Genomic DNA, 121,896 nt, shown 5'->3' on the forward strand with positions numbered 1-121,896 from the left:
TTAGAGTTAGGAGAGAACTTGGATCTCATCTGGGCCAACCCCTTCATTTTATTTTAAATTTATATTAATTTACATTACATTTCAGATTAAAACAAACCAGCATGGAGACCAAGAAAAGCAAAATTATTTCCTCTAGATCACACAGTCACAAAACCAAGATTGGAACTCAGATTTCCCAATTCCTAAACCATAGATCCTTTCCTTACACCATTTTACTTCTCATGATCTAACAAAATCGAATGATCTAACTGGAAAGCTATCAGGAAATTTACTTGCAATAGAGAGAAGTTGTATATTTCTGGAGACAGATATCTTTCATTTTCTTATTCAAGATTTCATTTTCATGAATGATTCTATGCAGGGATGAGTGGATGAACTGATGAAAGATTCTATACAGAGCTATAAATCTACCTTTTTAAAAAAAATCTCTAAATCAAGTAATTATGCAATATGAATATTTCTTTGGTTCAATTATAGAGAACCTCTAGGCTTCAGGATCCAGCCCTTTGCTTAATTACATTCAGAAGAGACAAATACCAAGAAGTAATATTGCTTCACGTGCCTGTCATTGCAAAAACACAACCACTGTAAAAATCTCTAGAAAAAAATAACCTAAATGGCAAAGACAGAAAATGTTACTGTAAGTAAAGCTGTATGAGTGTGTCTACTTTCAGTTTGTGTCTCTCTCTCTCATTCATGATATAATCAGGGGTAGGGAAACTACCACAGGTTCTCCATCCCTGGTATAAATGTTTATTTCTCATTAATTCAGATCTTTCCCTAATCTTCAATTTTTCTTCCTTTCTTTTTTTTCCTTAACTGGGCATAATACAGAATAGAAATTTATTTGTTTAATTTATTTACTATTGTATTTATTGAGTAGTGTTTTGCATACTGAATTCTTTTTCAAAACTAATCAAAATGATATATCTTTATTTTGAAAATGTAAGCTGGTTTTTTTTTTTTACTTGTCTAGTCCTTATTTGATTTCTCTTTCACAACCCCCACCCCTCAGGTTCAATAAGTAGTCCTTAACAGAAGAAAAAGTTCCTAGTCCGTTCTTTAGCTGGTCCCTTGGCTGTGCCATAGGAATCAAGAAGTTAATGACAAGTATGTTTTCGGAACAAAGCAAAATCAATAATGACTTCATATTAGCTTAGAAGGAGATGTAGTAGAATGCCTCTGGGCTCTACCTTGGCCCTATGTTGTTAACATTTTATCAGTCATCTGGATAAAGGTGTAGACGATATGTTTATTAAGTTTGCAGATTCTCCAAACTGGATAGAATTGCAAACACACTAATTGGCAGTGGATTCAAAATATTCTAGATAAACAAAAGTACTGGACCAAATCTAAAATAAATAAACTTAATAGGGCTAAATGTGCTTGGTATCCAAAAATTAACTTCATATCTTCAAGATAGGGAAACCATGACTAGATGGCAGTTTGCCCTTAAAAAAAAAAAAGATGAGTGTTTTAGTGGACTGCAAACTCAATATGAGTCAATAGGATGACATAATAATAAAGCTAATGCAAAATGAGACTGTATTAAGAAAGGTAGTGTTTGGGATTTAGAAAATTCTAGTCTACTTATTCTGACTTCAGCAGATCAGATTTGGTGTATTGTATTCATTTTGGGGCATTGCATTTAAGGAAGGAAATTCATTACCTAGAGAGTGTCTAGAGAAGGGCAAATTGAAGGCCTTGAGTCTATGTTATATGAGTTTCATTTGAAGGAACTAGAGCTATTTAGCCTAAAGAAGAGAAGACAATGAACACAATAACTGTCTTCAACTACTTAGAGAGAAATGAACCAAAATTGAGATTATGCATATGTTGGCTGTTCCCAGAGGGTAGAACTAGGACCAAATTATGATAATAGCAAAGAGATAAATTAAAACATGGCATAAGGAAATATTTAACAATTAGAGCTCTTCAAAAGTAGAGTGGGCTGCCTCAGGAGGTAATAGATTCTTCTTTACTACAGGTTTTAAAAGTCTGAATGACTATAGTTATCCCTTCCACATCACTGGGGTTAAGGATGCAGTACCCCTGTGATCTGGAAAATCCACATAAAAATGTCTGGCTCTCCCTTCATACCAGAGAAGAATACTGAATTATTATAGTATTAAAAGATAAAATAAGCTGCATTATACACATATTTTGTTCATTTCTGAGTTTCTAAACTTTTTCTGTGTCTTCTGATGGCCTTTGTGTGTCATCTCTGGCTTCCACAAAACTCCCAAAATATTCCCATTTAATTTCTTTTGTTCACCCACAATATACAGAAACCACAATAGGGAAAGTCACAATGTGGAAGGGATAACTACATTTGCTAAGTATGTTGTAGGGAAGATTCTGGATCAGACTCAAGTTAGCCTAAGTGACCTCTGAGGTCTTATCCAACTCTAAACCACTGCTTCTTATTCTATAAAATAGGGATTTTAAAACTTGATCTATCTTTTCCACAAGGTTGTTATGAGAACAAAAAAAGATATGTATTTTAACTGCTTTGTAACTTAAAAAGCACTGTACATAGAAAACGTAGGATTATCACCATTTTTAAACGTATAAATATATGAGGTAAGAATATTTTCTATTCAAGTATCACCAATCTGTAATTCTATCAATTCAAGAATTCCCTCAAGTAATGCAGATCACCTGCTTTTGCCTACCCATATTGGGTAATTCTTGTCCATATCCCCAACTAAGTTATTTTACCATAGGGCATCCACCCATCATGGTGGGGGCCTTAGTTTATTTCTGCTGATACCAGTATTGGTTGACCTTCTTTAGCACCTAAGAAAAACTACTCTTTTACAAAGGAGGAGGTAAGACAGGAAAATTAAAGATTATTAAAAGAACTATCCAAACAGGCTGAAAAACCAAAAGCTAAGAGTACCATTCCTAGGAAACCTGTTGTTCCACTGCCAAAGTTGTACCATAATGCTCTCAATGGACAGAAGGAACAGCAAAGCACACAGAGAAAGAACTTGGCTTTATTGAAAGACTTAAAGCCATGAAGCCAACAGTTGGTATGAAGCACAGAGAAAAACTGATGGACTATCATTGCCATATGGGCTACCTAAAAGCATCCCCTGTCTCCAGATGAATGAAGTCTGCTCTTAGTCAAATTACAACACTAGGAAGAGCTTCCAAGTCGTCTACTGCTATGAGCGTGTTCAGCGAAAAGAATGAGAGATCACTTTCTGATGCACCCAGTGGCTTTCTGCTGAAACATATTGCTTGGTTTAAAAAAAAAATTTATTTTATTTTGGACATTGTTATTCAGATTTCTATTGAAGTGGTCTTATAAATTACTGTAATTCTCTGTGCAACAGTTTATAATTCTATTTTCAGTGATTATAGTAGATAGCATTGTGTTTTAATTTATTATAAAAAAATACCGTATATTATTTCTTGTTGCTTTATGACATGATAGTACTCATAATGGTCCAACGTCTTTTTTTACAAGACTTTACAAATAAAATTATATTCTGGGGTTGTTTTTGACAGCCATCTCTCACTCTTCAATGTGTGAGCTGCTTGTTGTCTAAGCATGTTCTGGGTTTCTTTGTTGTGTCAATTAATTAAGCAGATTCCGTTGTTTCCCACACCCTCATGTTGCAAATGAAAGACATCAGGCAACTTAAAGACAAGATCAGTCATAGGTGTTTATAAAATTAATGTTGAAAGTCCAGCAAATTTAAGATTTTAACTTGAAAAACACACAGGTAAGTAGAAGGCAGGGATCCAGTGGGGACAGCCATTTCTTCCTATCAGATTTTCCTTTACATACCAACTACTAGAATAAATATTCATCCAAAGTGCCCCCTTTTCCCAAGCATGAATCTCTCTGCTTCTTCATGAAGAGGTTACCTTTCAAGGTTCTAGGGGGAAGGAGGGAGTAAAGGAACCAGGTGTTCTAGTTCCCAGCTTCTAAGGTTCCAGTGCTATCATCATCTACTCTTCTCTTCCCCTCTCTCCTCAGGACCCCACAATCTGTTATTGCCTTGAACAAAAAAACTGCCTACTTTTCTCCAAGGCTGATTTCACATTAGTTTTCTTTCTTTCCAAACTAAGAAGAAACCAAGGACTTAAGTGCTTGGGGAGTAATTCTAGAGCAGAGGTGAGGAACCTGCAGCCTTGAGGCCACATGTGACCCTCTTAGTCATCAAGTGCACCCCTTGGACTGAATCCAAACTTCACAGAACAAATCTCTTTAATAAGGAGATTTGTTCTATAAAACTTGATCTCAAGTCAAAAGACCACATCCAAGTACCTAGAAGGTCACATGTGACCTCAAGGATGCAAGTTCCCCACTCCTATACTAGAATGTTGACCTCTGAGCACAAAGAGCGGTTGACTCAGTGGACTTTAAAAAGGGAGATACTAGATCCTCCACCTCTCTTCTTTTACCATATTTCAAATGGAGCGGGAGTTTTAGAGACTCTCTTTGGAGCAGAAACGGTGAAATGCCAGCACATGGAAGCTAAAGGACATAGGCAGGCTTAGGTAAACACTAGGTTCCTGGCTGCTACTTCTATCTTACTTCTTTCCTGAGTAAAGGTATTAAAACATAAACCTCAAGACAAACATTTGCAGCTTGGGAGCAAACTTGTTAAATATGAGAGGTTTTGAGATCATAGGTCTTGGCAGGAACTAACTGTTAGCAGAGGGGATTTCTGTATTAGAAAGGGTGACCAGACACTAGAGGAAGAGCCCAACCCAGGCTAGACTTGCCAGAAGACACAGACTAGGGGAGAAATATTTGGAGAATATATAGCAGGGGTAAACTGTGAAATGTGTGTCAGCAGTATCAAAAACCGCATCACTATTGGATGTTTTAAGTATTGACCTCCCAGAGGAATAGGACAGTGCTTGGCAATTGCTGTATCTTGCTTTCAGTCTCTTTTCAGTGAGTGTTTGTTAGTCTTTGCATGTAATATCTTTTCTATGAGGAAGTTGTTATCCTTTAAACATCGTTTATATTAAACATGTTGCTTATATTTTCCAGTTAGCCTGTTACCCCCCCAAAACATTGAAGGGAGACCCTAGGCATTGAGGCTTACATCATTTTTTCCCATGACTCCAGGGTTGCAATTTTTCTTTTACGTTTATTTTATTTTATTTTTACTTTATGGAATAAAACAAGCATTTGCATAAGACAGTACGATAGAAAAGACGATTGTTCATGAGACTGCAAATCTACTATATACAACTTGCTAGTCAATTTAAATATAGAACAAAATTATTGTGTGAATTTCTTTCTTTCCTTCCCTCACCCCTCCTCCGGAGACAGCTACCATTTGATACAAATAGGTACACACACACACACACACACACACACACACACACACAAACACACACACACACACACAATAAAATTATTCTATACATACCTCTATTTATCAATTCTCTGGATGTAGATAATATTTTTCTTCATACGTCTTTTATAGGTATTTTTTCCATAACCGTACAACAAAAAGATGATTGCACATGAAAGTACAAATCTACTATACACAACAAGCTGTTCCTTTCCAATATACAACAAACATATAGGGTTAGAATTTAAACAGTCAATAAGTATAAGAAAAGGAGCCAAACTCATTTCATCATAGGCCAAGTTCCTCCAGGACTGACCCCAGACCATACACATTGGTGTCCAGAGCCTAAGGAGAGAAAGGGTACCCCTGGCATCCTGGGACCAGAAGCTGCAGAAGTTCTGTTGTTGCATTAAAGATCACTGATGGTCTAAAGACTGACTTTAAGTATCTTATGACGCACTACTACTTCAAATATGGAAGAGGTCCACACAAAGATTGAAGAATATTTTTAACATTTTTCCATTATTTCATGCATTACAGTGGCAAAATATTAATTATAATCATCATCAGATGACCTAGCCACTGGAGATTTGTCTTTCTATTATTAGCTAGGTTGGTCTTTGGAAAAAGTGCAATTTCTGGCAATTATATATAATGATAAAAGATCCTTTTATAAACCTTTTGCCCAGAAGTTCATGAAAAGCTTCTGACAGTTATTTCACTTCACCTAGCCCTCATATGTTGCCTATGTAACTTTAGCCAGGTCAGTCTCCCCTCTCTGGCACTCAGCTTTCAAGTGAGAGGGCCTATAATTTTCCCTTCCAGATTCAAGTACTTCCTTATATATACTTCAGATGCTTTAAAAGAAAAAAGAAAAACTTGATCCAGAAAACACACAAACTCCTGAAGAAACTACCAAAATATAACACAGCACATAAAAATATCCAGCAACTTGTAAGAAGAAAAGGACAGGGGTAAAGATGTATGCGTGACACTTCCCTTCTCCTCCTGTGTTCAAAGCATTGCCTTTCTTTTCTTTTTAAAGCACTTCTTTTCACTTTCTGATTCTCTGCAGAAAGGCTAGGCACCTACACTGTTTCATCTCTGGCTCCTGTAGACTAAGAATGTGATTTCTAGAAATAGATTTATTATAACAAAATTCCACAGTAACAAGGCAATTTGGAGAGCCTGTGGATTTTACCTCTCCTGTGCCCCAGTTATTATTTTTCCTTTCTTTCAAGCTCTCTGCTTTCTTATTTGGTATTCCAGACTTTCCAAGATGAAAAGCATTTCAAATGACTATTGAAGGGTAAGGTCCCTTCACCTTATTTAAGTGAGCAACGGAGAACAAAGAGAGATTACCCAAGGTAGATTTTGCCAGCAATGGCAAAAACAAGCACCATTTAGTTCTGATGTGTGATAAGAAACATAGCAGAAAGAAGGAAACATGAAAGAAGAAAGTTGATGGAGAAAAAAATGTGTTAGCACCCCAAAGACATAAAGGTTGCTTATTCTTTGAAAGAGATATGGTAATATCTCGTATTTTTTTACGAATTGCTATCCATTTTTTTACGAATTGCTATCCACTTTCAAATCCCAGACTTAAAGAGGGTCAATGAATCTCTTGAGCTGATGTCCAAAGGAACTTAGAGCTAAGACTGAAATTAAGTGGTTTTATGACTCACTCCTTGGATCGATAAGTGTTGGCTGGATGTGTTATGTTGTAGAGAAGAAAAGATGACTCACGCAGCTCCTTCCCTCCAGGAGTTTATAGTTTAGATAGAAGGATGAAACACGTTACAAAAGAAACAAGAAAAATCACAGGGCAATGAAAACATACACTTCAAACTGTAATGTCATGAGGGGCAGTGTGGTACAAATGGATAAAGTACTATAAGACAGGAGAGAGGATCTGGGTTCTAATTTCAGCTTGAGTATTTACTTACCTGTGTGGCTTTAAGAAGATCACCTCACTTGTCTGGGTTCCAGTTTCCTCATCTATAAAATAAGAGAGGAGACTAAATGATGCTCCTAGGAAAGAGTAGTCTAAATATTCTCAGGTGGAATGAGACCTATTTGACTATCTTTCACAGGTCTAAAGAAGAAACAAGTAAAATGAGAAAGTTTGTGCTGTATATTTTTTTCACAAGTATACACATACATATACACACATGTATGTAAATACGTACATATACATGCATATATACATACACACATATGTACATCTATGTGCATATACACAGAGAGAGAGAGAGATACAGATATGCCGTCCTCAAAACATAACCCAGTGCTTTCCTATCTCTGGGTCTTTGCTTTTGTTTATCTGTATGCCTCTTATTCCTTCAGTCTTCTCTCTACCCATTGAAGCCCTACTCATTCTTCAAGGTCCATCTTAAAAGCTACCTTATGCATGAAACTCCCCCTCCATCATGCCCTCCTCTGAAAACTTTGTATCTCTTTTATATACTTAATTTGTCTTTGTGTCTCAGCTGTCATACTAACTTGCAAACTCCTTGACAGCAGGAACCCTATTTTATTTACCCTATACCTCCATGCAGATGGGGTGCTGGTACACGTTTAACAATTAGATCTCAAAAATAAAATGTGCCCACATCAGACTTTTAGATTTAATTTGTATCATTAACATCATTTCCAACACTGTCTTTGGTCTAGACCAGTGGTATCAAACTCAAAAAGAAATGGATCCCTGCCTGCCACATATTGACTTGGTTAAAATTATCTATATTGTATAGTATTTTTATTTATTTTGTAAAATATTTCCAAATTACTTTTGAATCTGATCAGGCAGATATTGACTTGACTTGGTTATCATTAGCTATGCTGTATTTTTATTTATTTTGTAAAACAATTTCCAATTACATTTGAATCTGATTCTGGCTATGAGTCTGATATCTCTAAATTTGACAATCGCCAAAACAATAAATCACATCCTGATTTATTGTTGTTGTTCAGTTTTGTCTGCCTCTTTGTGACCATATTTGAGGCTTTCTTAGCAAAAATGCTGGAGTGTTTTGCCATCTCCTTCTGTAGCTCATTTTACAGAGTAAGAAACTGAGGCAAATAGGGTTAAGTGACTTGGCCACACAGGCTCACATCTAGTAAGTGTCTGAAGCCAGACTTGAACTCAGAAGGATGAATCTTTCTGACATCAGATGGGGCACTCTTTCTACTCTTTCTACCTTGTCTTCATCTACTTCTCACAGTATTACATACATCCTTCATATTACTAAAATTTAATTTAATCAGGACATACTATTTTTTTGTAATTTTTTTAACCATGCAACCTAAAAATGACTGTTCTTTTAACTTAACTGCCTCCCAGTGGTAGGCACATGTAAAATGAAGGACTTCTTCTGGCTGTATTCATGGAGGCCATAACCAGTTGAGGGGAGGGGAGACTGTGGCCCAGAGAACAGTCCAACCATGAATATAGTCATGAAGGGAGATGAAGTGCCCCATCCCCAAAAGGTCTGCTATCGCAAAGGAACAAGGATGTCCAGAAACAGATACCAATAGTGACTGAACCCAATAGTATGTTGGGCAAGGGTCATTTGAGGGAGTGATACATTATTGGTCATTGGAGGACCTCAAGGTTCAGGGACAGCAGTCTCTTCATGGCTGCAGAGGAAAATGTTCCTCTTCATTTGTCCCCCATCTTTGTTATGGCCCTGGAGCTCACCATTCTGTGTATGAGCGTGCTGCTTTTGGTTTATTTCAGAACTGTATTTTGCCTCCTGCTTGTAGAGAACCATCCCATCTGGGGCTTAATGTTCCATAGTAAGGCAGAATATTCCAGGCGCTGGAAGGATAGAAGGTTTTTGACCTCAGCATGGAAAGGACAGACAAGAACCATGCTCTCACTTTTTTCCTCTAATGCCAGTTACAGAACTGTGGAGCAAAGCTCAAAGCAAAGTGTGCCTCAAATAGTTTCCTCACAAGTATTCTCAAGGGCCTGGAAGGACTTATATGATCTGCTGCTGAGCGAAAGGAGCAGAACCAGGAGAACTTTGTGCACAGCAATGACCACAGTGTGCGAGAGCTTCTTCTGCTAGACTTGGAACTTCGTAGCAGTGCAAGGACTTAAAAAAAAATCCCTAAGGCAAAATGCCTTCCACATCTGGAGAAAGAACTATGGAATTCAATCACACAAAGTAGCAGATCATTTTGGTGTGTATATATTATGTTTTGGTTCGTTATAGGATTTCTCCCGTTCAATTTAATTCTTCTATGCAGCATGACTATAGTGAAAATGTATTTAATAAAAATGTTTGCATAGAACCTGTATAAAATTATGTGCTGTCTCAGGGAGGGAGGAGGGAAGTAGGGGGGAGGGAGGGAAAAACAATAATCTAAGTTATATGGTAGTGATTGTAGAACACTGAAAATAAATAAAATTAATTAATTTTTAAAAAGATACAATGGCAATATTCTCCTTAAAGAAATAAACAAGGTCTTGAAATAAAAAAAAAAAGTATTCTCAAGGCCAAAAGAGAAGAAAGAGATTATCAGTTGGTGATATATTGTGCTATTGGGTTCCTGAGCAATGGAGCGCCTTCCATCAACCTTCCCATTTTATATACGTATGAGAAAAGGGTGCTGCTTCCCCTCACTAAATTCTAAAAGCAGAACCTGGTATAGAAGCAAAGAGTTTCATTTATTTCCTACTTTAGAGAAAATATATAGAGCTCAAGGTGAGGAACAGTCAAGACAGGAGATCAGAACAAAAGTCACCAGGCCTAGAGGCTGCTATTCCCTCTCGATACTTGAGAAAGCTTCGGTGAAATAAACATAACTTTCAGTTGCTGGTTTTAGATATTTTATGCTTTGTTTGTCCTTGGTTTTCATTGGGGAAAATTGTGGCCAGAGTGATCCTTAGGACAGATTCATCTGACACATTCCTTTACAACCTTAGCCCTGCCTATCCCTGCAGAGGTAGAACCTATGCATTAAACCTCCCCAGGCCAAGCCAATTCAGAGGTTCACTATCTGTCTGTGACCTACTTGGGAAGGTTGGTTTTCCAAACTATTGGTAGAGATGTCTTGTACATACTATTGTATGTATTGTATCTTGTACATACTATTCTCAATATTTCTTATGAGCTAGGGATAAACTGAAAACTAAAAATAGTTATGAGATCATAGTTACAAAACTGGAAGGAAACTTGTGAACCATGTAGTCCAACATCCTTCTTTTATAGATGAGGAAATTGAGGCAGAGAGTTTTCAGTAACTTGCTCAAGGTCATAAATAGTAATAGCCAGCGTCACAATTTAAATCCTGGTTCTCTGATTTCAGAGACAGTCAGTACTCCTTCCATATTCGGCTTTTAAATTAAAAAAAAAAAGCCAAAACACCTCATACTTTTAGTTTACTTCTTGAAAAAAAAGGTTGCAACTCTAGAAATTCTAAATATTTCCTTTCTGCCACAATCTGTTATTTAAAAAAAAGAGAAAAAATGAAGAAGTATTTCTTCCTAATGCTGCTTGCTTCGTTCAGAGGAATCTTCTCTGGAACCCTGAATGAAATGAATTAAACTTGCACCGGCCAGTTGGATAATATTTGGTCCTGAAAACAGTCATTTTCCATTGCAAATCACAATAATACATTCAAGAATCCATCTGGGCTGCTGGCATTCCCTCAGGTAAATCCAAATGGTTAATATCAGATGTTTCTCTACGAATGCTAGCCATAGAGGAGGAAGAGATTTTTTCAAAGCCAGTCGATTTCATCCCTCCCTATATATAGTCTTTTCTGGTACAAGTAACATATGCTGTCTCTGTGTAAATGTTCCTAATGCTCCACCCTTATCTCAGGCTCAAAAACAAGTAAGACATGCACACAGGGCTAGATCATTACTTTTTTTTGAACGACCTTCTTTAGGAAAGCTCAAAGTCTTCTCACAAACTAAACCAACAATTTTGCTGCATAAATTTGGGCAAAGTTCAGACTACAAATCAGAGGTGTGTGTCAACTGAAGCCCTTCCAAAACACAGATGGAGATAGAAAACCTGGCTTCAGAAGGCACCCAAAACACAGGAAATGTCCAGGAGAGTAAGTTTTCATTTTGTCCTGCATCCCTTGGCCAGATCTGGGTGGATCCCATCTCCTGTGAGCCTTCCTTCTTCACAGAAGGACAACATGCAGTGAAACAAAGGTAGCTTCTGGGGGAATAAATAAATCTCTTTAGAGGATGGCTCCGTAAACATCTTGTCTCTATGTCTGTTCTCCTCAATGAAACAATAAACAAAGCTGTGTACTGTCAAACCCAAAATCCTCTCAAAGAGTAATTACTTCCACAAAGGCTCCAGGAATCAGTTTCCTGACATGTCATCATTTGTCACCAGACACCAGTCTTTTGGTTTCTTGAGCAATAACTCTGCAGAAGCCACAATGCCACGGACCACATGCTGATGGCTGGGAAAGAAGCTCATGGGGCATAGAAGGAAGAAGGGAAGAAAAATCAATGAAAAAATTTCTCTAGATGAATTGGGAGAACTCAGTTCCTTGGTCACGAACTTTAATGGCCCTAGCCAATAAGTCCTATATGAAGGGGGGAATATTGGGGTGGAGGCAGCGAGGTGACCAAGTGAATAGAGCACTGGCCCTGAAGTCTGGAAGACCTGAATTCAAATCTGGCCTCAGACACCCTCTAGCTATGAGGATCTGGGCAAGTCACTTAGCCCCAATCGCAAGAAGAAGAAGAAATAGAAAAAGAGGAGGGAAGGGGAGAAGGAAGAAGAAGAGGAGGAGGAGAAGGAGAAACTGACTTTTGTCTTTCCATCAGTGAACTTTTCCTTTTTTTCTGGTATTGTTATCATCTGGAAGACAGTAAGCAGTAAATAAACCAAGAAATGAAAGAACCCTGTGACACTTTTGTTGTTGAATTTCTTTAATCAGTACTTGATGCTATTCTCTTCAACCACCCCCACCTTCTCCTCCTCCTCCTCCTCCTTCTCCTCCTCCTCCTTCTTCTTCTTCTTCTTCTTCTTCTTCTTCTTCTTCTTCTTCTTCTTCTTCTCCTTCCCTGTATTCCCTCACCTCTTCCTAAAATAGTAAGAATTTGATATAGGTTTTATATGTATGCAACCACATAAAACATATTTCCATATTAGTCACAGTTGTGAAAGAAGAAATAGACCAAAAGGAAAAACAAAAAAATAAAGTATAAAAAAGTATGCTTTGATCCTCATTCATAGTCCATCAGTTCTTTCTCTGGATATGGATAGCATTTTCCATCATGAGTCTTTTGCAATAATCTTGGATCATTACATTCCTGAGAAGAGTTATCATCACACAATGTTGCTGTTACTGTATGCAATGTTCTCCTGGTTCTGCTTATTTTACTTTGCATCAATTCATACAAATCTTTCCAAGTTTTTCTGAAATCCTCCTGCTCATCCTTTTTTATGACATAATAATATTCCATTAATTCATATAACACAGCTTGTTCAGCCATTATGCTATCAATAGGCATTCTTTCAATTTCCAATTTTTTTGCCACCAGAAATTGATAAGCCTATTATTTCATCAACATAGGCAATCTCTAGAGTGGAAATATGTTCTATGGATGTGGATCAGGAATTTAACTATAATTTATATGATTAGAAAGTTGCCTGACACATTGAAAGATTAATTGACTTGAGACCCAGGGGTGAGGAACCTGTGGCTTCAAGGCCATATGTGGCCTTCTAGGTCCTCAAGTGCAGCCCTTTACCTCCACACTTCAGAGAACAAATCCCCTTAATAAAAGAATTTGTTTTATAAAACTGGGATTATGTGAAAAGGGTCCACCCAAAGACCTAGAAGGCCACATGTGGCCTTGAGGCCTCAGGTTCCTCACCTCTGGTTGCCCATGCTCACATATCTAGTACATGAGAGAGGCAGGAAATTAATACAGGTCCTCCTGACTACAAAACCAACTCTTTCAACTATATCTCATTGCCTTTTAATGAGTTCTTATGTTGCCTTTGTAGAAGTACAAAGATTAGAAAAAAGAATAGTACACTGTGCCCTGGTGAGACCAGAGGGCATCCAAGCCAACCATATCTTCACTCCTCTCCAGGCTGCATTCCTGACTCTCTGTCAGACTTTATCCTGCCAGAGAAACCTCTTTACTCTGAAAAGTTCACTCCAGTCCTGGGATTACCTGTCACATTAGAAGTACCCTAGACCCCTGCAGCATCTTCCTCTAATTGGTTATTTCCTCCTAGAACCTCTATTTTAAGGAGAGTACCCAAATTAACTATGTTTTCACTCATCTCCAGACTGCACTCTTGACTCTTTGGACTTTCTAGCCTGCCCCTATGCCCACCTCTCATTCCCATTTTAGCTTCCTTTTCTGAATTATCTTTCTCCACTATAATGTAAGTTCCTTATGGGCAGGACCTATCTTTCTGCTTGTATTTGTTTTTCCAGTGCTCAGCATAATACCTGGCACATAGTAAGTACTCGATAAACTTTTTGACTTGACTTGACTTGCTGACTTATATATGGCTATGGATCTTATATTTTAAGAGACTTTATAGCATCTCTTTTTGTGGTAGTCGAGAACTGGAAATCAAGGGAATGTCCAACAAATGGGGAATAGCTAAACAAGTTATGGAATATGAATGGAATGGAATACTATTGCACTATAAGAAATGATAAATAGGCAGACTTCAGAAAAACCTGGAAAGACTTATATGAACTGATACTGAGTGAAATGAGCAGAACCAGGAGAACATTATACACAGTAACAGCCACAGTGTGTAAGGACTATTTCTGATAGACTTAGAGTGCCTGCAAAGACCTTGGCCTAAAGGGCCCAAAGTCTCCCAGTGCATCCTGGGTCATCTCCAGTCATCCTGAGGAATATCAGATCTCTGGATTCAGGTGGCTCTGGAAGAAAAGTGAGGCTGGTGACTTGCACAGCCCTTCCTCACTCAAAACAAAGTCAAGTGCAAGTCAAGCCCTCATTTCTCCGATGGCGTGGTCTTCTTCGACAACAAAAGACAAACACAATCCTATGAGTAGATGTATCTGGCTGAATGCCAGCTGGGTAACTCACCTCCTCCTCTCCTGTCTGCTTCCCCCTCCCCTTCCTTCTCTTCTCTAAAGGGAGGTAAACTTGGATGACCAAAAGATGCCCAGTTGACTTAGGTTTTACCGGCTCCTCTCTTATTTCCCTCTCCTCTCCTATTTCTCTCTCTTCTCCTCTCCTCTCTTCTCTCTTCTTCCCTTCTCTCCTCTCCTCTCCACTTCTCTCCTCTCCTCTGCTCTCTCCTGTCCCCTGTCCTGTCCTCTCCCAAAACCTTAAACCTGCTGCACTCTGAAACTCAGACTCCATTGGGGCCCTGCCTGAGGGCTCCTCTGGACCCTCCTAGCTTCAGAGTGATTATCAATAATAACTGTTGCTGGTTCCCACCCAACCTGATGTATTTCTTTTTTCTTGACCTCATTAAAGGGGTCATGCCCTGGCTACTTCTTAAACAGGCCTATTCAATGAATGGGCATTGCCTCACCCTAAGTGAGTACTTGCAAAGACCTTGGCCTAAAGGGCCCAATGTCTCCCAGTGTATCCTGGGTCATCTCCAATCATCCTGAGAAATATCAGATCACTGGATCCAGATGGCTCTGGAGGAGAAGTGAGGCTGGTGTCCTGCACAGCCCTTCCTCACTCAAAACAAAGTCAAGTGCAAGTCATGTCATCATTTCATCATTTCTCCAATGGCATGGTCTTCTTCAACAACAAAGGACAAACACAACATACAAGTCCTTCACAGCAATACAAGGACCTAAAACATTCCCAAAGGACTTGATGCAAAATGTCAGCCACATACAGAGAAAGAACTATGGAGTCAGGATGCAGAATGAAGCCGACTATTATCTCTTGTGCTATGCTTTATTTTGGTTTGGTTTCTCTCATTCATTTTAATTCTTCTGTGCAACATGACTAATGCGAAAATGTGTTTAATAAGAATGTATATGTAGAACCCATATAAGATTGCATGCCGGTTCAAGAACAGAGGGAGGGGAAGAAAATTTAAAACTTATGGAAGTGATTGTTGAAAACTGAAAACAAATAAATTAATTTAAACATCTAAGAAAAAATAAAAAGACTATCAATAAAAGTTAAAATTTTAATTTAAAAAAGAGTGTATTGACAACCTGGAAGTCATCCAAGGAGAGGAAGCTAAAATGGTAAAGAGACTTAAACCATGTCTTTTGAGAAATTATTGAATGAACTGGGGATCTTTTGCTTGGAAAAGAGAAGTCTAAGGACAGATATGATCATTGTCTTAAAGTATTTGAATGTTCTTCATGTGGGAGGGAAATTAGAAATATTCTGTATGCAAAATATTTATGACAGCAAAAGTTCAGAGATGCTGCAGAAGGTATTTTTTGCAACAAGGATAAGCAAGCTGACTTCTAAAGTACCTCTAAGAGTCAGAAGCCAGAAAGGAAATTCAAGAAGAAACCCCATAAGGGTTTTTTGCCCTGACTTGACCTTCATCTTCCAATGCTGTGATGGAATTTATATCCAACTTTTTTCCAAAAGACCATATTGTGCACATAGCTAAATAGCCTTTCTGGTAGGCTTATAATTCATTTTTATGAAATACAGTTTAATGTAGCCCAACAAAGACCCTGAAACTGTCACAACACGTACTTTTTAAGCTTCTTTTATACATAGCCAGGAGAAAAATGGATATTGTTAGATATTGAGAGAACCCTTTCTGTCTCCAGAACAGTTGTGTTTATTCAACTGTCAAGTGACTCAACCCTATCTATTCACCTAACTCGTGACAATACCATTATGGTGGGATTTTTAAAATAGCTTTGTGAAGTATATAAAAATTAATATTCTACAGTACACCTCTCTTGAATCTATATCATATACTGAAAAGAACACTTAGCTTAAAATAACAAGATTCAGAGACTGACTTTGCCACTTCCTAGTGTAAACCATGACCCAACAATTCCTATCCCCTTTTCATGCCCTCTGGTTCACATGGCCAAGTTCAATTCTGTGGCACTCCCCTAAAAGAGATTACTTCTTTTCTTGTCTCACTGCTCCCATTTGGAATTACTCCAGGAAAATCTTCAAATATAGCTTCCTAAAGTGAGGGGTCAAAGTGGATAGTGTTGGACTAAAAGTCACAAAGACCTAGGTTTAATTGCCGCCTCTGAATATTAATAGCTTTGTGATCTTGGTCAAGTCTCTTAACCTGCCTCAGTTTCCCCACTTGGGGATATGGGGCTAATACTAGGAGATACCTCACATGATTGTTGTGAGGGTCAAATGATATAGCCTTTGTAAAGTACTTTTTAAACCTTAAAACATCATGTAAATGCTAGATTTTATATTTTATAAATTTCCCCAAATGTTACTAAAAGGGATCCTCTAGTTCCTGTATATGCATGCAAGTTACTAATATGTTTTTCAGATATAAGACAGTTTTAATTTAATTCCACAGAAAATGAAGATGCAAAGAAGTCCAACAACTGGTACAGGAGTCCATAAACAGATATGGAAAACACAAAAGGCCTCACAGAAGCAGATTTGTAAATAAACATGAAGTCCATTAGTTCCCATGAGGATAGGACTAAATTGGGGTTTTCATCAAGAGAGTCCTTTAACCTACTTGTGGAGTACTAACCCTTCCTCAAAGTCCCTAAATGGTCCCTCCCAGACTTGTAATGTCACTCTGTGGTTTGTTTCTCCACCAGAAGGCAAACATATATTAGGGCTACTGAAAAAGCAATCATCTTTTCCCTCAGATCTGTACTATATGAATAACTCATTGATTTTGATCTCCTCATAGGATGCTGATCAAGAACTAAATGAGAGAACATCTTCTGTTTCCAGGAAGTACCCTACAACAGAAAATTCACTTCTCTGTCTAGTACATCTCATCCCTGAATTTTCAAACTTGAGGTTCCCCAGAAGGTGATATTTAGTATTGGCACTGCCAAAGATGACTTCCTTTTCTAGTTAGAAGGTTATATTATGTGATCATGATAGCTAGATAGCTGAACCCTTCCCTTTCCCTTCCACAAAGGAGTTAGGGGCCCATGAACATTATCTACTATGCTCTCAAACTTACTAGGCATATGCAAGTCCTCATCTACCATGTGTTTCTTCAAGAAATCTATCAATGTTCTGGGTCCTGCTTCCCTTGAAATGGGAAAATCCCCTTTTAGGATATCCCTTTTTAGACAGTTTGCAAGGATAAGCAACAGACTTCTCTGATATCTACTCTAACTCTTTGGCCAGAGTGGTGTAGCAAAAGTATAGTCAATGCACGATTAGAGTTTACTCATGCTTTACTAAAGAACCAAATTCTTTGGTTAACAACCCATTAATTTATCTGTTTTATAAATTCAAAGATTATTGTATAGTATAAATAGAAAGGGACTTGAACTTAGAAGACCTAGGTTCAGATCCCAGATCTAGTGATTTTAATAGAAGAAAAAGGTGTCAAGCCACATATCTGATACCTAGGGAATGACTGAACAAACATTGGCAAAAGATGTAATGAATTACTATTGCCTCTAATACAACTAATAGTAGGATCTAGATCTCTCTGAAGACTTCTGGTGGAAGGGAAATTTCTACTTTTTTAGGAAGGTATGGAGAATAAAAGGAAAAAAAGAAAAAAGCAGAGAATCCGAACAATATAGACTACAACTAATGATTACCATGAAATATGTATATATACACCAAATGCACATATATGTGTACATTTATGTAAATATGATTATACATGTATATTGTAAGTGTGCACATGTAGCTGTACATGTGCATATTGTGTGCATGCACATATATATCACATATAAATATGTGTACATTTGGACAGACCTGTGATTTCTTTAGTGCAGACAATCTGTGTAAAAACTCCCTTTACTAATGCAGATCAGCAATTTGTTTGTAACATAGTCTTAGAATTGGTTGAGGGTAGTGAGAGATCAGGTGATTTGTCCATGATCACACAGCTAGTGTGTGTTAGAGGCAGGTCTTCCTGACTCCAAGGTTAGCTCTTTATCTACTATGCCACTCTTTAACAACATCAGTACACACACACACACACACACACACACACACACACACAAGAATACAAAAGGGGGAAAAGAAACAAACAGGATTTTTTGCTACAATCTTCATTTTTTGCTATGACCTTTTTGCTATGTACATATTTTAAACAATCTGTAAATAATGGAGTTTACAGTTTCGCATATAGTCATTTTGAATGTTTTTGTGTATTTGAATTTTAGGCTGATGTGTACTAAAAACACAGATTTTAAGATGAAAACAATAACACCCTCCCCAACCCAGCTTGGGTACCTTGCTGGTTACATGAATTGGTGCAGGTGGCTCAACTTTTCTAAGCCTCAGTTTTCTTGTTTTTAAAATCAGAGTAATTATTACCACCCTGTCCAGCTTCCCTCCCAGGACTGCTATGCAGATGAAATGAGATAACTGCAAAACACTATAGAAATTTCCACTCTTGAAATAGGCCAGATTTTCTTAAGGAGGAAGATACCTATAACTTACATAATTGTGTGAAACAATGGCAACTGTGAGCTTTGCTGAACAATGAAAGGGGGAGGTGGAGATTCTTAGATGGAGAAAAATAAGCAGAATAAATTGTTCCCAATTGCCCAGTTTCTGGAATTGAAAATCACACTCACTAAATTAAAACCTACTTCTAATTTTTACTTATAAACATCAAGGGTTTTTTTTTTTCTAGCATCGCATTCCAATTCAAGCAGGTAGAGATGATTTTAATAGCAAAGCAGCAGAAGCAGAGTAGGGAAATGTCAAGAGGAGTCCTCCTGTACTGGGAAAAGGTTAGAAGCCCAAAGGATTTCATTTCACAAAGTGACTTCAAAAGGGCACTTTACAGATTCTTTTAAGGCTACCTTGTCCCAGGAGAACAATATGAAACCTTCTTGCCCAGAATAAGAATGAAAGTATGTTGCTAATTAATAAAAAATTCAAAAAGGACTTTGAAAGTCTATTGGATAAAAGAGATTAAACATCACATTCTTTTGCTCCATTTCATTACAGTTGGAAGTCATGGAAACTTAGAATCATACAAGTGACATGTAACTGAAATATTTCAAGCAATATGTGTGTGTGTGTGTGTGTGTGTGTATCATTCATAGTTAGGTGGCATAGTGAATATGGGGGGGACTTAAAGTCATGAGGATCTGAGTTCCAATCCTACCTCAGACACCTAGCTAAAAGTGTGAGAGGTGACTTTGCCAACTTTTCTCAGTCTCAATTTCCTCATCTATAAAATGAGGAAAATAATAATGTTCACTCATTATATTATTAAAAGAAATCTTGATTTGAGTCTCACTCTGTTCAATAAGAGTAACAGGAAAAAAAGGTAAAAATAAATACAGCGGAGTGATCAGTAATTGTTATCTTCCTCCCCTTGTTGACCTTGATGAACCCAGACAATATCTCTCCCCAGGAAAATGCCTGGAACAGTGGGAGCCCCAGAAGGCATAAACAGTCTCTTGGCCTGTGAAGCTAGGAAGATTGTTAAGGAGTGTTCCTCTTGTACTGGCCGAAGGTGACAGCTCCACCTCAACAAACCAGGAGAAGATCCTGAGCCTCAGGGGGTGAAACCAGCAACTGCCGACACCAAGACCTCAGGCATGTCTCAGCACCTCAGGGAAATCGGGAAGACACTAGCACAGACAGCTGAGCTTGCCTATGCTATAGCCCAGCAGAGGAGACCTCTGGCATCCACATGCCCCATCCCTCACACTTAACAAGCTAGCTCCAGGTAACTATGGGGAAACCCAAAAAGACCTCACCTGGCCTCTGCTTTCAAACATCAGCCAGCTCAGCACCAGGTAAGCTGCAGCATTTTAACTTCTAGCTGAAAGAACCAGAGGCCACAACACACAAAGCCTCAAGTTTTAAGCACAAGAACTGTGGGACAGAGCTTGCTGTGCCACTGATGCAGCGATCTACTTTAAGTCAGGAAAAAGGTTATTATCATGAGTAAGAAGCAAAGCAGAAAAGAAAAGACCATAGAATCTGTCTATGGGGACAAGGACCAAAACACAAATACCAAAGAGGTTAGCATTGAAACTGTACTCCCATTTGAAACTTCAGAAGGGAATATGAACTGGTGAGAAGAACAAAGAGCCTTCTTGGAAGATTTCTGGAAGGATTTTAAAACCCAAATTACAGAAACAGAAGAAAAACTGAACAATGATTTTAAAAATATGAAAAAAGAATTCACTGAAGAGAACAGCTCCTTAAAAAGGAAAATTGGACAAATGGAAAAGGAAATACAAAACCTAACTGGTGAAAATAACTCCTTAAAAGAAACAACTGGACAGATGGAAAAGGAGATGCAAAAGTTAACTGAAGAAAAGAATCTGATAAAAAATGGAATAGGCCACATAGAAGCTAATGAATCTATGAGACATCAAGAATCAGTTAAACAGAATATAAAGAATGAAAAGATAGAAGAAAATGTAAAATATCTAATTGGAAAAACAACTGACCTGGAAAATAAATCCAGGAGAGAAAATCTAAGGATTATTGGTTTATCACTCAGTCATGTTGAAAAAAAAAGAACCGGGACAATATTATTCAAGAAGTCATCAAGGAAAATTGCCCAGAAGTCCTAGATCCAGAGGGCAAAATAGTCATCAAAAGAATCCACCTTTCACCTCCTGAAAGGGACCCCAAACTAAAAACACCAAGGAATAACATTGCCAAATTCCAGAACTATCAAGTGAAAGAGAAAATACTGCAGGCAGCCAGAAAGAAACAATTCAAATATCAAGAAGCTACAGTCAGGATCACACAGGACCTTGCAGCTTCTACATTAAAAGATCAAAGGATTTGGAATACAATATTCTGTAAGGCAAAGGATTAATTATCCACAAAATTGAGCATAATATTTCAGGCAAGGAGATGGAAATTCAGTGAAATAAGGAATTTCCAAACCTTCCTGATGAAAGGGCCAGAACTCAATAGAAAGTTTGATCTTCGATTACAGGCCTCAAGAGAAGCATAAAAAGGTAAACGGGGAAAAAAAACAACCTTCTTACACAATATGGGCAAACTGTTTACATCCCTATAAGGGAAGATGATATTTGCTAATCTTGAGAATTGTACATTTATTATGAAGTGTAAAAGGGGTGTATATAGATAGAGAGAGTGGATATAAATTAAATAATGTGATAACAAATGTGATTTATCAGTGCAAAGGGATTGTAAAGTGAGATGTGAAAAGGAGCGAGAAAAAAATAAATTCCATCACAGGAAGAGGCACAAAAATATATTACAGTAGAGGGAAAGAGGGGAGGGAGATGAGCATTGTTTGAGAGGTACTCTCATCTGATTGGATTCAAGGAGGGTACAACAAACTCAGTTAAGTATAGAAATACAATTAGCTTTATAGGCAGTAGGATGGAAAGGGGGAAAGAAAAGGGAGCAGAGGCTAAAACAGAAGGAATAAGTAGTAAGGGAAAATGTGGATTAAAAAGGAGAGAGGCTGAAAGAAGGGAGGGAAGACTGAGGGAGGTGGTGGTCAAAAATTAAAACTCTATTGTGGAGGGGAAGGGAGAACTAAAAGCACAAACAAGGGGAAAGAGGATAGAGAGAAATACACTGATAGTAATTATAACTGTGAATGTGAATGAGATGAATTCTCCCATAAAACAGAGACAGACAGCAGAATGGATTAAAAACCATAATTCAACAATATGTTGTTTACAAGAAACACATTTGAAATGGGGACATACATACAGGGTAAAGGTAAAAGGTTGGAACAGAATATTTTATGCTTCAGCTGATGCAAAAAAAAAAAAACACAGGTGTAACAATCCTAATCTCAGACAAAGCAAAAGCAGAAACAGATCTAATCAAAAGAGATAAGAAAGAAAACTACATCCTGCTAAAAGGCACTATAGACAACGAAGCAATTTCATTACTGAACATATATGCTCCAAGTGGTATAGCATCCAAATTCTTAGAGGAGAAGTTAAGGGAGTTACAGGAAGAAAAAAATGGGAAAACTATACTAGTGGGGGACCTCAACCTCCCACTCTCTGAACTTAATAAATCTAACCTCAAAAGAAACGAGAAAAAAGTTAAGGAGGTGAATAGAACTTTAGATAAGGTAGATATGATAGATCTCTGGAGAAAACTGAATGGGGATAGAAAGGAACATACCTTTTTCTCAGTGGCACATGTCACATATACAAAAATTGACCATAGTCCATAAAAACCTCACAATCCAGTGAAGAAAGGGAGATTTAGTCAATGCATCCTTCTCAGACAATAATGCAATAAAACTGATATGTAATCAAAGGCCATGAAAATATAAACCAAAAACTAATTGGAAACTAAACAATCTAATCCTAAAGAACGAGTGGGTTAAACAACAAATTACAGAAACAATCAACAACTACATTCCAGAGAATGTCAATAATGAGACAACCTACCAAATCTTATGGGATATTGCAAAAGCAGTTCTTAGGGGAAGTTTTATATCTTTGAATGCCTACATGAATAAAATAGAGAAAGAAGAGATCAATGAATTGGGCATACAGCTGGAAAAGCTTGAAAAAGAACAAATTCAAAATCCCCAAGTAAATACCAAATTAGAAATACTGAAAACCAAAGGAGAGATTAATAAAATTGAAATTAAGAAAACTATTGAACTAATAAATAAAACTAAGAGTTGGTTTTATGAAAAAAACAATAGAATTGATAAAACTTTGGCCAATTTGATTAAAAAAAGAAAGAAGAAAACCAAATTACCAATATCTAAAATGAAAAGGGTGAACTCACCTCCAGTGAGGAGGAAATTAAAACAATAATAAGAAATTACATTGCCCAACTGTATGCCCATAAATTCGACAATCTAAATGAGATGCATGATTACTTTAAATGATATAAATTGCCCAGATTGACAGAAGGGGAAGCTGAATATTTAAATAATGCCATCTCAGAAAAAGAATTTGAAGAAGTCATCAATGGACTCCCTTGGAAAAAACCTCCAAGGCCAGAAGGATTCACAAGTGAATTCTATCAAATATTAAAATTAAACAGTTAATTCCAATACTATATGGGCTATTTGGGAAAACTGGAGGAGTCCTCCCAAATTCTTTTTATGACACAAATATGGTTTTGATACCTAAACCAGGAAGAGCCAAAACAGAGAAAGAAAATTATAGACCAATTTCTCTAATGAATATAGATGCAAAATTTTTTAATAAGATTTTAGCAAAAAGAATATAGCAACTTATTATAAGAATAATACATTATGATCAGGTAGGATTTATACCAGGAATGCAGGACTGGTTTAATATTAGGAAAACTATTATCATTATTGGTCATATCAACAACAAAACTAACAGAAACCACATGATTATCTCAAAAGATGTAGAAAAAGCTTTTGACAAAATACAACACCCATTCCTATTGAAAACACTGGAGAACATAGGAATAAATGGAACTTTCCATAAAATAATAAGCAGTATCTACCTAAAATCTTCAGCAAGCATCATATGCAATGGGGATACGCTAGATGCACTAGTTTTTGGCCACCACAAATGTACAAGAATACAAATCATTTCTCAATTGATAAATGGTCAAAGGATATGAACAGGAAGTTTTCAGAGGAAGAAATTAAAGCTATCTATAGTCATATAAAAAAAATGCTCTAAATCACTATTGATTAAAGAGATGCAAATCAAAATAACTCTGAGATACCACATCATACCTATCAGATTGGAATGTATTGTTCATCACAGTGGGCAGCCTTGAAATAAGCAGGTAGCAATCAACAGTTGAGACAATGGCAAACAGTATTCCTGCAAGAAAAAAAATAGCAGTTAAGATAAAAAATAGTCCCAGTTAGAATACTTTTTTAAAAACAGAATTCCTCATTGGGCAGTAGGTCACTTCAATGGCAAGGGCAGGTACAATGTATGGAGTAAATATGCCATCTTGGTCTGAGTCTCTACCAACCCTTCTCAGTTCCAGATGCCCCAGACTACCTCCCTGCCTTTTCCCCAGTGGCCTCCTCTGTCTACTTCTCAGAAACATATCCATATTTATGGCTTCTCTTTTCCTCTAGTCAGTGAGTTTATACCTGGAACTTACATTTAATAACTATTTACCAAGTCATGCCCACTTCCAACCTGGCTAAAACTCTGACTCCCCCATTCCTTCCCCCTTTCCAACTCCCTTTTATACCTGATCTTTTCCCATTAGAAAGCAAAGTTGCTGAGGGCAAGGAATGTCTTTCTTTTTAATAATATTTGAATTCCTAGTGCTTAGAACAGTGCCTAACATATGATAGGTACTTAGTGAATACTTTTTCCCCTATATATCCATATACCAGCAACACTACCCATGTTCATATACTTCCTCTTCCTCCCAGGAAGCAATCCTTTAAAATATTTTTTAAAAGAGGAAAAATTCCAGCAAAACTAAATAAATTATACTGGCCATGGCCCTGGGAATAGATGAGTATATCATTAAAGGAACTCCACAACCCCTTAGTTTAGCAGACCTTGATTGAAAAAAAACCCCACAAACCTCTGAAAAACCACAGGGAAACTATAAAAATTGAATGGTAAAATTCAGTACTCAAACAGTTCATTCCAAGTCCTATACTTGCTTTAGATTGTATGTCCCTCTAAAAGTTCACTTTTGTAAATATTTCTCTTGACAGTTGGCTAATCAGGTCAGGATCAAGGACAAAAAGCAGGCATCCTGAATGGAAATGATATCTACAGTTCTATAGTCATGGTAGAATCATACCTGCTCATTCTTCCTGAAAAATCATATTAGAAATATGAGTCAATTCCTCAATCCTTCCAGTAAAATGTTTTGGGGACTCAATAGCCAAGCACTGTGCTTAAATTTTGGTAGATAAACAAAATGTAAATGTAGAACATAGTTGTAGATAAGACAAAACAAATGGCTTTGTTGAGTGAGAAAAGCATTAATTTGTACCTAGGGAAAGGATTTTTGAAGAAAGTGGAGAAAACAGGGAAGGGGAACATTTAGTGTCGTTAACCTAAGTGAATATATCTCTCACTATACCCCTAGAGCTACAGATTACTGGCTAACTACTCTTGCTGGAACCCAGTTACAAGAGTCCCTGATCTAGATACCTCCTTCTCTTCCAGGTGAGAGTTGGGTGGAACAGGTGGACAGTAGTAACACCCCAGGAAACTGTTTCAGCAGATGGGCTAAACCAGGTTGAGGGTAACCAGTTGGTCTCAAACCCATTGGTAAGTTATGGCAGTATCTACATCAAGTATGTGAAGATTTTCCCTAGTGGAATGGGTAGATGACAACAATTGGTTGCAATGGCCATGAAGGCAGCTGAAACAGGCACTGTGGAGCACTTAAAGCTTGGTTTAACATCAAAGACACCAGAGTCATCCACTGCATCATGAGTCATATCCTTCCACTGGACTGTGATGACTCTGGAGGAGAGAATGAGGCTGGCAACTTCATGCACTTCTGGCTCACTTAAATCCAATTTACACACGAATCAAAAGACATCACCAGAAGGCTCTCCTCCAGGCTATTATTCATCTTCTCACTGGTTCAAAGGATCTGAAAGTCCTCAAGACTTATCTTTCAGCAACTGTTGTTTAAGGTATCTCACAGGTGTATATCTCCATTTGCAAGAACTTCCTGCTTCTATCTTACTTGTGTGATTTCCTGATTCTCCTTCCTACTAATCTCCTTCCAAAAGGTCAAGATCACACTAACCTTGGAAGCTTGGGCAACCTCCCTTCTTTGAAGTCAGTTCCCTTCCCCCAAGTTTCTCTGTACTTTGAGTCTGTGATTCAGGTAAGGTTACACCTAAACAGGAAGGACATTTCTGGTCCCAGAACAGATACTTGCACTTTGAAATTAGACTACCTAGACTCTCTGTGTGGAGATCATTTTTGAATTTACAATGCTAAACTCATTCTGAAAATTAGGAAGCTTCCAAATTTTGCTGAAAATTGTTTGATGATCCATCCATAATCAACTGAAGAATTCAACTAAATTCAGTAAACACTTAATCATCTACTGTATAGAAGTTACTGTGTTGGGCATTTGGAATACAAAGGAAAAAAGGAAATGATCATAGCCTTTGAGGTACTTACAAGGTTGGTTGTTGTCCTTTGTCTTTGAAGAGGACCAAAATGATATCACCATTGTAAAGTGAAATTTCAGTATGTCCAACTGTGGCTGATCAGACCAATGCAGGTCCAAAATGCTCTACCACAGGTTGGACACAGATAGTCCCTTTGAATATTTGGGGTGGATATCCCAAATTTGCTTATCCTGCATTTACTTTGTGCTGTCTCAATTCTGCTTTGGTCAAAGAGCACAGCACCTTTTCTTATGTGGGCACACCATGGTGAGCGATCCTGTGCCAGTGCCTGTGCCACTGATCCAGTGCCCATGTTGCAGTCAAATCCAAAGTTCTTGAGGGAGACTTTGAGAGTGTCCTTGTATTATTTGTTCTGGCCACCATGTGATTGCCTGCCCCATGCAAGTTCTCCATAAAATAGTCTTTTTGGCAAGTGTACATTTTGCATTCAAACAACATGGCCAGCCCATCAGAGTTGCTGTCTCTGAAGCACAGTTTGAATACTTGGCAGTTCAGCTTGAGCAAGGACTTCAGTGTCTGGTACCTTATCCTGCCAGGTGATCCTCAGAATCTTCCTAAGATAGTTCAAATGGAAGTGATTCAGTTTTTTGGCATGGCATTGGTAGACTGTCCATGTTTTGCAAGCATATAACAAACAATGAGGTCAGCACAATGGCTCTGTAGACCTTCAGTTTGGTAGTCAGTCTAATACCTCTTCTCCCCCAAACCTTTCTTCAGAGCCTCCCAAACACCGAGCTAGCTCTGACAATGTGTGCATCAACCTCATTGTCAATGTGTATATCCCTGGAAAGTGTACACTAAAGTGAACTTATCCACAGCATTCAAAACTTCTCCATTTGTTGTAACTGATGGTTCCATGTAACATGAAAAACTTACAAGGTACCTAATAGAGGTACACAAAACATACTCTGATAATAAATGTAAATATATAAAAAATAATAAAAGAGTAAGAAGGAGAACATGTTAACATCTAGAGAAATTAGAAAACCAATCAATAAATATTTATTAAGTGCCTACTATAGGCCAGCTACTGTCATAAGTGCTGGAGATACACAAAGAAGCAAAAGATAATCCCTGCCCTCAAGGAGCTTATAATTTAATGGGGGAGGAAAGAAACAAACAAATAATTATGGTACCAGAGTGATGGCTTAGGGAAAGCTAGGGATTCCAAAAGGTAGAAGTAAAAAAGGAGTACATTCTGGATACAGAGGCTCACCTATGCAAAGATTCAGAAGTAGGAGAAGAAATTTAATACACAGAGAACAACTAGAAGGCCAGTTGGACTGGAATAGAGGACTGGACTGAATGAAAGTAGTAAGAAATAAGACTGGAAATGTAGATGGGAATCAGATTGTGAAAGCCCTTAGGTGACAAACTGAAGATTTTTGCATTTGATCCTTGGAGCAACAGAATTCATTGAAGATTTAGTGAGGGGTGACGTATCTAGTCATTAAATAACCACCTCTTTAACCTTCTAAAAGGGGGAAGGGGAAAAAACTCTCATAAAATATAACATTGCTGTGGTGCCTCTGGCATAGAATAATTCAACCTGTCACTTAGTCCATCCCTAAAGTTTACAAAAGACAATCCCTTTTATCCCTGCAGCACACTGGGCTCAGAAGCAGATGAATCATGTAACCTTTGAGCTAGAAAACAAAGGATCAGCAGAGCAGTTTCCATTGGGTTCAGATTGAAACTCCTGATGTTATCTGGCGAATATACTACCCTATACACTGACACTTATACAAACATTACTTTCAAATTTTATAAATTAAGACTAGATGTTAGATTGAGTTACCCTAAATGTACAACTACAGTATAGAAAGACAAGACCAAGCTCAATTTCACTCATGCATGATTTAGAACCCCAAAAAATCAATGAGATCTTAGACTAAAAACAAAGTCAAAATAGCAAAGTCAAAGCAAGCAAAATCAAAGTCAGATCTAGATAGAGAGCTCTGATCCACTGAGTCAAAAATAGTTTTAGGCAAATATATTTTAGTACCCTGGATAGTTCCAAACAATTGTAGATAATCTGACCAGCTCAGGGATGTTTGTTTTTGTTTTTTGCTTTGGTTTGTTTGTTGGAGCTCGTTAGTATTCTAGATCTATTAATTTAGTTCTACCTTCCCAACAGGACTCTGATTATTAAAGGGTGCTTACTTCTTTTGGGGTATTTTTTTCACAGGTCAAAGACAAGGACTCAGTACAGGTTGGAAGCCTTTTCTTCTGAATAGGGAGAGAATCAGTATTCAACAGATTACTCTAACAGGGAAAGCGATAATATAAACTTTATGGACCAATAACCTGAATGTTTTTGATTTTCTCAGTACATGTTATATAATTTCTACTCCATAATACACTCTTTTCACTTGGTTTTGTTTTCTAATTGCTTTTTGTCTCATTCCTACATAATAACTGCTTTACAAGTTTTTCATGGGCAAAGAAACGAACTTCAGCTTAATATAAGAATAGATAGTGCTATCCAAAAGTGGAATTATATGCCTCAGGAAGTAGGGAGTTCCCCATATGTGGGGTTCCTTAATTCCTCTTGTATCTCCCATAACATCTGCGTGATGCTATGCTTGACCGAAATCCATTAGTCATGTTAAAGTCTTGAAAAGTAGATCACTCCCAGAAACCTCTAGCAGAAGATCTGCAGACTTCTCTGACTGTTATTTCCCTTCAGGTCCTTTATACCCTCAAACAGATCCCTGTAGGCCACACGTTGACTTAGAAAATCATAAATCAATATCATTTATGTTGTATTGATTTTTATTTACTTTGCTAAACATGTCCCAATTACATTTTAACCTGGTTTCACACATTTTGTGAATATGGCACCTCTGCTTTACATGAATTTAGGAAATTGGTGTATAAATTATTCAATCTAGTGTACTGTACCTAAATATCCCTTTCCTAGCTCTGGATAGCAGCCAGGTGAAAGAGCCTGGCTTGGACTTTGGTGGATCCTGACTCTGCTCCCCCCACAACAGTTTTCACCACCCTGCTGTCTTTCTGGGCAATTTCTTGGCCACACAAAGACTCAGACTCAAGAGTATCTATCCAACCCTTAGTCAGCAGCAGTGACCAGACATAACAGTATGTAACAAATGCTTGCTAAATGTTGAGTGAATTCACTTAAAAAATAAATAAAACCCTACTAAGCTTTGCCTTTAAAGAGGCCTTGTCCTATAGGAAATGTTGATTAATGAAAATAACTTTTCCCTCAGTATATGTCTAATGAAATACATCCTGTCGCTGCCCCACCTTGCATTCCTGTGATGATAGCACTGCATTGAATGATATTTCTCTCAAGATTCACAGAGACCTAAAGATTAATCAAGCTTACACTTGACAGTGAATGACCATGTGCTTCTTACCAGGATTTCATTCTAAGGAGTTTTTATTCATTAATTTTGACTTTGTACCAGAGCTTCAAAATGTTATCTGTTTGCAGGAAAACAGAGAGAAGAGTTTCTTCACAGGTTCACATATGCTTCTAAGGATTTCTATTGGTCTGTACACATAACCTATGAACTTTACTGTCTCTCACATCCTTGATAACAAGTATTTCCAATCATTTTTGGTTCCCATACTACATCAGCTTTCACTAAACATTCCTATACCTTGATTTAACATGAAAGGAAATAAATTTTAGAATTTATCATGAATAAATAAATATGAAATAAAATAAATTTCAATGGAATTATATAGGTATTTTACAATTATTTATTATCTTCCCTTGACAAGTTTCTAATATTCCCATAAGGATAATTTAGCCCAGACGAGTAACCCCTGCTCTAGAGAAAAGGATTCCTTGCTGATTTGAGGAGTCTTAATAATAAGTTACATTTATCCACCTTAATGTTTACCTTTACATACATTATTTCTTTTGATTCTAACAATAACTCTGGGAAGAAAGTAGTTCAAGTGTATCTTTATTTTACAGATAAGGAAACCAAAGTTCAGAGAGATGGAAGTTACTCATGCAAAGTCTCATGGGTAAAGGAGCCAATATTTGAAACCAGGTCCTCTACTTCCAAGGTAAGTTCTCTTTCTATTCTACAGTACTTTACTCATTGGACAGATGCAGTAGAATCATACCGTGATTGGCTAAAGTGGAAGCCTTGTGCCAGACATGGTGGCACATGCCTGAAATCCCTGCTATTAGGGAGCCAGAGGCTGGCTCCTGGCTTGGGCTCAGGAGTTCTGAGCCACAGTGGGTCTTAAGAAAGATAAAACCCAGAGCCCTTGTATTTCTAAATCTATGATCCTGATCCCATGGAATTTCTGAAGGCACACATCCAAAAGAATTTTTAAAAATCACTTCTGCTTTAGAAGATGTTTCTCTGAATTATTCTGAGAAAATGTTAGTTTTTCATGCATATAGAACTCTCTCACTTCAGAATTATATGTAAAACTAGGAGCTTCCTCTCCTGAACTCTTCTGAACCTAAATTGCAGCCATGGAATTAAAAAAGACGTATGAAAATTTCCCTAGAGTGAAAACTTGTACCAAATTATATTCATCCTCTTTCAACATTACAGAAACCAGATGGCACAGTGGATACAGCGCCAGCTTTTGAGTCCAGAGGACCTGAGTTCAAATCCAGCATCACACACTGACTAGCTGTCTGACCCTGGACAAGTCATTTATTTGCCTCAGTTCCTTGTCAATAAAATGAGCTGGAGAAGGAAATAAAAAACATTCCAGCACCCTTGCCAAGAAGACCCCCTAATGGGGTCATGAAGGGTCAGACAACTGACAAAAAACTGCACAACAACAAATTTTCAGCATTGGTTGTCAGCAATGATCCAAGTACAATTCATATACTTTTTGTCAGTTAAAACATTTGCCTAACAAGATAGATCCAATACAATGTTGAAAATGTGCAGTATTCAAGTGCTAACAGGCAAAATGGAGATAATAGGACTCGATTACAATAATTTCTGTGGAACTATGAAACTAAAAATGATCTTTGTGAAACTGTTTTGGGTTTATCAGAAAATATGTTATATATGTATAACCTGCATCAAATTGCTTACTATCTCAGGGGAGGGCAGGAGGTGAAGGAGGGAGAAAGAAAATTTGGAACTCAAAAAATTTTTAAATGAATGTTAAAAACTGACTTTACATGTAACTAAGGGAAAATGAAATATTATTTTAAAAAAGAATATATGTTATAGAATGTTTATCTGTTTTATAATTATAGCATTTGGTTAAGTCATGAAGAATTACAACCCCTAGTGAATCTAGAACTATAAACTGGTGGTAGATTAAATTGGTATTATGGTAATGAGAAATCAAATTTTTAATTTGCTTCATTGATAGACATGGACAAGTGATTGTCTCCCCATCTTCCTTTGACTTGAAGAAGTGACTATTGTTTAATGCATTAGTGATAAGCAAGGAATTTTATTGATGGAATACCAAAGTTCAAACAGGTAGCATTGGTGATAACATATTGAACAAGGATTTTTAAAAAGGACTTTCTAATCCCTGCCAATAAGATAAACTTAAGAATGAGGCCAACCAATTACATAGGATTAGATACGGACATTCAACATTCTGGGAGAAAACAGGGAGAAGGGAAGTCATGGCTAGTAGCTTTCAAAAGTATAAGGAGATTATAGATTTAGAATTGGAAAGGCTTTTAAAGGTCCTCTAGAAACTCCATTTAAGAGATGCTGAAGGTTGAAAAAGCAACTTGCCCATGGTCACTCATGTGGCAAGTAGTAGGGTTGAGATTTATGTACAATGATAAAAGCTCATATTCCTCCCAACAACTCTATGAAGTAGGTAATGTATTCTTCCTATAATGAAACTAAGATCAGAGAGATGAACTGATTATCTCATTGTAATACAATAGGTATGAGAGCCAGGATATATATCAATATGTCTCAGGACTCTTTCCATTTTACTATGCTGTCTCTCTTGTTATTTACAAATTTATTAGCTTTTATACAGAAACCATTTTCTATACTGATGTATTTCAACTATGAGAAGGAACTAGTAGGATCTCTGACAATGAAAGGTAAAGACTTTCCTTGCAAAGTCTGATCATGCGATTACATTATTTAAATATTGCTAAGATACAAAAATGTGCATACCTTTTGACCCAGCAATCTCTCTTCTAGTACTGTATCCCAAAGAGATCATAAAAATGGGAAAGGGTCCCACATGTACAATAATACTTATAGCAGCTCTCTTTGTGGTGACCAAAAACTGGAAATTAAGGGGATATCCATCAATTGGGGAATGACTGAATAAATTGTGGTATATGAATGTGATGGAATACTATTGTACTATAAGAAATGATGAACAGGAAAACTTCAGAGAGGCCTGGAAAGACTTGTATGAACTGATGCTGGGTGAAAGGAGAAGAACCAGGAGAACTTGGTACACAGCAACAACCACAGTGTGAGAGGAATTTTTCTGGTAGACTTAGTCCTTTATAGCAGTGCAAGGACCTAAAAAATCCCCAATGGACTTTTGAGGCAAAACACCTTCCACATCCAGAGAAAGAACTATGGAACTGGATCACAGAATGAAGCAGACCATTTTCTTTTATGTTTTGTTTTGTTTTGTTTTATGGTTTCTCCCTTTCATTTTAATTCTTTTATTCAACATGACTATGGTGAAATTTTATTTAAAAAAAAAAAAAGATCCTCCCTAAGCCATGCCCTCCTCCAGACACCCCAGACTACTTGGCCTTCTTATATACAGAAAGACAGAGGGAGGGATCTAAGATCCATCTTGTTTCCATGAGAGTGCTCAGATTCAAACTGACCTGCTGGCATGAGCAATACAAATGCTCAGATGCCTTAAGAGTCTGACAATATAGCATGTCTTTAATAAACTTACTTTTTCTTTGGGTGAAAAAATAATTAATTAATTAATGTTGCTGAGAGTAGAAGTTTCAAGAACTGTATTCCTTCAAGTCCTGTCCCATTTTAAAATCTATTTATTCCCAATGACTCCAAAAAGACTTTAAAATAGGACATCCCTATGATATGTCTGTGAGAAGGAGAATAAAATATTCTCAATATTCAAGAAATAGATCTGATTTCATAAATTCAGAAGCTCCCTTCAAGAATACAGATCTCAACTCATCCATACCTTCCTATCACTGTATAACTCACATCCCACAAAATGTCCCAATCTACAGTTTAACACTGGACCCAACTCATTGTCCATTCTATTCTCCATCATAGATAAAAGTATTTGTGAAGAAGCTGTATTGGATATTCACCCAAATGCATGTTGAAATTGGGGCAATAGACATTTTTCATCCATTTGGAATCTATTGTGAAAATGGACGAGGGCAAACTCCTTTTGAGTAATTACAGATCTCTTCCAAGAGTCTTTGAAGTGTTCTGGAACCTAATTCAATCAGCATAACGTCATCCACAAACAGGAACGTCTGGAGGGTCTCACCGTCCACAAGAGCTCATGCTCCAACCTTTCTATGAGCTAGACTCCTCCATCACAGTGGTGAACACCATTGGTAAGATTTTGTCTCCTTGTTTTATGCCTCATCTAACTTTTATCTTAAGAGGATTGCTGAACAAGGTTATTTCTGTTGTCACCTCTTCCACGGAATTTTGAAATATTTTTAGGTAAGAATTGAAGACACCTTTTTTGTAAAACAGTCTGGAAGCTAGCATTTTCTTCTATCAAACCAAATAATTATTCATAATCAACAAACAAGACACATACTAAAAAAAAATCATTGTACAAAATTATCATATTAAAATAATTTACTGTGAAAATTTTCTGTTTTGGTAAAAACAAAGATTTTAAAATCATAGAGATCTGAAAAGAATCTCACTTTGTTTCACTTTATCACTTTCACTATCATTTGCTTCTGAGGGGCATAGAGTGTGGAGAATAGAAAGGAAACATGGAACTGTATGCCACCTTACACAGTATCCAGCTGAGTATCTGTTAACAGGTCATTTCATCTGTTGGAGACTCGGTTTCCTTATCTGAAAATGAGGATATTTGTATTATCTCCTTCACCGGATTGTTGTGAGGAAAGGACTTTCAAATGCTATGGAAATGTGGGTTATGCTGTTCTGACGATGCACATCATCACATGCCACCCTTTGGTTTTATTCAAACCAGTCTTGGAAAGTGAGGTACCCACGTAGATGGGAGAGAAAACAGATGGAACAACTGACTGGGGAAGAAGGAAGCTCCCATGACTTTTCATCTCAGCCCAATTTCTTGCTTATAAGCTTTTGGGCCAAGATTGTGTGTGTGCTCTTGCTTTTTGCATTCTCCAGTTGAAAGCTGAATGCCGTGAGCTGTGATGAGAGTGTCGCCCTAAAGATATTGGCTTCAGCTCCAGCATCCTTTCCTCCCAGTCTGATAGGACAAAAGTTCCAGAAGTCTTCTCTTCCACTTCTAAGCCTCATCTGTAAAATTCATCTAGTGAATCTAGTCAATCCTACATGAGGCCAAGAACAGGGACCTGGGCACAATAGGGGCAGAAGAGTCATGTGCCAAGAAAATTCAGTATCTCTATTTCTGCAAAGGATACTAAGAAGGGAAAGGAGAGTACCTGCCAGATTTGAGGGCTGGTTTTTGAGGGCAGTTCAGTGTCCCAAACTTGTGATGCTATTAATATCTGTGGTTAAGTGAAATGTTGGAATTGTTCATTGTAACAATTGCTCTATAAATATTTGTTCCCTTGGAAACCACTCTCTGTACTACCATTTGTAATTATGCAAGGAGTGGAAGGAATCCCCAGTTTAATGGAAAGCTACAACTGCTCTGAAATAATGAGAGACAACTTGGTAGAATGGCAAGAGCATTACACATGGAGTAAGACCTGGGTTCCAATCCTGTCTTGGGTACTTATTACCTTTGTGACTTTGGACAAATCATGCATCCTTTCTTGGATTCTAGTGTCCTCATCTGCAAAATGAGACAGTTAGGCTACTCTTTAAAGTTCCTTCCAACTCTATTTAATAGCTAGCATTTACATAGCACTTGAAGTTTTGCAAAGCCTTTTACAAATATTATATCATTTGATCCTCACAACAACCTTCGAAGTTAGGTGCCACTATTATCCCCATTTTATAGATGAGGATAATGAGGCACAAGGAAGACAGGAGTTAAGTGACTTGCCCAGGGTCACGTCATGTCTGAGGCCATACTGGTTCAGTGATCCATCTACCAGTCCTTAACATTCTATGATCTTATTAAAGTGAATTGGGTCTAATGTGGTAGAGTCCAGCAGATTGATAGGAATCTGCATTTTCTCTGATCTGCATTAACACTATTGGTTTTCTCTGTGATTAGAAAGGAATCAGTATAAATTAACAAAGCGACAGCTGAGTTCAGTTAGTTCTGCAAACTGTTTCTGAACAGCTTTTAAGAATAAGTATCTGACTGACGCCAAAAGGCAGTAGTAGCCTTATAAGGTTAAAAGAGCAGCCAGGTTTTAAGGGAGGCAGGCAATGCTGAATTATTACAGTAATGTTCAATGTGCTATTTGGAGCCTTTACAATGTGATAAAAGAGTCACTGTATTCTAGGGGATGAGCCACCAAAGATTCAGCGCATATTAGCTAATTATTCCCATTTGCTGGCTTAAAACTTCAGCTCTTTTCCGTGGAAATTGTATGTTGGTACAAGTTATTTGCTTTCCTCCTTATTTACAGTTTAGATTTTCTTCCTGCTCAGAACTGCATTTCACAACACATATCAAGAAAGTTGGTACATCTCCTGGTTGGCCCCCAGCTATGTGGCACAGAGGAGGGAGGGAAGGAAAAGAGGAAGAGTGGAAAGGAAAGTGCATTAATTAAGTACTAACCATGTTCCAGGCAGTGTTGGAGATACAAATACAAGCAGAAATACTCCCTACCCTCAAGGCACTTAACGTTCTAAAGGGGAAAGTCAAGACACAAAAGTGAGCTGAAAAGGTGGGCAAATGAAGTTACCTGGTCCAGGCATGGTTCAGGGGCAGTCAGGAAATGGACTGGGAAGACAATGACAGTAGGTCAGCCTCAGCCTCCATAAAATGAAGGGTCCAGGAGGAAATCACTGATGGAAGGATGGGGGTGGACCTTGTGCAGTGATATTCCATTGTGAATGTATAAGGAAGGGGAGTGGGAGATAGCTGGGCCAGTGTGAAGAAAAAATGCTCTACATCAGCCAGCAGTAGAGGGGGGCCTGGTTTGGAAGTCTAGAAAAAGATGGAAACAGAAAGGGGAGGACAATAGTACCCCAAAAGCCATACAGGGACTAGTGGTAGTAAAATATAAAACATCTAACACCCTAATTGATTTGAAGTGCAGACTAGAGAATAATAAAATTTTCATGATGACAGTCTGGGGTTCAAATATAATGGATGTCCCCTTTTGCAGCTAAGGCCCCCCAACTTCTCAAAGAGCAATTTCTGATCTCCCAGATGCCTCCGGTCAGTAATCAGTAGGTTCCTTCTAAAAAACAGTGTCCTCTCCTTTGAGGATGGTTCCGTAGAAACTAACTTCCCTCGACTCCTTACCTCTTCATTTCTCCTTTGCTCATCCTTCTTTCACCATTAACTCTCATCCTGCCACATCGCTCCATCAGTTTCTGCCATTTCTACAAGTGATGATATTCATTAAATCAAGGCTCTGCACAAAATGACTCCACCCAAACTTTCTAGTTTTACCTCCTTCAATTTCCCTTCAAACATTTTTTTCTTCTACAAAACTAGACTCTCCAAAATCCTTCTCTTTTTTCCCCATTCATCTCTTTTATGTTTCTATACTATTGACGTGCTCTTGCTTCTATCTCTGTCTGTCGACAATCTTCCCTTCCTTTAAGATCCTACTCAGGTGACATTTCTTCCATGAACACTACCCCAAAGCTCTCATCTTAAAATAATCTATCCCTTCTCAAATGTATCATAGCAGTCTATTTAGATCTCTCTTTTGAATTTTTCTATCCTGTGTTATATTATCAAGAGAGAGCAGGTCTTGAAACCAAAAACTGAATTTAATTTTCACTGCCTCCGATGTATATTGATTATGTGAGCCTGGGGAAGTCATTTCATCTCTCCGTGTTCTAAGCAAATCTCTAAGACTTGTTGCAGAGACAGTGCCAACTTATATTGGTGAAGGGAATTTCCTCTCCGAGAAGTTCCCTGTCCTATACTAATGAAGTTACAGTTCCCAATGCCACCACCACCACTAGATTTTAATAAGCTCCTTCAGAAAAGGAATCTTGTACATAACCAGCTGCCTTACATGGAGGAAGTACTTAATAAATGTTTATTAAATCAACCATTCAGTAAAGTTTAAAGAGCCTTTTTCAATTTATATCCAACTGCAAGCTTGAAGATACAACAGATGTGTTATGTCAAGTGCAGGCCTTTCCACACAATGCAGGATATTAATAAAAATTCAATGGAGAGTTGTTCCAAAGTCCTAATCAAAGCAGCATGCATTGTAAAGTGCATAGCAGAGGTGACAGTCCAGGCTGTCACCTAAATCGAAGATGTGCTCCATGAAACTGAGGCAGCAGTAAATTACTCTTTCTTTAGACTTCTAGGTAGTTCACAGCTGTTGAGGGAACGATATACTGGAAATTATTCACACTCGGCATTATAATCACTGGGATTTTCCCTCATAATACATAAACATTTTCGGGGTAGCCAAAAGAGGATTGGACAAAGGGAGGGAAAAAAGAGGAGGCAAGAAAAGAAGGAAAATGTAGGTTTTCAAATAACACACTCCAATTAATCATCCAAGAAAAAAACTCTTAAAAGTTTGAGTTGTAACAGGACTTGTTATTTAATTATTAACCATCAGTCATATTTTGGCCACAGGAATTACTATAAATAACAATCAGAGATTTGCTTATAAAAAATCCCCACCACTGGAAAGCTAAGCTTTAGTTAAGCACAAAGTATATTCAAAGCAGATGCTGCCCTCTAGAGTACCAGAGGAGTATTGCTACTTGCCAAGTACAGACTATAAGTCTCTGAAAACTACTAGGAAATTCTGACAATTTCAATCATTAATTAAGCCTTATACAAGTACTTATTTTCTAAAAGAACAAATTTAGGAGTAATTCTAAGCTATTACTGTAGGCATTTACTTAAATTAATGGGAACTAGAAAAAACATAAAAATAACATTGTGGGGAAAAATACAAGAAAAATGATGAAGAACTCTATAGAAATATTTTTAAACCAACTTTGTGATTTTTGTCGATGACTGACAACTTTATATTTTTAGATATCATTAAACTATTTACAATTAGAAACTCAGCATTAGAGAAGAGCAGGCAGCAAAATTAAACAAAGCAGACAAAGAAATATCAACCTTCATTATTTTGCCCCATTTTAAAATCTTGTGTTCACAGAAGCATAATTGCATTTTGAAATTTTTAATAGCAATAAAGTTATAATCACTCATCTATCTAGCCTAACATCTTAATTCCAAATATTTGATCTGCAGTGTATACTTCAGCAGTTCCCCATCACATAATTTTTTTTAGTTCCTATTCAGAAGGAGCAATTTTTTCTGGTTCTTTCTGTATATTTTCTTTTAAAGTAAGACTTCTTTCTCTCTCAGAAGTGGCTCATATTTTTATCTTTTATCAAAAGCGAAAGGGGCTAGGGAGAAGAAGGCATTGCACTTTTAAAAGTTTTTCATTTTCATAAGGAAGATAAAATTCCTTCTCACAGAAGTGCACAAGTTGTGTTGCTGGTGTAGAATTTCTTATACTAGGTAATTAAATTGGGAATCAGATGCAAATCCCCCTTCATCATAACAGGAATTAGTATTTTTCAGAAATAAGCAGGCTTTTGTATTTTTTAAATCCATTAATTATCTTTCAACCAAATGATTTTGATTTGGAAGTTAAAAATCATCACAAACTATACTGTGCAAAAACTCCAAAGGAGTTAATTTCTTTTCCATTCTATCCCATAGTACAAAGGAGAAAGAAAGTTTCATTCAAGAGAGCCATTAGAGAGAAGAACAGCAGTTGGTAAGACTTAGTATTCTAGAAAGCAGGTATCTTGCACATACAGCACAGAGAAAGAAGTTTTAGTGTAGGTCAACTTGGTGATAGTACAGGAGGTAGGCTGTGCACTCAGCAGAAGACTTCACCACTGGTACCAGTAGTATATCACTTAGACTGCCTGCTCATCAATACGTAACCAGCCCTTCAGACCAATTTGGAAGACATCGGTGGTATAATGACCATCAATTTCCCTGTTTCTGTGATGATAGACCACTACAAAAAGTGGATGGTTTCTGTGGCCTTTAACACCTGGAGAAAGTAGCTCTCAGCTAATTTCCAAGTCCACAGGATACTCAATATTCTTAATAAGATTTTGACATCTACCAGTGTTCTCATACACAAACTATTTGAGATGTACAAGAATAGGAGGGAGCTTTTCCAGAGTCACTCTCTGACTAATCAACCTTTGGCTTGGTTTTTGTGGCATATCCTTGGGCAGAAAGTCTCATCACCAGATTTTCCAATGCATCCTTATCCAAAGTATATTTCAATATATGTATCTTCTCAAACTGGATATCCAATTTCAAGGCAAAAAAAAAAATGGTTGCAAAGTGGCAGATTCATTTGAACTCTGATGATAAAGTACAAATCTTATGTGTCCCCCAAAGATGCCAATATTTGGAGTCTGAATACAGTCGGCTTTGTAGAGTGAACAAGGGGTCAACTTATTCTCATTCAGTTTTACTACCTTCTCCTTGTCCATTTATCTTCATGTACAGACTGTGTTTCAGATCCATTGAAAACTGAAAATTTTTCGTTATTTGGTACAAAAAACAAGTTCAACATTTCCTCATGTAGAATAAATCCTAGATATTCTTCAGCATCTTCCTGTTGACCCTTTTCAAAGTGGCTTGACTTGATAACTCTCAGCAGTCCATATATATGTGTTCAAAGGCAGCTCCAGGGTGGATATCCTTCACTATCTTGTCACCAAGAGTTTGTTTGGCTTTTGGAGGTATTGGCATATTGTTGAGCTCACTCATTAGCCTAAGAAAACTGTCTATCATGGATGTCAATGTGCCATTACACTTTGGAATACAGTGGAATGAACTTCATTAGATGATACATTTTGGGGGCACACAACCAGTGTGTGCACAACTTGCAGAGTAGCATTGATGAAGTTTCCTTTATTCGTCCATCCCCAGGGTTGCAAAGATACTGGTTTATATATTCGCATTATATTGCTAAATTTTGCAAACTTTATGGCTACAGGATCCTATGAAACTAGAACAAGTCCTTCTTTGACTTTAACCTGTTTTTCAGGGACCAGAGCAGATGTGGCAGGAGGGAAATATTTAGTTTCAATATATGCCACAGGTGTGAAGCAGAGGGCTTAAAATTGTTTAAAAAAAAAAAAAAGATAGTCCAAGATTTAGCTGGCTGATTAACAAAATTGATCCTGTAACAGGGGTTGTGACTTCAGCAGTAAGTGAGACATTGTCATGAGTCAGTGCTTTTCCATAGTGTATAATTCTACCCCATGGGCAACTGAGCCTTCGACAGAGGATTCAAGTGTTTGTCCATTAGCAGCTCCGAGATTTTCAGTAGTATTGGTACAAAGATGTGCAACATCTGTTCTTAATGGGCTTCCCCTCCCAGCCTCCAAAGGGATGAAAAGCTGTTCAAAACATGGCACACCTCAGGCTGTCCTGTAGTACTGCTATTGTCTGGTGTTCTAGGAAAAGAATCATCAGTCACAATGTCACTGATGAAGTTCCCAGAATTTTCAGGGCTATCACGAGTCCTTGGTATAGCTGATGGTGGTATATTTGTCACAAATTATGTTTACTCTGTGCTTATGTTGCTCAGCACTGATGAATTTGCATGTCCATTGACAAGGGCTTCTGTAGGGATAAGGTCATTGCCATCTCTCAAAATAACTATAGTATCCACATGGCCTTTTTTTCTTCTTTTTATTTTCCATTTGTCTAAGGCCTCCAAAAAGGCTTTCATTTTCTATATTTTCCACTTTGATATTAGCACCATTATAGAAAGCAAGCACAAAGTTTGTGAACTGGTAGTAGATTCAGTTCCTTGACTCAACAGCAGAGATAACTTTGTTCAACAGCTTTCTGATCATTACTATCAATCTAGGCATAAAAGAGGGACACGGAAGCTTGCCAAATGTGATTGTCACTATTGTGATAGAGATCTAGCAAAGATTCACACATAGGAGATAGTCCCCACAAATGGTTAGGTTCCTTAAATATTCCTGTTTGTGAATGATGTACTGAATACATTAAGCCCTAAAACACTGTAGAGCCTCCTAAGTAAGCTTCAAAATTACTCTAAAGATTTTGGCCCAACCATTCACATAGGAAAAACCAAGTGGATGAAGAATACCTATTGTCTAGATTATGATATACAGTTCCACTGCGCATGGATGATAGAAATTGAAAATGGCAATCTGATTGAGGCCAGAATTTAACAGAAGAGGAAATGGTAAGTTTCTCTTAATGACTTCAAGCTTCTCCTAGAAACAGATCCACCATTTTCATACTAACGTCCTTCTGTTTTTATTTTATAGTTATGAGTCATGAAAAGCTGTTGTTTCAGTTAACTGAAACTAAGATTCACCCAAAGAAATATGTAGAGATGTATGATAGGTATGAGAAAACCACAACATATCACCAAAAAAAAAAAAGGAATTGGGAAGAAACAATGGTATACAGAATGTCAAAGAGATTTATAAGCAAGGAATGGTCACATGAAAGAGTGAGGGATAAATTATGGACAGCCTCTGTACTCCATTGGTAATCTCATGATATTAGAAGAAAGTGAGACATACCCAAACACATTTGGTAGAAACTTGTGGCAAATATAGGAAAATATGGATAAAAGTCACATAGGAGATGGGTAGGCATGGACATTCTACATCATTAGAGAAAACATCCATATGGATCAGATCAAAGGTGCATTTGAATATTTGGCTTGATCTTGGTTACCATATTCTCTGATAGGAAAAGAGATCTAATATTTATAGGCTGCTCGCTTCTGAGATCCTTTGGCCTTCTTTTGCGGCCATGGCTTTTCGTTGCTTAGACATCTAAAAAAAATTATTATTTATTAAGAATCATCAACGCAAACATTCAAACATAAACAGAACATAAAAGAAGGCCGTATGCAAAACAGTAAGTATAGTTTGTTTTAAAGTGTATGTTAAATTTAACAAATTAGTTACAAAATGTTTCTGTCTCCTTTTGAATTTCTTTTTGTATCCTTTAACGTTTTTGTGATAATATGCCACTTATCTCCCAGAGTTAGTGTAAGGAAAGTGCTTTGTAAACCTTAATACAATGTACACAATATATCAGTGCATCTTTAAGATCTCTAAAATTGGGTTGTAGAAATATATTGGTATTTATGTCAACTTTTCAAGAAAACTTAGAAACCTGGCAAATTTCTAACTCAGATCCTAATTATCTGGATAATCTCAATTCTCCTGGATTCAGTTATAAATTGATGAAATGTTGTAAATTCCTAAAACTGGGGATTCAATAAAGCAGAATAAAAATGTGAGCACTGACAGAATCTATTGTTTTACATAAAACATTGTGTTTCTGAGTAAAAGTATATTTGCTTACACCCTTAGGGAGACAGTGCAGATTTTTCACTGAAATTGATGAAGAAACAATTGGAGAAGCCTAGCAGCAGCAAAACAGAGCTTTCTGGCAATTGTGTTCCTTCCTCATTGGAGGCAAACAATGCTCATCTCTGCACATTTGTCAAGTAGGCGGGTAAAAGAGTGTTTGCATCACTAAGGCTACACGCCATCTAAACAAAGAGTGAAGTTTATAATCTTGGGGCAAGATGGATTTTACACATGCTGGAAGCATGCCTGAGGTGGAAAACACTTTCTGGTGGTGGTTTTACAGAATCATTCTAAAATAAACAGTCCTGAGTCCCACATTATCTTCACTCAGCTAGTCAAAAGAAAGAAAAGTTTTTTATAAATACTCTCATCTGTTTATTATAGTGGAGAAGAGGTCAAACAAAGCAAACATATTTGGGCTGGTTTTTTGTTCTATTTTGTTTTGCTTTTGAAAAATACTATAGTATAACTCTTTTATAAAGATGGTATCCTAAAAAAAAAGAATTTATTTTGAATACTTCAATGGATCTATGATGCCCCTTGAGTAGTTGTGCTATCCAGATATGTGAGATGCATAAATTTAGAGACATCTCCACTCTCAATGTTTGCGTGGACTACTTGTGCCTGTCATGTGGTAGGGCCTTCCAAGCTCACACTGGTCTGAGCAGACACAGCTGGACACACTGTACCTTCATCCCAACATAGTAATGTCATTTTGGTCCTATTTGAGAAGAAAGACAACATTCATCCATCCATGTAGATTGCAACTCTTCTTTGTCTTCTCATCCTAGGAAATTATCTTAATATTTCATGGGTATCAGTTTCCACAGCTAGGTGTACATGTATACCCCAAGGATGACAATATCTATGTGAAGAAGAAGGGCCAAAACAATTATAACGGCTAATTAACAAGCATTTTTTAAACACTTCCTATGTTGTCAATAATTGTCCTAAGTCCTGAAGATACAAAGAAGGGTGAATCCTCAAGGAGCTCACATTTTAATAGAGCAGACAACATGTAAATATGTGTCTCTGTGTGTGTATATATATGTATATATACATATATATACACACACACATACATATATATGTATAAGATCAATATAGTGCAAATGTAAGGTAATCTCAGAGGAAAGGTCCGGCAGGGAGTATAGTGGCGGACAACTGAGAAAGGTGTATTTGGAAGTGCTTCTTGAGCGAAACCAGTGAAGCCAGGAATTGGAGGTGAACAGCAAAATTCATAAAATATGTAGAAGCTTAAGAAGACCAAAAAGGCAAAATGTTCCAGGTTGTAAAAGGCTTTAAGTACCAGAAGATATTTTACCCTGAAGATAGTAGGATCTCACTTTAAACAGAAGAGAAGACAACTCCAAAACATCTATAAGCAAAGACTCAAAGGAAAAACACAGTTTAAGCAAAAATTCAACTAGAATCTGTGTAAGAGATGAAATCAAGAGGTTTTTTTAAGTCAAATTGATTTTGCAAATAAAATCAGAGTATGAAAGGAAACAATCTGACTTTTGACTATTTTTTTATTTCTTGCTATCTTATGAAGCTATCAGCTTCTATTTGGTTCATTCTAATTTTCAAGGAGTCTGTTTCTTAGGCAAGATGTTAATTCTCTTTCCAATTCTTTTCATTTATTGTTGTTGAATCATTTCAGTCATGTCTAACTCTTCGTGACCCCATTTGGGTTTTGCCATTTCCTTTTCCAACTCATTTTACAGATAAAGAAACTGACTGAGGCAAAGGGAGTTACATGACTTGCCCAGGTTCACACGGTCAGTAAGCTTCTGAAGTTGGATTAGCATTCATGAAGATGAGTTCAATTGACTGATTTAAATCCAGTGCTCTATGCACTGTGCCGTCTGGCTGCCCTTCTTTCTTTAATAGTTCTTATTTATTTTCCAATTTTTCTCTCCTAACCTTACTTCCTGACTTTAGACTTTGTGTTATGGATCAGACTTCAACCTGGTTATAACTGCTTTGGGCAGGCTGAAACATTGCAGTTTCCTGGCCTGAGATTTCCCGAGAGCCTGGAATAATATATTCTACCAATATTGAAATTCCTTATTATATTCTTACTTATATTTGTATTTAGCTATTTTATTTGTTTAAATTTATTTATTATATTTATTTTTATATCTGTTATAAATTATTTGTTTATTTCACAAACAAATTTTATATTATATAAAATATAAATTTTGTAATAATATAATAAAGAATATATAACATATAATAAAATTATGTATAAAATAATATAAATTGTTTGTTATAAATTATTCTTTATTATATTTGTATTAAGATACCTTTACTTTACATTGCACTCAACAATGCCTGGCCTTAACATGAAGTCTGAAGTCAGGAAGTAAGGATGGAAGAATGAACAAAAATACAAAAATAAAAATATCACCTTAAAGAACTATCATGATAACAAGTTAATGACTTCATAAGATAACAAGAAATATTAAAACAAAGTAAAAAGTCCAAAAAAAAGGGTAAAGTGTTTTCCATTTTGAAAAAAAAACCTAGAGCATTATCAAGGAAAATAATTTATAAATCATTGGACACCTGAAAGTCACTACCAAAAAAAAGAACCTAGATGTCACATTTTGAGAAATCTGACAAGATCTCTTAGAACCAAAGGAGAAGGTGAGAACAGGAAGACTGCTAACTGGTCAGTCACCTCCCAAAAGAAACCCCCAAACAAAAACTCTCAAGAACATCATAGCCAAAATCCACAGTTTCCAGGTCAAAGAAAAAATAGTATAACTCAACAGAGAGAAAAAAATTTAAGTGCTAACATATGGACTCAGATTTTTCTTGACTCCAGGCTCATTGCTGAGAGTCATGGGATAGAATAAACTGAGGAATGAAAGTTGAATTTGCCCAAAGGGCAATGAAAAGGCATAGGATGAATATAAATAGGTTGTTTCACATTACACTTCCCAATGAGGAAGTGTATAGGATAAAATATAAAGGATATCAGCAAAGATGTATGACCAAAAGAGATGGGTTAGTGAAGGAAGGATTACCAAAGGACAATGCAGGCACTATCTGGGCACCATTCCAGTGGCCAAGGATCTAGAATTTCCATAGTATGTTGAATGAATTTCTAGGACATGGACAAATGTCAGTCAATGATTAGCACAATGCCTAGTACATGGTACTGTTGACTGATTTATTGGATAAGAAGGCACAGATAAGTTGTGATCTACATCACTGAAGGGATCATATATATCAATGAGATTAAAGATACATCAAGTTTTTGAAGTATTATGGGTCATCATGGCCAATAATTAGCCAACTGGTCACCAGTTTTCTTATAGCTCCATAGGTAGATTGGTTCTTGGAAAGACATAGTCCATCTCCAGAATCAGGCACAAAATTTCTCCTGTTTAAGAAGATCTAACCAAATCTGTGTTCTACTAACAGTTTTTCACATTCAGGGTTACTGAAGCACCAGGGTTACTGGCATCAGAGTAGGATTTTCATGAAGTAAGGAAAAGAAATGTTATATCAGGTTTTTTTTTTTAATAGTACTGTTTGGAGAACATAATTTGGCCTATAGTTTATTCAAATTCCAGTTATAAATGGTCACAACATATTTCCATGATATTTTTACAGATTTGTTTTCCTATTTATGTTCTGCTTATAGGATGGGCTTCCCTGTAAACACACCAACCAATGAATAAATGAGTTGAATGAATGAATAAAAGCATTTATAAATATTTATAGAGACATGATGGAGACTGTCAGTTTCTTTCCTGTCCTCCCAGAGTCTTACTGCAGTAGCCTGAAGTGAAGGAATTGACCTCTTCCATTTTCCCCCTTGAAGCTGGAAGCCAGAAGTGCCCAACATGACTTGAACTCCAAAATGACTTGAAAAAGATGGAAGAGCTCTCCTCTCTCTGGATTTCTTTAGTTCCTCCAATCCTCCACCCAACAGGGTATTCATTTTCACCAGTGAGGAGAAAGACCTATACCAACGGGTTTTGGAGATAAACTATAGGTCAGGTGTGCCAAGCATTGTGCTAAGTGCTAGAGATAGAAATACAAAATTGAAGACAGTTCATGTCCTCAGGGAACTGACATTCTAATGAGGGTGGGGGGAGACAATACAACATATATGTAGTGAGGTGGTGGCCATGGAGATATTGTGTGAAAAGTTACCAAAATAGTGAGTGGAATTAAAGAGGGGGCAGATTAACATGTCTTTTCCTGGCATTGATGAAAGAGTTGATTTGATTATGATTCCAGGAACAAAAGAGGTACATACAGGGAACAGATGTCAACTTGTGAGTTTGTAGGGGAGTGAAGTCAAGCGTGGCCGGAGCATGTCAGTAATAGGTGACTGAGATAACCACAAATCAGCAATCCCTCCTCAGGGTAAGAGTTTGGGGCATGAAGGGGTTATCTAAGGCTTAGTTTCTAGTCTGGCATGGCAGCTGGTAAAATGAATTGAGTTATGGGATGCAGCTCAGAAATGGACTGGTGATTATGGCAAAGTCAGCCTCAGGTAAACCTAAGTTTGCTTCAAATAATCCAAAAGAGAAACCGAAGAAACAGATAATATACTAAAATTCTACCTGTGTTGAAATTTCTTTTTATATTGAGTATTTAAGATTCCTTTACTTCACATTGCACTCCATTTAAAAAAAAAGGAAAAAAAGAAAGCTACCTTTCAAAAATAGCAATTTGGGATTTTCTTAATAATTTGACAAACTCAAACAAAATAGATGATTCATTACTTCATATCTTGACAAATTAAAATCTTGGGGAGGAGGCATAGAAATAGTAGTAGTCATAGTAGTAGTAGCAGCAGCAGGAGCAGCAGTGGTGGCAGTAATGATGGTGGTAGCAATAGTGGTTGGCATTTATATAAAGAACATTAAGATTTGCAAAGTGTTTTACAAATATTATTTTATCCTTACCACAATCTTGGGAGGAAACTGAGGCACAGAGGATGTGACTTGCCTAGGGTTCACATAACTAGTTTCTGAAGATTTGATCTCGTCTTTCTTCATCATAACCACTTAAGAGCAGGCTAAATGATTGTTCCGTGGGGACACTATAGACAACATTAATTTTTTCAAGTATAGGTTGAACTATTAACCTCTCCAGTCTCAACTCTGAGTGTCTATGATTCTTAATTATTGCCAATTAAAAAAAAAATCTCTGGCAGAATATCTGTCAATGGGAGCAGAAGTTAATTCTTAGCCAATATTGTTACATGCCTTATAGCAGAATATAATTTAACCTAATATAATATTAGGTTATTCAGTATTAGGAGATACAATATCTTTGCCAAGAAAAACTCAAATGGGATTATGAAGAATCAGATATGACTGGACAACCACAATCACAACACAAAATACAATCTCTGGGAAGAATTATTCTTATGAAAAACTAATTATTCACTTCAACTGTAACTTTCACACTTTAAGGTAAAAGAAATCTAGACATTCAAATATTTTTAAAATGAAGATTCTGATAAATGTTCATCTGATAAATTTTGTTCTCTATTAAACACAGAATCTTGATTTAATTTTTTAAAATGATTTTCACATTTACCTGGTAACTACTTTGGATTGTGGTAATATACCAAGCAGGGCAGGATAAATAAATCCAAATATCTTCCTTTTAAAGTTATTTTCTCCTCTGTGGCAGGGTGGATTTCTAACAATATGCTCCTCAAACAAAGCTGAATCATGCTTTTCTTCTCCTCTAAGGTACTTAGTTTTATGAAGATTGTTCATATAGTAAGTGATGAAAGTCACCTAGAAAATGGCAAATATTAAGAGTTAGTTGTTCAGGATACCAAAGGAGTATAGAAAAAGGCAAATAATTAGAAGTAGATATATGGAAAGCCTGACTTAGTAAGGTGTCAAAAGAAAGTAAACCCAACCAGAGAAACATTAAATTCTTGAAAAAAGTTTCATTACATCTATCATTCATCTCTGTAAACCCCAAAATTCTCTGCATCAATATCAAGTGTATATGTTTTAATCAAAACTGTTGTAATCCCAATCCCGAAGCCCACTGGTCTGGGCTTCTCTTCTCATTGGTGGAGATGAATACTCTGCCTGCAGGGTGGGAGGAACTGGAGAAAGCCAGAGGAGAGCTCTTCCATCTTTTTCAAGTCATCTTTGAGTTCTCTTCAAGTTTTGGGTCCCTTGGGGATCTTCTGACTTCCAGTTTCAAGAGAAATGAAAGAAGTCAACTCCACTTCAAGTTGCTGAAGGTGGTTGTTGCTGTTTATCTTTACAAGTGGACCATGCTATCAGGGAGGTGATGCCATGACAAGCAAGTGAATTGGACTGAAGTGAGGAAGGGCTGTGCAGAGTCACCAGCCTCACTTTCTCCTTCAAAGGAAGATTCTGGGAAGACACAAAAGGATTGGTAGTCTCCATCATGTTCCTATCCCAGAAGACTTCAGGGAACTTTCCCAGTGTGAGATCTATACTCTCTCTTGGTTATCTTACTCTCTGAAAAACAGCTCCTTCTGCTGTGTTGCCTGGTATACCTTCTCCTATCTATTCCTTCTATGATTTCGGTTTTGCTATGATTTAGATAAATGGGTTTTTTTGTTATTCCCTATGGGTTCATTGTGGAACTGGTGGGAAAGGGGTCAAGCCCTGGATATAAGGCTTGGGGTCCTTTTTCTCCCAAAAATCACAAAAATCAGAACTTAGATCGAACCCAATCACATCATGTAGACTGACAATATTTAAGGGAGCAGATATGATATAATTCTAGTCTATTTGCCCTCTATCTGGGAAGTGCAGTGTCCTGCAACTCCTTCTTACTTCCCCTCCTAGCAGAAATTAAAACATCCCTTGGAGAAAATTGCAGGTAGAAGAGGCTAGAGATGTCTAGCCTGCTTCCCTTTGAGCCACACAAAGACACCCCCATGCAACCTGCAGGGGACAGCCCTCTCTTCAGGTGGATAACCCTTGCTCTGCATGGGGCCTTACCACACCATGTCAAAAAATTCTTATAATTTTTTTTTAATTTCAGAAATAATTTTCTAAACTTCACTTTTGCCCCCTACCACACCTCCGACTTCAGTGCTGTTTCTTCTAGGAGGAAATATCAAGTCCCCCGTTATTTATATAACCTTTCTCCTTCCTACTTTTCTAGTCGCCTTACACTGTGCTCCCATTTACAAACTATGGGACTCAGTTAATGCAGCCACACTGGACTTTCTATTCTTGTACACTCCAAACTGCCTAGAATGTTCTCCCTCCTCTTACCTAAAGCTCTTGGCTTTCCTTTTCTTGAATTCTGCTCAAATGCCACCTTTTTGTAGAAGGCCTCTTCCAACTCCCTCCCTTTACCTCAGTTGCTGTTGCCTTCCCTTCTATCACATTTCATCTACTCTGTATGTATCTTGCATATATCTTGGTTATTTACATGTTATTTCCCCCATTAGAATACAAGTTCCTTGAGAATGAGGGCTATTCTTGCCTTTTTCTGTTATCTCCGGGGCTTAACCCAGGGTCTGGCACATCATAAATAATAAATGCTCAAGGACTGATAATAAAAGGTTAATCCAAATACTTGGCCTACTACTTGTAAAAGTAAATGCATAGAAGCTAAACATATCTGCCATATCTCCTAAATACTAGTTTGTATTGTTGGTTGGATGTATACTTTATATGACTATTTTTAAACATTTAAAAACATATAAGCATTAACAGAGAATGAACTATGATGAAAGATGGATCTTAATATGATACTTGACATAGGTGCTTAATAAATGCTAAAAAAATTTTAAAGTCTGATATAAAATGTCTTAGTTTATATTCTACTTCTGATTCAGTAATGAGCATGATTATAAACAATGGAGAGAGCAGTGGGCCAATAAGCAGGAAGACAAGTTCAAATCTGAGGGAGAGGTCACTTATCCTCTGTGACCCCATTTAATCTCTATTTGCCTCAGTTTCCTCAACTATAAAAATAACTGTCTCAACTGTCTTTGCAGGGTTATTGTGAGGATCAAATGAAGATTCTGTAAAGCTCTTAGCACATAAAGTAGATTGTATATAAATGTTTATTCCCTTCCACTTCTTTTCCTAAGTGAACTACCCATTTACATGTGTATAATGTATTTTCTGCTGCATCTCTAATGATTTAAGTACATTTTAAGGTGAGCACTCTATTCCTAAATGAAAAAAAAAAAGAGATGGATTTTTCCTAACCCAGGTCAAATATTTAACTCCAACAACTTGAAAACAAATGTCTTCCTAAATCATTCAACCATATTCTGTCCTGAAAAGTTTTTCAGAACATTGTCAACTCTGAAATGAGGAAGAGAGGGGATTAGTTTTATAATTTTTTTAATGTCTCAGAAATTAACTGAATTCCATTTGCAAAATGTGTTGACATCTTCAATGAGTGGTTTATCCTAAATATGTGTCAAGCCAACTCGTTACTATTGAAATCCCAATATTCCTCTCGGGATAAATACTTTGTTCAAGTCCACAATTCATGGTGAAAATTAAATATAACTCCCTGGTAGAATTGAAGCATGTCCCAATGAACAAATATTTTAGGCCTTCCGAGGCCCTCTACAGTAAGTATGAAGATGTTCACACAATGTTAACCCTTGTGTAAAAAAATAATAACAATCCAATCATCTTCAAAATTGTAATAAAGTTCAGCTATAGGAAAACGTATCTGTTCACATTATGTTGCAGTCATGTGTGACTTGATATTGCTGAAATAGATTCTTTATTTCTGAAACATTCCAAAACAGCAGTATACACAGTAACAAATATTAGGTCATATGCCATAAGAAAGCATTCATTAGTGCAATTGGATTCTGTAAAAGGTCTATCAAAAAGATTTATTTGCATTAAAATGCATTCTTTTTTTCCAGAAGCAAATGTTAGTAAAACATTACAGTTTCATCCTTTGTAACAAAGTATTGAAATCCCATAGTTCGTGTAGAGACCACTGCACATGGTAAATGCAATGCGTGTTTCCGCCTCTGAGATTCTGTGATGTGATCCATAAATACCAAACAAGATGTGATAATAAATTAACATTTAAGGAAACAATAACAAGGCAAAAACCACCGGATTCCCTTGCTGTCTCAGCCATCTCTCCTGAACTCTTCAATTATTTTGTGCTCATCCTACAACAAAAACAAGATTATAGGTCTCCCAAACTGTATGGTATGTTCCTGTTGATCTCTCCCCAGAGCTAAAAAAATAGTACCTTACCACAAAAATACTTTTTATGGCACAAAAATTTAAATTGTTCCCTAGTGGTTCAAATAGGTGTAAAAAGAAACAAGTGCAAAAAAAATAAGATTCCTGTAAACTATAAAAATTAAAGTTCAAAGTATATGTTAAAAGACCCGGTCATAGGCAATATTAAAATACAGAACACATAATGGACAAAGGTGTTTAGAAAGTGTAAGTACATTGAACAGGTAACCTTAAAAAAACGGATATGGCAAAGAAGTATTTCATATTGATACATTTTAACTCTCTCAGAAAGTAGTTCAGGTACATAGCAGTTCTATATAAAAAAAAAAAAAAAAAGATCTAGTTCTAAACGTCAAAATACTGCAACTGTGGTTTGAGAACATCGCAGTATCCCAGGCAAATATTGAAGTGCAAAATGTAGTCTCTGATAATAGGTCCATTGAAAAACAACAGCCTGGTGAATCCATTAAAACGTAAGGAGGGAAAGACATTAACGCCCATTGTGCTGTCACCCAGCCAGCTGGGCAACACAACCCTCATTTTCCACTTCTTTCCCAGTCTTCCAGAATACGTCAATAGCAGCCATCTCTCCAGTTTCCATCTCTCAGAGTGCTAAGTGAAGACAGAGGCTTTGGGGGCTGAAGAAAACTGGAAAGCAAAAGAAAAAGTGGCACATGATTATTAAGCAACATAGTCATCACCACTTTTTACTTTTAATCCTAACGGTCCACCTGATTGCATCTTTTATACTGAAATCTTAATTCTTGGTTGGCTGGTTATTGTTCTTCATTCTCGAAGAGGACCAAAATGACACCACTGTGTTGAGGTCAAGGTATAGTGTGTCTAACTATTCTGATTAGAATTAATTCTTAATCCACTTGAAACCAAACTAGTGCTACTTTCTGAAGAACTCTGTTATCAAAGTACAGAATCACCCTAAATATCTTCAATCTACAGCCTTCAGGAAAGATTCAAAATTATCAAATGACTTGACTAAAAATATCAATTACTTCATCAGATTTCCCAATGGAGGAAGAATCACTGACATTTCCATGCTGCAGCTAGATTAAATAACAGCTTGAGTGAATAATGAAGTTCTAAAACACCCTAGTGTAGAGGAAGCAGTTCAATACTGCTAATAAACCTAGATGCACCAAAAATTACTTGCAAGTCCTGGGACAAAGTCATTTAACCTCTCTGGGTCTCTCTACCATCTGGATGTTTAAATGAGACAACAGATGTCAAAGCATTTTAAAAAGCTGAAGTCCTGTACAAATGTAAAAATGTTACGAATGGCAACTGAACTTAACTACTAGACCTAAATGAGAAGTGTTACAAAACTGAAAGGCCTCTCTATCTTGTATCTGAGGCCTTGTATCTGAGAGACAGCACTCAGATCTTCCTGCCATGCTGTCAATGCTTCATCATCAGGCTCCCAACAAGCCCTCCCAGATCTTGGTGCAAGTTCATCATATCTAAATGGCCCCACACCAATCTCAACACATGATTATTTACCTATCATGTTGCTCTAACCACCTATTTCCCACCCTGGAGCCCCTATGTTTATAAATTGGTGAGTCCATCATATCCAATCCCTTCTCCCTCCCATACCCAACCACGATGTACTCTGGCTACCCTCCTGCCATGACACTGATGTAATCTGTGGTTGCTGGGAACCCAGAAATGTAAGGGCATAGAGCAGTGTTTGCCTAGAAAGAATCCAGGAACTCAAACCATCTTCCAGTCAAAGTAGCAGGATTTATTACAATGCCAATAGTTGAAATTCTTAGGGAATCTGCAACTTAATGAGAGTGAGACTGATACTTATATACAAAAAAGGGACAGTCAAAAGATCTGGATGGGATTGAGAAGTGGCCTGGGGTAGGCCAAGTGAATACTGAAAGGAACGAAATAGTCTGGGGTGGGCCAAAAGTGACTATGAGAGGACTATCAAGTATCCAGGTGGGCTGCAGCGAGCCAGATGCCTTGGGTGAGAAGCCAGTGATGGACTGCTGAAATGTATGGGAAAATTCAGGGACTGGGTTGCTTTCAAAGACATGATCTTTAAAAAAAAAGACATGGTCTTTTCAACTATTAGGGGTCCAGGTCCCATCACCCCATCAACATTAAGCACTAATTCTCTACCCTTAGCCCCATCTCTCTCCACCAATACTACCATTGCAGGAAAGGACATTGCCTATGATTCTATCCACCATTCCCGTGACTTCTCAACCCAAAACACCCCATCCACTCTAAGGGTAGCCTTCTATTCAAATGTAAACTCCCTGAGGGCAGAGACTGTGTGGCTTTCGGTATCTGCATTCCTATTGCTTAGCACAGAAAAAGTACTTATATATTTTTTCCCATGCATTCATTGATTGCCAAAGACTTTTAGTTACAGATAAGAGAATGCCAGATATACTGTATTACTGAAATACAAATGAAAAGGTACACAGAAGCAGCATGGATCTAATGCAGTACATATCCTTTAAGGTCTTAGAAAGCAAAATATATTCCTCACATTTTACTGCAAATCAAAATGAAAGCTAAAACACCAATTAGGATATAAGTATGTGTGTATAGAAATATAGAGATCTCTCTCTGTCTATACACACACACACATGCACACGCACACAGACACGTCTCTGTGTGTGTGTGTGTGTGTGTGCGCGCGCGCGTGTGCATGTGTGTGATGGGGTATAGGCTCTGGGAACCCCCCTGAATCTTTCCACTTGATCTGGTGTTCACCTGAAACCTTTCATTATCACTTTGTCCAATTGCCCCCAGCTACCTTCCACCCCTGATCCTATCAAAATGTCTATTCCCAAATCTGTCACCCTTAAACTAGCCTAGCCTTCCACTGTCTGTTCCCATTAAGATCCTCCCTAAACCTCTCCTCTAATTATTACCCGATACTACTAGACCACGCCTAAATTCCTCCCACAGTCCTTCTGTATATAAGTTCTCTCTTGCCTCCAGGAAGGAGTCCTTCTGTATATAAGTTCTCTCTTGCCTCCAGGAAGGAACTCAGATTCAATCTAGCTCAGATTCAATCTGGCCTGCTTGTCAATACAAGTGTAGCAAACACTTAGGCTCTTTAAGAGTACCCTATATGACAGATTTTAAATAAAAGATCTTTTCTTTGGCTGAAGGAAGGCTTGAGTCAAATTCATTCAGGCAGGGCCTGGTGTGTTGGTATTTTGGGGTCCCAAGCACCCCTAACCTCTATGTATGTATGTATATATGTATGTATGTCTCTCTCTGATTTCCTTTTAAGGTTCCCTTACATCCTACCTTCTGTAAGAAGCCTGTCTGCCCTATCTTAATGTGTGCCTTCCCTCTGAAAGAATCTTAAATTTACCCTCTGTATGTATGTTTCTTGAAATAGAACTCTAGAAAACCAGGCTTTGACAAAGCCTGTTGGGATTCAAATGCAGTTACTTGACCCAAATCACTGTGGCTTTTACTGATTAGCCAATAAGAGGTCAGGCCCAAGTCTTACTTGGTCATTGTTTGGGTTTTGATGGCTCAGATTTAGCGTAAATAGCAATTCTTGCTGTTCTGGCAAGAAACCCTGATGGTCTTCCCCTCCAAGATTGATTTTTTTTTTTTTGAGTAGACACACTAGTTCATCCTTTGCCTCATTTCTTATCTAGCCTTAAATCACTGAATGGGTGTTACCTCAGACAAACTGAGACCTGGGAAAGACCTTAATTTAAAAAGACCAAGATCTCCCCTTGCATCTGGGATCATCTCTAGTCATCCTAACCTATGTCTTGCCACTGGACTCAGATGATCCTAGAAGAGAAAGTAAGGCTGATGACTTTGCATAGCACTGCCTCACTTAAATCCCATTCACTTGCAAGTCACGACATCACTTGGTCCTCTTTGAGAATGAAGAGCAACATGTGTGCACGCGCGCGCACACGCGCACACACACACACACACACACACACACACACACACACACACACACACACACACACACACACACACACACACACACACACACACCTTGTAGGCAAATGTTTGCATGCAACCTTCCTCATTACACTGTGACTTCCTTGACAGTTAGGAATGTATTTTTTGCCTTCTTTTTATCCCCGGCATCCACTATGTCCAGTATACAGCACATTACATTGCAGTATAGCAGGAGCTTGCTAAATATTTGTTGACTTCTCTTCCTTGTACGGTGTAATGTTATTCACTTTGGGGATGATCTTTGACCCAGGTTCAACTCTAAATCACTAGGTCACTAATGTCCTCAAAATTAACACTGCTATAATTATTAAGTATTTTATGCTGGAAATTCTATCAAGCACACTCAGTCATTTAGCAAGAAAATGAATTCTGGACCACAAATGGGACTAAAACAAGACAGATGGGGCCCATATTAAAGATGTTTGAGCAGCCAAGCGAAAGGTAAACATGCCAGTGAAATAAGAATGTCTTCTAAAAGGCATTGGCATTGTCTCAGCAATCTCACATACACAATCAAACCAGTGAAAGAATAATTAAAGAATGGATTCATGGACACACACTACAGCTAGTCTGAGGTTATATCAGGTTTTCCTAAAGAAACCTCTGCTAGGACGGACCTATAGAAGCCAAGGTCAGGTATAATAATGACCTGGGCCATATCTACAAAATGTTAGCCAAAGGACAGAAAAGAAAAGGGATACCAGATTTCCTCCAACAGAATTCATATTTTGGTACAAGGGTCATTTTGTGAGCCTGCCATGAGACAGAAAGCTGAACTTGGAGGGAATGTGTTTATCTAGAAACATACATATTTTGACCCAGCCAACTTCTACTATGGTTTTCTAATTGGGCCTGACCTCACCACCCCATCAAAAGCTGTCAAGGAACTTAGGCCTGTTACAAATGAAAGCAGATTAGACTCACTTCTAAACTGTCTAGTTTTTGCCCACTCTTCACTTTATAAAGAGGAAAGACAAGTAACTCATTTCTTATACCTTAAGATTCTCAAATACTTGAACAGACAACATAACAGATTTCCTTCCAGTAGCTTCCGCCAGAGCTTATTTTAAGGTTACATAATGGCATATATTTTGTAAATTTCTAGCACATCTGCTCTCAAAAAAAAACTGAAGAGGAAGTGTGCCATTTGAAAAACATAGTCATGTGGCCTAAGCATGTTTCTGATGGAAGTCACCCAAATATGATCAGACAATACAGCCCTAAATCTCTCTCATGAGCTCCAGTACCACATCACCTTTTGGAATGCTGAACTGAATGTTCCATAAGCATCTCAAATTCATTATATCCAAAAGAGAACTCATTAGCTTCTCCCCCATGCTCACCCTCTTCCCAACTTTCCTATTACTGCAGAGGGTACCACCATCCCATCATCCCCAGGCTCCCAAACTCACTGTTACCCTTGACTCAATCACCCACCACTCAGTCACATAGCCAATATCTGCCCCATCTTACCATTTCTCCTCCATCTCCTCCATCTCCAGTCACACAGCTGCCACTATCGTGCAAGTCCTCATCACCTCACCCTTGAACTAATGTAAAAGCCTTCTTTTGGTTGGTCTCCCTATGTCAGATTTTTCCCTATACTCCACTTAGCTGCCAAAGTGATTTTCCTAAAGCACAGGTCTGACCACGTCATCTGCCCATTCAAACTGTGCTATCAAATAGAAAATTCTATTGAACATTTACATTCCTTCACAATTGGGTCCCTTCCTACTTTTCCAGTCTTCTTACAGTTTACACACACACACTTACACTTAATACACACAAACACACACACACAATTTTCACTGGTTCAGCTGATGTTCCTTACACCAGACAATTTCCTGACTTCCCAACTTTGCACTGGCCATCCATTCACATACCTGGAAGACTCTTCCCTCCCCACCTAGGCCTCTTAACTTCTCTAGCTTCTTTCAAGACTCAGCTTATATACCATCTGCAGATGAACTTTCTAATCTAATCCCCTAACCCCAACCCTATACACAGATAGGGCTTTCCCTTTGAGATAATCTTCCATTTCCACTGTATTCAGCTTATATGTACATACTTATATGTTGTCTCCTCGATTAGAATGTGAATTCCTTGAGGCTAAGGACCATGTTTTTGCCTTTCTTTTTATCCCCAGCACTTCACACAGTATCTGGCACAGAGTAAACATTTAATAAATGTTGTTAACTGACATTTGATATAGAGATATGCTAAGCTGAACAATGTCATTATGTCTGCTATCACTTTCTGTCACAAAGGTTAAGTGACTTGCACAAGGCTACACAATGAAATGGCTGAACCAAGATTTAATCCACAACCATTAAATGCTATAATGTTCTCCATATTTTTGGTGTCTAATTCTATATTCCTTATTGTATATAAAGGGATATGGTTTTCTTGTTGAAATTTTGTAACTTCAAGTGTCCACTTTCCTAACTCTGAGGAATGCAAATTAATTGATATAATTTATTCACTGTTTACCAAAAAATATAAACATTTTTATATATCCAGAGAACTTAAAGTCTGAAGCCATAGGGTCTAGGGCCAGTTTTGTTATTTTCTAACTGTAGAACTTCAGACTGATCATTTAACTTGTCTGTGCCTCAGTTTCTTCCTATGCAAAAAAAAAAAGGATAACATTTGTGCCACCTGCACTTTAAAAGCTTATGATGCAGAAAGTATTGGGTTTTTTTTTTCTTTAAGTCAGTTACTATTATCAGTTATAACTTTGCTTTGGGTTTGCACCTAGGAGTTCACTGGTAAGGCCTACCAGTATAGATGAACAACTGTTTTGCAATTTATAGTCAGAGATTCACCAAGGACACTAAGAGGTTAAGTACTCAAGGTCACATATCTCACGTGTCAGAGCTAGCACTTGAACTTATGCCTTCTTCTTATCTGAGAGGTCAGCTCTCAAACTACTAGGTCACTCTGCCTCTAATCAGATAGCACATGTTATAAATAATTATATATCTGATTAGATAGTATATTTTATTTACATATAATTAACAATAATAATGAGAAGTAATAAAAAGGAGTACATATCTAAAAGAGATTTCACTGTTTTCCAACTAAATTTTTACTTTGAATAGACGCTTTGTTAGTACATCCCTTATGGTACTCATCACACACTAACTGATACATTCCAACAGAAAGTAAATTTTTTGTGTTCAGAGGCCATTTTTCATTTTTATCTTTGTATCTTCAGTCCTTCGCACGTAACGGTGCTTAACCAACAAAGGTGGGATTGAATTATAATGCAATTACTTGTGTGAATATGTTATCTCCCTTAATATATAAGCTCCCATGCAGAGCTCAGTCATTCTTGTACCACTCTATACTACAGCACCTGGCCCATAGATGATGTTAAGAAAAAAAAAAAAAATCACATGTGCGCATGTGTGTGTATGTATGTATGTTTGTGTGTGTGTGTGTGATATATATTACATGTATGTGTGTGTGCATGATTTTTTTTAATTATCTAGGAGGGTGACAAGGATTGTGAAGAGCCTCAAGATTCTGACATATTAAAACTGGATGAAAGAACTGGGGATGTTTATCATGAAGAAAATGACTTAGAAGATAAGATGCTTTCCAGTATTTGAATGAATGTCACGAAAAGAAGTGCTCTGAACAATATTCCAGTGGAGTTGTCTCCTAAGAATGAGTAATCCACCCTTTCGGCCTTAGCAATTTCTATCTTTAGACTCCCACAAATCTTGCGAGCCACCCAGCACACCAGAGACCTTCCTCTTGGTCTAGCTATATATAGCAGGTATCTAACAAATGAACATTTGTTGAATTTATGAACAAATGACTTTGTTCCTTATCAGTCATCAACTTTCATGCAAGGCTGAAATCTCATCTTAATTTAATACACAAAAAAAAACCAGAGAATAAGATTCAAGAACTAGCTAAATAAATGAAAAGATTGAGACGGTTCGTGGAACAATTTTAACATGTCAAACAGAATCCAACATAGTAAGTCTTAAAGAAGGGACAGACAAAACAGTCTCACCTTCGCACAGGCTGTGCAATTTTGCTCCTGGGCAAGTTGCTCCCATTTATTGCCAAAGATGGTCTTGGAAGCCCACTTCGCCCTATCATCCCAGGAGCAGCAGTTTTGTTTGGTGCAGGAATTCCTGTGTTGGAATATGCCTGTATGCTGTTGGATAAAGGAATATTGCTGCTGCCTTGAACAGTCGGACTCACGTAGGCTGTAGCTTTAAGAGGTTGCCTTATGGACACTGGAAAATGACCCACGCTGTGAACTCGATGCTGAAGCTGTCCTGGTGACGGAACTAGAAGAAAACAAAAATCTTCATGAGAGGAAATTTTAAGGATGCCTCAACTGAGATCTTATAAATCATATTACACATCAGTCCCAAAGGGCAATAACAAATCTGAACCAAGTTAGCACACAACATAGCACAAATGGAACTGAACCCACAAATGGCAGCCCATTAAACTTTTAGAGAGTTAACTTTTAGAAAGTTTCTACAACATGCATCAATTGCTCCTACTTCTACCCTGGGGCCAAGCTAAACAGGTCTAAGTCTTCCTTTACATGACATCTATTCAAATACTTGATAGACAGCTCTCATCTAAGTCTTCTCTCGTTCACAGAAGACGTTCCCTTCCCTTCAACCAGTCTTCCTATGTCATGGTTTTGAAGTTCTTCACAATCCTGGTTGCCCTCCTTTAGATACTTTTCTTTTTTAAAAATAAATCTTTATTGATAACTATTTTTTAATGTCACCTATATTTCTCTGTGTATCTTCCCACCCACCACGCTGTGTGTGTGTGTGTGTGTGTGTGTGTGTGTGTGTGCGTGTAAAACAAAGAACATTTTAAGAAAAAAGAAAGAAAAAGCCAGTAAAATCAGTAATATATTTTAAAAATTGAGAATACATGCAACCTTCCAAATCTGTGCATTCTCTGCCTCTGCAAAAATCCAAACTTCTTTAGTATCAACCTTGATTTCTGAAACAGACATTCAATCCTTTTGTAACTATTGCTTTCCACTTGCATTATTATGTTATTTTCTTGGCTCTGGGTACTTTGCTTTGCATTAGTTCATAATTCCTTCCATGCCTCTCTGTATTTGTCATCTCTTGCAGCAACATTAATATTCCATTACATTGATGCATCACATTGCACTTTTTTAAAGATATTTTTCAATTATTGAGTATTTACGTTGTTTCTAGCTCTCTGATGCCACAAAAAGTGCTTCTATAAATATTTTGGTGTATTCTGTGATTTTTTTTTAATTAGCTACTTCTTTGGAGTATATGCTTAGCAGTGGAATCCCTGGGTCAAAAGCTATGGACATAATAGCTACTTTAGTTGGATAATTCCAAATCACTTCACAGAAGGTTCTGCTGATTCAAACCATCAGTGTTAGTGTGTCTATCTTTTTACAACTCCCTCCAACAATGATTATGCTCACTGGTCATCTTTTCCCATTTGCTAGATTTGTACTTCTCTTATCATTAAAGGATTTTATTTGATCTGGAGCATTCTTTCACACTGTTGTTAAGAGTTTGTGATTCTTCTAAGAATTGGTTGCTCCTGTCCTTTAACCACTTTTCTTTTGGGAAATGGCTTTTGATCTTATATATTTCTTGCTCCCTTCACCCCACACTCAATTACATTGGGAGTTCCTCAAAGGGAGGAACTGTCTTTTACCTTTCTTTGTATCCCCAGTATTTAAAACAATGCCCATCACATAACAGATTCTTAATAAATGCTTATTGGCTAACTATAATTAAAATTATCTTATCTTTTGTAACTGCCTTGTTTGATTAAGAAAACCCAAGTATATTATCTAATTCTCTTTTTTAATGATATGATCTTTAATATTTAGATCACATACCCATTTTGAATTTGTTGTAGAATGTAATGTCTTACATATTTATAGAACTGATCTATGTCCTTCCTATAATGCTGTGCCCAGAGAGAAACACAACAGGATATAGTATAGCAATACCACCACTTGGATGTTACTTTGCAATACATTACCTTGTCAAGTTGTCATGTCATACTCTTGACCCAATAAGCTCCCTAAATCTTTTTCATATGAACCTGTATCTAGCCACATCTTTCCCATCTTGTACTTGTGGAGCTGATCCTTTGAAGCTAAAAAGTAGGATTTTTTCCACTATAATATTTATAATATTATAACACAATAATTTATAAAAATGTCTTCTTAAGGCTGAACTCACTCTAATAACTCAGATTTGCATAGTGCTTTAAGGTTTTCAGAGCACTATCTTCCCAACAGCCATGAGAGGCAGACAATACAGTATCAGCCCATTTTATAACTGAGAACACTGAACTTTCACACAGCTACTAAGTGTCTAAATAAGGCTTTAAACCCAGGTCTCCTGATTCCAAGTCTAAATACTCACCCTAACCCTAACTCTAACTCTACTATACCATGTTACCTCCCATTCTAGATGATAAATCATTTTCTGGATCTGGACTCTTAGCAAGGGTGACACCTATCCTCCCTAGCCTTTACATCATGTGATAAGCATGAGGGATATCTCCATCTGAGTCACTCATGCAAAGGGTAACACAGCATGAGGCCAAGTGCAGATTCTCAAGGCCCTTCACTAGACACTGCTTCTTAAGCAGACATCAAATAATTAGTGATTACCTAGTGCAAGTTATTCAATTTCAGGACCTGTCATGAAAGGAGATGTAGGGAGAGGAAGACACTGTTAAAATGGTTCTATAAAAGAACGGCTATATCTTTGTTTGAAATCATGACTCTTTGTATTAACCTGAGAAAAACAGCTTCCAAATTTCCTGTAACATTTAGTTCATGAAATTAATGCAATGAGTTTCTGTTTGAATATAAAAAACATACATAGGTCATACTGAGCACCAAGGATCTCTTTTGCTTCCCCCTTTCTGCAAACCACAGTAGTGGGGGTGTTGATGATGAGTAGATGATGAGTAGATGACGAGTTAATGGGAAAGTCAGGCTTTCACATCACAGCCTAGGCAAACTGAAACAGTGCGATGAAGGATGGGGAGTAATGTTCTTATAACATCCCTCTGCATATTTAATAGAAGTATTCTATTTTTATACATTTCATGACATTTATATATTTTTAAAGATTTTTCTATATTTACATATTTATACACATGCAAATATATGCATAAATTACGTATATTTTACAAATGACAAAATTGACCTACTAAAAATAAGTCACTGAATCTCTCTGATAGCCATACAGACAGCATAAGAAAAAGCTGAGAGTCAAATCAATGTCTGATCACAAATCCAGCCACTTTTCACCAATACTATAGCTACCTTTAAAAAAAGAAAACCTCCTCACATTTAGAGCTGTCAAAAAATGGAAAGAGCTGCCTCTTGAGATAGGAGAGTTCTGAAAGATGGACAACAGACAAAAGCTGCTGGGAATTGTAACAGAGATGCCTTCATTAAGCCAGGAGGTTGGGCTAAATAACTTTCATCTCATTTTCTATGATACAAGTAAAATGTTAAACATTCTAAAAAATTTACATGTAATATGAAAGCTATGGAAATGAAGTCAGTTTCCTTCATTTCCTAATCAGTCTTAAAACTCACAGTAATAACACAAATGATCATTTATGGCTTCTTGGCCCCTAAATATTAAGCAACCCTCTGTCCCTTTGTCTAGTCTTGAGATGACTGTGGAATTAGATTAACAATAGCAATTGAACATGAAAGGCACTGTACTAGGAGTTAGGGACACAAAGAAAATATCCTTGCTCTCAAGAAGCCTACATCCTATGAGGAGGCTAGGGGGAAGTTTCATAGTAGTAAAACTCAAATGTATAGTGGGAGAAGAGTTCGGAATTTTATATCAGAAAAGTTGTGCTTAAATCCCAACTCTACTAATCACTATCTCTGTGATCTTGGTCAAGTCCCTTAATCTCTGGGGGCTTCAGTTTCCATACTGGTGAAGAGAGCCCATGTCCACGCACCACACAGTCCTGTTTGTTCCCTTACAGATCTGATTCTATGATTGTAGTGTACTGTGACAGATTAGGGATCTGAACTGATAAAAGGAACATGCAGTCTAAATCTGAGCACACTGCTTTGTGGAAGCATAATGCTATAATATTCTGTGACTCCATCCTTCTACCAAAAAAGACAGAGACCTAACTGATTTACATCCCTTACTAGTATCTTACCGCCACCACCTTCTCTCCAGAGCAGGACTGATCACCAGCATTGTGGACCAAAGAAGACATTAATTTTATAATAAAAGTCTTTTAAAATTATAGCAGGGCAAAAGTTTCCATGTTTTACCTGTTAATCCTAGTCTTTTGTGCAACATACCTGGGAACTAAGCCTTTATTTTTCTTAGTCTTCTTTTCACTATCTGACATCTCTCCTGCTTTGAGATCCTGTCTGTCAATAGCCCAGTTATGTTTGGGCTGAATTCTACATCTAGCTCCATGTTCTAGTGGCACAGAATTCCAGAGTTGGAAGGGACTTTTGACCATCATCAGTCAAACGCTTTACCTAAAGCACCAATTCCTTTACATCACCCCTAGTAGGTATGCCTGTGAATGGAGGAGCTCACTACTGAGCAACTTGGTTTCATCCTTAAGGCTCCTCACACATCCAAATAGTCAATCATTTGCCCAATCTTTTCATTTCTATTTCCACATCCCTCAAATATATTTCATTTCCTCCTCACAATCTGAAATCCTGTCATGTAGTCTTACTAGGTGTCCCATACAGATTACACTTATCTGTGCCTTTATACTAGCTGTCCCCATGGCAACTCTTGGAATCTCTGGTTTCCTTCAACCTGATCCTCCCTGATCCTAGTGTCCTCCCCTTCCCAAATCTACCTTGTATTCTTTTGTTTAATACATTATATAGACACTTACGTACCTATCTCTCTCCTCAATAGAATATAAGCTCCTTGAGGGCAGGGCCTGTTCCATTTCTCTCTCTGTATTTCCAGTGCTTAGCACAGTGGCAGACATGCAAGCCCTTAACAATGAGCTGCTAAAACAGGTATTTGAAGTTTCTCCTTTGAGTAGAGCTGAAGCCTGCCTCTCTCTAGTTTCCATCTATTACTCTTAATTCTGCTCTCTCCTCCAGGTACATCCTTTCCCAGTCCACACTTACTTAGCACAGATAATGGCCCATTCCCCGACCCTTATGTGAGTCTTCCCCTGAGTTTCAGAATGTCGAGGAACTTAAGGGGAATTGCTAGCTAGAGACCAAGGCAAATAATATTCTTATCCCCTAGCTTTTTAGGTAAAAAGTCCAATCCAGCACCCTGCCTCATCCCCACCCTATCTCTTCAGGCAACAAGAGGCAGGTAGTCAGGCCCCTTATCATTTTGCAAATATGCTGGCCTTTCTCTTCCTAATACAACCACCTTAATTCTGAGGCTCATTTAGTCTGAGACTCATTTAGTCAAAATCTAGACTATTTTAAGTATCCTCTGTTCGGCCTTGAGGCCGATGGGCTACCCAAGTCTTACCTTTCACCTGTCGCAGGTCTTCAGTGGGCCAAAGCGGATAAACGTGTTGAGAGAAGAGACTTTCCAGAGTCGAACAAGGGTTAGGCTTTATTCAGGATCTTAGTTACATGTGCAGGGTGAATTCTTCCTCAGGAGAGAGGAATCTTCCTCCTCCCAAGGAGGCAAAGATCGTACAGCAAGAGAATGGGAGTGGGAGAGGGGAGGGACCTTCTGCCCTCTAAGGGCCCCTCAGCCAAAGATCACCTTCAGGCTTTCCTGACCCTGCTTAAGCTCTCCCACCACATGGTCTGCACCTGAATACCGAGCCTGCTCTCAGCCTTTAGCTAGTCAACAACAGGTATGCTCAGACCATGAGTTAATCTCAAGGGTGGGATGCTCTCCCCAGTAAGTTTCCCACGGAGAAGAGGCGGAAATGCACGAAATAGCCCGTATCTCACGCCTCAATTCCCAGCTGTTCCCTGGGGGGCCTCATGAGAACTCTGAGGTTAGAAGTCCTCACCTTATGTGCCCGAGACTGTCCACATGAAACTGAGCTTACACCCCCAACAATCCTCTATAGTCTGCAGGTCTCCAGCTTACCCTGTATACAGATGTCCAGTAAGGAAAGCAATACAAAAGGATTATATTACTCTTGTATTGGAAAAGAAAAATTTTCCATGGCTTTCCACTGCCAACTACTGCAGAGAGCTGAGTGAGAGCTAGACTTAAAGAGCTAGAGCTTAAACCTAGATTCAGAAATATCTGACTTCAAATTTGACCTCAAGACACGTACTAGCTGTATGACCCTGGGCAAGTTCACTGAACCTTTGCCTCCTTCAATTTCCTCTTCTGTAAAATGATAATAATAGCACTTATTTCCCAGGGTAACTGTGAGGATGAAATGAAATATTATAAAGTACTTTGGCAAACCTTAAAGCACTTTAAAAATTTTCATCATCGTTATCATCCTAACCATCCCACACTCCTGTTATGTGCTCTCTGACTTCCATACCTTTTCTCATGCGAATTCCTTCACCTACAACAGACAACTTATGCTCACCTCGACCTGCTAAAATTTTTCACTTCCTTCAAGGCCCATGTTGGCTTCTGCCTCCTCCATAAAGCTTTCTCTGATCACTGTAGCAGAAAGTCATCTTTTTCCTCAAAAATTACTTATAGTACTTTCAGACTCCTACCCTTTGCGTATGTTACATTGTGACTTATACCAGAGTAATTCATATACATGTCATAACCTCCCTACAGTCAGCAAGTTCCTTTGAGATCAGCGCCTATATTTTATTTCATGGCTAAACTCTCAGCATCTATCATACAGTAAGTGTTTAATAAATATTTGTGGACTCAGCTCTCGCTTCCATCCCCTCCCTCCTTGGCACACATTCTGTGTTAGTGATTACTGAGCCTGGAGCATATTCACTAGATGGGCATACAGTATCCCACCCTTTGCTGGACAGCTGCCATTTTTACTTAGTGCCCTGCACCAGGGGTTGGCAAACTACAGCCTGCTGGCTAAGAATGAATTTTACATTTTTTAAGTGCAAGAAAACTATTTAAGATGTAAAAAGCATTCTTTAGCTCAGAGCAGAACAAAAAGAGTAGGAAGCCCCAGCCCTAGCCCCAGCCTTGCTTTAGGAATCGAGGCTACCTCCCTGGATAAACTTGCTCCTCAGTGGATTACCTACCGCTCCTGATGGATCTCCCATCAAAATCCTGTCTCCAGAACTTGTCAGCTCTAAGATGACTAGAAGAGCCTAAGTAATACATTTAACTTTGGGCCAAGGAAGAAGGGCTAAATTTTCCTGTCTTAGCTTTCTTTCTGTAACCATCTTATCCTGTTCTGACATCTAAGTCATCATAACTCATATCCCCCAAGAGCAGATTATTTAAACTCCAGCACACAATCTGAAAAAAGTACAGTAAATTATATCAGACAATACCCCCTAACCCAGTATTGATGACAACCTGTCATGAGGAGTTTCATTTTTGTTTTCTAACCAAAACACCAAAGGGAATGAAATAAAGAGGAAAAGTGTGACCCATTCATTTCCTAGCCAGAAAACAGGACAACTGAAAGATCTTCAGGGTTCTCTCCCTCCTCCAACACTCTTGGAGAACTTGGGACTTTCTCCTTTGTTCCTCCCTGCCCACCCATCCACCCAAACCCACACACATCGCATTATCATTGTCATCATCATCGTCATCATCACTAAGGGGGCAGCTAAGTGGCACAGTGGACAGTGTCTGGTCTAGAGTCAGGAAGCTCATCAAATCCAGCCTCCAAAACTAGCTATGTAACCCTGGCCAAGCCAGTTAATCCTGACTGCCTCAGCTTCCTTATCTAGAAAATGAACTGAAGAAGGAAAAGGCAAACCACTCAGATTTCTCTGCCAAGAAAACCCTGAATGGGATCATGAAGAGTCAGACATGACTGAAAAATGATTAAACAACAAAACATGACCCTGAGTTGACAATCTTCTCAAGGGATTGTTTAACTTTTAAACTCTGTAGCCTGAATACCCAGCACAGTGACATATACATTTGGGAGGGACTGGAGAAGAAAATCAATGATTTTCATAGGACTGAGAACTTCCGGTATGGAAAATTCCTCATCCAATACAAGCCAGCAACTCATATGTAACTTATACTCTTATTCCTTAGTAACCCAGAGTTCTGACTCAGGTTACTTTGTATTTCCTGACAAGGCAGGACTTGAATCCAGGTTTTCCCTGGCTTCAGTGCTGGTATTCCACCCAACATGCCATGCTGATTAATGTCTCATACACATAGTTGGTCAACTATTAGTTATTAGGAGCCTACTACCTGCCAGGAACTGTGCTAAGCAATGGGGATATATATATACAAAGAAACACAAAAGGCAGTCCTTGCTCTCACAGTCTAATGGTGGAGACAACATGGAAACAACCATATACAAACAAGTTATATACAAGCTAAATTGAAGATAAATGCCACATGGAAGGCATTTCATTAAGAAAGATTGGGACAGATTTCCTGTAGAACGTGGGATTTTAGCTGGGAAGAGCACCAGGAGATAAGGAAGAAAAGCATTCCAGCCATGGGAAGAATCCAGGGAACATGCCCTGTCTGGAGATGAAGAGATGTGTTTGAGGAACAGTAAAGAGGCCAGAGTCATTGGACCACGGAGCAGATAGAAGTAAGAAGATTGGAAGGTGGAGAAGATGGAGGGGCAAAGTGTGAAGGGCTTTTGAATGCCAAACAGAAAACTTTATTTTTGATGTTGGAGGTGATAGGGAACTACTAGATTTGGGGAAGATTTCTTTGACAGCTGAGTAGAGAGTGATGAAATAGAAAGAGTCTGAGGCAAAGTTATAAGATATATGGAGAAAGGGAAGGGAATAAACATTTTATATAGCATACATTATGTGTCAGACACTGGGCTATTGTTGTCGATTATCCTTTGTTCTCTGAGAGGATCAATGACATCAGGGAGATGAGGCCATGACATGCAAATGAATTGGATTTAAATGAGGGAAGGCTGTGAAAAGTCACCAGCCTCATTTGCTCCTCCAGAGCCATCTGGGTCCAGTGGCTGGACCCTAGAGATAGATCAGGATAACTAGATATGGCCCTGGATGTAGTGGTCTCAGTCTGACTGAGACAATGCCCAATCACTGATTAAACCTAGGTAAGAAATGAGGCAGAGAGTAGCCTCAAAAACAAAAAAAAGCCAGGCTGGGAGGGGATAACCCACAGGGTTTCTGCTTTTTACACTGACTCTGAGATAATTGGGGCCCAAACAACGATCAAGAAGGGCTTGGTCAGGGACCTACTACTGGCCAATCAACAAGAGTCAGAGTGATTTGGGCTTAAGGCATAGTCCTTAAAAAATCTAGCCCATAAACCCATGAATCCTCAAGACACTTTTCGAGGTTTCAGCAATCAAAATTCACATTCCTTTGAGGAGAACACTTGCAGGTAAGGGTAGGATACCTTCTGTGGAGGGAAGGGGAGGAACCAGACAGTTCTAGCTGGATCCCAGGGGAATATAGAGGTTGTTTGTCCTTCACAAATATTTTATCTGATCCTTAAAATTACCCTGAAAGACAGGTGCTATCATTACCCCCATTTTATAACTGAAGGACTGAGACAAACAGAGGTTCGGTGACTTTCCCAGGGTCACACAGCCACAGCTAGTAAGTGTCTGAGACTGGAGGTGAACTCAGGTCCTCCTAACTCCAGGTCCAGAGCTCCATGCACTATGGTACCATCTAGCTGCCACCAAATATAGGTTTTCCAATCCTAGATTTGCCACTAACTAGAGTTGTTTAACCAACATACCTTAGGCAAGTCCCTAGTCTTTCTGATCTGTTTCCCCATTTGTAAAATGAAGATAATTGAATTAGATGATTTCTAAGTTCCCTTCTAGTTCTAAAATTCTTTGGCTTGAGTTCAACACCCCAGAATCCAAGGTCAGTCTGTGTACAGAGGGGATGAACAGATCTTTTTCGGCTATACTCACCAGGAATATATCAAATCTAACCAGCAATGCCATCTTTAGTGACAAAGTAAATTAATTATTAGTAATGAGCTAGCACAGTCTAAAAGCTACTTTATTAGCAAAGTATAATAAAATCCGTAAAGCAAAGGAAGATTGGACTTCATTCAGTTCCTCTGTAATATGGACACCTCATTCAACAATAAAACATTTCCCAAAATCTTTGTAACGCTGCAGCAATTAAAAAAAAAAAAAAGGTTAAGAAGCATCACTTACTACATGACTGTATCCTTGACATTCCATTACCAGCCCCATGCAGGCTCGAGTCAAAGCTCTGGCTGTTTCTCACAGTGACTGGGGAACTAACATTGCTACTGACAGCTGTTGTACTTGGCATTCGTGCTAGGTTAGGCATACTTCTTCGGAGTTTATCTGAAGGACAAAAACATTTCAGGAGGTCAAAAGCAACACATTTTCAAGCAAAATGCAAAACAAAACAAAACAAAAAACCAAGCCCCAAAACATTAGCTGTTAAAAGCAAGTAAGCAAACTTAACGTCCTGAATGTCGATTAGAAATTTATGAGTCATGAAGCATAACAGACAAAGCAATACTCAACCATAGCTGAACATAAAGAGGGTAGCTCCAGAGTAATTCTAAAGAACTTTGTCCAAGAGGGTAGGGGGTGGGTATCACCCAGAGGTGCCTTTGGTAAGGCAGCTGAAAATGAGGGAAACAATTTACTCTCTGTTCTCTAGAAACTACTTTAAAATGAAGTTTTCAATAGGTGTGACTTTGATGGCTCTACAGGCAATATAAATGGAGTATATGGAACATGCCAATAAATATGTACCAATTACTAGTAATGAGCTCAACATAAACATATTTAGTGGAAAGAAAAGTGCTATCAGTAGATCTGGGTTCAAATCCTGGTTGTTGTATTTACATTTGCGTGGCCTTGGGAAAGTTCAACTCACTGGGCCTCAGTTTCCTGATCAGTAAAATAAGGGAATAGTACTAAAAAATTACCTAAAATCCCTTCCAGTTCTAAATCTATGATGCTGTGATATATGCCTCATGACTTCTTAAATTGATTCACCAAATCTCACAGTGCATGATGTGCACCATTTGAGTGCAATACTTCAGAATGGTCAGTTATAGCACAAACACCAGACATTAGAGGTTGTCAGAGGTAAGAAAGAGAAAACAAAACAAGTTGGTTTCTCCATGTAATGTATGTTTCTGACCACCAGATGGCAGCAGAGATATATTCAGATCCCAGAAATCTAGGCTATAAAAGTAGGTTGTTCTTTATCAAAATTATTCTGGTCACTGGATTCAGATGGCTGTGGACGAGAAGTGAGGCTGGTGACCTGCACAGCCCTCCCTCACTCAAAACAAAGTCAAGGGCAAGTCATGTCATTATTTCTCTGATGGCATGGTATTCTTCAGCAACGAAGGATGAACACACACACAGACACAGACGCAGGCAGACGCAGGCACAGACACACACACAGACACAGACAGACACACACACACAAACACAGACACACACGACAGACAGACACAGACACACACACACACACACACACACACACACACCACACAGACACACACACATACACACAGACAGACAGACACACACACACATACACACACAGACAGACAGAGACACACACACACACACACACACACACACACACTACAAAGTAGCTTTGCTTTATCTACTGCCTTGATGACACTTTTTCCTATTTGAGTTCACCTTCTAGCCCAGAGATTCTATATTTTTTCCTTTATTTCTATTTTTCTTTATGCCAAGGACCCCTCCCTCCCCTTTGAGAGTCTGATAAGATCTAGGAATCCCTTTTCAGAAAAATATCTCTAAATATGTAAAATAAAATACAAAGAATTACAAAGGAAACCAAAAGCTAATTCAAATAAGGATTTAATTCTTTTCCCATTCAAGGTCACAGACCCTCTGAAGTCTATCCAGAGAATTAGACTAGATAACTGAATACAGAGAGTAGGAAGGAAATTAACAAGTTAAAAGAAAGGTCCAAGCTGCTCTGAGAAACCTGAACAGATCCTTTCAGCTAAGGAGGCCCAGAGAAGGCTTCATGGAAGGAAGTAACACCTAAGTTGAGCCTTGAAGCTGGAAAGTTCAGACCATTCCAGCCATAGTATGAGAAATCTGAACAAAGGCTCACAGATAGAAAAGGTTACAATAAGAATGAAACTGGAGAGTACTCCAGTTGTTTGGAATGCAGAAAATGTGAAGGGGAGTAACATGAGAAAGTTGGAAAGGTGAGTTAGAGCCACAGAAAAAACCAGAAGCCAAAACAAACATTTATTTGCTTGGCAACTCCCATCTTTTTACTCTATCGTCAGGATCCAGGACCACGTCTTCTCTTTTTAGACACCCTGTTTTCCAGAGCTACAGTCCAGCAAGCAGACTTTGCCCATAGTTTGGTATAACAACAATCTTTTGCGCTGTGGATGAATTTTGCTGCAATCAAATCACAGAACTGATGGTACCCGAGCTTAAGCAAGCACCAACAGGTCCAGACACGAAGCCCTGCTACAAATGCACTTTATGTCACTAGACAACCTTGCCTCATTGCTGCTGTTGTGCCTACCTTACAACGTCTGATTCTTTAATTAGCCACAAATATATAAATCAAGGTTTAGCCCCACTGCCTCGAGGTTCCTATCAGAGAAACACCTGACACGTGTCTATTTTCTCTCCTCCAATGGAATAAAGAAAGCCTTTTCTTTTAACCTGTGTGAATCCTTTGGTATTTTTGTAGTTAAGCATGATTGTAAAATCTCTGTAAACTGTAAAACACATTATTTTTCCATCATTTCAGCTTTGGACTCAATAGAATTACAGAAATAAAATCAGATAATCAAAGTTTATAGAACTATTCAAAACAACTAGATAGATTTTGGAGGTTAAGGAGATTAACCACTGAGGACTTTGAAGATTTATCATTTTTAAGATTACAGGGGAGAACTCCTGTGATTGCGGTAATTCCAGAACTCACTCCCTTCTGAAATATCTTAGGATGTGTTGAGGTACCACTCTGTAAGATTTGTTTTAAGGAAAAACAAGAACTAAAATCCTATTAAAGTTAAAATGGCATCTGAACTTACCCTGAAGACTGATAGTATCATTATTTTAAAGCAATGAAGGAAGACTAGTTTAGAAGTCATTCCAGAATGAGAAAAAAGAAATAGGTATATGGTTTGCACTTGACAGTCATTTTTTATTAATCCTTCCTTGACCATGAAAAGAAAAAAAAACTGCTTAAGCCAAAGATCTCCTATGTCCTCTCCCCACTCAATTCAGAGACCTTCTCTCTCTTATCCTGTTAACCCCTCTCAGATCAGGTTCACAAGAACTGGTGTTAAAAGAAAATGTTGGGAAAATGTACGGAAACTTGAAAATCACATTCCAGCTGAAGAAATTAATAACCTATATAATCTCAAACAAGTGATCTTATCTCTCTTTGCCCCAGTTTCCTGACCCATAAAGAGAAAAGTAATAATGGCACTCACCTCCCAGTATTGTAAGGATCAAAATTATATAATGATTGTAAAGTGTTTAAAATAGTGAGTGGCTTATGCTAAGCACAATATTACTATTTCTTTAACTGAATGTAATTGTTATAAATCTAAAGTGGGCTTTAAAATGCCAAAGATTAACGGTTTTTATGAGATAATTTGGAAATGCAGTTGACTGAATGGATATCATCTGAAGTTTTGTTCCTTGTTTTAAATACATGATGTTGTCTGTGTTATTACTGTATTTCTAAATTCTCTTATATTGTGAAAATTAGACCAATGCTCTTAGAAATACTGTTAGACAAAACTTCTTTTTTAATCTGGATACTGTTAGGTTATGAATGGAGCTTTTAAAAGGATTTGAGAAAAATAGATATTTTTAAACTATCAAATATTTAATGAGGTATATTTTGTTTGAAACTAATAATAGTAAGTTCACTAAAATATTAAATTTTCATTTGAAAATTCTTGGTTATTATGAAGAAAGTGTATATGGTGATTTAAAGATGTAGCTTCAACATATTATTGAGTCAATTATCAGGTATTTGCTACATGTCTGAAGACCCAGAATATGGTTAGTTTCAATTTATAAGTAAAGGATTAATGAAATGTTAACTGTTTGGAAAACATCAGGAAAGATATTCAAGCTCTAAGTTGTGGTTAGTGAAATTTTGCTATTTGAGGTTAAAATTCTTAGGAGTATAAATTTACTATTGCTTTGAGTTTTGATTACAGGGATGCTTGTCTGAACTGTCATGACACCAACAGTAGAAAATGGCATGTACTGCAGTCTGGGAATTGCTGAAGGTGCTGAAATCTGTGACTGAAAAAAGTTTTGAGGATGATGTTAGCATGGCCTAGGTAGGATCCTCCTGACTCTATTTCCCCGTTGTGCTATTTCCTTTCTGAAAAGGAAAATTTCCTACATGATTATTCTTGAGCCTTGCTTTTAACACTCTGTGTCTATATGATTGTTTGTCAAATATGACTCATGCCTGGAATCAAACAGAGGTAAGGGAGTTTTTCCCCGTGTTAGATATATAACATTGTTATAACTAAGTCTTTCCTTTTCCTTTTCCTTTCATAGCAAATTTCTATATCAGGAAGTTTTGTAAGTATAATACTGGATCTATTAAATAACAAATTGATACTGGAACATTTCTGAGTTGATGTAATAGGATCCAAGTATGAACACCTTACAACATTAACTTGTATTTGTGGTCAAATTCCTCCTAAGGAGGAAATGATTAGACAAAGTAATAAGACAAAGCTGTAATCTAAAAGACTTCTAAAATAATTGGAATAGTAAATTTTGAAAAATCAACAGGATTAGACTGTTTTCTCTAAGAACTATAAGAACACATGTATGTAAGGTTGGCTTCCAAACTTATCTATCATGAAACCTCAGGCTTTGAGTACGTTTTGTAATAAGTTCACAAAATTAGATTAAGAATTTTACACATAAATTGAATTGATAGTGGTAAAAAAAGTGAAATTATTTTCCCATTTGTAAGGTATCTGTCTGATAATTTTAAAAGATAGAAGAGCTCATTACCCTCATAAATTTTTAAAAGATTCAAAATTGGAGAACCAAAAAATTTTTAAGTGATTGTACCAATCATCCCTCATGAAAATTGGCACTTCTGATAGCTCTCAAAATTCTGATTCTCAACTACGTAGAGCCCCTTATTGCCAAGACCCCTTTGCCTAGGCTGTTCTCACTGAAAGCCAGAGGACATTTTCTGAGTCCTCTGCTCTCAACACCTCCCTCCACCACAGGCCTTGACTGCTGGAGTCTAGTTTGTCTAGTTCGAAGCTGAATTTCCCCATCTTTAAAAAAAAAAATCCAAGTAAAGGGCTGGGAATGCTGGCTAATCAGCTAATTAGTATTTCAAAAGGCAATGATGCTGTGGTTCTTTGTTCCCTGCCCTACTTCTTTCACTCAGCACCAAAAAGTAGTATATGATGACATATACAGTAGGTGACATCATTCCTAATTCTTAATTTTAAAACTAAGAGTAAGCTTTTATATCTGTTTTCTCAAAACAGATGAAATTAAGTTGCTTTGACTTTCATCTGGCTTTCAATTCATAGAAACATTTTTTTCTATTCTTGACATAGGCCCAAGATAAAAATAAAACAAATCCTTTCAACGTGTCCTGTCAGCATCCTTTCTAAGCTCCAGATTAGAAAACCAGAGTCTGACTGATTCACTGCATTGGTAGCATGAGTGTGTAATGAGAAAGACCGGTCTCAAAAATGATAAAAAGAAAAAAAAAAGAAAAGAAAAGGCAGTTTGGCTATCACCCAGGTCTGACAAGCTATTCCTTTTTGCACTTTCCTACTTATTCAAAGCCCCTACTTCAGGTATCATCAAAAATAACCATAAGAGCAACAACCCACAGGTCTCTTTTACCTCCAACATTACACAATACAACCCAAAGTGACTCGAGTTTTCTAATCACCCACTCCTCTTCCATTTTTTTTAAAAAAGGAAATAATATAGAAATGATCTGCAAACAAAGGGAAAGATTTCTGTTCCATTAACAGACAAGCATTTGGTAATAACCTACTATGTGCCAGGCACTGTGTGTACTGCCCTGGGTGCTGAGAATACAAAGATAGAAGTGCAATCATTCCTATCCTTATCCAATGCATTCTAATTGGACAAACACTGCATATGGAGGCTCAAATAGGTCTCTTTTCATCTAATACCATAATCAAAGCTCCCCCAAACACCTCACTTCATACTATGGTGTCTCCTTTCAGACAGACATCTACATGTCCTCCCCATGGGAATTGTGTACTCTGACCCGGGAATCACCCTAGGCTCCAATAGGTCAGATTTTACCTTATCTTGCCCAGAATCAGGCCTCTACCTGACTTCCCCTTTCTTCTGCTCCCCTTATTGGAAATCTTTCCCCATTAGAATACAAGCTTCTTGAAGGCAGCAATTTCTTACTTGCATGTATTTGTACCCACAGTGTTTAGCAATGTCTGGTACATAGTAAATGCTTATTAAATGTTAGAGAGAGACTGTTATATAAATATATACATACATATATATATACATATACTCATGGCTATATATTTATGTATTGCGCATATATGTGTGTGTGTGTGTGTGTGTGTGAGCATATACATACACATATATACACATTATTTATATACATAACACAAAACAAAGACAAGGTAACTTTGGCAGGCTGGGAGAAACAGGTCATTGGTCATGGAATTTAAAAGAAATCATGAAGAAGATAGCACTTAAACTGAATCTTGTAGGAAACTAGAAATTCCAAGGTGTGGAGGAGAGAAAGAAGTCCCTTTTAGGTCTTGGAGAAAACCAGTGCAAAGGCACCAAATTAGGAGATGGATCATCATGTGTGAAAAATAGTAATAAGGCTGGTTTGGCTATACTGGAGAGTACATAGAGAAAAGTAAGATTTAATTTTAATAAGTCTTTACAGGTGGTAAAGATCTTTAAATTACTGGGGGATTTGTACTTAATCATACTTTGGGGGGTTGGTTATGCCTTTGACAGAAAAACAGAATTCTGAAAGAAGGGTGGTTTGAGGGTTATCAAAAAGATGGTGTGTTCTGTTGTAGACATCTTACATTGGAGCTGCCTATTGTTCACATCAAGCTTCAAGTGTCCAAGAAGTAGTTGGTGATGTGGAACTGGAGCTCAGTATTTAGATGTGGGAGTCATCAATGATGACAAAATGACTAAGCCTATGGGAGTTAACAAGGTCACCATATGACAGTGTATAGAGAAAAGAACTGAGGAAACAGGACAGAGGTTTGGCATCACCCACAGTTAAGGACAAGTCATGGATGAAAATCCAACTAAAGAAAGTCAATAGTGATCAGAGATGCACAAAGAGAAAGCAAAAGAAAATTCAAGACAAAAAGTTAACCACAACTATCTAACATCATTATTATTTTTCCACCTGAATCTTAGTGAAATTAGGTAGGTAAGAAAGTTGCACAAGAAATCCGCCTTTCCCTTCCTTTTAAGAAGAACATTCTAGTTGGTTGAATAAATGCAAGTTTGATCCCTCCTTAAGGGAGGGAATGTAGAAAGATTCTGAAGATTAAGTTAGAACATGAGAAGAAAGGAACGGTTTAATGAACAAAAGGAAGTTGGTGAGAGTAACTAGCTGGGGTTAAACTGCTAAAAATACATGGATGGTATCAAGAAATAAAGGAAGCAAGAAAAACAGAGGAGTGCCTACAAGATAAGGAGAATCATGATTCAGGTAAGAAATAGTTATTGAGCACTTACTAGGGAGAAGACACCAATCTAGGCGATGCAGAATGCTTTTCTGTAGAAAAGATGTGAAGATAGCTGTCTTTTGGAAAGGCTGTCACGTGGAAAAGGTGACTGCGTTTTATACTTGGCTCCAGGAGCAATGGTGGAAATTGCAAAGAGACCAAATATAATAAGCCATCAAAGAAGAACATCCTAGCCATCAGAACTAGCCTGAAATGAGATTATCTGCCTTGGGCTCTAATCCCTTCAAAGGAAGTATTTCAGTCAATGTTAAAGTGACCATGGCAGGGTTTGTAACATGGGGGTTAACGAACTTGGAGTTTGTTTGGGTTTTTTTTGCTGTCTTTTTTCTTAAGATTGGGTCTCCTTATTTTGCCCAAGCTGGAAGGGTGACAGCCAATCATGGGTTCTGCACCACCACTGTTCAGCAAGCTTTGACCTGTTTTCAGATCTGTTTCCAATGTGGTTCAGTTTGCCCTTCATTAGGCATCTTCTTGTACCCCCACCATCCCCACCAAGAGTTTACGATAATGGTGGCAGACTTAATGTGGACACTTGACTTTACTGCTACTGCAACTCACAACTCCTAAATTCACACAATCCATTAACCTCAGCCACCCCAGTAACAGGAATGACAGTGTATGAGCCCACCATGCCTAGTGTGAACTTTTTAAATTTTTGATAGCTGTCTTACAATATAATTAGTCTTCTTTGGAATATTATATGTTTTAATTTTATGTATTTAAAAAGTTATTATGAGAATGGGCAGCTAGCTGGGTTGTACAGCAGATAGAACATTGGGTCTAGAGTCAGGAAGCCTCCTCTTCTTGAGTTCAAATATGACCTCACACATTTACAAGCTGTGCAATTCTGGGCAAGTCACTTAACCCTACTTGACTCTGTTTCCTCATCTGTAAAATGGAAGGAAATGGCAAACCACTCCAGTATCTTTGCCAAGAAAACCCCAAAAGGGGTCATGAAGAGTCAGACACAACTGAAAAATTACTAAACAACAAAAATTCTGACAAGGGCCCATTCACTCCATCAGACTAACAAAGGAGTCCGTGATTAAAAAACAAAAAAAAAGGCTTTTTGAGGGATTTTTTAGAGGGATTCTTTTTTAAAGTATAGGATTAGAAAGGCAATTTCATGATGCTATAAGTATAAAGGTGAATGGAATATAACTTCTGCTCTTGTAAGAGAAGTCCATTAGTCTAAAGAACTATGAGATGGTTGAAGGCAACAGGGGCAGGATGTTCAGAGAAGAGAAATCTTGTCTAGTTGTAGAATGTTTCATTAAAGAAGAGGCATTTGAGTTGGGCATTACAGAAGTTCAATAATCAGAGATCAGGGGAGGGGTTAAGAGAAGATTGGCTTTCCAGATAGAAGGAAGGGATGTTACCACAAAGGCTCAGAGTGGAAAAGAATTGAATTAAGTAACAGCCAGTTGAGTTTCTGTAACTATAGGACATATGGCTAGTGGTCACTGGATGCCAAGTGAATAACAACCGCAACAAAAGATATGCCAAATCAGCAGTCTACCAGTCAAATGCCCAGAATTCAAGCTTCAGTCCTCCTGGCGATAATCTCTACAGATAGCATTTGTGTAGTACTTTAAGACTGACAAAGTGCTTTACAAATATGATCTCATTTGATCCTCACAACAACCCTATGAGATAGATGCTCATATAATCCCCATTTTACAGATAAGGAAAAGAAGTCAGAAAGAAACTGAATGACTAGCCCAGGTCAAAGGCAATTTATTAGTTACCAACTTAGCCAAGAGAATTCAGTCCTCTTAGAACTCAGCTTTTTATAAATAAATAAATGAATGAATGAATGAATGAATGAATGAATGAATGAATGGTTAAATTAGGTGATGTCTATTTTAACTCTAACACTCTAAGATTCTAAAATTGGAAATTTTAAAAAGACATGCAACCTACCTCCACTTGTCCTATTTGGTTGCTGATCTGGAGTTTGGGCTTGAGGTGAATAATACTGTTGCTGCTGGTAATTATTTGAAGGAAAATACTGGGAACTTGTACTCCTTCTACATTCCCGAATGCTAGAGAAAGTCTGTGAGTGTGGAATTCCTCTTTGGAAAGGTGAACATCGAGGAAGACGAGGCTGGGGAGGTGGCAGATGGTCAAACTCTTCATCATCCTCCAAACTGTATCGATCATATTCTTGATCACTAAACGTCCCTTTCTTTCCCGAACTCAACGATATGCCAGAAGTATGCCTTGACACTGATGCTGAAGTGGAAGCATAATCCTGTCGGAGACCTAAGAAAATGACAAAGAGATGGCTTTCTCGAGTGAGGTCCTACAGTCAAGTCAAATTTTAAATGACCATTTGAATTAAGCATATACTGAATATCACCATTTTTTAAAAGTTATGGCAAAAAAAAAAAAAATTGGACTCTCTAGCTTTCCCTTATCTGCAATATGCCCTTCTGCCAAGCCTCAGCTTTGGATCACTCCCACCATACATTGACTTTGAACCTATAATACAGACACTACTGAAGAAGGTGGAGAAAATCATGCAACCATTCTTCCTATGTTCATTATAAATTTATGCTACACAGCCTCAATTAGGCTCTTTCTGTTGCCAGACAATCATCTCTACACCTCCTTTATCAACTCACTCTCCAATTCTTTAGAGACTCTTCTAAACCTTAACATCCCTCCTTAAATCTTCCATGGCTTCCCCTGCCACCACCCTCTTGGCTGAGAATTTTGCCTCTTATTTCACTGAAGAAACTGAGGTCATTCACTTGCAGTCTCTTCTCCCCACTGCCTACTCACATAACTATGTCTTCCCCATCTTCACAAAACCCTCACTTGATCATTCCATCACCAGTATTATCTATAGTCTTCATGTCCTTTGTGGCACTCCTCAAGGCCATTCATGATAGATGCCTCCATTTCCTCTCCTTTTTTTCTCTTCTTAAATACAGTTTCATCCTCCAAGTTCAAGGAAAACTGTTCTCGCCAATGTTACCCATGGTCTTCTAACTGCCCAATCCAACAGCCTTTTTCTCATTCCTCATTCTTCTTGACTTCCTTGCGGCCTTTAATACTGTCATCACCCTCTTCTTGATAATCTCTTCTAAATTTTCATGACACCACTCTCTTCTGGTTCTCCTCCTGTCTAACGACCACTTCCTCTCAGTAGGTTATGTCTACTAACTGTGAGTGTCCACAGGACTCTGTGCTAGGTCCTTGGTAATGTCATCAGCTCCCATGAATTTAATTATCATCTCTATGCTGATGATTCTTAAATCTACTTATTCAGCCCACTTCCCAACTGACCTTCAGTCTCACATCTCCAACTGCCTTTCAAACATCTCAAACTATATGTTCAGTAGACATCTTATATGCAACATATCCAAAACTGAATTTATCTTTCCCCCTAAACCTTCCTTGCAAATTTCCCTATTACTTTGAAGGGCATCACCATCTACTTTGTCTCCCAAACTCATAAAATACAGACACATCCCTCACTCCCCTTAGCTAATCTATTGCCAAGATATATCAATTTCACCTTTGCAACATCTCTCAAATATTGCCCCTTCTCTCTTCTGATATCGCCATCAACCTAATATAGGCCCTCATCATCTCCTGCCTGGATTATTACAACAGTCGGACAGTTGGTCTGCCTGCCACAAATTTCTGCCCAAACTATTCCATCCTCATTCATTTACCAAAGTGAAATTTTCCTGAAGCAAAGGTGCAAGGTGCAACCATGTCACTTCCATACTCAGACTCCACTGGCTCCTTATTACCTCCAATCAATGCAAAATCTTCTGTTTGACACTGAAAGCCTTTCATAACCTATGACACCTTTCCAGTCTCCTTCACCCCACCCTCTTCTATGTAATCTTCAAACAACCTCCTTGCTATTCTACTCCATCTCTCGGGGCTCCAGCAATTTTCTCTGGCTGTTCTCCAAGTCTGTAATATCACCCTTCCCATCTCTGCCTCTTGGCTTCCCTGACTTCTTTCAGGTCCAGTGAAAACTGCACCTTCTACATAAAGCCATCCCCAATCCTCTTAAGTTCTAGTGCCTTCCCTCTGTTAATTACTTCCTATTTATCCTGTATATAACTTGTTTGCATATATTTACTTGTTGTCTCCCCCATTAGATCATGAGCTCCTTGAGGTCCAAGACTATCTTTTGCCTTTCTTTGTATCCTCAGTGCTTGGCACATAAATGGTGCTTAATTAAATCCTTAATGACTGACTCTCTCTAATCACAGAATCTAAGAAAGTAAAGAACTTATAAACAAAAAAAAAAAGGGTATCTTCTGTGACTATCTTAGCTGAGAATCTGCACTTGGAAACTACATATATTATCCTCCATTTAGGATAAACATTTCACATCCTTTACTTATCTATAAAGTGAGAGGCATAATCTAGATGGTTATAGGTTGCCTCTGGCTCTAATTTCTATGATCCTACTCTCTCCTTTTTGCCCAAAGACTTCCAGCAAAAAAGTCTTAAGTCATAACGATATGACAGCATTACACCTTAAAATATAGTTTCCCTATATTTATATATTCAGTAGTTATCCATGGGTAGTTTTCTTAACATTTATATGAAGGAAATGCCCAAAATTTAAAACAGTAGATGACCTTGGATAACTAGAAACCTTTAAACCTGACCTTTATCACTTTTCTTCAGTTAGAACAATAAGACACAAAGACCTTAGCTTTCCAAGCCAAACAGACACATGGAAAAGAGAAACATACTTTCTTCTTGCAGGCGAGCCATGATCTGAACATCAGTGAGGTCCTGTAGTTTATATCCCATGGAGATAGAATCATCCTCCAATTCTGATGTACTCAATTCACTGTCTATGGATGACTGAGGGCTAAGGGGGGAGCCCCTGGAAGTATAACCTAAGAAAAGTAAATATTATTCAGACTTTATATCAATAACTCTTCATATATTCCCTGCTACCCCCAAAGCTAGAACAATTGCCATTCCAGCATTCAACTCTCAGACATAAAGCATGCAATTCAGTAAATGTACAAAAAGCTATTCATGATTTTTCTGGTTCCTCAAGCCAACTTAAACACTTAAAAAATAAAGCCAAAACTTGGCTTCTGGTTAAGAAGTACCTAATTATCTCTCTCTAAAGGGCTGGCATAAAAATATATTGAGCTCTGGGGTGGTTCCCATTTTCCATTGAAGACCACAGATAGTTAACTGTGATGAATAATTCCTGTCATGTTATTAAACTGAAACTTCATTTGACCTACTTATTAAACAGACAACAGTTACAATATCCTGTCTCTAAAATAGTGAGTGATCACATAGAGATATGACTTCCTAAAACTTCCTTGTTTTAACTAAAAAAAAGCATCAGAAATAAGGAGAAACAAAGGAGGGGATGTCCAAAAGACGGTAGAGACTAAGAAACTATGACTAGGAAAGCAGAAAAGTGGTGAGATTAGAGTGATAGCAGATCTGAGACTAATGACTAGATGATGTCAGTCATCCCAGTCTTACTTAAGAAAGCTGTCTGATTTTCTTATACCTGGTTTGATAAATATAGGTGAGAGAGAAAAAGGAGTAACCCAATCAAAGGTTACAGCTTTAATTAGATCTTGCTTTGATGTTTGATATAAAAGGCATATGTGCTACTCAACAACATACTATTTTGTACACACACACACACCTCAAAGAGCTTGATTTAATCAATGTAGAGAACTTTCTTAAGTGACAAACATCACAATCTGTCTGTAACTTAGTAGAGAAGTCTTAGTAGAGAGTTGCCTGAAGCTCAGCTAGCTAAAGTGGCTTGTCCACAGTCACATAGCTAGTAAATAGTCAAAGGATTTGAACTTGGCTCTTCCTAGTTCTGTACTCTATCCATTGCACCAAGCTGCTCCTCTGTACATAAATACTAATCAACACCTAACACTGCTTCATCTGTACAACAGACAACAGATTGAGTCCAAAGTAATGATTTTCATTTTGAACCCAAAGTAGTATCGCAATTATAATGAGATTACCTTTCATCTCTATTTTTCTATGAGACATTCATCCAGGTGGTTTAGTGGCATGATTTTTTTAAAGCATATTAGTAGGTAAAAAGTTAAAATATTACCTGTTTTTTCAGGTGTTAGTATTGCTTTACTGGAGGTTTTAGAGAAGCTGGGAGTATTAAAGCCATTGCTATATGGACTGAGTCTTGCAACAGGGCTATAAGGAAAGGCCAAGGAGGTGGGTGGGGTGAAGAGACTGCGCCATCGGAGAGCTGTCATGGAAGCAAAAAAACAAATGGTGTTAGTGTACAATTTAAGTGCAGACTAATGATGGCCTGACAAAAGCAAAAGAGGGAAAAGAATGAGCTAAAAAAAAGTCAAGTTAGTTAGAATGTGAACTGTCTTCCTTTAATAAGAAAATCATATTTACATCCATGTTGAAATAGAACAACAACTGGCTGATTTATGAATTAGGGTTCTGTTCGCACATCTTTTAGAAAACAAGTTATTCTGTGTGATTCAAGATATGAGTGCCTCAACAAATCAAAATGTATTAATTTTCACATGTTTTTAATAATTACATGCAGTGGTCTAGGTTCAGTTTATGTATATAGGCAAAAAAGCATAAGACCTTGAACATCAGAAGAGCACATCAATTTGCTAATTGTTTCTCTTAGTTGACAAAGAATATCTACTTCATAAATAACTCTGGAGAATCATAAGATACTTTGGAGAATATATAAGATATTTAAACATAAAGATATTTATAATATTTATTATCCTAGAAGATATTATTTGTATTAAATGCTGACAGCTATTTAATTTCTAAAAAATAACTTTCTACTCATTCACACTCAGATTATCTTCCAAGTCAGCATGGCACAGTGGGGGTACTGGGAGTCAGGAAGATCAATCCAATCTGAAAAAACCATTTATCACCTTTCTATGCTGCCAGGCACTGAGTTCAAATTCTAAGAGACATTTAAAAGTTGTGTGATCAGGGACAAGTCACTGCTCTCTGAGCTCGTTTCCTCACCTGTAAAATAGGAGTGATATTCTCACACAGTTGTAATGTTCAAATGTGATGACTAATAAAAAGAACTGAAAACTCTAAAGCAGTAAAGGTCAGTTGTTAGTATTGATACAAAAATTAAAGTTAACCAGTCTAAAAAGAAAAGACAACAAATGATTCTAGTTGGAATTTCTGAATGGCATTACAATAAGGATAACTTATTTATCACAGAAAAATTAAATAATAAAAAAAATGTTTATAATTTTTATTCCATCCATTCAGCAAGCACCTGATATCTTCAAGGTACTACACTAAATGCAGGAAGTACAAAGGGCAATAAGAAACAGAAAAATAGTAAAAGCAGAAAAAAATTATCAACTAGGGTTAACCATAGAGAATGTTACCAATCCATTATAATGGTTGCCAGAAATCAAACTGTCTATAGTATAGATAATTATATATACTATATATAAAATACATACTGGTACATATATTATATATAGACTATATATTATATTTATGTAATATATACACACTAAATCAATATTAAGTATAACATGTATTTTACTTTAAATAGAGAAATCAATCTGATCATCTGGTTTTCCTGTGCACATCTTCATGTGCACAAGATTTTTTTCAACTCTTCCAACAAATAAGTATTCCCTCCTTCCTCCAACTGTTAAACTCTGGACTTCAAGGTCAAAGAAACATAACATGGGCTTATAAATGATATACCAAAAATAAAAGCTTTCTTTTCATTCTTGCTAAGACAATTTACCTAAGCTGTGTGGATACAAGTAAAAACAAAAACAGTTCCTACTCTCAAGGATTTTACAATCTAATGGAATTAGACAATACACTTAAAAAGTCCAAGGGAGGGGGAGCACCAAGGGATATTTTATTTTGTTTTTAAATAAAACAGAGTCACCAGTGGAAAATGTAGAGTTGCTTGGTAAGTTCTGAGCCCTCTGTAAAAGAAAGGTTTTGAGAGGAGTTTATTGCTCTCTGGCTACCATCACATTACATGGATTATGTGATCATATTTTTGGTCAATGTAGGTGAGGAAACTAAGTTAATGACAATATTGTATTTACTGCAGTCACACTTTGAAAGCCTACAGGCTTCAGGAGAGGAAGGAATTTGAATCTAAGCCTAGCTTGTAATGAACATTAGTTCGCATCACTGATTCAACAAGTAATTTGCTGCTACTGGCAAAGTTCCCCAATCACAACTAGCAAATATAATTGAGACACCACTGGTACAACCTGATCTGATGACTGCAAAGACCTGGCATAACATTACCATGAGATCCCTCACTTCCAAATACACTAATGGTCCAAAAATGACAACTAAAATAGGTTTTAAAACAGAAAACATCGGCGGGTCGTCAATATATCTTAAGTGTCTGGGTTTATTATCATAATAATTATTAAAAATCCAATTTCTCCAGTCCCCCCCCAAAAAATACTCTATTAATAGGTTTTTGTGACTACATACTTTCTTCACACTGGCTACATGTTCTCGGGCCACAGATGCACCACTAGTCAACAGCACACACTTATGTTGCACAATAACTACTGTGAACAGGCCCACTGAGCACAAAGCTATGGTTGTTGTGGCTATGACAGCAAGATCCCAAGCTGGGAACACAATTAGTATCTATAGCAAGTAAGAATGTGCGACATTATTCTTTCAGCACAGACTTTTTAAAAGACAGAGAAGAAATTATTCTTGCAGCAGGCTGACAAAGCAGGGATGTTATATTAGTACCCAAGTCTGAACTGGAGGAGAGGGTAAAAAACTAAAGGGAAGTGATTATATCCTAGCTGTTTTTCACTTAAAAGATAGTGCCACTGTTTTAAAACATTAGAGTATTATTTTTATCAAGGATAAACACAACTGCTTTAAAAGAGGGAGGATGGGTTGTCTAAATCTAGAAAAATTATACTTTGATCTGTCTTTTTTTCTGCCTTAACACAGACGTCATAAGATTAGAGGTGGAAGATGATACAGATCAATCCTCTCATTTTATGGATGCAGAATCTGAGGCCCAGAAATAGCTACTTGCTACAGATAATAGTTATCATTTATATAGCATTTTAAAAGACATTATCTCATTTTTTCCTAACAATCCTGGGAAGTAGGTGTTATTATTTTTCCCATTTTACTGATGAGGAAACTGAGGCAGATACAAGTTAAATGACTTACCCAGGGTGAGATAGCTAGTAAGTATCTGAAGCTGGATTTGAACTCAAGTCTTCCTGACTCAGGTTAAGTTTTTTGGGCCTCAGATAACACAAGTAAATAAAAGACGTTTCCAGGATATGAGTCTAGGTCCCCTGACTTCTAACTATAATACAATACTTCCACAACAAGTATTAAATCATTAGATCTCAAAAGAGCCCTGGGAGACAGGTAAACAGCAATCATTAAAATCTGAGTACTATCCAGAGAAAACAGGCAGTGTATGGGTTTCCTCCCAGTTGCAGAACCACACACAAGGTCACTGAAATCGTCATCACTAAAGACCAAGACTGATCTCTTAGAAGAATAATTTTCAAACTTGCTGAGCTTGGACAGACCTCATGTCTGTTCTTGTCTTCATATTTACAGACATAAGTAGAAGAAGACAATGAAATAGACACTAAAGTTCACCTGACAACTTTTTCTTCTGAGGAGCTGCTAAAAGTACCTCAGGGAAGCCCGGAGTTACATAGAACATAATCTGAAATCTAGTCATATAATCCTGTTTTTTTAGTATAGTTGCTATGTTCTAAATATGACTTTCAAGTCATATACATACATTCATGTGTGTATGTGTTTACTCACACATGCAAACATGTGTGTAGGAACAAATACGTTAGCACTAAAAGAATGGTAAACAGAATTCATTACGAGAATTATGAGGATTGCTTTGTTGTCGTGTTCATCCTTTGTTGCTGAAGAAGACCCTGCCATCAGAGAAATGATGACATGACTTGCACTAGACTTTGTTTTGAGTGAGGGAGGGCTGTGCAAAGTGACCAGCCTCACTTCTTCTCCAGAGCCATCTGAATCTGGTGACCAGATATTCATCAGGATGCAATGGGAGACCCTGACCTTTTAGGCTAAGGCTTTTTCAGGTACTTAAAGTGAGGTAATGCCCATTCAATGAATAGGAAAGGTAGTCAGGGGGATGGCTCCTTTAACAGAAAAGAAAAAATAAATAGATAAGTCACTGGGAAGGGAGAGGAAGGGATTACTCAGCTAGCTGGGTCCCAGCTTGGTCTCCTCACAGGTTGTGTTTGTCCTTTGTTTTCAAAGAGGACCATGACATCAGAGAAATGGTGACATGACTTGCACAAGGCTAAATCACCTCAAATTACACCCCGTTGCAACCATTTGTTCATCCCAACAATGAATTTACCCTTATTCTCCATGAGGGCAATCTTATCTTTCAAGGATACAAATTTATTGATTTGTATTGTGTTCTATGTGTGAACCCTACATCTATCTTCAAAGTGAGGAAGCTGACAGGTAAAGTCCTACAGCTACATCTGTATGGTACATAGCACAGCAAGAGGTTTCCTGCAGGCCTGGGCCCTGGATTCTCGTCAGCGTGCAGAATCGCCTCTGCTAATGCAAACTCACACTTCCCTTGCCACTTACATTCCTAAAGAGTTGCTCGAGAGCAGAGGTATCAAACTCTTAACAAAATAAATAAAAATACAATGAAACCTAGACAATATTACATTTTAAAGCAAAGTAAATATGCAGCTGCAAAGATCCTTATGTGGCCCCCTAGTTTTTAACTGAGAATTTGATACCATCCCCTATAATACTTAAAGAGGCCAAGTAACTTGCTCAGAGTCATATAGCCAACATGTGTCCAAGAGGGACTGAACCAAGGTCTTCTGGACTTGAGGATGACTCTCTATCCACTAAGACATGTTACACTTAGGGTGAGTATGATATGATTGAACAACACCAAAAGGCAAACAACACAGTTATTTTTTGTTTAGATTAAAGACGTGAGACAGTGGAATGAATACTGGCTCTGGAATGTGAAAACATGAGTTCAAATTCTGTCTCATGTCACTTGAAATTCTTAGGCCTAAGTTTCTTCATATGCAAAATTAGGCAGTTGAGCCAGTTGGATGACTTCAATGTTCCTAACAATGAAGACCTATGGGCTTATGAATTCAAAATGCTTTAATTTCTCTCCTATGAAAGAGGCACAAAAATTATCTTTTATGGGGAAGAAGTTAGTTTCTAAAAAATATTTACATTGGGATTTCCAATATTATATAAACAGTTTGGAAGAACAGGTTAAAAAACAAAGTCCTGCATCCTTCCACAACACAAATATGGTTTTGATATCTCAACTAGGGGAGAGTCAAAAAAGAAAAAGAAAACTACAGATTTTCATAATGGATAGACATAAAAATGTTAAACCAAATAACAGGAAGATTTCAGCAACGTTTCAGAAAGATACAGTATGACAAGCTTGGATTTCTACCAGTAACACAAGACTGGTTCAATAATATGAAAAATGCAAGCATACCAATAACATTAACAACAAAAAATCATAAGACTATCTATATATATATATGAAAAAAGCTTTTGATAAGATACAACACCCATTCCTATTAAAGAAACTAGAAACCATAAGAATCAATGGTTCTTGCTTAAAATTTTAAGCAGTATCTATCTAAAGGCAAGAGCAAGAATTATCAACTAAAAACTAGTTGAAACAACTTTAGCAAAGTTACAGGATGCAAAATAAACCCACATAAATCATCAATTACCATTTCTACAGATTACTAACACAACCCAGCAGGAAGAGAATGAAAGAAAAATTACATTTAAAAAAACTGCAACGTAAAATACTTGGGAGTATATCTGCCAAGACAAACCCAGGTACTATATAAACACAATTACAAAACACTTTTCATATGAATAAAGACATCTAAACAACTGAAAAATATTAGCTGCTCGAGTGAGCTGAGACAAAACAATAAAAATGACAACTTAACCTAAGTTAATTTACTTATTCAATGAAATACTAATCAAACTACCAAAGAATCATTTTAGCAACAGAAAGAAATAACAAAAAATCATCTGGAAGAACAAAAGGTCAAGAATATCAAGGGACTCAAAGAAAAAAATGTGAAAGAAGGCAATCTAGCAATTCTAGATTTCAAACCACATTACAAAGGAATAATCATCAAAATAGTCTGGTACCGGCTAAGAGATAGAGCAGTCAATCAGTGGAATGGATTAGGTACACAACACACAATAAATGACCAAAATTGATAAACCCAAAGATCCAAGCTTTTAGGGTGAGAACTCAACATTTGACGAAAGTGCTGGGCAAACTGTAAAGCAGTTGGGAAAAAACTAGACACAGACAAAATATCTCACACTGCATGTAGAAAAAACATTTAGACAAAAAGTGATACAAGTAAATTAAGGGAGAATGGAAAATATACCCGTTGATCTACACAGTTTATGACCAAACAAGAGACTGAGAGGATCACAGGAAGTAAAATGGATAATTTTGACTGCATGGAATTGAAATGCTTTTGCACAAACAAAACTAAGACTCAAAATCAGAAGCAAAATGGGGAATTGGGGAAAAAATTTTAAAGCAAATTTCTCTGATAAAGGCCTCATTTCTCTAATATATGTGGAACTGAACCAGATTTATAAAAATAAGACCCATTCCCCAGTTGATCAATGGTCAAAGGATATGAACAGGCAGTTTTCAGAAGAAGATATCAATCAAAGATGGTGGAGTAACAATGACTTTGTAGAGTGCTCTTCCCAAGCCCAGCCAAATACCTGCAAAAATGACTTCTGGAACCCACAGAATGACAGAGTGAAAGCAAATCTCCAGCTCAAGACAGCCTGGAAGGTCACAGGGAAGTGTCTATCATGCCATTCTGGGAGCAGAGAGCAGTCCAGTGTGGGTCAGGTCGGCACAGTCAGGACCTGAGCAGGCCTTGGGGGGACTGAATCTTGGACACCTGTGGAAGTTTCCAGATATCATGACCCCAAAATGTTAAGGACAAATTGGAAGGTCGGTGGAGAAAACCCATGAGACCAGTGTGAGAGAGTAGAGTGATCTGGCCGCAGGGCAGCAGAGCAGGGAGGTGGTAGAAGAAACGTGGCAACTGCAGCCACTGTTTCTAGGCCCACAGATTGTGGGGAGATCAAGTAGTTGACAGCCCTCCACCCCTATTGGAAGCAGAGAACTACCTTGACAAAGAGCTCAAAAGTCAAGTAAATGACTAGGGAAATGTACAAAAACTGGAAGAAGAATCAGATGAGAATCTTACTTTGGTGACAAGGAAGAGCAAAATATTCAAACAGAAGATAATAAAGTCAAGCCTCCTAAAAAAATTATGAATTGGTCTCAGGCTATGGAAGAGCTCAAAAAGGATTTTGAAAATCAAGTAAAAGAAGTAGAGCAAAAATTGAGAAGAGAAATGAGAGTGATGCAAGAAAATCATGAAAAATAAGTCAACTGTTTACTAAAGGAGACCCAAAAAAATGTTGAAGAAAATAACACTTTAAAAATAGACTAACTCAAATGACAAAACAGATCCAAAAAGCCAATGAGAACTATGACCTAAAAAGTAGAAATGGCCAGGTGGAAAAGAAGATCCAAAAGCTCACTGAAGAAAATTCCTTAAAGATTAGATGGAACAAATGGAAGCTAATGACTTTATGAGAAACCAAGAAATTAGAAAACAAAACCAAAGGAATGAAAAAAATAGCAGACAACATGAAATATCTCATTGGGAAGACAACTGACCTGGGAAATAGATCCAGCATAGACAATTTAAAATTATGGTACTACCTGAAAGTCATTATCAAAAAACTGAGCCTAGACATCATCTTGCAAGAAATTACCAAGGAAAACTGCCTGATGTTCTAAAACTGGAGGGTAAAATAAATATTGAAAGAATCTACCAATCGCCTCCTGAAAGACATCCCAAAAGGAAAACTCCTAGGAATGCTGCAGCCAAATTACAAAGTTCCCAGGTCAAGGAGAAAATATTGCAAGCAGCCAGAAAGAAACAATTCAAGTATTGTGGAAATACAGTCAGGATAACACAAGATCTAGCAGCTTCTGCATTAAGGGATCACAGAAATTGGAATATGATTTCCAGGTCAAAGGAGCTAGGATTAAAACCAAGAATCACCTACCCAGCAAAACTGAATATAATACTTCAGGGGAAAAAATGGTCATTCAATGAAATAGAGGACTTTCAAGCATTCTTGATCAAAAGACCAGAGCGGAATAGAAAATTTGACTTTCAAACACAAGAATCAAGAGAAGCATGAAAACGTAAACAAGAAAGAAAAATCATAAAGGACTTACTAAAGTTAAACTGTTTACTTTCCTGCATGTAAAGACAACATTTGTAACTCTTGAGACTTTTCCCAGTATTTGAGTAGTGGGAGGGATTATATACATATAGACAGAGGGCACAGGGTAAGTTGAATAGGAATGGATGATATCTAAAACAATAAAATTAAGGGGTAAGAGAGGAATATATTGGGAGGAAAAAGGGAGAAATGGAATGGGGCAAATTATCTCTTACATAAAAGAGGCAAGAAAAAGCTTTTTCAATGCAGGGGAAGAAGAGAGAGGCGAGAGGGAAAAAGTGAACCTTACTCTCATCACATTTGGCTTAAGGAGGGAATGACATGCACACTCAATATGCTATGAAAAATCTATCTTACCCTACAGGAAAGTAGGGGAAAAAGGGATAAGCAGGGTGTGGGAGGGATGATACAAGGGAGGGCAAATCGGAGGAGAGGTAATTAGAAATAAACACTTGAGGAGGGATAGGGTCAAAAGAGAGAACAGAATAAATGGGGGACAGGATAGGATGGAGGGAAATATCTTTCACAACATAACTTTTATGGAAGTCTTTTGCCTAACTACACGTGTATAACATAAATCGAATTGCTTGCCTTCTCAGTGGGGACGGGTGGGGTGGGAGGAAGGGAGAGAAGCTGGAACTGAAAAGTTTTAAAAATGAATGTTAAAAATTGTTTTTACATGCAACTGGGAAATAAGATATACAGGCAATGGAGTATAGAAATCTATCTTGCCCTACAAGAAAATAGAGGAGATGCGGATGAGAGAAGTATGATAGAAGGAAGGGCAGATTTGGGGGAGGGGTAATCAGAATGCATGCTATCTTGGCGTGGGTGGAGGTGAAAGAAAATATGAAACTCAAAATCTTGTAGAAATGAATGTTGAAAACTAAAAATAAATTTGATTTTCAAAAAAATCAATAGTCATAAAAAACTGTTCCAAATCACAATTGCTTAGAGAAATGCAAATTAAAGCAGCTCTGAGGTACTTCACACTTATCAGATTAGCTAACATGACAGAAAAGGAAAATGACAAATGCTGGAGAAATATGGAAAAATAGGTACAATGATGCACAACTGGTAGAATTATGAATGAGCCCAACCATTGTGAAGAATAATCTGTAACTATGCCCAAAGGGCTATAAAACTGTGTGTACCCTTTGACCCAACAATAGTACTACTAGGTCTATATTCCAAAGAGATTTCTTTTTTAAAAGTAGGACTTACGTATACAAAAATATTTATAGCAACTCTCTTTGTAGTGGCAAAGAATTGGAAATGAGGAGGTGCCCATCATTTGAGGAATGGCTGAATAAATTGTGATATATGATTGTGCTCTAAAGGAAATGAATGTTTTCAGAAAAATCTGGGAAGACTTATGTGAACTCATACAAAGTGAAGTGATCAGAACCAGAAAAACACTGTACGCAGTTATCAGTAATATTGTAGGAATGATCAACTGAGAAAGACTTAGCTATGCTGATCGAGGCAATAATCCTAGAAAATTCCAAAGGACCCATGATGAAAAATGCTATCCACCTCCAGAGCAAGAACTGATGAACTCTGAGTGCAGATTAAAACTTTCGAGGTCATGTGTATACAAGCGTACACACAGAGTGACTGAAAAGTAAAGTCGGTACAATTTTAAATTTAAAGATGCACTGACTTTAGAGATACCCAGAGGGTACACATATACATTCAAGTTGAGCATAATTCATAGAATATAATTTTATAGAATTAGAAATAAAATTTAGAATACAAGTTACTCTAAGACAGGGAGCTACTTTTGTCTTTTCCTCCCAAGGCTGGCACAGTGTCTGGCACATGGTAAATGCTTAATAAAAGGACCATATTACTTAGTAAAAGTAGTGCAGTCAGGACCCTCATAATACTCCAAGACTGATCAGAATGATAACATGTAGACAGCGCCTTCATTAGCTCAACCCAACCACTACTCCAGTCTCTAACCGAATGCTGTTTTCAGCAGTGGCTGGGGTTAACATACATTACAGAAGAGCTGACGCGTGCAAAAGGCTAGCCACTGTTGAGTTGCTATAGGAGCTGTAGGAAAGCACTACACACTCCAGTTAGCAGTAAAGCTAGTTAGCAAAGAAGCAACAAAGCCCTCCTAGTTTATATAAACTCCACTCTTCTCAAGGCAAATATGTGACTTTGCTCACAAATTCTTTACATTCAGGGTTTATTTCTATAAACTCTACTGTCCAAAAAGTAGAGCTAAGTAAAAGGAACACTTTCAAATTCTTCCCAGTGGCTTTAATACTGGTCACATATAGAATAGTCTGGAGGGTCTTTCTGGCTTTAACTTTGTGCCTCCCCCAATGTTGCCCTCCCAAAATCTACAGGATGTGCTAAAGCTCTAAAAATTGAACTTGTTAAATGAAACAAGGTGAAAAGAAGTCACTTTCAGAGTTGGACTGGCTTGCTTTCTTCATTCTTTTACATTGTCAATAGAGGACAATAGCCCAAAGAGTAATAAGCATGGTGTATAGCTAAACAAAGCCAGCTGATACATGTTAGTACCAAACTTTATGTGTTCTTTCTCCCTCTTTTTCTTACTAAGCACAACTTGCTAGTCCTTTCAAACATACAACAAAATTATGTAAATTTCTTTTTTTCCCCATTTTTTCTCCCCTCTTCTGAATGTGCTGCCAGAATTAGACATTAGAATGAGAACCAAAGACTTTGTTGTTCTTCTCATGAAGTTCCCTCAAAGAATATATGGGAAATTTCAGAAATTCAGAAACAGAAATTTCAAAAACAGAAATTGTTTTCCTATAATTCTGTTGCCATTTCTTCAGATGTAACTTTTAAAATTGATACAGTTCACACTGGCATAGCACACTACGCAGTTACAAAGTACTCTTCCAATGCATGACTTCATTTATCCACCAACTTGGCTAGATAGGTAATACAAGTATTATCGTCATATCCATCTTACAGATGAGGAAACAGATTCATTGGCTTATCCATTCTAGGGTACAAAGCTAGTGGCAGAGTCAAAATATGAACAGGGATGTTCTGAATCTTTAAAATATTATAAGAAATATACTTAAAGTTTTGTGAAGAGAATTTTGTAAACATTTAAGCATGATAGCTGCTTCACATACCAGACATTTAGTTGGGAAGACTTTCACTCAAAGCCCACACCTCTGTAGCCTACACCTCTGTAGCCTACTAACAGTGTGATCCTAGGCTAGTCCCTTACCTTCTGACTGACTTTGACAATTCTCTTTAGATCAAATTTCAGGACAATTGTTATAAGGATTTTTTTAAGGGAAGCTTCCTATAGTGATGACCTACACATAGCATGGCAGAACAAACCTATATAAATGTAAGTCATCATCATATCATATCACACACACACACACACACACACACACACACACACACACACACACACACAGCCTGGACAAGTGGATATTTATAAGTCAGCTATCTACTTCTGTCTTCTAAACTATACAAGTGATTCCATAAACCAGCTAGACTGGTATTCCATAGCATCTCCTATCTTGAACTAAAGATAAAGAGCAACATAAGACTTTCATCTGGAACGGACCTCAGGTTGGTGAATTCAACCTCCTGACTTTTACTGATAAGGAAACTAAGGCACAGAGAGGTAAAATGTCACACAGTTCCACAGCCAGCAAATGAATGAGAGAGTATTGTAAATAAGTTCTTCTTACTTCAAGGCCAGCAATCACCTACTGTGCCATGGGACTTAATGGTTACATCAATTGGAAAAGGAAATACCTAGTTTTTCCACAAGTCTATTCTGCTACCAAGGGAAAGCAGTTTGGTTTCAAGGAGTCTCCTCCTTAGATCTGAGGCTCTCAAAATGGTCTGAAAGTCTTTCAGGAGGCCTATAAGGTCAAAGCTATTTTTGTAATACTAAGATGTTTTGATTTCTAATACGATATATAACAATAGCTATAAACCACATAAGCAAAAGTTCTTGGGGAAGTATCTTTAATGATGTTTAAGAACGTAAAGAGATGGAGCAGAGCCAAGATGGCAGAGTAGAAAGATGCACATACTCTAGCTCTTCCCCCACAGTCCATAAAATAGCTGTAAAGAAAGACTCTCAACAAATTCTAGAGCAGCAGAAGCCACAGAATGACAGAGCGGAGGAGATTTCCAACCCAAGGTGACCTGGAAGACCAACAGGAAAGGTCTGTCCACAGGATGTGAAGAGGAACACAGCCCAGAGGCTGGGCTACACCGGGAGGAGCGAGCAGGCCTCAGGGGTGGCAGCAGCAGCAGAGGTTAGCAGATCCTTCAACTCACAGGCAACAAAGACACTTCAAAGGTCAGTGAGAGGGCTTTTCCAACTTGGGGAGAAGGGATCAGGGTCCACACCTAGTCCAGACCCCAGGCAATGGTTGTCTGTGGAGGCTGGGGTGCTGGTGACCCCAGCAGGCAGCAGCCAGCTTCCACCATTCCAGTTAGAGCACTCAGCATAAAGCCCCGGAGGGAACTGAACAGCTGATCTAACCTCAGCCCTGAGTGGTGGCCCCACCCCCACCTAAAGTCCCTGGAGGAAATGGGCAGCTGATCTGCACCTCAGCCACTATCCAGGCAGTAAACTCCTCTCCCTTGATTGTGCCACCTTGGAGGAACTGAGATCTTACATGTGCCCAGAGGATGAGGATTCAGATAGCAGCTTGTTAAGTCAAGAAATACAAAAGTAATGAATATTGTCAGGCAGTCAGTCAACAAACATTTATTAAAAACCTACTCCCAGGTACTGTGTTAGGTTCTAGGGATACAAAAACATATAAAAACAAAGACAGTCCCCTGCCTTCAAGAAGTTTATGATCTAACAGGGAAAGACAATGCACACCAAAAAAAACTAAAAATAGGGGAGGAGGGCATGATGGAGAGATCTAAAGAATTCCAAAAATAGTAAAGCTGAAGGGAAATGTAGAAGAAAAACTGTGATAAGATCTCTCTTTAATAGAGGCCCTGGAGCCCATTGCCTTGTCCTCTAATCAGAGGGTATAATCAGAAGGGCAGAGGGTACTGATAAAATATGAATACAAGGCAGACTTAATCTTACAGGACAGTGACATTTCCCAATGACAAGTTTCCTGAGGAAGGAAGAAGGAAAGATGGAGAATTCCAAAAAGAGTCCAAAAGCATTACAGCTGCTGGGAACTGCATACCATTGCACACAATTTGAAAGTGGTATGAATGTCTTTCAAATGGAGGAGAATAATGCACAGAAGAAATATAGGAAGTCTAGGAAAAAAACAGGATTTGTTTTTGTAAAAGGTACATCTTTTGTGTGTGCATGTGTATGTGTATGGGTATGTACAAGCTGGTTCAACCCTATGACTTCATCCATATTGGCAACCCCGAGCATGAAAACTCCTTCCATCGATACAGACTGGCAACTCATTTATAACTTGCCAACTTAAGTTACCTAAGGCGCTAACTTGCCCTCATCACACAGTTAGTATGTGTCAGAGGCAAGAATTTAACCTGGATATTTCAGGAAGAAAGATAGTACAGTGGAATAAGCTCAGAAGACTTGAATTCAAATCCCACCTCCAATGTTTACTTTGTTACTTTAGGTAAGTCCTTTCCAATCCCTTGGCCTCAGTTTCTTTATCTGTAAAACTAAGAAGTTGAGTTAAATGGCCTCCGTAGTTCCATCCAACTCCACATCTATCATGCCATAATTTTCATTCCAAAATTGGTGCTACTATGCACAATATCCTCTCAAAGAAACAATTACAAACACAGAAATGACAAGGTAAACCAGAAGTTTAGGTGTGCCTGATTCCTAATCCAAGATAAACATCCAGGAATAAAACTCAAGAAGATTCCATATGATGAAAAGGACAATATGAAAAACACAGAAATGAACTAAGGAATCAGAGACGGCAGTTTACAGAAAGGTGCCTCGATGGACAACCTTTGGAGATTGTCTCATCAAAAAAAAAAAAATGGTTTATAAAGATGAACTAGAGCCTTTCCATTTCTGAATCCATCCTCCCTAAGCCCCATAGTGAACATTCTGCAATGAGAACACTGATTACGTTGTATCTCCAAAGTGATAGCATTATGACCTAATAGCTTAGAACCTGTTAAACCCAACGTAAATCAAAATTGTCTATAACTCCCTAAAGTGCACATTTTAAAATTTCAAATGTATTCAGGAGAAGCTTTTCAATACCACTTTATAGTCTTCAATATTCTGCTGTTATCAAGTGTTATAAATATATAATGAGACTGAACAGATCGAAGTCTGTTTTGTTTTTGAAAATATGAATGATATGAGGAGTTCAGTTATATTTTAAACAACCATCACTTTGACAAAGTGTTCAGAATAGAAGCCATCTGAAAAATCTCAGTAGAAGAGGGAAATAGTGATGAAATCATACAGTAAATATGAGAGAATTGGGTAAAAAGACATTTCCAGATTCACCCAAGTGGAAATGAACGTGAGAATTGGCCAAATTATCCAGTAATGTTTTCTTTGACATTAAACCCACCCCCAGAATATAACTTCCCATTCTAGAAGATGGCCACTTCGAAGTAGTCATCATATTATAATGATTCTATCTCCATGTCCTTCCAATCTGTAAGTTTCCCTACACTATGCGTACTGTTGGACGCACACTGTAGCTTTCAGGTTCTAGTGGGTATCAATTAAAAATGTTCTAGTTCACACTGTTCCCCAGTATCTTGGGTCAAGCAAATTCTAGAAATCCTACCTTCCCATCACCTATCACAACCAGGCAGAAGCACCAATAATCCCCCTTAAACGTATTCCTCTAAACTTGCCTTTTTCTTCTGAGGGTACAATATCTGTAGGCTCCTAACTTTAGAAGCATTCATACATGTCTCCTTTTGCTTTATATCACTTATATTTCCCATTTTATCCCTCTCCCCTAAGCCCTCTCAAAGTGGATGAAAACAGAAAGAAAAAAAATTCAGCAAAACTTATCTTTAAAAAAATCTGACATTCAGTGTTCTGTACCTATGCTGCCCTCCCCAACTCAACCCTATCCAGCCAAAGAAGTAGCAAAAAAAGAGAGGAGTCTTCCTTTCTCTTTGGTGACAAGCTTTTTCATTATAATTTCAAAGCATCCAATTCTTAGCTGTTATTGTTGCCGTTCTGCCATTCGTACTATTTTAGTCATCATGTATATTGTTTTTCTGGTTCTGTTTATTTCACTCTGCATCACCACCATGGCGTCTTGTTTTCTAAAGATGATCTGAGGTCCTTTATTTGCTGTATCCAGTGTCACTTATCATGTGTTTTCTGAATCAGGGTGTTCAGATGTTTTTTATATGTCATGCTCTTCTGGGAAACCTGTGATCTCTACATTGTCTCTACATAGCCTGTCTTAAAGTCTAATATAGCTAATTTCTTAGTGTTAGCTAGTATAGAAATTACATGTTCTTTTAAATACTGCTGCCTTTTGTTTCTCTTCTCCTGGTTTTCTTTTGTTTATTTTTGGGTTCCAAATTTATTCATCTTTCTTTGAAGAGACTCTCCAATATGGATCCAATTTTTTCTCAAGTTCCATCTGAGTTTTTTAAAATTTCTGTTGTTCAGACATTTTTCAATCAAGTCCAATTCTTGTGACATCATTTGGGATTTTCTTGGCAAAGAAACTAGAATGGTTTGCTATTTCCTTCTCCAGCTCATTTTGTTGAGAAAACTGATACATACAAAGTTAAGGGACTTGCCTAGGGTCACACAGCTAGAAAGTGACGCCATATTTGAATTCAGGAAGATGAGTCTTTCCAGGCCCAGCACTCTATCCAGAGTCACCCAGCTGCCCTGTTTTTTTTTTTTTTTGCTGGGAGTTATAAATTCTGATATTCATTTCTTATTTTTTTCCTCTTAGATGTATTATCTTACGAACCATTGTAGAATTCCATGAGATTATTTTCTCAGAAAGCATTTAATTTTCATTTGTCTTGTAAAATTTGTTATCAATTTTATAATCTCTCCATGGATTTAGTACTCACCTTTCCTTCTGCTTTCTAGGATCCTCTCTGTTGATTTATCTGTTTAGGCAGAGGGTTTTTGCTGAGTTTTCTTCCTATTAAAATCTCTTAAAATCAACCTTTTCCCTCCCTCTACAATCTTTTGTTGCTTTCTACTCCTTCCCTCTTTTATTGAGCTAGACTGCAAAGTTGTCTAAGCCTCCTCCCATACTGAAATTTAGTGTTTACTGGGTTAGATTCCTGCCCTTAGTAGCCTAAGGGGGGAGGACACACACACACACACACACACACACACACACGCACACACACACACACACAAAACACACACACACACACACACAGGTTTCAATCCCCTTTCCTTCAAGCCCAGTGCAGCCATGCACACTGGCTCAGTTCTTTGCCCCAGTATTGGCTTGAATCCCTTCCTTCTCTTCTGTGGCTGGACTAATTACTCACTGCTACTTCCTGCAGGTTGGGAGGAGGACCAGGCGCATGTTCTGGACAGTCTCCACAGATATCCCTAGGGCTGGGCTAGGGAATCCAAGGATCTGTTCTGTGAAGTTTGGATTCAGCCAAAGGGCCACACTTGAGGACCTAGAGGGCCACAGGTTCCCCATTCCTGTCCTGTGGTATCCCTAAGGGCAACCCCACATAGGAGACAGCCCACTTCCTGCCCCACCTCTCCACCTGCCGCCTTGTTGCCTTAAAGTAGTGAGCGGAGGATGCAATATACACACAAAGTCTTCATAGGAAGGAAAGGATCTAAATATGAACCCAAAGCACAACTTCACAGGGTCCATTTGCTCTTTCATGCAGGGATCATGCAGGTCAGGCAGGAAGGCTTAGTGAACACTAAGGATAAGCATTCTCTAATGTAAGTTTATAAGGATTTTACCTTGATCAGATTCTCTATTTCCTTTCCCCATGAATACAGCTGTAATTTTTCTATATCAGATATATAATGACTCTTTTGGGGAATTTCTAAAGTCTGGAGAAAATCTACCATCTTTCTGGGGCCAAGAACCAACAGTCTTGAATATTCTTGATGCTTTCCCTCTGTCTCTCAATACATCATCTATCAGCTATAATGCCTCATCAAACCTGCCTCCATACTCTCAAATCTGTGCCCTTCTCTCCATTCATATGGCTACCACCCTAATTCAGTCCGCATTACCTCTTTGTCTGGACATCTATAACAGTCTACTAATTGGTGTCCATGCTTCCAGTAATTCTCCTCTCTAATCCATCCCCTCCACAGAACTACCAAAATAATAAATCAGACCAGGACATCCAGTGGCTCCCACTGCCTATAAAATAAATAGATAAATTCCTTTTCTGCCATATAAGGCCCCCATATCTGACTCCACCTGCCTTTCTAATCTTGTTTCACAGACCACATTCTAGATAATCTGGACCATTAGCTCCTTCCCAAACAACATGTTATCACTTGCTTCTGCATCTCTGCATAAAGCTCCTCTCCTCCCCCCATGCCTGCAATGTACTCTTTTCAACTTTGACTTCTCAGAATCCTTGTCCTCCACTTAGACTAGGCTCAAGGATTATCTCTCCACTGACATTTTCCCCAATGTTCCTTCCTCCCCATTCTTGCAGTTGTTCATCTCTTTTCCTCTTCAGTTTTCCTTTTGGAACATACATGTGGTGCCTCATAAGTGTAGGAACTGTTCTGGTCTCATCTTTGTAGCCATGGTACCTTCCATATGGAAGCTTGGTAGCTGTTTGCTAAACTGAACTAAAGTTCATTAAAAGTAGGACTGAAAAAATACAAAATGGTCCTTTTAGGATTTTAAGATACCCATGAAAAGATGCCCACTGGCTCATCTTAATATTTCAACTGAGACTTCCCAGAAGGCCTAAACTCCAATCCAAACTAAGAAAAATTACATACTGAAGAAAAATTAGAGAAAGTTCCCAGCAAGTTGCTTCTATAGGCATCTGAGCAAGCAGTAGTTCACAATAACTAATGTATAAGTAACTTCATGTTTTCTTAAGAAATACCTCTCTAATCAAAGTGAGAAAAGAAATCAAGCACTCTATATGTATACATGCATACATAAAGATACAGATGTGTACATACATAGATCCATACAGAAATCTGTACACATACACATATCTCTGGGAGTGTGTGTGTGTGTGTGTGTGTGTGTGCGCAAGTGCACACACACGCACACACAAAAGCCCACAGGGGTAGAACACAGACACCTAAGTCAATCCCTTGGGAACATGGTCCTCTGTCAAGTTCACCCAGTGTTACTCTAATCTCTAAGGCTAAGAAGCAAGTATAATGGATAGTAAAGATTTCACACAGACAGCTCTTCCTCCCCACCCCCACCAAGGCTCTAAATCTAAAATTAAAATGGCATGCCAGAAAGTAACAAGTAGCAATTTATCTGGGATTTCTCTTTCTGAAGGTCTCTAGGCTGCACTTCTCAAAGGACAGAGAATTTATAAAAGTTCCCTAAAATGAACTGTTTAGAAAATAGCAGAGTAACTAATGCCTAGAAATCTGAGCTGAAGGAGATAGCGTCTTGGGACATGCAAGAGAAGGCACTGGCTGTGCTCCAGGAGACAGATGCTTGAAAAGCCTCTTAACTTCTTCTTGGCTGAATCAGTGTGGCTTTTTAAAATTAAACAGCCACCTTCAGAACCTATAGAAGGCTATACAGTCAAAATTCTGAGTCATCTAAATTATTTTCTTTCATTGGCTAGGATTAGAGGGCAACACTTCAGTTGTCAAGCTAAGCAAAACAAAAGAGTAATTCAGCATTATGTATAAAGCTTTCAGAAAAGCCTCAAAGCAAAGGGGGAGAGTTGTCCTCATTTAATTGGAACAAGGTACCAGGAGTGATAGATGATGAGAAACAGGACCTAAATGTGCACGGCCACAGTCAAGGACACTACCTCACAACACACTAAAATGTGACCTGCTTTGATTCATCTGGTACGAACATTCAACTATACTGATAAGCTATATAACCATATTAAATAACTTACGATTAAATGAACCATACACAGGATGCTTCTAATGATTCAAATGTACAAGTAATGTACAAGTACTTAAAATTCTCAATTGCATATCAATGATATAAACTGACCTTGTTGGATACTTGTTGGATATTTAGGCCTGAAGACACAAAAGTCCTTATGAATTTACCTTACAAGTATTTCCATTTTGCTGTGGGAAATTTTAGAATTATAGTATGGTCTCCACCAGAACAAAAACTGGGACTTCAGTTATTAAGTTTAGAGAAAGATTAGCAAAATCAGAAGCAGATATTTTAGAAACTGAATATCTATTATGTAGACAAAGTGGAAAAGAAAAGATCAGGAAGGCAGTCTGAATTTGCCACTTCTTGTTAAACAATGGATTGCATTTTACAATATCTGTCATTTGAGAATCTTCATTATTACCAAATGTTTATGGAAAAGAAATAGTATGGAATAGTAGAAACAGCCACAACTAGGAGTCAAAAGGTTTGTCAAGGCAATTCTACAGAGTCTGAAGTTAAAAGTTTGTCCTGTTACATTTTTCCCCCCTGGAAAGCTGTTGGTTAAAACATCTGCCAGCACATCCCTGCCTTTGTGCCATTCATAGCAAGATAAATATATCTTTATAGTTAAGATATAAAATCAGACTGAGCCTGCATCATGCAGAAACCAGCATCATACAAATCACCAAACAGAGAAAAACGGATTAAAAGTTAAGACAAAAAATCCAGAGAAGCATGAGATTTGCATAAAATGACATAAAATAAGTCAAACCAGAGAAACAATACATACAATGGCCACAATAATGTGAGGAAAACAACCATGAAGACATCAAAAGTCTCATCAATGCAATGACTAATCTTGACACCAGAAGACTGAGGGTTGAGCATGCCTCCTTCTTGATAGAGAAGTGGGGAGGCTATTGCAATAACATGGGACAAGAGTTGTGTTGGTTTCTTTTGTCTACTCACACTACTTTTAGAGGGTTCTAGGGTAGGGTGTGGGGCAAAGGCAGGGCAGAAGTACAAGGAAGGAAGTCACTGGGAAATAACAGAATGTAAGAAATAAAGAAATGTCAATAAAATATTTGTTATTAATAATAAAAAAAATAGTTAAAGAGAAAATTAGGGTTTCCAGGACCACAGTCATCAAAATCACCAGGAGTCAAAAGAAAGGCATTGCAAAGTCAGTGAAGCCCAATGGGAGGAACTAGGAGACCAGATTAAAGAACTTCCTTTCCCAGGCCATTCCATACAAAGAGAGCAGCCCAAGAAACAGATTCTAAAAGAGGCTGAGGATACTTACCCTTGTTAAACTGAATCTATCTCCAGTAGAAATGAAAGAGCTCAAACTCAAAACTGACTCAGAACAGCTTTGAGTGGCTGATTGCAAGAAAGATCATGAACAGGGCATATTCTGGGAAAGGTAGGGTGGCACCTACAAGATCAACACCTAGTTCCTACATTTCCATGACAGATTAAGTCAGCTTTTTAGTCTTTTGCCCCTTTTCCTTTTGTTTAAGGGTCATCTTTCCCCCATGGTGAAAGAACTAGGTAAATCTTAAAAAAAAAAAAAAATGGACAAATTAATTAGTAGAACCCTTGGAAAAGTCCAAAGAAGAGTTATTTATAGACTTTAGAAACAGCAGATCAGGAGGAAAGAGAAGAACACATGTGAGAGAAGGGGTTATTATAATAATTACCAACTAGAGGAATTTAAGAATGAAACCCTAGTATTTGCTGGGAATATGAGAATACAGCAGATGCCTCAGCATAACTGGAGGACTGCTGCAATATTCTCACACCTCATTATGCCTCATAAACCCATCAGAACTTGAAGATCAAGATCAGTCCCCATAGATAGAAGGGAAAGGAGCTGACAAATGAGCACTGTAATTGGTACCTTAGAACTTAACCACATATTTTTGGTAAACCTCAACAAAGTGGCTAAAGGAGGAAAGTCTTGGTTTCTGATTTCTTCTCTAATCCAGATTGCTATTAGCTAGGTATTTACTAGTTTGTTTTTTTTTTTTTTATAATACAAGTGTGTTACCTCTTTTCCAAAGGAAATACAGAAAATTAGAGCAAGAATTTATTGTCACTGTCATTAAAAGTGACAAAAAGGGATCTCTGGCAAACAAATGAAGGGAAAGGGTACAAGTGCAGAGCACAAGGCCATACTGAAAAACTCTTATTGCATAAAACATACAAATGATGAATAAAATTCCAGAACTACATGCATCAATTACAATAATACAAACACAAAAATTTAAATCAACCAAGGCAGTGATTGTTAGTTGCAATTACTAAAAACTATAAACAAATAGGTCCAAACTCACCTTGTTCCAATCTGAAGCAAAGTGAACGTTTTGCAGCTTCCATTTCAGGTGTTGGATTATCCAGGACCCTTCGACACCACTGCAGAGGGCTCATTGAATTCTCTGGTAGACTGCATGCTTTAGAAGATGTGTACAACCTTTAAGTGAAAAAATATCATATTTAATATGCTTATATTGCCTTTTCTCTAGTTAATAACAGCATGCTATGAACAATGTATAAATAGAAAAAAGCTTAATTTTCACTTCCAATTAGCTAGAAATATTTTTCCAACACTTCTGTCTATAAATAGGATGTTCCTCCAAACCAAATAAATATTCCCAAGGAGATATCAAACTTCTAACTTATTGGCCTCTGCAACTCTATGTGGGTAGGTGCTTTAGGTCACCAGTGGGGTAATTCCATTCCCATTCCACTGTGTTCTTTCACTCCAGAATCCAAGCTTTGATCTCATAAACTCTTATTAGATTCTATATCCTATTTGTCATTTATTTCTCTCTTATGCCAGGCAAATAATCAACTTCAAGAGAAGGTACCTATCAAGGGAAAATCCCCAATATTCCCAGATGAGTCCCCTATATGTTCCATAACTACTGTACCATACAATAGCAATTGGCAGGCTCAAAATGCTAACCCTGTGTATTTTTAGAAAGACTATCAACAAAAAGTATTCAACAAATGAGTTTCCTTAGAGAATTAAATTCAATTAATCAGACCACCTATTCCCTGATTTCAGGTAACTAAAATCCCATTAATTGTGGTGTTGACAAAAATAGCAATTTTTGTTCTAATTACAAATCACAATGAAACTCTTTCCCCTAAGGGCTTCTTAGTTCCAGTTATTCTATGGTCTCAAAATAATATTTCTCTAAAAAAGAAAAAAAAATTCTCTACAATTAAGAGTTTCCAACAATCCAGAGTAGTTTCCCATTTGAATATGCTAAAACTAGTTTTCTGGAATAGCTTGGGAACACAACAGTCTTGAATTGAAAGTGAAGGTCAAGGAAAATCTTTTCATATTTTAGCCATTTTATTAGTATTGATATTTATCAATAATAAAAACTCTAATGCTGGACATTATGAAAATCTGTCACATCACAATGCTCTACCAGAACCCCTAGAGTAGGATTACATATTCCAGTCTTAGTAAACAGCATATAAAACATGAATTAACCTTTTTTTGAGAACAAGAAACTAGCTTTTTCATTTTACATAATAAAGCTACAGAAACAGAAGGCATGAGAGGCAAAGGGCTGAAGGGGTGTTGCTTTCAAAGTTATGTTGGAATTCTTTCTGAAAAGGTCTACCAGGTTACTTTTTGTTTTATTTCTCACTCTCTCATAAAGAACAATTCAAGGATATATGTCTCCCACAGGCCTGGGGAACCTGTGGCCTGGAGAGGCCACTCTGGGTCCTCAAGTGTGGTGCTTTGACTGAATCCAAAGGCCTTGAGGCTGCAGCTTCCCCACCCCCACGTAGGACTTATAAAGCTATATTGTGGATATGGTTTTCCAAAATAAATGAACAAATTCATAACCAAAACAACCTTTCCCTGGAGTTTTTTTTTTCCATACCCTCCAGAAAGTTACCATTTCACTGACTGCTATTAGCAATGTCTTGTGACCTGTCAAAAGTTATCAAGACATCTATTTTATTTACGCATCACCGGCAAAACCATACTTCCTTGTCAACCTCTAACCACTCTTCCACCTCAGTTGCACTAAGCTGGCGGCTAACAGGATGTGAAGGAGAGGCTGAGCTACAAAGATGAATAAGACAGGTTAATCAGGCTGCTTTCTCTCACGCAGTGAGGGAGAAAAGTATACAAATGACTATAAGGAAGCAGCCCTCAAACATTTCTGTGGTAGCTGACCCTGCTGACAATTTCTTGATACTAAAACAACCCCTGTGGCTTCTAGGATAAGAACTTTCTCCTGGTTCTTTTACCTCTCTTTTAAGGATAGAAGTATATCATTCATTCAGCAAGTATTTGTTTAGCTTCCCCTATATCCTAGGTACTTGGCATAGATAAACAAGGAAACACTCTCTCCCCTTGGGAGACTTAGAGACTCTACAGGAGAAAACAAAGTAGCACGGATAAGGAACACAAAGGTATCTCACCGGCTATCTAGTCCCACTTTCTCATTATACAGATGAGGAAACCAAGGCCAAGATACATCAAAGTGACTGGTCCAAGGTCATAGTAAAATAGTAAACAAAAAGCTGGATTGAAATAAATGCCAGTTGGCTGATTGAATGATTGACTGGATCCCAGGTCCTCCGGCTTGAGTCAGTGCTCTTTCCACTGAACTACATTGCCTACGGTATTTAGATAAATCGATACAAAATATGGGGAAAGTAAACACAAAACTCACAAAGTGATTTGTGAGTAAAGAAAGGCCTAGTGGAGGAGCCATTTGACCTGAGCCTTAAAGGAAATTTGGTATTCTAAAAAGGTGGAGGTGATGAGAAAGCTAGCTCTACACAACAGGGTCATCTTGTATGAAGGCAGGAACCTAGATGTCTTACATGGGTAACAGTAAATGGGCCAATCTGGCACAGAGGATAAGAAAATGTAAAATCATTCTTGGAAGACACAGAGGCAGATTGTAAAGGGCTTTAAAACACCAAACAGGAGTCTATATCACATACCACGGGCAATAAGGAGCTACAGGATCTTCTTAAGCAAGGAAGTGATTTCCTCCAGTTCTTTTCAATAACATGTGAGCAGGACTGAAGAAGGCAGATGGTGGAAGTATGGGACAGGCTCACAAACCAGAAGCTTATTCATGAGATTACTGGGGAAAACCACGAAAGACATAATAATGTCAATTGTTCTTAATCCTGTTGTAACCTTCTCCCTCCCTCCAGAGTGGCAAATAAGAGAAAAGAGAATGCCTAGAGCAACACAATTCTCAGATCATCCACAAGTATCCATTTAGCAATTTGTACCACTTATGTAGAGTCACTGGAGGAAGAACTAAATAAATTAATCATTCCCATACTAAATCTTACCACAAGTGAAAGGAAAAGAATACATTAAGAAGTTACAGTTAAATGGCATAACCAAAAGCTTTAAAATTCTCCTAGGCAAGGTGAACTGGCAGAGTAGCTTTCTTTCATCCATTGCTTGGAAGCAACAAGAAACATTTCTTGGATACTGTCATACTTTGATGCCCAAAAGAAAGCAAAGAAATAGAATACTATGAAAATAGTATCAAAGAATAACAATTAGAAGGGACCTCAGAAGCCATTTACACCAATTCTCTCATTTATGAGGAAAGAACTGGGGCCCAGAGAGATTAAGCACCTTAACACAGAACCTGGCAAACAGTAGGCAATTAATAAATGCCTATTTCCTACATTCCAAAGGTCATACAAATAGTAAAAATGAGAAGTAGGATTTGAACCAAGGTCCTCTGACTAAAAAACCAGGGGTTTTTTTTCCCTTTCACAGCTAATAGGTCAACAGTTGTTACATCAGACTGAGAAATCATAGGAAGGAACTGGTATGATCCTCCAAACTAAATTACAGACAATTCAACACTCTGTATCTTCAATGCAAAGGTGGGGCAGAGGGGAGAATAGAGGAAACTGTTTGAAAACTACAGTGCTAGATCAAAAACTGAGAGAACAAATTTGTAGCCCATTCAGAAACCTCATCACTATGTATCATAGTTTGGGTTTTTTTTTTTTTTTTACAAGAACAAGGTCAGAGGGTACTGTGGTGTGATAAACAATAACAGAAAGAGAAAATACATCTGATAAAGCAAGAAATAACTGGATACTAAGATGAAAATCACTTAAATATCAGCTATCTTCTGATAGATCATAGCTTGATTAGAGCAAAAGAAAAAAAAGATTGTAACTCCATCAGATTGTAAATCCTGGAGGACAGGGAATACATTTTGCCCCTTTTTGCATCCCTACTGACTAGCATTATGTCTAGCACATATTAGGCACCTAATAAATGTTTATTGATTGAAATTAAAAGACTGGATAAAGACAAAAAGACACCACATACAATTAGGTCCAATCAGACCTATTTGAAGTCAAGGCTCTTAACTACAAAAAAATTGGGAAACAGAAAAAACCCACTGATTATCCCAATTTCTTAGAGAAGTTTAATACAAAACAAGAAAGACTCAAAGAATCCAGAAACCAGCTAAGCTAGCAAACCAAACCTCCTTACCAAGCCCAGAGACACAGTAGCCAAATGTAACACTAGTTTAGAATAATAATAAAAAAAAAATCACTGGCAAAACCTCATGGAAGATGCGCAGTATCACCTCACAAAACAGGTGAGGAGAAAACTCAATTGCAGAAATATTGGCATGAGACTCATCTAAGCCAGACCCTCCTACGACATTTGCAGACCAAGCAGAAAGGAGAATAACTAACAAACGGGAAATAGAACACATGTGGCAGTGTTTCTGGACAGTAACAAATCAGATTTTAAGAGGTGGATAGCACTTCAGCAACCAACTAATCTAATTCTACCTGAATTAAAAAAAATTCCTGCTACAACATACCCCACAAGTGGGCATCCAGCCTCCACTTAAAGATATATGCCCCCCACAGACTCTTAATACTGCCCAGTTCACTTATGCATAGCTCTAATTATTCAGGAAAGGTTTTCCTGATATTGAGCTTAAATCTGCCTCTTTATAACTTCTAACCATTGTTCCTACTTCTGACCAAATCTACTCCCTCTTTCACGTGACAGGCCTTCAAATACTTAAAGATAGGTATCTTATTCCCCTATTCCTTTTCTTCTTCAGGATATACATACCTAGTTCCTTCAACTGATCTTTATCCAAGATATATTCAAAGCCTTTCATGATCCCAACTCCTTCCCCTCAAGCTCATCAAGTGTCCCTTGAAAGACAACTTATCACAAAACAATCAGAACTTACCTGAACAAAACTACAAAATATTCTTGGTAGAAATAAAGGCATTCAGAAATACATTCAAGGGATATAAAAATACAATAAATTAAGTGCCACACCAAATTTTCTAATGTTACTTTATAGAACTAGACAAAACAATAACATCCAAGTGGAAGAAAAAAAAATAATTCAAGACTCTCGGGGGAGGGGGGAAATTAAAGGAAAAAAAAGTAGGAATGAATCAATCTCATATTACCAGATCTCACACTAGACTCTAAAATAGTAATGATCAAAACCATTTGATACAAATTAAAAAACAAAAAAGTCTACTATCATTAGGATAGACTAGTAAGCAAAACCCAGAAGCAATCAAACATAGTAGTCTAACACTCAAAAACCATAATAACATCAGCTTATTGGAGTAAGTTCTCCCTATCAAACAAAACTGCTGGGATAACTAAAAAAAAAAAAACTGGCAGAAATTGGGTTTAGACCAATACTTTAACCCACATACCACAACAAACTAAAAATGGATACATGACCTAAATAAAATAAATGTGTTCATATCATAAAACAGATAAAAAGAGGTACTTTGCACACTTGTGACAAGGAAAATTCTTAATTAACCAGGGACAAAAATAATTTGATAAGATAAAATAGGCATTTTTTACTACATATAATTGAAAGGCCTTTTGAAAGAACAAAGTCAATGCTGCTCGAAGTAGAAGAAAAAGAGTTAACTGGGTAAACTTTGCAGCAAATATTTCTGTTAGAGGCCTGATATTCAAGATATATGAGGGTACTGATACAAATATATAAGAACAAAAGCCATTCTCCTAATGGATAAAGGGTAAAAGAATATGACCTGTAAGCTTTCAAAAGAAGAAATGCAAGCAATCATAAACTTCAAATCACTAATAAAATACACACAAATTTAAACACTTATGATGTTTTACCTTATGCCATCAGATGCGCAAGGATGACATATAAAGATAAAAGTATAAATGTTGAAAAGGATGTGGGAAGATAGCCACACTAATGAACTATCAGTGGAGTTGTGACCTGGAAAACAATCTGAAATTGGACAAAAAAAGTCCCTAAATAGTATTTTCCCTTTCCATTTCTGAGAATATACTCCAAGGAAATCAAAGACAGTAGGAAATCTCTTTTATACAAAGATATTTATAGTGGGGTTTCTTTGTAACAGTAATGAAAGGGAAAGCAGGTATCCATCAACTGTAAGAATGGCTGGTCAAACTGAAGGAAGGTAATGGAATAATACTTTGCCATGAGAAATGATAAATATCAAGAATTCAGAGAAACTTGAAGGACTTGTAGGAACTAATACAGAGCAAAGTAAATACAAGCAAGAAAACAATTTCTGTACAATGACCATGATAATGTAAAGGAGGATAACACCGAAACACTTCAGAAATCTAACAACAGCAACAGATGATCATGACTTGAAAGACACCGATGGTGAAGCACACCTCCTGCCAGTGGGTAGATATGGTAGGTAATTTTGGAATGAGGCAAACATTTTTCAATGTGGCTAATGTGTTGAACTGTTTGCTTCACTACACTTATTTTTAAAAGAAAGGGTTTCATGCTACACTTTTATAATCACCTACTGTACAAATTATGCAAACACCCACATTAGTGAATTTCTTGTGCTACTGAAACAATTCCTGTCTTTCCTCTTTATCAGAATTGCTTCTCCCATTGTCTTCCTAATTTAATTCTAGAGTGATTCCCACTGTTGTTGGGCTAATTTCCCTGTGAGATCCTTCACAGCTTTCTTCTGAAGCCTTGAAGTCTTATCCCCTCAAAATTTAGGGCATATACACCAGTCTATGTCTAGCCTTTCTTTTATTCTATATCAGAAATTCCAAGAGAAAGTATTAACTAGTCCTGGAAGGTTTCTATCATTTCCACAACAATGGCCTGTTACAATTGATTCCTATACTTTGTGAGGTATTTAAGGCAAGTAAAAAGTTATTAGATGTTTTGTTTTTGGTAAAATGAAGGCAGTCAAATATGTCTAAATAATTGAAGTCTCCTATTTTTATTATTATAACAATATAACATCATTTCTCCACCATGTCCCAGGAAGCTCACTACTGGGAAAATCTCATCATTCTGCAAGATCCCATTAGCCTAGGGTCTCCACTTCATCACTATTCTCTGCACCTCTAACTGGAGGATGGAGCCAAGAACTGGAAAACCTCCATTTAATGAGGGAGCTCAGTACAGACAGCTACACTACTGTGGAATTTTTCTGACTTCTCAGCCATCCTTCCACCTTTGGTACTTATCCCTTTTCCCATTCACCTTCCTTTTGTGTGTTGTCTTCCCCCATTAGACTGTAAGCTCCTTGAGGACAGATATGTCTTTCTTTTTTCATATTTGTATCCCCACAATTAGCACAGTGCCTGGTACACAGGCATTTAATAAATGTTTATTGATTCAATGAATAACAATATACCTCTGTGCTAGGCTTTTAATGTGCTCTGAATTCATTTCCTCTTTCTCTCCAAGAGATAGAACCATCATTTTTAGATCAAAAACTACAACAGGCAATTAAATCATGGGCATTTAAACAGTGCTTCAAAGTTCACAATATATAGTTTAAATACATTATATCATTAACAATCCTATAAAACAGGTACTGCATGTATTATTATTCCCATTTTACAGATAAGTAAAGTGAGAGTTTGTAAAAACGATAGTCAGAATTTGAAACCAAGTCTTTTTGATTCCAACTTCAAAATCTATTTACTATGCCACTCTTCTTCATTGTAGCAAATATACTATCTTAGAAAACTGGAAAGTTATCTAAAAAGATGAAAGTTGAGAAAAACTCTTGGACCTATAACAAAACATAGTGAAGAAATCTGTGATCAAAATAATTCTAAAAAGCACCCAATGATCAGTTTTTCAAGATGTAGAAAAGGCAGATTTCAAAAGAATGGAAAAACTAATAAATGTGCTTTTGATTTTTAAGATGAAAAAAATCAGCAACTATCTACTCATGTCTCTCACATCTCTGTAAAACTTTTCTAAGTGGTCTATGATTGAAAACAAGAGGGGTATACAGAAGCTTTTGAAGATTATTTTTTCTATAGCAAGCCATATCTTAAAGCAAAAACAGTGACAAAAGTAGAGAGGGCATAAAATCCATTATTCTTATTGTTTTGGGGTTTCAAAGCATTATTTTGCTTTCAAGTTTTTTGAAACAATATAGAAATTGTTATAGTATACTAATTTAGTGTAATATATTTTGCAATAAAAACAAGTATCCAAGGAAATCTGGATAGACCTTTCTGAAATAATTAAAAGTTTAATAGAGCCTTCTAACCGTCAACATGTGAGGAAAAACAAATGACAATGAATAGGTCATGAAACCTAAAGAAGATTTAGAAGAAATGATTGAAAGTGTTGATATGTCATAAGTTGAAATTAATTAAAATATAAAATTAGTAGGGTAGTGGAGTTATTTGTATTGATATTCAATCTTAAATTTCTAATAAGATATTATATTTAAAATTACTTATATGCAGTATAAAAAATATATATATAATCTGAAAGGCTCCTCTCCAACAAGCTATATCCTGTTCTACAAGTTAAAAGTAATTAAATCTATGACATGTAACAAGAAATAACTTCTTTTCAATGAAGTTATAAGTATCAAAATCAGGAATATCAAAATCAAGTCCCACAAAAAAAAGAGGCCATATGCTCACCTAAAGCATTATTACACAGAGAAGTCTTAAGTAAAGAGAGATCAAAGAGGGATTTAATGAAGCCAGAGAAGGGGTCATGCATATGCTGGAATCAAAGATTATCATCACTACATCTAGCCTCAAAACACTACAGGCCATCTTCAGTGAAATTCATGGTCAAAGAGATGAGATTAACCATTTACAATGGAAAAAACCAGAGTGTGTGAGTGTGTGTGTGTGTGTGTGTGTGTGTGTGAGTATATGTCCACAATAATATATATTAGAATATGCATATGCATTCCAAATTAAGGTGTACAATTGAGCAGATAAACCATTAGTTATTCCATCTGTGTATGTGTATATAGACATATACCTATGTGTACACATACACACACAGACACACACACACTCACCCCAGAATGGGTATTATTGGAAAAGCAGGTATTAATTCATATACCCATATATAAAATAAGGAATAAGTATTTAAGCAGATTAAAGATAGACTTACAGATAACTAGAATGGGCTGAACAGCATTTCAGAAACTATCTACACAAGGCTTTCAATAATTCCAAACTGCCACAAAATTTTGTTTGTTCTTATTTTTTTTTAAACATTCATGTTTCCCCAATAATAATAGAATGATATGCTCTCAGAAGAATGAAAATTTCAAGTCACCAAAGGACAGTGGAATAGGACATAACAGATGATGACCTGATAGGAGTTCTATCGTTGATGACATGGATGACTGGGATAGGAGGTGGACAAGTCGAGTAGTAAAAGTGAGGAATAACAGACAACCTGCATACTGTATTGGTATCCACAAAACATTTATAAAACCCAGACACACTCCCTTTGGACTCCTTTCATCCCCTAATAACCTCATCATTCTGAAAGATCAAATTAGCGTTGGTACTCATACCTCATCAGTACCCTCTCTACGACCGAAGGCAGAGTCATGAGCCCCCAAACCTCCATTTAATATAAGGGTGAGCCCCCAAATCTTCATTTCCAACCAGCTGCACTCCTTTTGTATTTCTTTGGACTCCTCCATCATGCCCACTACCCCTTTAAACTTCCTTTTATGCATTTTCTTCCCGTTACAGGGACTGGTGGGGTTTTTTTGTATTTGTACTGTTAGAGCTTAGCCTGACACATTATTGACTGAATGACCATAGAATACACACCAATAATCCTTGCTACTGGAGAGACTGAGACTAAAGAATCTCTTGAACTAAGGAGTACAGGGGCAAAGGTAACAGGGCCCCTGAAAACAAGGGCAACCAGGTTGCTTAAGGAGGAGTGAACCAGTCCGATCAGAAAATGAAAGGTCAAAGCTCCCATGCCAATCAAAGTGAGCCTTGGCACTTCTAGCCTGGGCTAGATAGCAAGAGAAATGGAAAAGGCAGGCAAGCAGAAACAAGCCCAGAATACAGACAAACGTGCCTTTGGACTCTATCATCTCCCCAGTAATTTCATCACTAGGAAAACTCATGAGGATAAGAAGGTATTGAAAGGTTACAACTTTCACTGAGGAGTACCCAAGCAGAAGAGATCACTGATGTAACCCCACACAGGAAGTATTTCTGAGTACCTGTTCTACACACAAGTGTGACTGTGAAAATCTCCTGATGAAGATGCAAAATTTCAACATGACACTCACAGAGCTTAGAGTCTAAAGGGTTATAAAGGAATAAATATTTTTTATTCCATATGTATTAAGCTAAGAATGACTAATTTGTCTTGACACACAATTTAAAACTGTACATCCCTATCTGAAGTTCCATCAGAAGACTATACATAATTTTCTGGAACTAAAATCTATAAAGAAACATGAATTATCAACTGTGTCTATCTTTATTGCCATAAGGTCCTTCATAAGTAAAAGAAAAAGATCCTAGTAAATGACCAGTAAAATATCACATATTGGCTTTGCTGACAAGTACCTGCTCTTTTCTTACCCTCTATAATTATTCCAAAGTCAAAAGCTAATACTGCTCAAAGTGACTATTATTCTTTAGTCTTCTGTAGTGTTCCTAAAATAAGTACTAAACATTCCATTCAAATGTTAAATTCAACTATCAAAAAGTATTTTATGAAATGTCACCGTCACTTCCTAAAACACCAAAGAGCAACATAGGTCAATTCATTAAGCTAAAATTGTGATGGCAAATATATACAGAGAGAGATAAATTTATATAAATTAATGCCATCTCATTTTTAAATAAAAACACAAAAGCTAAACAGAACATTTTAAAGACATCAGCCCTTCAAATAATCATATAAAATCCTAGAAACAGTTTCTTCGGTATCTGTCAGAATGATAAAGAGGAGACAATCTCAAAATGCTTGGAAAACATTTTGTTTCCCATTGGAAGAAAAATGAAATTTTCTTGCTGGTAGCATGTTAACATCAAATAGGGAGCCCGCCCTCTGCCCCCCTCAATAAAAACCCTCTCAGATAAGTGACAAGTGTTATTCAAGCCAGTTTGTTCTCAATATAACAGGTTTTAGAACTGTAATATGAAAGCTGTTCCCAAAGGCTTTATTCGGCCTCTCTTTCCAAATGCCTAGCAACAACATGCTCAGCAGTCCTTTCCAATCTCCCTTTGACCTTTCTACCTCTTCCAGCTAATGACCTGTTATATTCTTTACAGTCAATCTTTTTCCAAAAGTCCACGCCTAATACCTCAACTTCCTCGCTACCTAATTTCAACTCAACTCTTTGCATTCTTTCCTTCTCCACCAAACTATTGAAACTTTAAAGTCTCCAATGACATCTTAATTGTTAAATCAAATGTCCCTTCCATTCTGAGATAGTATCAGTTTGATCTCTACACAGCATTAGATGACCACCTGCTAAATGGGACCTTAACTTTGTGTCATCGATCCTGTTAGGAGTCAAGCAAAGTCTATGAATTGCTTCTCAAGGTGTTGGGCCTGGAGTCAGGAAGACCCGAGTTCAAATTCATCCTCGGACACTTACTAGCTATGATACCCTCACATTCCTTATACATGGATCCTATTGTCTAATCGCCCTCCTCAAAAGCCTATATGACTGACTGCACAACTCCTTGTCTGCCACACCAGGCCACAGCAGACAAACTTTTCTTTAAAGAGAAAAAATCAGTAGCTTCAAAAACACAAAAAGGAAATATTAGCAGGTAAGTACTGTATTTGGGTTGGGAAAATTGAGATAGTTCCATTTCACTAGCAGAATAAAATGGGAAAAGGTCATAAGCAGGGAAAAGTCACTTAAGCCGCAGCAAAACAAGACCCAATGTATTTCCCAATTAATGCCAATGAGATGTCTGGGAGTCTGTCATCCAGGCCCTCCACAATCTGGCATTATGCTATTCTTCCAGAGCTATTTCACACACCTCCTCTCTATGTAAATCTCTGCTTCAAATTGGACTAGCTGCCTGCACACCCCCTGCTGCCTTGCTGTCTCCATGCCTTTGCTCACTATGCATGCCTTCTTTACCAGGCCTTTCCACCTACAGCTGTAGAATTTCTACCCACCCTTTAAAGACCAACTCAAATACCACCTCTTCAATAAAGCCTTTGATGCTTCCCCTGGCAGAAGTGTTTAACCTGGTATCCCTGAACTTGCAGAGGTCTTTTTTTTTTAATTTGATGACTATACTTCAATGTAATTGGTTCGCTTTGTAATTCTAAGTATTTTTTTCATTTAAAAGAAAAAACAGGATTTATCAGACTGCCAAAAGAGTCTATAACACCCCTCCAAAAAAAGAGCAGGAACTGTCATACAGACTTTCTTCTTGTGAACAATTCTTTGTATATATGTAATAATCCTCTGAGGGCAGTGTCTCTAATCTAAATATTATCCTAACTCTCATTACTCCATCTAGCATAGTGTTCTGTACATAATAGCTACTTTAAGGAATCAAAATCACTAAAAATTAGCTAAGGACCATTAAAAACACAGCTACGTCACTGATTTAGAACATACAAGACAGATAACATTTTAATTTTGGGTGAAAATAAGATTTAAATTGCAAAATGCTTAGAGTTCATTTGGTGTTTCATGAACTGAACCACTTGCACAGATATCAAATAGAGAAGTTTTGTGGAGACTTGTGAATATTTTAAGCTTCCATACACTTAAGACTTAATACTAAGTGATTTTTTTTTTCTTTCTTATGTTATTTGGGACTTTCACACAAAAGGACAGAAAGAAAGCCGCTTAAAGGGTAGTAATTAGGAAAAGAAAAGGGAAATGACTTAAGTTGTCTTTTAGGGGCAGGCAATGGAAGCAGATGCTTAACGTGCAAAAAAAGAGTCAATATTAAAAGTGTCCCTTTCTAAAAATGCATATTTTTAGTGCCACAAATTCTGTCCTCTGTAGAATGTGCAAGGGGGAGAGGGGGATGGGGGGAGTTTCCTGTCATAGTCAAGTTGTGAGTTTCTGAGAAGCAAATATTTTAGGGTACAGTTAACACACCAGGTGTTACCATTTTAAACCTTGCCTAGGGCAAACAAATGTTTTGTCAATGTAGGCTCTGCCCTACTTAGTCTCTTCCCCTAGATTAGAGCTGGTGAGCTTTCTTATTATTTCCTCTTTCACTGAATTTTAAAAATGCAATCTAGGCAATACTGTGAAAATAGGAAAAGAATCAAGACTTATCTTGAAAAATGAAGTTGACAAATTCAAAAGTATAACCAGTGACCAAAATAAATTTTCATTCCCCTGTTATTTAGGTGACAGTGATGTTAATTTTCCCTAGGAAAATATGTCACAACCTCCCTGGGTCACATTTTACTGATGAGGAAAGTGAGGGGGCTGAACCAGATGTGATCTGAGGTCCCTTTCAAATCTTGAACCAGGACCCTGTTTAAACCATGCCTGACCTTGGTCATCAATTGAGAATCCACTAATTAGAAATTCTCAGAACTTTAATTAAAAGCCTTTTGCAAAAGGCTATTGCTGTTGAAAAGGACAAAGCAAAGAGGTAAAGAATTTCCAATTGAATTTAAAAGTAAAAAACAAAGTCCACAGCTCCTTGCTCGAATGTCTACCTAGCACACACATGCTTAGGACTCCCTAGTTATGTCCACGTTTCTGACATCCACAATAGAGGAGAAAGCCAGTGAAGTCAGCAATTTTGCAAGGCAAGTCAGAATTTCAAAAGGAGATCTGCAAGAACAAAATATCAATGGAAATGCAGCAACTGAAAATGTATGACTGCACCAACTCAGATCTCCCAGATCGAAGCCAAATAAATAAACTGTTCCTCATATAGGAGCAAAAAGGGAATATTAGCAGGCAAATGTAGTACATGGGAGTGGAGGACAGGAGAGAATCCAGATAACAGGATGATTCCGCTTTTCTAATGGGTAAAGGTAATACTGACAGAAAAGTAGATTTAGACAGCAGCCAAACAAGATCATATGGATTTTCCAGTTAATGCTAATAAGGAGTCTGGGATCCAGCAACTCTAGCAAAAGTAGGATTAAAAGGCAAGCCGGTGTGGCTGGCCAGTTCAGCACTTAGACTCTTCAGCAGGAGGCATAGCAGCAAAAAAAAGTGGGGGGGGGGGGGGGTCCCAGCGATTCAGGAAAAGAGCCTCCTTTGGTCCCTCCAGGGAATGAAAACTAATCGTGCCCGCTCCAGGAGAGCCAGGAGCCCTGGCGTGACACAAGCTGTTTGCACCTGTCATTGCCACCATTTCCTGTATCTGCGGGGAGGAGGCGACAAAGTTGCCTTCAGGGTTTCAGAGGAAGAGGGAGGAAGGAGCTGAAAAGGAAGGGCCAGGCCGTAAGAGCCCAGAGGGGGCACCTTTCAGCCCTCTGCCTCCCACAGGACACCTAGGATCCTCACAGACACCCCCTTCCCGCGGGGCCAGGGCAACTGGACACGCTCCAGGGATGAGGCTAGGAGAGGGGCACAAAGGCTGGAATAGTAAAAGGAGGGAGAAGGACTGGGAAAGGTTCGACCATACCAAGTATACTCGTCCTCCAGCTGGCTGCAGAAGCCGTTCTCCAGGTCCAGCAGCTCCACTTCATCCAGCAGGGTCGGGGCAGGGGAGGCCGGGGCCGACGAGCCCCCCGGCTCCTGCCCCCCACCCCCTCCGCCTTCTCCCGGCCCCGGGAAGCCGGCGGGGGATGGTTTGAAGTAGACGAAGGGGGGCTCGGGCTGGGCCAGGCTGCACAGCAGGGTCGGGGCCGGGCTGGGGAGGCAGTAGGTCCCGGGGAAAGCCGGGCTGCCGCCGCCGCTGCCCCCGCTGCCCCCGCTGCCCAGGGCCAGCGCCAATCCCCCCGCGGAGCCCGCGGCCGGGGGGCTCAGGGGGCTTCCAGCGGCGGGCGGCACGGTGGCGGTCAGAGCGCCGGCCGGCGCGGACAGCGGCGGCGGGAGCAGCAGCAGGTGCGAGCCGGGGGCGGCGGCGGCCGAGGGTAAGGCTGAGGCTGAGCCGGAGGAGGAGGAGGCGGCGGCGGCCGCGGCAGCGCTGGCCGCGCGGCTCCGCAGCTGCTCGTTCTGCTTCTCCAGCTTGCGCACCAGCTCCTGCAGCTTCTTCACCTCCAGCTCCGCGTTCACCACGCTCCCGGAGCCGGCTCCGGGGCCGCCCCCTCCCGGGGAGCACTTCACCTGCTCCGCCATCATCTGCGGCGCCGGCGGCTTCAGCAGAGCCGCCTCCATCCTCCGCTCCCGGACCCTGGAACCGAGGCCGGGGCCGCCGTCCCCGCGAGCCGGGGCTGTCGCTGCCTCTGCCGCCGCTGCCTCTGCCGCTGCCGCCGCCGCCGCTCCTCCCTTCCTCCCGCCTGCCGGAGCCCGGCCGCCAGCACCGCGGGTGCCCAGAGCCAGCCCCCTGAGGGCATCAGCCACCTGCCCCGGCCGGAGCGAGCGAGCGCGAGCCAGCGAGCGAGCGGCCGGCAGCCACCAAGTTCTTCTGCACATGCTCACTGGAGCCCCCTCCGGTCCCACAGGGCTTTCAAGAGCAGGGCTCCGCGGCTCCGGGTTTTTGCGGGGGCCTGGTGGGGGTGGGGGCGTGGCGTGGACGTGGGAGCGGTTGGGGGATGCGCTTTGATGAGAGGGAACTGTGAACTGTGAAAGGGCGGTGCCGGATCCCCAGCTAGGGGTCTGGGTGGCGAGAACGGAAACCAGCCCTCCCTTAGCTCTGCCCAGGTGCCTAGCTAAGGGAGCGGTCTTTGTAGACTGTGAAAAGTTTCCCGTCTTATTCACCCTGACCATGGACAGAGCCCGCCTGGTGGGCGCGCATTGTTTCCAAAGTGCTGGGCGAGGAGACGTCAAAGTACCTTAGGAGGCGCGCTGTAGAAAGAGAACAAGCACTCAGGCTCCAGGTGGGCTGTGGGCTTATTCATCACCCACTGCTGAGAAAAAATCTGTGGTTGTGAATACCAGGGTTAATTCACAGCCCTTAGAGCACACGCTAAACTGATTCGAAAAGCTGTC

At 38.0% G+C, this 121,896-nt stretch overlaps 1 protein-coding gene, 1 long non-coding RNA gene and 2 pseudogenes across 4 annotated transcripts; all 4 read right to left on the bottom strand.

The window, feature by feature from the left end:
* Positions 1–12,304: 12,304 nt before the first annotated feature.
* Positions 12,305–25,658, bottom strand: LOC140511365 (uncharacterized). Its single transcript, XR_011969519.1, has 3 exons — positions 25,497–25,658; positions 24,095–24,185; positions 12,305–12,392 (listed from the first exon to the last, which is right to left on the bottom strand). It is a non-coding gene; the product is annotated as an uncharacterized lncRNA (long non-coding RNA).
* Positions 25,659–39,553: 13,895 nt separating this feature from the next.
* Positions 39,554–40,974, bottom strand: LOC140512329 (ubiquitin carboxyl-terminal hydrolase 10 pseudogene; annotated as a pseudogene).
* LOC140512330 (ubiquitin carboxyl-terminal hydrolase 10-like) lies at positions 40,734–41,550 on the bottom strand (annotated as a pseudogene).
* Positions 41,551–51,839: 10,289 nt separating this feature from the next.
* On the bottom strand, positions 51,840–121,454 carry SLAIN1 (SLAIN motif family member 1). Of its 3 annotated transcripts, none has more exons than XM_072622171.1 (8): positions 120,428–121,453; positions 105,858–105,994; positions 84,264–84,413; positions 82,900–83,049; positions 80,090–80,431; positions 70,584–70,739; positions 60,349–60,631; positions 51,840–52,988 (listed from the first exon to the last, which is right to left on the bottom strand). In XM_072622171.1, the coding sequence occupies exons 1-8, from the start codon at positions 121,378–121,380 to the stop codon at positions 52,913–52,915; spliced, it is 2,247 nt and encodes a 748-aa protein (XP_072478272.1). In that variant the 5' UTR covers positions 121,381–121,453; the 3' UTR covers positions 51,840–52,912. The 3 variants fall into 3 exon arrangements, with proteins under 3 accessions (XP_072478272.1, XP_072478274.1, XP_072478273.1); XM_072622173.1 differs by lacking the exon at positions 120,428–121,453 and adding an exon at positions 108,508–108,526; XM_072622172.1 differs by lacking the exon at positions 84,264–84,413 and having other exon boundaries at positions 120,428–121,454.
* Positions 121,455–121,896: the final 442 nt, after the last annotated feature.

This window comes from Notamacropus eugenii, chromosome 6 (genome assembly GCF_028372415.1).
Source record: "Notamacropus eugenii isolate mMacEug1 chromosome 6, mMacEug1.pri_v2, whole genome shotgun sequence".
Taxonomy (NCBI): Eukaryota; Metazoa; Chordata; class Mammalia; order Diprotodontia; family Macropodidae; genus Notamacropus; species Notamacropus eugenii.

What these genes read in the sequence shown, in the direction of transcription:
- SLAIN1 (XM_072622171.1), bottom strand. Translation starts at nt 121,380, where the DNA reads ATGTGCAGAAGAACTTGGTGGCTGCCGGCCGCTCGCTCGCTGGCTCGC. An exon ending in ACTAACACCTGAAAAAACAG is followed by an intron (nt 83,050 to 84,263) that starts GTAATATTTTAA and finishes TACTTTTCTTAG; the next exon opens with GTTATACTTCCAGGGGCTCC. An exon ending in ATTGCACAGCCTGTGCGAAG is followed by an intron (nt 52,989 to 60,348) that starts GTGAGACTGTTT and finishes TTTGCTTTCCAG; the next exon opens with TTTTCTTCAGCCCCCAAAGC.